Below are 130,691 nucleotides of genomic sequence, written 5' to 3' on the forward strand. Positions count from 1 at the left end.
ACGGGGGGGGTTTTGTGCAACAACCCCTCCGTACATTGCATATTCGAGGGTTGTTCCTCACCCTAAGTATATTTAGGAGGTGCTATTTTTTAAATCCCATGAGACTGAGCAGGGGTGGCCCCCTGGTCACTGGCACCGCTAGAAGGGGGTGGATGCTCCCCCACGCTGCCCGGTCCCCCCAACCCTGTGGGGAGAAGGGGCGAGGCGTCACTGCAAGGAGCCGGGATGATGGGGAAAGTTACGCTAAGTAATTCCCCACATCTCAGAGCAGGGCTGAGGTCAGCACGGCTGCCTGGACAGGGACCACTCCTGGGGTGCTGCAAGGGCAAACGTTCTGCCCTGGAAGAGGCTGGTGATGCCATTCCCACTGCCAAAACGGAGTCCGGTTAAGCTGGGGAGGTTTGGGGCTGGTTTAAAACAACTTTCTTCATGCACTGGATTGGGATGGGCACACTTGGGTGGCATCCAAGAAGCTGTGGCTCCCCAGAAAGGGTCACCTCCATCGTTCCCAGGACAGGCTGGACCATGGAGACCTGCTAAAACAGGTACCATCATCCGAGCATCCTCGCAAAGCTGAAGGCTCCGGGGATGGGGGTTGAGGTGCCCCCCGCCCAGGGTTTACGGGGTGGCTGGGGCTGGAGGACGTGTCTCACGGTGCAGGGGAGACGGCTGCCGGCGTGATACCCACCACGAGTTGCGATGGGAGCGAGGAGGGCTCCCAGCACTGCCTTGAAATACTGGAGGCATCAGATGTGCTCTTGACCTGATTTGGATTAAATTTTAGCCTGCTTAGCCAAATTATTGAAAGGAGAGGGGGAAAAAAAATAACTCATCAGTGCTGCCATGCCCTGTGTCAGTAGGCAGGGTGGGTGTTTTTACTTGTCGGGTCTTTGTCTCATAACTTCAGAGTTTATGAAAATTAAATGGATTTTTATTCCTGCTTTGGGGTTGTCATCTGTAAACAGTCACGCGGAGCCATCCCAGCGGGATGGGGGGCTGGCACAAGGAGGACCTCCGTGCGGTCGTGTGCTCTCAGTGTGGTCTTCTCCATCATGTTCCCCGCCTCTCCGCAGCCTGTTTAACGTGGCAGGGCCAGGCAGGCACCTGAGCCACTGCGGCCACTCCCCAAATTGACTTCTTTACTTTATTAGTAAGGTTAACTTGCTGATAAACAAGGCTGCCAGGAAATTTAGGGAGCAGCAAGGAAAAGAAAAACCACACAAAAAGTCAAATTTGGAGCTGAGGTACTTTCTGATCCTGAAACTCCACTGCAGAACCAATGTCAAGAAATGCTTTGGATTAGGGGAGTAATGCACTTTTTTTTTTTTTCTTTGCAAACCCAACCAACCTCAATTTCTGGTGTTCATCTTCCACCACATTCACAGCCAGCATGGTGCGTGGTGTCTCATCCATTTCATGCTTCTCCCTTAGCTTTGTTTTCCTAGTGGTATGTGTTTGGAGCTTGATGCTGCCATGCTTGAATGCAGACTTTTATCCACTAATGGGACATAATCACTTAAAAACCATGTTTCTATTTATTTTTATAATCTTTTGCACCAAAAAACCCTCTACAAAAACATTTTAAAGCTTGGGATGTGGCTCACTTCAAGCAGTAGTTTGTGAATTAAAGGAGTTTTCAGTTGTTTGAGAAAGATGTTGCCAAGTTCAGCAGAAGGTACTGGGCTGGAGGTTTTCACTTCTTGTGTCGGTCAGGCTGGGTGTGCTCACGGCACTGTTTGGTGTGGTTTGGGGAGGTGAGAACATCAAATCATTGAATGGTTTGGGTTGGAAGGGACCTTCAAAGATCATCTAGTCCAACCCTCCTGCTTTGGGCAGGGACATCCTTCACTAGATCAGGTTGCTCATAGCCCTGTCCGACCTGACCTTGAACACTTCCAGCGATGGGGCATCCACAACTTCTCTGGGCAACCTGGTGCAGTGTCTCACCACCCTCATCATAAAAAATATCTTCCTTATCTCCAATCTAAACCTACCCTCTTGCAGTTTAAAACTTGCTCCATCTTTCTTACAAGCCCCCTTTAAGTACTGAAAGGCCACAAGAAGGTCTCCCCGCAGCCTTCTCTTCTCCAGGCTGAACAACCCCAATTCTCCTTTCTCCATACCAGAGGTGCTCCAGCCCTCGGACCATTTTTGTGGCCTCCTCTGGACCCGCTCCAAGAGGTCCATGTGTGTCCTGTGCTGGGGACCCCAGAGCTGGACGCAGTGCTCCAGGGGGGTCTCAGGACAGCGGAGTAGAGGGGGAGAATCCCCTCCCTTGACCTGCTGGCCACGCTGCTTTGGATGCTGCCCAGGAGACAGCTGTCCCATTTTTCATCCATCAGTATCCCCAAGTCCTTCTCTGCAAGGTTGCTCTCAATCCCTTCATCCCCGACTCTGTATTCGTACTGGGGATTGCCCCAACCCAGGTGCAGGACCTTGCACTTGGCCTCATTGAACTTCATGAGGTTCGCATGGGCCCACTCCTCCAGCCTGTCAAGGTCCCTCTGGATGCTGTCTCTTCCCTCAACAGAATCAACTGCTTCACTCAGCTTGGTGTCATCTGCAAACTCCCTGAGGGGGGCCACTCAATCCTACTGTCTATGTCATTGATGAAGATATTTAATTATATTGGTCCCAGTATGGACCTTGAGGGACACCATTTGTTACTGGTTTCCACTTGGCCATAAAGCCATTGACTGTAACTCTTTGGACACGGCCATCCAGCCAATACCTGATCCATCTAACGGTCCATCCATCAAACCCATATCTCTCCAATTTAGCAGCAGGAATGTTGCGGGGAACCATATCAATGGCCTTACAGAAGTCTAGGTAGATGACATCCATAGCTCTTCCTTTGTCCACCAATGCAGTCACTCCGTCGTAGGAAGACACTACCTTTGTCAGGCATGATTTGCCCTTGGTGAAGCCACGTTACGATTTGTCCTTGGTGAAGCCATGTTGGCTGTCTCTAATCATCTCCCTGCCTTCCATATGTTTTGACATGCCTTCCGGGAGGATCTGCTCCATGATCTCGCTGGGCAGGATGAGATGCCTCTCTTGAAGGCAGGAGTACAAGCAGTAAGGTAGTAAAAATAATTTACCTCCAGTGAGTGCTGGCTTTTTTAATAAAATTAAGGGAATTTAAGCCGTTTATGTCAAAACTAGCGCTTAGCAAAATTAAGGTCACCAGCGTCCTGGCTTTGGGGTTGAACGTGCTGCTTCTCTGAAAGACAACCTGAAAACCCAAAGCTCAAAAGGAGGACACATGGAGATGGGGAACGGGCACAGGCTGGGGTCAGCCGCGTCACAAGCAGTGGGGCTGGATTTGGCCAAGGCTTTTTGGCCAGATAGGTTTAAAGAGGGGTGTGGAGGACACAGAAGAGATGGAGGCGCCCAAGAGTGAAATCAGAAGGCTGCATATTTCGGAGAGATCAGCAGAATCGCCTTGGGGGGGACCTGAGGACAGGGCAGGGATAAAAGCAGGCAGAAGGACAAAGGAGCTACCAGATGGCTTGGAAACCTTGAGGACCACTGCTTCCTTGCACCATGTAGGTGCCATGAGCCCCTTCCCTGGCTACATGGTGAAGCGTAGAGATGGGCAGGAGAGATGGGCAGGCTCGAGCTCCATCTCCAGCTTTTGTGCAGCTTTGCTAATTAATTATATGCCTCGAGAAGGTGACCCAGGGAGGTCATGCCTTGGTGTGACCCAACAGCGCCATAGGGCTGCAGTGTCTCTCTTGGCTTGGTGCCACTGGCATCTGGGGTGACGGCATCCCTGGGGACAGGGTCGAACCATAGGAGCCGGAGGCTCAGCATCCAGCTGGTTTCACCAGCGATGTTTTGCCCGGAAAAAGCCTTTCATCTTCAAAGCAGTTCGCAAATCATCACTAATTGCATCCGTTGCAGGTGGCGGGAGGCAAATGAAGCTTAATTAAGGCATGCAAAAGGCTCAGATCCTCTCCAGACAGGCAAGCTTGGAGTTTCTACTCCCTTGATGCGCAGCACCCCGGGGCTGAAAACGGGCCTGGGCTTCCATCCCGCTGCCTTGCTGCTGGAGCAAGACCCATCTGCAGGACCTTGGTGCGATGCTGGTGCCTGGCCAGGCTGGGAAGCGGAGGTTTTTTGGCTGTTTGACTTCTTGCCTGTGGTTCTGGGATGTGGCTAGCAGCTCCGTGTTCACGCACGCCTCTGCAGAGCCGAGCAGGCATCGCTGCCCACGTGTAACCCAAGCACCAAGCACCCCAGCTTGGCATAGAGTTGGGAAATCAAAGCCTTTCTCTGTGCTCACCCACAGAGCATCATCCTGCCAGCTCCCCACTTTTCAAGGTCCCTTGGCATCCTCATGGCTCCTGTGACGGTCCTTGCCTCCTGCTGCAGGGACGTGGCTGCTCTGCACAGCCCCAGCAGGCTTGATTTGGGATCAGCCCATCCCCAAAACCCCATCCCCATCCCTGTCCCCAGTGCCATCCATCCTGGCACAGTGCCGGTGAGCGTAAAGCCAGCATGGCACCAGCTCCCTCCCCAGCGAGCACAAAGCCAGCATGGCACCAGCTCCATCCCCAGTGAGCACAAAGCCAGCATGGCATCAGCTCCATCCCTGCTGGCCCAGGAGCCCATGGCTGTCACCTCCCCATGGAGGTGACCCTTTAACTGCAGTAGCCCCCCAGGACTGAAGGGACCAGAAAGAGCCAAGCCTGCCATCGTGCTGCCCACGTTTATTCGGTCCCAGCCCTGCAGAGGTAGCACGTGGCATGGACGCGGGTCCACGCCATCTCCCACCCCCAGCCAGGGTCTCCTGGGGGTGTCAGGGTCCCCCTGCTCCCTGAAGGGGTTCGGTCTGGTCCCCATCGTCCCTCCTGCCCCACAGGGGACGGGACGCAGAGGCTCATCCGCAGCCAGACCGCTAGTCCTCGGCCATGTCACATGCCCGGTTGGTGGCCGCCTCCACGGCATTCATGACAGTGGCCCGCAGCGCACCCTTCTCCAGTTGGTGCAGCGCATGGATGGTGGTGCCCCCGGGAGTGCAGACGTCTCCTCGCAGCTTCGCCGGGTGCTCCCCCGTCTCCAGCATCATCTTCGCTGCACCCTACAGGAGACCAGGGTGGGTCAGAGAGAAGGGGACCTCCCAAACCCTCCTCTCCTTGCCCGGGGATTGGATGGCAGCAGCCTCCCATCGCCCACACCCCGTGGCGGGGGACAAGGCACCAAAGCATCTGTCCCACTGCCATGCCCTTCGCTGTCTCCCGGTGGCCCCATCTTTGGTTTCAAGAGGGGAAACTGAGGCAAGAGGCCATCCAGCACCTCCTCCCTCAGTCTGCCACCCTGCTGGGTGCCACAGAGCCCAGGGCAGTGACAGTGACAGGGTGCCCAAGCCGGGTGGGAGCTGCAGGGCAGGAGGGAGAAGAGCGATGCCAGGTGTCCCCAAGCGATGGCACCGACTCACCAGCAGTGTCTGAGCCGCGATCCTGCTGGCTAAGCCACCCGGCATGCCCATCTTCACCGCTCCCTCGGCCAAGGCTTCAGCAAACAGGTAGACCTGGGGAAGAAGTGCATCGGGGGTGAGCGTGGCGCAAAGGAGGACCCGAAACCCCAACCCCGCATGGGTGGGATTTCTGCCAGCATCCCATGTCCCACCGGTGAGCCGGTGCCCACCGAACGCGGGTGCTTACGTAGGCCACCCCACTGCCGCTGAGGCCAGTGTGGATGTTGATGTAGGATTCGGGGACCTCCTCGCAGAGCCCGCAGGAGGACAGGAGGCTCTTCAGCAGGGCAGCTTCCCCATCACCGGCACTGCTGCCTCGGGCAAAGACAATTGCCCCTGCCTGCACCACGCACGGTAGGTTGGGCATGAGCCGCAGCACCTTGGTCCCAGCAGGGAGAAGCTGGGGAGAGATGGGGATGGGAGAGAGGTGACAGCTCCAGGCAGCACCCAAGGGTGCCCTGAGACACCGGTGGGTGTCACCCACTGGGGCTGGCAGAGAAGCACAGTCCATGGGGAAGCACCTGGGGATGCAACCTAGGTGGGGACAGAGCCACAGCGGTGTGTCCTTCTCCACGAGCCCGGGTGCAAATTAGAGGAGGAGGAGGTGGTGGCTTACCCGCTGCAGTGTCTGGAGGGTGACACCAGCTGCCAGCGAGACAACAATGTGGTGGGGTCCCACGGCAGGACGGATCTCCTGCAGGACGCCCGGCAGGATGTGGGGTTTGGTGGCCAGGAAGACCAAGGTGCTCTCCTGCAGCACCTCCAGGTTGCAGTGCGTGGTCCGGCAGCCCGATTCCTGCCCACGGGCAGGGAGAGGTGTCACAGCCTGGCACCCCCCACCCCCAGCACCCCCATGGGCAAGGCACATTTGCATGCGGGGACATGGCGTGGGGACCCGCTCTGGCCACAGAGCCACTGAGGCTCTGCCTAGATTTCACCCAGACCTGGGAAGGATGAGCCAAAGCCCTGCATGGGGGGAAAGAGTGCCCCGAAATCGTAGCAAGGGGCACCCCAACATGCCTCCCACCTCCATGGCCACTGAGTGGGGTGGCTTGTCACCCCGTGTCCCCACTCACCCGCCAGGTGTCCAGGTTTTTGTCCGAGGGAGCGCTGGCCAGGATGCTGCTGGCTGGCACCTTCCCTTGGGGAACACAGGGACTGGGGTGAGCGGCTGGAGTGGCCCCAGGGCGGTGGGGACACCCCAGCGCAGCCCGGGCACCCCAATCTCGGCTGGGATGGGCTCCTTTCCTCCAACACCAGCCTGATCAGCCTGGGGGACGTGGCGCAAAGGGGGACGGGGCTGGATGCTGCCAGTCCAGCATAAGCACCCCATGGGGACAGCTACGGGCACGCCACTGTGCCACGGTGCAGTGACAAGGGAGGTGACCCCAAAAGCAGGGGCCATTTCCCAGCTTCTGAGTATGGGCAGGGCCATCCCCACACTGCGCTATGGGGCAGGGACAACCAGGGACACCTGGAGGGGAGGGACAGGGCTGTGCCCCCCACTATCTCTGGGGCAGGGACCCCGAGGAGTGGCAGGCAGGACAGGGTTGTCCCCATGTCATAGAATAGAATCATAGAATCATTGAGGTTGGAAAAGACCTTTAAGATCATCAAGTCCAACCATTAACCTAACGCTACCAAGTCCACCACTAAACCAGTTCAGGGGAGAGTAATAATTAATTTCATGTTTCCTGGCTTGGTGGCTGGATTAGTTTTTAATGGAAGTAAAACTAGAATAGAATCATTAAGGTTGGAAAGGACCTCTAAGATCATCAGCCCAACCATCAACCCAACACCACCATGCCCACTAAACCATGTCCCCAAGTGCCACGTCTCCCTGTTTTTTGAACGCTTCCAGGGATGGGGACTCCCCCACCTCCCTGGGCAGCCTGTTCCAATGCTTGACAACCTTTTCAGAGAAGAAATTCCTCCTAATATCCAACCTAAACCTCCCCTGGCGCAGCTTGAGCCCATCTCCTCTCATCCTATCGCTGTTCCTTGGGAGCAGAGCCCGACCCCCCTCCCTGCCCCCTCCTGTCAGGAGCTGCAGAGCGATCAGGTCTCCCCTCAGCCCCCTCCTCTCCAGGCTGAGCACCCCCAGCCCCCTCAGCCGCTCCCCAGAAGAACGTCCCCGCACTGCTCTATGGGGCAGGGACCCCACGGAGGGTAGGGACCCCCGGGGAAGGCAGGGAATTCCCCCCCCAGGGGTAAATGGGACCCCCGGGCCGCCTCCCTGCCCGTACCTGCCCGCAGCAGCCCCCGGGCCAGGCCGCCCGCCATCCGCCCGGCGCCCACGAACCCGACCCGCAGCTCCGCCGCCTCCATCGCGCCGGCCGCCTCCATCGCGCCGGCCGCCTCAGGGACAGGCCCCGCCCCTCCCCTCCTCCCGAACGCCCATTGGCCGCCTTCGCACCGCCCCCGCTCGCCCATTGGCGGGGCCTGGCTAGAAGAGGCGGGGCTCGGAAAAGGGGCGGGTCTCCGCGCAGGTGCGGTGGTGGCGTCCGGGGTGGAGCCGCTCCCGTCCACGCGTGGGGGGGTCCCGGGGGGAAAGGGGGGGCCCGTCCCCAGCCCTTCCCACCGCTGCAGCCCCTTGGTTCCCCTGGGTGAATTGGGGGGATGGTCCCCCATGGGGTGGGTCCCCTAAATAGCGGCGGGGGGGGAGTGGGTCACCCCCAAACCTCTCCGGGGATTTGCGGGGGCTGCTCCCGGCCTCTGGGTGCTCCCCACCCCTTTTCTCCCCGCAGGACCCCCCCCTCCAAATCATGCTGCCCCGTTGCTGCTGGGCTCTGCTGCTCCTCTGCGCCGCTGCTGGGTTTTTTGGGTGGCTGGGCCTCGGCACCCCGCTCGAGCAGCTGGGGACCCCCCCGGAGTTGGGGATCCCCCCACATGTCCCCTTCGAGGTGACCACAGGTGACGACCGGTTTGAGGCTGAAGCCACGCACTGGGAGCTGTCGCCCCCGGATTCCTGCCACCGTCAGGTGTGGCAGTGGGGCTTCCCCCCCCGGGTGGGAAATGGGGGTCCCTGGGAGCCCCCACCCTGGGCAGCCGCTTTGCCAGGTGTGGGGTGCCCCGTGTCCACGTAAGATGGTTTTGGGGGGGTGAAGGCCAAGTGCTGGGGTGGGCTCAGACCTTTTTCCTTAACTGCTGAGGGGGTGTCCATGGGAAGAGCCAGCATCTACCTGGTACATGGTGGTGGGCAACACCGTGGGGTGATGGTTTGTGGGGGGCTGTGAGGCCACCCCCCATCACCACCACCCCAATATTGACCCTAGGAGGGGCAGGAGGAGCTGCAGGAGTGGCCGGCCGGGTGGCTGCGGCCAACATTGGAGACCCCCATCCACCACAGCCTGCAGCAACGGGCGCTGGGTGAGACCCTCATCGCCAGTGGGCAGCCCCGGGTGGCCCAGCTCATGGAGGACATCACCCAGCAGATGGGTAAGAGCCGCTGGCTGGGATGCTGCGATGTCTCTGTGTCCCACCTTGGGGACCGACCCAACCTCTTGTGTTTCCCTACAGGGAATGTGAGCAGCCATGGGGCCGCGGGGCACCAGGAAGGGCACCAGGTTGTCCTGTCTGACATCCACCATGCCCAGGAAAGAGCTGGGGACATCTATTCCCAACTAGGTGGGAATGCGGCAAACCCCATTCCCAGCTTTTTTTGTATCAGGACACCCCTGGGTGCAGCTTCCCCAGCTCATCCCAACGCCGTATCCATCTCCTCCGCGTGCAGAGAACGACCTGGCCCTTCTCCTGGCCCAGCAGCGCCAGATGGAGGAGGTGATGGAGAAGCTGTGGCAGGTCAACCAGAGCCTGGGGCTGATGCTGGAGGCTGTGGAGGGTGCACAGAGCCGGCTGGAGAGCCATCTGCAGCACCTCCATGCCATCCTCGACCCAGCCGGTGAGCTGGAGATGGGTGCTGGCGGGCAGATGGGTGCTGGTGGGTGCCAACACCAAGCTCTTGCTCTCCATCCTGCAGGTCGGAACCCAAGTGCCATCTCCACCTGCATCCTACACGGCTCCTACTTTGTGCTGCTGGTCACGCTACTGGTGCCCACGCTGCCCCGTGCCATCCTCCTCCTCCTCTTCCTCAGCTCCAGCACCCTCGGCGAGCTCCTCAGCATCCCAGCACTCCCCACTCTCCTGGCTCTTGCCATGGCAGGTGGGGATGGGTGTGGGGGGACCTGGTCGGGGCCACGCCGCCCTGGGGGTGCTATAGGGGTGGTCTGGGGGTGCTCTGCCTCTCCCACCCTCTCGCTTCCCCACAGGGCAGTGGCTGGTGGCAGCCGCCCGCCGTGGTGCTGGGGGAGCCTGGCTGGTGCTTCCCCAGGAGGAGCCCCGTCACCGGCTCACCTCCACCCCGGACAGGTAGGAGATGGCTGGGGGGGAAGGGGCATGGCACCCTTGGGAGCTGCTAGGATCCAGCCTGGGCACTCATCCTGGATGTCCCATCCTGCTGCCATCTGGCAGAGGTCCCCAGGGTGGGCTCCTGGTCCCCAGGAGAGGGCAGGACACATCTTGATGGCTTGTCTGCAGCTTTTGGGCACCTCATCCCAGCTCCCTGCCCTATTTCTGCCTGGAGGAAGATGTGGGGAAGCTGGAGAGGGAGCTGCCATCACGATGGTGACACAGAAGTCACCAAGGTGATGGGGCTCTGGTTTTCCTTCTTCCCACGTAGGGCGTGTGAAATGGAGCTGTTGCAGGAGGAGCTGGACAGGGTGGAGATGAGCTGCCTGCAAGGTGAGAGCTGGCCGGACAGGGGGACCTGGGAAAGATGACCATGAGGTGGGAGGTGTGGTGGCTGTAGGACAGGGGTCTGAAGCCCCAGCATGTCCCCATCCTGTGCTGGGGCATGTGTGTTACCTCAGAGCATCCCCAAACTATGCTAAGGCATGTGCACCACCCCACATTGTCCCCATCCGACACATGGGGGACAGCAGCACTGGGAGTGTGTCACCACCCATGCCATGTTCTCGCAGAGCCCTCATGCCTGGAGCAGCCCCCAGTGATGGCAGGAGACCTTCCCGGCTTAGCAGGGCGGGTGTCATCTGTCCCTGGTGGCTGGAGCTTGTGTGGGGTAAGCCTGAGCTGGGGGTAGGTGCTGGGTGGGATGTCCCCAGGTTGGGCCGGACCCTCCTCCTGGGGGCAAGCTGGGTCCCTCTGAAGGTCAGGTCCTCTAGGGCTGGGGTGTCCTCATCATGACTGCACCTCTGGGTGCTGGACACCCTGTTGGGAGAAGGGCCAGGGCTGGTGCCACAGCGCTTGCGGGGACATAGAATCATTTAGGTTGGAAAAGACCCTTAAGATCATCCAGTCCAACCATTAACCTACACTACCAAGTGCACCACTAAACCAATTAAGGGTAGAGGAATCATTTCATGTTTCCTGGCTTGGTGGCTGGATTATTTTTTAATGAAAGTAAAAACTAGGAATCATTAAGGTTGGAAAGGATCTCCAAGATCATCAGTCCAACCATCAACCCAACACCACCATGCCTACTAAACCATGTCCCAAAGTGCCATGTCTACCTGTTTTTTGAACATGATGCCCAGGGAGGACTTTGGGGTGAAGGGGGGTGTCCTCCAAGGATGGATGGCCAAGGCACCCATCCTGTATGACCCACATGTCCCCAGGGGACAGGAGGGTCGCCAGAGATGGAGGATGCCCTGTCTAAACCCATTTTTCCCCAACCAGGTGATGCCAGAGCTGGCCCTGGGTGCCGGGAAGCATTGGGAGCCCAAACCCTACAACCCAAGCCAGTCTCCGGCCAGCGACGTGTGAGTGCCAACCATAGGGGACATCCATTTCTCCAGGGACACGTTGGGGCTGGTGTCACCTTGGGGTGCAGCCAGTGATCTGACAGTGGGGGGAGAGCCCCTCTGTGGGCTTCTTGGGGTGCTGGTGCTGATGGGTCTCTCTTCCATAGGTCCTTGCTGTCCCCACGGTCCCCATGCCAGGGGCTCACCAGGGCCGGGCAGCAGTGCCGGAAGAAAGCCATCCTTGGGCAGGACTTCTGCCACATCCATGCCACCGGTCGAGCCTCATGCAGCAGCTTGGCCATGGACTTGTCCCACCGTGTTTGACCCTCTACCCCCTCCCAGAGAGGTTTTAAACCCTTCTTTAGCTCTTCCAGATCCTGGTGGAGAACACACAGTGGTGCTCAGCACCCTAAGGGTGTCATTCAACATGGGTACAGTACCGTGCTGCAGGGCAGATGCTCGTTGTCCCACCAGTTTTATGCTATTTGCGTATATTTTAATAAATGCCATATTTACAGCTGGAGCCTTCCCCATTCTGGTCCTCCCGCCCCCATCCTGATGCTGGGACAGGGGTGAGTTTGCTGGGGGCTTCGGGACCATCCCCACATGCCAAAAGCAACAGCAAATGCCAAGCTGCCATTCCTGCGCTGGAGAAACAACCCTGATCACCTTCCCTTTATTACAGCCTAATTACAGGTAATTAGCAGTGTAGCCCATTACAGCTCAGCAGGAGCTGCCAGCCTCCTGCATATGGCCAAGGCGGTGGTGGTGGCTCCAGTTGGTGGCTACCACCCTGTCTGGGGTCCCAACACCTTCAGGGTGCCCCAACCTCCCTCCCCACCCTGCCCTGGCTGTCCCACGCCGTTCCCAGCAGCAGGCAGGAATGTTGGAGCTGCTCACTGGGCTCTGGCCCCCTCTTACTTTGGAAATGTCACTGTCACCCACCCAGCCCCGTCCTCTGCCCCAGCAAAGGACAACCCTGAGTTGAAGAGGATGGTGCCGGTCCTGGTGCCACGTTGGCCCATCACTTCCTGGCGTTGGCGTAATTGGTGCTGAACCAGGTGCAGGTCTCCTTCACGGCTGGGGAGGGAGAAGATGGGATGGGTTTTGGGATTGGGAATGCAGTTTGTTCACAGAATCATCGAATGGTCTGGGTCAGAAGGGACCCTTGAAGGTCATCCAGTCCAACGCCCCTGCCATGAGCAGGGACATCTTCAACCAGATCAGGTTGCTCAGAGCCCTGTGCAATCTGACCTTGAATGTTTCCAGGGATGGGGCACCTACCAACTCTCTGAGCAACCTGTGCCAGTGTTTCACCACCCTCATCGTAAAATATTTCTTCCTTAGATCTAGTCTGAATCTCTCCTCTTCCAGTTTAAAACCATGACCCCTTGTCCTATCACTACAGGCCCTACTAGAAAGTCTGTCCCCATCCTTCTTAGAAGTCCTCTTCAGGTATTGAAAAGATGGACCACCCTGATGCTACCAAAGCTAATTGCAGTGGGTGGGGTACCCCGCTTTTTCCTGGAGCGCTTCATCTCACCTTGCCTGAAGGGTGTGAACTGGAAGCCGGGCAGGTAGCGCCGTAGCTTGGCGTTGCTGGCCGTCTTCTTGAACTGCCCGTCTGCTTTGGTGGTGTCAAACTGGCGTGGGAGGGATTAAGGGAAACCAAAGGGGGAAAACCAGGTCTCTCAGGGTGCTGCTCTGGACCATGATGTCTCCCCTGGAGCCCTACAGCTGCTGGTGGAAAGCAGGGTGCCCCCCATGTCGCAGCAGCCCTGCTGTAAAGGATACAAGAAGCTCTCCCCTGAAGTCCATGGCCTCCACAATCGCCTCCGCTGCCTCCCTGATGGAGACTTCATCTTCTTCTCCCACTGTGGACAAGGGCATGATTGCGGCTGTTCCTCCATCCTCCTGGAAAGGGGCTGGAGGGGGAGTTATGGGGGGCAGCCGGGGCTTACCTGACAAAATGATGGGCTCCACCTCATCGTATTCCCGCAGGACCCAAAGGAAGAGCCGGGCCAAGTCCTGCAGAGGAGCAGATGGCTCTTGGGGGGTGGCTGCTGTTCCCCAGCCCTCCCATCGCAAGGGGACCCAACCCTGAGGATGGCCAACACTGCCCAGGACAACCCAGGTGGGCTCAGACCCTGCTGGGGTCCAGGCACCAGCCCCCCCAGCCCCGTACGCTGCCCTCCCCAAGCTGGGGGAGGCAAGTGCTCCCCGAGGCCATGCATACCAGGGAGTAGATGAACTGTCTCCTGGGCTTGCCGGTGCCCCAGACGGTCAGAGCTGAGCCGGTCTCTACGGGAGGAAGGAGAGCATGCCCACGAACATCAGAGCCACCTCCACTGACTCTGGCTACCCTGCAGAGCTCATGGAGCAGGCAGGGGGGGAAAAAAAAAACCCACCCTCCCAAAAAAAGCCATAAGAAGTCCTGCCACACTCACGTTTGGCCAGGTAGACCTTATGGATGAGCCCCGGCAAGACGTGACCGTCCTCGATGTTGAAGTTGTCATGCGGCCCAAAGACGTTGGTGGGGATGACGGCGGTGAAGCGGCAGCCGTGCTGCTCGAAGTAGCCCCTGGGTAAGAGTGTGGGGGGGTGCAGGTGGGCTGTCCACCAGCTGCAGTCACCCCGCTCTGGCACAGAGCTGTCCCCAGAAGACCCCAGCCAGCAGCATCTCCATCTGCTGAGCCCAGGTATCTTCCCCAGCTCCATTTAATTCCTGGGAGCCCTGGGGCGGGGGGATTCCCGTTGCTGTGATAATTGGAGGGTGATCGCAGCCCGCAAGGGCTCTCCCGTGTCCCCCCCTGCGCACCTATTCTGGATGTCGATCATCCTCTTGGCGTAGGAGTAGCCGAAGTTGGAGCTGTGAGGTGGCCCATTGTGAATCTGGGGACAAGAGAGCAGAGAATTAAGCAGGGCAGGGACCCCCACTGGGCTGTGCATGGGGAAGGAGATGCTCACCATGCTCTCGTCGATAGGGTATGTTGTCTTGTCTGGGAAGATGCAGGTGGAGAGGCAGGAGACCACCTTCTGCACCCCCGTCTCGTATGCCGAGTGCAGGACGTTGTCGTTGATATGGATGTTTCTCCTCTAGGGATGGAGAGGTTTGTCAGATCTGTGGGGTGGGGAGCCCCAAAACCCTGCACCCTATGGATAATAACCCATTAATAACTCCAGAAACCAGAGGAATTCTAGTTTGGCCCTGGGAGCAGAGCAAGCCATGTCCCTGTGTCCCTATGTTGTGGCTTGGGGAGGGCTGGGGGTTGCAGCATCCTCAGGGAAACTGATACTGCCCATTTACCACGTGCTCACCCAAAAATCCAGGTTGTAGCGGATGTTTTTGAAGAGGCCCCCGACCATGGCGGCCAGGTGGATGACGTGGGTGGGCTTGTGCTGCTCAAACAGGGCTTTGGTCTCCACGGCATTCCTGGGATGGGAAATTTTGGGGTTCAGCAGTGCTGAGGCAGCAGAGAAGGCGGGGGGGGCGAAAACCCACGCGGTCAACTCACATCAAGTCGGCGTCTCTGGAGGACACGAAGATCCACTCCTCCTCCGGCCGCCCCTCTCCATCAGCCACCACCTTCTCGATGGCTCTGCCCACCAAACCGGTGCCACCCGTCACCAAGATGCGCTTGGGCACCAGCCCCGCCACCTCCGTCATGGCCAAAACCCTGCGGGGAGTGGCGGTGGGGGGAGCTAAGTTGGGGTCACCTCAGGTTGCACCCCGCTATGGACCACCGAGCCCACTCCAGCATGGGCTCCCGTGAGCATCAGCCACGCGTCAGGCTGGTGGGATTACTTTTTGAGTGGCTTTTACCCGCTTCTGCCAGCAAAAGTGAAGAGGAAAGCAGAAGCAGTGTGTTTGGCAGTGCCGCGGCTGGGCCGGGGCAGCAGAAACTCATCAGCTGTAGTTGCTAATTAACGAAACTGGCTGGTGGCCGGCAGGCTCCCCATGCGCAGGAGCACCTGGGCTGGGGCCAGACCCTGCCACGCGGCACCGCACGGCGCTGCTGGGCCTCCGGAAACGGAGGCTCAGCCTGCACCCCGTGCCTCCCTCAAGTCCCAGGTCTGCACCCCAAATCTCCCCCTGCACCCCAGGTCTGCACCCCACGCCTCCCCCCGCGTCCCAAACCCCAGGTCTGCACCCTAAATCTCCCCCTGCACCCCAGGTCTGCACCCCATGCCTCCCCCTGCGTCTCAAACCCCAGGTCTGCACCCTAAATCTCCTCTTGCACCCCAGGTCTGCACCCCATGCCTCCACCTGCGTCCCAAACCCCAGGTCTGCACCCCAAATCCCCCCCTGCACCCCAGGTCTGCACCCCACACCTCCCCCTGCATCCCAAACTCCAGGTCTGCACCCTAAATCTCCTCTTGCACCCCAGGTCTGCACCCCACGCCTCCACCTGCGTCCCAAACCCCAGGTCTGCACCCCAAATCTCCCCCTGCACCCCAGGTCTGCACCCCACACCTCCCCTCGCACCCCAAATTCCAGATCTGGACTCCATGCCTCCTCTGCACCCCAAATCCCAGGTCTGCACCCCACACCTCCCCTTGCACCCCAAATTCCAGGTCTGGACTCCATGCCTCCTCTGCACCCCAAATCCCAGGTCTGCACCCCACACCTCCCCTTGCACCCCAAATTCCAGGTCTGGTCTCCATGCCTCCTCTGCACCCCAAATCCCAGGTCTGCACCCCACACCTCCCCTTGCACCCCAAATTCCAGGTCTGGACTCCATGCCTCCTCTGCACCCCAAATCCCAGGTCTGCACCCCACACCTCCCCTTGCACCCCAAATTCCAGGTCTGGACTCCATGCCTCCTCTGCACCCCAAATCCCAGTTCTGCACCCCACACCTCCCATGGACCCCGAGCCCCATGTCTGCACTCCATGTCTCCTCTGCACCCCAAACTCCAGGTCCGCACCCCACACCTCTCCCGCACCCCAAATCCCAAGCCTGACCCTCACGCTTCCTCTGCACTCCGAGTCCCAGGTCTGCACCCCACTCCTCCCCGCACCCCAAACCCCAGGCCCGACCCCCATACACCCACAGCCCCCCCTCCCGCAGCGCCTCCCCTGTCCCAACCCAGAGCCCCCCACTGCGGGGACCCCCTAGACCCCTCATACACCCATGGGGCTCTCCCCTCCTCACTGTCCCCTCCCTTTTTGGGGACCCCTCACTTCTACACGCCCCCCCCCGCAAGCACCCCCGCGTCTGGGGGTCCCGTCTCACCCCGCTACGGGGCTCGGCTGGGTTCGGCTCCGCTCGGCCCGGCCCTCGGCTCGGCTCGGCCCGGCCCTCGGCTCGGCTCGGCGGTGCTCGGCTGTATTCGGCTCGGCCCGGCGGTGCTCGGCTGTATTCGGCTCGGCCCGGCGGGGCTCGGCTGTATTCGGCTCGGCCCGGCGGGGCTCGGCCCCACTTCCTGCCGCCCCGCCGCCATCACCGAGCGCCGCCGCTCGGCTCCTCGGGAAATGGAGTCCGCGCCCGGGGTCACCGGCACCGGCCCCGCCACCCATCGCTTGCCCGGGGGTGCTGGTGCAAGCCCAGGCGCTTGCACCCCTGCATACAGCAGGCAGCGGTGCGGGGGAAGGGGGTGCGGGGGAAGAGGGTGCGCAGGTTCCCTCCCCTCTTTCCCTACACAAAGGGCTCGTCAAAAGGGATTTCGATGAGAAAAGGCTTAATCGTCTTTAATGCGCTTAAGCTGAGATGAAAAATGAGCAGGGCTTGCCGGTGGGCGGGGGATGGTTTCAAAGACACCCCTCCTCCAGCTGGTTTTCCTTCGGGATTTCTGCGAGGCAAAGGCAGGGCCTTGCACTGCTTTAAATTAAAACGGTGAAGAATGGGATTAGGGGAGAGCCAGGCCTGGAATTCCCACTTTTCTCCTGAAAGAGATATATCCGCGCTGTCGAGGAGTCACGGTATCACGGCTTTTTCACTCCTTTTCTCCCTCCTCCTCTCTCCTGTCTTGAGACCTGGAAGAGGAACATGCCCTTTTCCTTTGGAAAGTCTCTGGAAAAGCTGAATCCTTGGGGACCCCCTTCCTGGGGGGTGTGTGGTCATTTTTCCCCCCCTACACATTGAAAGATGTCACCCTGTGCTGGTGTGACCAGCCGTGTCTGGCCCCTCTCCCCTCTGGGTGAGTCCCAGCATGTCCCCAGCCCTCCCAGGGCTTTCCCAACTCCAAAATCCCATTCCCATGAGTGACTCCAGTCCTGCTGCTATTTCCCCCGCCATGATGCAGGATGCCCTGGCTGATGTCACATGTGGAGCCAGGGATGAGGCACTGAAGTTCCTTCTCCATGCCGGCTAATCCCACGTCTGCCCTGCAAACAGCATCATCACCTCTTTCATCCCCCGCAAGACACCAAGGTCTGGCAAGAAGAAACCTCACGTTGATGTGTCCTGCATGTCCCACCCCACGTCCACCAGCTCAAGGCAGGGGGATGAATCACAACCACCCCATGCCCAGCTGCATCCATGCTTCCAGCTCACCACATGGAAAAATTATAGAATAGAAGGGTTTGGGTTGGAAGGGACTTTTAAAGATCACCTAGCCCAATGAGTTTTCACTTCTCATGTAGGTCAGCCTGGGTGCAACATGCAGCACCATTTGGCATGGTTTGGGGAAGTGAGAATATCGAATCATTGAATGGTTTGGGTTGGAAGGGACCTTCAAAGATCATCTAGTCCAACCCTCCTGCTTTGGGCAGGGACATCCTTCACTAGATCAGGTTGCTCAAAGCTCCGTCCAACCTGACCTTGAACACTTCCAAAGATGGGGCATCCATTAGACAAGCTACGGAAATGCAAAAGGTCAAGGAAGATTTTCCAGGTGCCAGTGGGAGGATAAGAGCTTCCTGCTGCATCCTGTGAGCTTCGGAGGCTAATTAGGGGTAACCCCTGTTTCAGCTGAGGAATTGCTGGGATGTGGCACAGCTGGAGCTGCTGCAGCAGCAGCTGAATAACCATGGTGCTACATTTAAATATGGAGCTAATTAACAAAGTAATGTTAGGGCATGAGGGAGGATCACAGGGGAGAGGTGTAAACTTGCAGTGACCACATGGGATGGAGCAGGACTCTTTTGTTAATGAAATGTCACCCAGGCTTTTGATATTATCTAGCAAGATCTTGCAAGCTAAGGATGAAAGCCTGGAGGAGATTCATTAGGTCAACTGGGCAGGTCTTCTGTGTGACACAAACCAGAAGGCAGCCCAGGATAAAGCTTGGGTGGCTTGGTCAGATCCCATTGCCATCGGAGAACCACTGCTTCATCTGACGTGTTGTTTTTGTAACAAAGGTTCCTCGTGGGTGACCTCTTTCTCTCAAACTGGTGTGGTTTTGGCTCTAGCCCTGATCCCTGCTCTACCCTCCCCATTTCTCCCACAAAAGCAGGGCAGATGAGTATGAGCTGCCCAGATGCAACCCAGCCCAGTGTAGAAGCCAGCTCGTGATGATGCTGCATGGCTGCAGCCAAGCTCCAGGAGCCCAGGTGAGACATACCAACATTAAGTATTCCTCTCCCACTTGGATTTCAGTTTTGTGGCTCTTTTTTATGCTTTTAGGTAGACAGCACACCAGCAGTGAGCCCCTTTCCAGGTCATGTCCTGCGGTACAGCCTGTGCCTCCATACCTAATTTTGGCTGGCTGAAGTCCAATTTATCCCAAGCAGCCCAACTCCCAGTTTCCATAGGGGTTGGGGGTTGCTCCCCACCAACGTGCAGACCCTTGGCAATGGGAAAGTTGTCCAAAAGCACGGGATGGTCTTGCAGAGCCAAAGAGGGAAAAGGCTGGGTTGGGAATGGGAGTGATGGCCACGACTTTTCCTAGACCCCCTTGCTCTTGCTAATGTTGGGAGGTTTCGTAGCATATGAAATATGAACCAGGAGCAGTTCGAATGGAAAATTTCTGACTTGGGGTGGGACAGGAATGAATTGGACTCCTTGCAGACTCCTGGTTCATGGGATTGGGAGGAGCTGCTGCGTAGTAATGCCCTTGCCATCATCACTTTGCCTTTGGCCCTGCTGAGTCCAGTCCTCTTGAAGGAAGACGACAAGGGAAAAGGCCATGTGTGGCTGCAAGCTGCGACTGCTTCATGACGGTGTTTGGGGCTGCTCTGAGAGCAGGGTCCTGGCTGGTGGCTGAGAGTCCCACTGGGAGTCAGAGATGCCACCCATTTCACCCATGCAGCTCGGGAGGGTATCCTCCAGCACATCCTTCCCGCTGCGTGCCTGGCTTGGGGTCTCCTAAGGATGAAGTGCGGACAGCTGGGCAGGGGACAACCAAAGGGACCTGGCTTCCCCGGGGTGGATGGGAGAGAGGCATGTGCTGGTCCATCCATCCTCTGGGCAGAGGTCAATGTGGCTATGAGCCTTCTCCCAGCACTCCCTTGAACCTGTCCGAGCTGACTGTGCCCAAAATGAGCAGCTCTGGAGCAAGTTTGGGCTGAGACATGCTCTGAAGCATGAGGCAGTCATCCCTCCAGGCCTGGCTGCTCAGGCACGTCGCATGGCTGTGGAGAGATGAGATCCTACACCCATTTCAGTCCAAGGGTTGATGTCAAGCTGGCTGAACTCCAAGGTGAACAACTATCGCTCATAAGAGCAGGTATTACTTGAGTTTGTCTTCTATTGATTAGACATTACTTTAAGATGAGCTAAAGTAAGCCCCTCAAGGCCAACGAAACATGTCTGCAGGGGAGATGTGCTATTTACACTAAATCACAGCATAAAAAGGCCAAACAGATCCAAACCCATTCCCCCTCTCCTTGCCCAGCTCCAAGGCAGGTGATGTCTGCTTTTGAATTAGAGAAGAACTTTGTTCCTAGGCAAAAGCTTCGTCTTTGAATCGAGGCCGACTCCAGCTGTGTGCAGAGCTCTCCAGCACTCTGGACTCCAGCTGCTCTGGAGACATTCTCTTAATTTGCTTTTGATGAATATTTCAGTCCTGCCAATAGCCCTGGAGACTGTGAGCTCCTGTCTCAGCCTGGACTTCACCTGTTTTGCAGGAGACTTTTATTTTTCACTTACAGAGTATGAAAAATAAAAATGAAGGAGAAGAAAGCGTGAGCAGCATTGGTGATAAGCAATTTGGAGGGGGGGACCAAAGATCTTTGGTACCCAAAGATCTGGGTTTGAGTGCCTGAGCTGGGAAGCACAGGGGTGGGAGGGTGGCATGAGGGAACATGCCCACCCCACCAGCTCCTTGGCCATGCAGCTCCGCAGGAGCCCCATCTTCACAGCAGAGCAGGGTCATGGGCTTCTTTCTGCTCCTGGTCCTCAATGCCTCGTCCTGTGCCTCAGGGACCCCACAGTGAGGCGGGTGGTGACCTCACACAGGGGGCTTTCTTTGTGACCTCAGAGCAGAGGGATGATGGCTTGGGGTCCCCTGCACAGGTAGTCCACGGACCCTGCAGCGGGGAGGATGGTGGTCTGGAGACCCCCTGCATGGGTCACTGTGGGACCCTGCAATGAAGGGGGGATCCCCCACAAGGGATCAGCTGGGGACCCCATAGCAAGGTGAGGCTGTGGCCGGGGGACTCCCACGCGGGTGGAATGGGGACCGTGCAGCCAGGCGAACAGTGCAACAAGGACCCACGCTTGGGTCAGCTGAGGACCCCGCAGCAAGGGGGGTGGTGACCTGGGCACCCTGCGTGGGTTGCCCAGGGTCCTCGCAGCAAGGGGACCCTGTGCGGGTGGCCCCGGGGACCCTGCCATGAGGGAAGATGGTGTCATGGAGACTGCCAGGCTGTTAGGCTGGAGACCGCAGCAAGGGGGGACCGTGACAGGGGACCCCGCATGGGTGTCCCTGGCACCCTGAAGCACAGAAAAGAAGTGTAGGGTCTGTTGATGTATTTATTGATCACAGATTTTTTTTTGGGGGGTGTTATTCAGGGCATTTTCCCTCCATTTCATCCCTCTCAGTCCCCTGACTGCTTTCGTGTGAGGCATTTGGTTTGGGTTTTTGGCAGCATTTCTACTCATTCATTTCACTGTTCGGCCCCCACCCCTCCCAACAGCTGTTTTGGGGGCCATTTGGTGAAGATTATTTATTGTACCGGAGGTGTCCATTTTGTGGGTCCTGACAGGAGCCTTCTAGAAACTTCTGGGAGCTTCTGCAGCTACTGGTGCCTGTTAGCTGCCTCCTGATTGGCTGGTCGCTGAGGGTGCTGAGGGAGAGCTGCGGCGGCGGGGCTGAGGCTGGTGAGTTTTGGGAAGGTTGGTGAGGCCGGTGAAAGGCCCAGGGCGAGTGGGACCGGGAGGCAGGGGAGGTTGGTGAGCCAGGCCCTTTGGGGTCTTAATTTGGGGTGAGTGCCGAGGGGTGAGGCCATTTCTCTCCGCAGTGTTTGTGGGGCCAGAGTGGGATTGGGTGTTGCGGCGGGGAAATTGGAGCTGTGCATGCTGGGCTGTGCACCTGAGAACCTTGAGGTGATGTTTGCGTGCCAAAGGGTTGATGAAGCAGACTAGACTAGATTAGCCTGGCCTAGAACAGCCCAGTTGGAAGGGACCTACAGCGATCATCTAGTCCAAACGCCTGACCAATTCAGGGCTGATCAAAAGTTAGAGCATGTTATTAAGGGCATTGTCCAAATGCCTCTTAAACACTGACAAGCTTGGGGCATCGGCCATCTCTCTAGGAAGCCTGTTCCAGTGTTTGACCACCCTCTCAGTAATGTTTTCTAATGTCAATTCTGAACCTCCCCTGGCACAACTTTGAACCATTCCCACAAATCCTGTCACTGGATCCCAGGGGGAAGAGCTCAGCACCTCTCGCTCCTCTTCTTCTCGGGAAGCTGTAGGGAGCAATGAAGTCACCCCTCAGCCTCCTTTTCTCCAAACTAGACAAACCCAAAGTCCTTAGCCGCTCCTCATAGTCCATGCCTCCCAGCCCTTTCAGCAGCTTTGTTCAAGGGCTTTGTTCAAGCAACGTTCAAGGGCGTTTCCTAAATTTTGGGGCCCAGAACTGCACACTATACTCAAGCTGAGGCCGCACCAACACTCAATACAGCAGGATAAGCACCTCTTTTGACCGGCTGGTTATGCTGGGTTTGCTGCACCCCAGGATGCAGTTTGCCCTCTTGGCTGCCAGGGCACACTGCTGGCTCCTGTTGAGCCTGCTGTCAACCAGCACCCCCAGATCCCTTTCTGCAGGGCTGCTCTCCAGCCACTCCTCTCCCAATTTATACGTGTTCCCTGTTACTCCATCCTCGGTGCAGAATCTGGCATTTGTTCTTGTTAAATTTCATGCTGTTGATGATTGCCCAATGCTCCAGTCTATTCAGATCCCTCTGCAAGGCCACTTGTCCCCCAAGAGAGTCAGCAGCACCTCCCATTTTGGTATCATCAGCAAATTTCCTAATGCTGCATTCAACTCCTGCATCCAGATCATTGATAAAAATCTTGAACAGAACTGGCCTTTGGATTGAACCCTGAGGAACACTGCTGGTGGCCAGCCAGATGTAGCCCCATTCACTACAACCCTTTGAGCCCTGCCCTTCAGCCAGTTCATCACCCAGCACAGCATGTACCTGCTCATCTCACAGTTGGACAACTTGTCCAGAAGGATGCTGTGAGGCACTGGATCAAAAGCCTTACTAAAATCCAGAAAAAACAGATCCATGGCCTTCCCTTCATCCACAAGGCACGTGACGTTATCATAGAAGGATATCAAATTAGTCAGGCAGGACTTTCCCTTAGTGAACCCATGTTGTCTGTGCCTGATGACTGCAGTGTCCTTTAAATGTCTTTCAGTAGCACCCAGCAGAATCTTCTCCATAACTTTTCCAGGTACTGAGGTTAGAGTAACAGCTCTGCAGTTTCCTCGCTCTTCACTCACGCCCTTTTAATAAATTGGAATGACGTTTGCTAGCTTCCACTCAGTGAGGACCTCGCCAGACTCCCAACACCTGCCTAAATTCAGTGGAGGTGAGTGTTTTACCGGTTGTTCACTGTGTGAGCAGTGCTTGTTAGTGAGGAAGAGGAGGTGAGGTAGGAAGGGTATCTGTGCTTCTGTGTTGATGAGTGCTGGAGTGCCTGGCAAGCAAGAGGCACATGGGGCTGATTCAGGGCTGTGCTGGCGGTGCCAGTGGACTCACAGCTGCCCCCCAGAAAGAGGGGGTTGTGTAACTGGATGTACATATGTCAATGGGGAAAGATGGTTTGAACCCACGAATGCTGAGGGAGCTACCTGATCTTCTTGCACTGGACAGAGAGGAATCTCATGGAGTTCAGTAAGGGGAAATGCAAAGTCCAGGTTCTGCAGAGAAATCACCCCAGGTAGCAGGAACAGCTGGGGACAAATTAAATATAAAGTAGCTTAGCAGAGAAGGACCTTGTGGTCCTGGTGGGGAACAAGTGGACCATGAAGCAGCAATGAACCCTTGTGGCAAAAGGGGCCACCAGTCTCCAGGGCAGCATTAGGAAAAGCATTGCAGCAAGTTGAGGGAGGTGAACCTTCCTGTCTCCTCAGCACTGGTGCAGTCCCCTGTGGGGTGCTGAGTGCAGTTATGGGCTCACCAGTGTAAGAAGGACATGGACTTCGTTGAACGAGACCAGTACAGGGCCACCAAGATTCTGACAGGGCTGGAGCATTCTTCCTACGAGGAGAAGCTGAGAGAGCTGGGACTGTTAAGCCAGGAGACAATTGCATATGCATGGGCTGCCATAAATGGGTATAAATCCCTGATGACAGGGAATGAAGTTGAGGGAGCCTGGTTCTTCTGAGTAGTGCGCACTACCAGGACAAGAGGCCACGGGCACAAATAAAAATAGATGGAATTTCATGGGCAATGAAGACAAGCCTTTTTCAGTGTGAGGGTGGTCAAAAAGTGGAGGAGGTGGAGTCTCCATCCTGGGAGACTGAGAGAAAGGAGTCTGCCTGTTTGGGCTTGTGCACCCTTGGGGCCATCCATGGGGGTGGCAGTGCAAGCAGGCAGAGGAGGGCTGCTTACGAGAGCAGGACGCTGTCCTGGCAGCCCTGGTTGAGTGCTCGGCAGCCCTGTGCTGTGGTGAGGCCTGCCACAGTCCCCAAAGGCTTGTGTTGGCCCCTCCGTAGCACTCTCCTTAGCTGGGGCCGACACATTTACAGCCTTGGCTCAGGCATGACACACTGCCTGAGGTGGATCACATTGCAAAACCAGGTGAGTTTCTGGAGAGCCCGCGAGTGTGGTGAGAGGCAGAGGACAAGTGGGAGCAGCAGGCGGGGGAGGCGGTGAGCCAGGGCCTTTGTGGCCATTGCATGGGGTGAGTACTGAGGGGTGAGGCCATGGGCAGAAGGAAGATTTGGAGATTGGCGAGGGGAGTTGGAGGCAAGCATGCAGCAGGACCAAGGCCCTGGTGGTGGTGGATGGATGCGGATGTGTTGATGAATGGCAAGGCCTGCACCAAGGCTCTGAGGGGTCATAGCCACTACTGCAAAGGGAGCTGGCTGATGACCTTCAGAGGCCACTCTCCACTATCTTCTGAAGGTGATGGTACCTGTGAGCGGTTCCTGATGGCTGAAAGAGAGCTCAGAGCCCTCCTATTATGAAGAAGATCAGGAATGCCAATCTAGGAAACTAGATGTTGCCCAACCTGATCTTGTTTCCACGGAGGGTGATGGAGGAAAGCAGTTGTGCAGAGAGGTGTTGGAGTCTCCATGCTTGGAGATACTGAAAAGCTGACTGGACATGCTTGTGGAGAGCCTGCTTGAGCTGACCCTGCTTGAGCAGGTCGCATTGAACTGGGTGATCTCTAGCATTTCCTTGTTATCTAAATGATTCTGTTTGCTGTGATTGTGCTTGCTGTGCTGGCCAGAGTTGTGCTGGGAAGAGAGTTGGTCAAGTGTGTGCTGGCATGCGGAGACTTCATCAGAGGTGTGCGCAGGGGAGCACTGTCATGTCGAAGGCTTTGTTTGAGCAAGTGAAGGGCTTGTGTCACGTTCTGGAAGCCCCCTGTCCTGCTCTGTGGTGGTCGTGTTGTTGCTAGGGACATAGTTCCAAAGAGATCATGTGCCCCTTTTGCACCCACCCCGAAGCCTTTGTGCTGGGTGAGGTTGGAAGAGCGTTGGGAGAAGAAAGGAAGAGGAGGCGTCTGAGGCTGGCATGCAGAACATCTTTATTGAGGCAAAAGAGTGAAAAGGCAGGAGTGCCGAGTGGGGCAGAGCCAGTCTGAGGTGCAAGTAGGGCAACCATAAGACAAAATCCTTTGTGTGAGTGGATTGTGCCAGATCGCCGAGGTCTTCCTGCCCCGCAGTGGGAGCGGCACAGCAGAGGTCCCCGGTGGTCTTTGTCTTGTGAGAAGGTGTTTGCAGCAGAGAGTAGTTAACGCAGCAGAAGGGGCGACGCCACGAAGGAAGTGGGAGAAGAGGAGGATGTACACGGGCCATGTTTCCAGGCAGCCCGTGCTGGCCCCTTCCCTGCTTCCTTGCTTGGTGCCTGAAGAGGAAGAGGTGTGGACGGCAGGTCCGCGTGCGAGCAAGAGCGCGTCGGTGCGTCCTCAGTCCATGAAGTGGCTCCCAGGGGGTGGGTGGCTGGTGTCAGGGGTGGTGGCGAGGGCCCTTAGCAGGGGTAGCAGGCTCTTCTGGCACCAAAGCAGCCCAGGCCTCCGAAGCCGTAGCCGTAGCCGAAGCCACCGGAGATGGGCACTCCCTGGGCGCTGAGAGCGCTGCCCACGGCAGCCGATGTGGAGGATCCGACGGCGGTGTTCTGGGGGAAGGAGGTGAGGATGGGCCCTGGCAGGGTGACCAGCACGGTGGAAGGCTGGATGACGACGCGGGAGTCCTCGCACTGCCTGACGCAGGGCTCGTTGCAGCTGTTAGCCAGCGGGGTGGGTCCGCAGGGGTTGCAGAGGTTGTTGCAGGCCATGTCTGTGGTGCGGAGGGTCCCTGGAAGAGAGGGTGTTGAGGAAGCGGAGGGGCGTGGGGGTGCGAGGAGCGGTGCTGCAGGAAGGCAGGGGAGCGTGGAGGCGTGTTGTGTGGCGGTGGGGAGCGTGGCGGTGGGGAGGCTTTGTGGCTGGTGAAGGTGTGGGCAGAGGGTGGTGGGAGAGAGGGGCCAGGTGGGGCAGGAGAAAGGAGGAGAAGGGGGTTGGGGCTCACCTTGTTGACGTTGGAGGAGAAGGGGTGAGGAGAAGCGTGTGAGGGAGAGAGGCGCTGGTGCGTCTTTTATGCTGGTCCGGGAGGGGCGGGCCAGGCTTTGCGCATGAGAGCCTTTTGCAGCGAGCAGCTTTTGCGTGCCACAGCCTGGGGAGTAATGAGGTGGGGCATGACTTCGTTGCCACAATTCTGCAATTTCATGTTCTCCTCTTGAGGATGTGTCCACTTGAGCCTGTCGGCAGCTTTTAAGTGCGAGTATTAGAGGGCAAAGGCTTGGTGTTGATGGTGCGTGTCAGGGCGGGCAGAAGACCTGACCAAAGCATAGGAGAGGTGGGGTGTCGTCTTGTCAGTGAGGTCATGTCATGGCATTCGTGTGGTGTGGTTTGTGGGTGCGTTGTGAAGAGGGGCCCCATTTCCTCACAGCCCCGGGCAGGCTGGTGTGGGCTCTGGAGGTGTGTGGGGCGTGAGGGGCTGCCTCTTCCATGGCGTTCGGTCCCGCTCCACCTTCCTGCCAGCTCACTAAGCCTGTCTTTAGGCTTGGCCTTTCCCAGTCGTTGGGTGTGCCGTGTGGGTGCCCTAGTGGCCCTGTTGCTTGTAAGGTTGTAGGTGGGAGAAAGGAGCGTGCCTGTTTGGGCTTGTGCGCGTGTGGGGCCTTCCGTGGGGGTGGCAGCGCAAGCAGGCAGAGGAGGGCTGCTTACGAGAGCAGGAGGCTGTCCTGGCAGCCCTGGTTGAGCGCTCGGCAGCCCTGTGCTGTGGTGAGGCCTGCCGCAGTCCCCAAAGGCTTGTGTTGGCCCCTCCGTATCACTCCCTGTAGCTGAGGCTGGCACATTTACAGCCTTGTCTTTGGCATGACGCAGTGTGTGATGTGGATCACTTTGCAAGGGCAGGTGAGTTTCTGGAGAGCCTGTGAATTTGGCAAGAGGCATAAGGTGAGTGGGAGCATCTGGCAGAGGAGGTGCTGAGCTGGGGCCTTTGGGGTCTTTCTTTCTGAGGGTTGAGGGCACTTCTCTGCACAGTGTTTGACGGGCAGAAGGAAGATTTGGAGATTGGCGAGGGGAGTGGAGGTGAGCATGCAGCACGTGGCTGCAGAACTGAGAGCCTGGTGGTGGATGTATGCGGAAGGGTTGATGAATGGCAAGGGGTGCTCCAGTTGAGCTAAGGTGAGTGTTTTTAAGCTGATTGTCAGGTGAGCTGTTCTCATATGTGAGGAAGATGAAGGGAGGTAGGAAGGAGTGCTGTGTGTATGGAGGTAAGCAAGTCCCTGGGGCCTGACAGGTCGCATCCACGAATGAGAGGTAGCTCTCTGATATCCTTGGGAGGCCCCTGTCAATTATCTTGCTAAGGTCATAGCACCTGGGGACATTTCCTCATTGCTGGAAGAGAGCTCATAGCGCTCCTATCTTGAAGAAGATCAGGAACAAAGATGTGGAAAACTAGAGCCTGGTGAGTCCTATCTTGTTCCTGTGCAAGGTGAAATCTTCCCAGAAAGCACTGTGACTGACAAAGGGCAAGCAATTGATGGGGAGTTGTCAGCATGGATTTACAAAGGGGAAATAGTGCTTCACCAGCCTCCATGTGTTGCACTTTGAAGTGACGAGCTCTGTGGACAAGGAGAGAGCTGTGGCTGGTGTTTACCGCAACATCCTTGTGAAGCCTTTGTTGCTTTATCGCATTGCATGGTCATAGGATGTGGGGCCAACACTGTTCAACATCCTCTTTAGTGACGTGGGAAGCGCGACAAGAGTGCCCCCTCAGTAAGCTGGGAGATGATGGAAAAATTGGAAGAGATACTGAGGCACCGAACATTTGTGCCACTTCTCCCAGGGAGCTGGAGGTTCTGGAGAACAGGGCAGAGAGGAATCTGCTGAAGTTGAAGAGGGGAAAAGGCAAAGCCCTGCCTCTGGGGAGGAATAGCGCTGGGCAACAGGCCATGCTAGTGAATGGAGAAAGCTGCAAAGACGTGGCATTGCCTTGGCAGAGAAGGCAAGGGTTTTTCATTGCAAGAGTGGTCAGGCAGTGGAAGCGGTTGTGCAGAGAGGTGTTGGGAGTGTCCATGCTTGGAGAGACTGAAAAGCTGACTGGCCATGGTCGTGGAGAGCCTGCTCGAGCTGACCCTGCTTGAGGAGGTTGCATTGAACTGGGTGATCTCCAGCGTTTCCTTGTTATCTAAATGATTCTGTTTGTTGTGATTGTGCTTGCTGTGCTGGCCAGCGAGTCGTTCTGTGGAAGAAAGTTGGTCAACAGGGAGCAGAATGAAGCCCTCATAATCCAGATGCAATGGTTAGCGACCAGCTGCCCCACTCTAGACACACACAAGTCTATGGGGCTGGATGGGATCCCCCCAAGGGTACTGAGGGAGCTGCCACAAGTGCTCACCAAGCCACTTTCCATCATTTCTCAGCAGTCCTGGCTAACCGGGGAGGTCCCAGTTGACTGGAAGGTAGCAAATGTGATGGCCATCTATAAGAAGGGCTGGAAGGAGGACTGGGGGAACTACAGGCCTGCCAGCCTGACCTCGGTGCCAGGGAAGGTCACGGAGCAGATCATCTTGAGCGTCATCAGGTGGCACATAGAGGACAAGCAGGTGATCAGGCCTGGTCAGCATGGGTTTATGAAAGGCACGTCCTGCTTGACTAACCTGATCTCCTTCTATGACACGATGACCCGCTTAGTGGATGAGGGAGGAGCTGTGGATGTTGTCTGCGTGGACTTTAGTAAAGCCCTTGACACCGTTTCCCACAGCGTTCTCCTGGAGAAACTGTCTGCTCATGGCTCGGATGGGCGCACTCTTTGCTGGGTAAATACTGTCTGGATGGCCAGGCCTAAAGCGTTGTGGTGAATGGAGTGAAATGTGGTTGGCAGCCGGTCACAAGTGGTGATCCCCAGGGCTGAGTATTGGTGCCAGTTCTGTTTACTATCTTTATCCATGATCTGGGTGAGAGGATCGAGTGTGTAGCCTCAGTAAGTTTGCAGATGACGCCAAGTTGGGCGGGAGTGTTGATCTGCTCGAGGGCAGAAAGGCTGTACAGAGGGATGCGGACAGGCTGGATCGATGGTCCGAGTCCAGCTGTATGAGATTTAACAAGGCCAAGTGGTGGGTCCTGCACTCGAGTCACAACAACCGCATGCAACGCTAGAGGCTTGGGGAAGAGCAGCTGGAAAGCTGCCCGGCGGCAAGGGACGTGGGGGTGTTGGCTGACAGGCGGCTGAATATGAGGCAGCAGTGTGCCCAGGTGAGCAAGGCGGCCAACAGCACCCTGGCTTGTGTCAGAAACAGTGCGGGCAGCAGGACTGGGGCAGTGATTGTTCCCCTGTACTCGGCACTGGTGAGGCCGCAGCTCAACTATGGTGTTCAGTTTTGGGCCCCTCACTACCAGAGGGACGCTGAGGTGCTGGAGCGTGTGCAGAGAAGGGCAGCGAAGCTGGTGGAGGGTGTAGAGCACAAATCCTGTGAGGAGCGGCTGAGGGAGCTGGGGTTGTTTAGCCTGGAGAAAAGGAGGCTGAGGGGAGACCTTATCGCTCTGTACAACTACCGGAAAGGAGGTTGTAGCGAGGTAGGAGTTGGTCTCGTCTGCCAAGTAACAAGCAACAGGAGAAAAGGAAATGGCGCCGAGTTGTGCCAGGGGAGGTTTAGCTTGGCTATTAGGGGAAATTTCTTCACGGACAAGGTTGTGAACCATTGGACCAGGCTGCCCTAGAGGTGGCTGAGTCAGCAGCCCTGGAGGTATTTAAAAGCCATGTACAGGTGGTGTTTAGTGGTGGACTTGGTAGTGCTGGGTTAACGGTTGGAGTACATGATCTTAAGGGTCTTTTCCAACCTGAAGGATTCTATGATGCTGAGCGCGTTCTGCCATGGGGAGCTTGCGTCAGAGACCTGGGTAAAAGTTCATTTCCGTGTCCAAGGCTTTGTTTGGGCAAGTGAAGGGCTTGTGTCAGAGGCTTGCAGCCCTCATGTGCCAGTCTTTGTGGTGTTGTTGTTGCTGGGGACCCACTTCCTAAGAGAGGCCTTGTAGCCCCTTCCCACGCAGCGCAACGGCCTGTTGAGCCCTGGCTTTGTGCCAGGTGAGGTTGGAAGAGCCTTGGCAGAAGAGAGGAAGAAGAGGCGTCTGAGGCTGGCATGCAGGAGAACTTTATTGAGGTGAAGAAAGAGTGAAAAGGCAGGAGCACCAAGTGGGAGGGAGGCATTCTTAGGTGCAAGTAGGGCGACCATCAACTGAGGTGCCTTGCATGCGGTAGATTTTGCCAGCGGACCGAGGTGTTCCTGCCCCGCAGTGGGAGCAGCGTGGCAGAGGTGCCTGGTGGTCTTTGTCTTGTGAGAAGTGGGAGAAGAGGAGGAGGTACACGGGCCATGTTTCCAGGCAGCCCGTGCTGGCCCCTTCCCTGCTTCCTTGCTTGGTGCCTTGAGAGGAAGAGGTGTGGACGGCAGGTCCGCGTGCGAGCAAGAGCGCGTCGGTGCGTCCTCAGTCCATGAAGTGGCTCCCAGGGGGTGGGTGGCTGGTGTCAGGGGTGGTGGCGAGGGCCCTTAGCAGGGGTAGCAGGCTCTTCTGGCGCCGAAGCAGCCCAGGCCTCCGAAGCCGTAGCCGTAGCCGAAGCCGCCGGAGATGGGCACTCCCTGGGCGCTGAGAGCGCTGCCCACGGCAGCCGATGTGGAGGATCCGACGGCGGTGTTCTGGGGGAAGGAGGTGAGGATGGGTCCTGGCAGGGTGACCAGCACGGTGGAAGGCTGGATGACGACGCGGGAGTCCTCGCACTGCCTGACGCAGGGCTCGTTGCAGCTGTTAGCCAGCGGGGTGGGTCCGCAGGGGTTGCAGAGGTTGTTGCAGGCCATGTCTGTGGTGCGGGGGGTCCCTGGAAGAGAGGGTGTTGAGGAAGCGGAGGGGCGTGGGGGTGCGAGGAGCGGTGCTGCAGGAGGGCAGGGGAGCGTGGAGGCGTGTTGTGTGGCGGTGGGGAGCGTGGCGGTGGGGAGGCTTTGTGGCTGGTGAAGGTGTGGGCAGAGGGTGGTGGGAGAGAGGGGCCAGGTGGGGCAGGAGAAAGGAGGAGAAGGGGGTTGGGGCTCACCTTGTTGACGTTGGAGGAGAAGGGGTGAGGAGAAGTGTGTGAGGGAGAGAGGCGCTGGTGCGTCTTTTATGCTGGTCCGGGAGGGGCGGGCCAGGCTTTGCGCATGAGAGCCTTTTGCAGCGAGCAGCTTTTGCGTGCCACAGCCTGGGGAGTAATGAGGTGGGGCGTGTCTTTGTTGCCGCAGTTCTGCAATTTCATGTTCTCGTCTTGAGGACGTGTCCACTTGGTCTTGGCTGCATTTTTTAAGGGAGAGTTTGTGTTTGGGAGGCTTTTCTTGGAAGGTGCGTGTCAGGGTTTTTGGCAGACGCATCCAAAGCGTAGGAGAGGTAGGGTGTCATCAGTGAGGTCATGCCATGGCACTCGTGTGGTGTGGTTTGTGGGTGCGTGGTGAAGAGGGGCCTCATTTCCTCACAGCCCTGGCAGAGTGGTGCGCGCTCTGGAGGTGTGTGGGGCGTGAGGGGTTGCCCCTTCCCTTGCGTTGGGTCTCTGTCTTGCAAGAGCAGGACATTGTCTTGGCAGGCCTGCTTAAGAGCTCGCCAGCCCTGTGGCGTTGGGAACGCTTGCGCGCTCCCCAAAGGCTTGTGTTGGCTCCTCCGTAGTACTCCCCTTAGCTGGGGTGTTCAGGTTTGCAGCCTGGGCTCTGACGTGACGCAGTGCTTGGTCTCTTGTGTGGCACATCCAAAGAAGAGCCAGTGAAGGAGGTGAAGGGTCTAGATAGCGAGACTTCTGAGGAGCATTTGAGGGAAGTGTGGGTGTTTGATAGGACAAGAGGAAAGGGCCTCAAGTTGCAGCAGGGGAGGTTCAGATTGGATGTTAGGAAAAAGTGTGTGAGCAAAAGGGTTATCAAGCACTGGAACAGGCTGCCCAGGGAAGTGGTTGATTCACAATCGCGGGAGGTATCAGAAAGACATGGAAACGTGGTGCTTAGGGCCATGGTTTAGTGGTGGACTTGGACATGCTAGGTTAACAGTCAGACTTGCTAATGTTAAAGGTCTTTTCCAACCCAAATGACTCTCTGATTGTTTATGGGGCACCCTGCAAGGGCAGGTGAGTTTCTGGAGAGCCTGTGAGTGTGGCGAGAGGCATAGGGTGAGTGGGAGCATCTGGCAGAGGAGGTGCTGAGCCGGGGCCTTTGGGGTCTTTCTTTGCGGTGAGTGCTGAGGGTTGAGGGTGCTTCTCTGCACAGTGTTTGACGGGAGAAGGAGGATTTGGAGATTGGCGAGGGGAGCTGGAGGCGAGCATGCAGCACGTGGCTGCAGAACTGAGAGCCTGGTAGTGGTGGATGGATGCGGAAGGGTTGATGAATGGCAAGGCGTGCCCCAGTTGAGCCGAGGTGAGCGTTTGCAGGCTGTTTGTCAGGCGAGCAGTGCTTGTTGCTGAGGAAGATGAAAAGAGGTACTAAGGAGTGCTGTGTGACTGGGTGCACGTAAGTCCCCAGGGCCTGATGGGTTGCATGCCCGAATGCGGAGGGTGCTGACAGCTGTCCTTGGGAGGTCCCTCTCCATTAGCTTGGACAGGTCATGGTTCTTCTGGGCAGTTCCTGAAGACGGGAAGAAAGCTCATATCCCCTGTATTTTTGCAGACGACCAAGAGGGAGGATCTGGAAAGTAGAGGCTGGTGAGCCTGCCCCTGTTTGATGTGAAGGCAATGGAGGAAATGCTCCTGGAAAGCGCTGCCAAGGCCAGGAAGGACAAGGAGGTGATGGGGCCTTGTTGGCATGCATTTACGAAGGGGAAATCGTGCTTTCTGACCTCCGTGTCTCCCTACGTTGAAGTGAGTCGCTTTGTGGGGGAGGAGAGCGCCACGTCTGGTGTTTACCTCAAGCTTTTACTGAAGCCTTTGACGCTTCCTCCCCTTGCGTGCTGCTAGACAAGCCAAGAATGTACGGGGTGCGTAAGGTGCCAGTGAGGTGGAGTGCAAAGTGGCTGAAGGTCTGGTCCCAGAGGCTTGTGATGAGTGGCCCAAAGTGCATCTGGAGGCAATTCTCAAGTGGTGTAGCCCAGGACTTGGATCGTTGTGGCCAACACTGTTCAACATCGTCCTCAGTGACACGGTCAGTGGGACGGAGTGCCCCCGTCAGCAAGTTGTGAGAGGATGCAAAATGTGGAGGAGTGTTTGAGGCACTGGTCATTTGTGCCACTTTTCCCAGGGAGCTGGAGGTTCTGGAGAACAGGGCAGAGAGGAATCTGCTGAAGTTGAAGAGGGGGAAGGGCAAAGTCCTGCCTCTGGGGAGGAATGGCGCTGGGCAACAGGCCATGCTAGTGAATGGAGAAAGCTGCAAAGACGTGGCATTGCCTTGGCAGAGAAGGCAAGGGTTTTTCAGTGCGAGGGTGGTGAAGCAGTGGAAGCGGTTGTGCAGAGAGGTGTTGGGAGTGTCCATGCTTGGAGAGACTGAAAAGCTGACTGGCCATGGTCGTGGAGAGCCTGCTCGAGCTGACCCTGCTTGAGGAGGTTGCATTGAACTGGGTGATCTCCAGCGTTTCCTTGTTATCTAAATGATTCTGTTTGTTGTGATTGTGCTTGCTGTGCTGGCCAGCGAGTCGTTCTGTGGAAGAAAGTTGGTCAACAGGGAGCAGAATGAAGCCCTCATAATCCAGATGCAATGGTTAGCGACCAGCTGCCCCACTCTAGACACACACAAGTCTATGGGGCTGGATGGGATCCCCCCAAGGGTACTGAGGGAGCTGCCACAAGTGCTCACCAAGCCACTTTCCATCATTTCTCAGCAGTCCTGGCTAACCGGGGAGGTCCCAGTTGACTGGAAGGTAGCAAATGTGATGGCCATCTATAAGAAGGGCCGGAAGGAGGACTGGGGGAACTACAGGCCTGCCAGCCTGACCTCGGTGCCAGGGAAGGTCACGGAGCAGATCATCTTGAGCGTCATCAGGTGGCACATAGAGGACAAGCAGGTGATCAGGCCTGGTCAGCATGGGTTTATGAAAGGCACGTCCTGCTTGACTAACCTGATCTCCTTCTATGACACGATGACCCGCTTAGTGGATGAGGGAGGAGCTGTGGATGTTGTCTGCGTGGACTTTAGTAAAGCCCTTGACACCGTTTCCCACAGCGTTCTCCTGGAGAAACTGTCTGCTCATGGCTCGGATGGGCGCACTCTTTGCTGGGTAAATACTGTCTGGATGGCCAGGCCTAAAGCGTTGTGGTGAATGGAGTGAAATGTGGTTGGCAGCCGGTCACAAGTGGTGATCCCCAGGGCTGAGTATTGGTGCCAGTTCTGTTTACTATCTTTATCCATGATCTGGGTGAGAGGATCGAGTGTGTAGCCTCAGTAAGTTTGCAGATGACGCCAAGTTGGGCGGGAGTGTTGATCTGCTCGAGGGCAGAAAGGCTGTACAGAGGGATGCGGACAGGCTGGATCGATGGTCCGAGTCCAGCTGTATGAGATTTAACAAGGCCAAGTGGTGGGTCCTGCACTCGAGTCACAACAACCGCATGCAACGCTAGAGGCTTGGGGAAGAGCAGCTGGAAAGCTGCCCGGCGGCAAGGGACGTGGGGGTGTTGGCTGACAGGCGGCTGAATATGAGGCAGCAGTGTGCCCAGGTGAGCAAGGCGGCCAACAGCACCCTGGCTTGTGTCAGAAACAGTGCGGGCAGCAGGACTGGGGCAGTGATTGTTCCCCTGTACTCGGCACTGGTGAGGCCGCAGCTCGACTATGGTGTTCAGTTTTGGGCCCCTCACTACCAGAGGGACGCTGAGGTGCTGGAGCGTGTGCAGAGAAGGGCAGCGAAGCTGGTGGAGGGTGTAGAGCACAAATCCTGTGAGGAGCGGCTGAGGGAGCTGGGGTTGTTTAGCCTGGAGAAAAGGAGGCTGAGGGGAGACCTTATCGCTCTGTACAACTACCGGAAAGGAGGTTGTAGCGAGGTAGGAGTTGGTCTCGTCTGCCAAGTAACAAGCAACAGGAGAAAAGGAAATGGCGCCGAGTTGTGCCAGGGGAGGTTTAGCTTGGCTATTAGGGGAAATTTCTTCACGGACAAGGTTGTGAACCATTGGACCAGGCTGCCCTAGAGGTGGCTGAGTCAGCAGCCCTGGAGGTATTTAAAAGCCATGTACAGGTGGTGTTTAGTGGTGGACTTGGTAGTGCTGGGTTAACGGTTGGAGTACATGATCTTAAGGGTCTTTTCCAACCTGAAGGATTCTATGATGCTGAGCGCGTTCTGCCATGGGGAGCTTGCGTCAGAGACCTGGGTAAAAGTTCGTTTCCGTGTCCAAGGCTTTGTTTGGGCAAGTGAAGGGCTTGTGTCAGAGGCTTGCAGCCCTCATGTGCCAGTCTTTGTGGTGTTGTTGTTGCTGGGGACCCACTTCCTAAGAGAGGCCTTGTAGCCCCTTCCCACGCAGCGCAACGGCCTGTTGAGCCCTGGCTTTGTGCCAGGTGAGGTTGGAAGAGCCTTGGGAGAAGAAAGGAAGAAGAGGCGTCTGAGGCTGGCATGCAGGAGAACTTTATTGAGGTGAAGAAAGAGTGAAAAGGCAGGAGCACCAAGTGGGAGGGAGGCATTCTTAGGTGCAAGTAGGGCGACCATCAACTGAGGTGCCTTGCATGCAGTAGATTTTGCCAGCGGACCGAGGTGTTCCTGCCCCGCAGTGGGAGCAGCGTGGCAGAGGTGCCTGGTGGTCTTTGTCTTGTGAGAAGCGGGAGAAGAGGAGGAGGTACACGGGCCATGTTTCCAGGCAGCCCGTGCTGGCCCCTTCCCTGCTTCCTTGCTTGGTGCCTTGAGAGGAAGAGGTGTGGACGGCAGGTCCGCGTGCGAGCAAGAGCGCGTCGGTGCGTCCTCAGTCCATGAAGTGGCTCCCAGGGGGTGGGTGGCTGGTGTCAGGGGTGGTGGCGAGGGCCCTTAGCAGGGGTAGCAGGCTCTTCTGGCGCCGAAGCAGCCCAGGCCTCCGAAGCCGTAGCCGTAGCCGAAGCCGCCGGAGATGGGCACTCCCTGGGCGCTGAGAGCGCTGCCCACGGCAGCCGATGTGGAGGATCCGACGGCGGTGTTCTGGGGGAAGGAGGTGAGGATGGGTCCTGGCAGGGTGACCAGCACGGTGGAAGGCTGGATGACGACGCGGGAGTCCTCGCACTGCCTGACGCAGGGCTCGTTGCAGCTGTTAGCCAGCGGGGTGGGTCCGCAGGGGTTGCAGAGGTTGTTGCAGGCCATGTCTGTGGTGCGGGGGGTCCCTGGAAGAGAGGGTGTTGAGGAAGCGGAGGGGCGTGGGGGTGCGAGGAGCGGTGCTGCAGGAGGGCAGGGGAGCGTGGAGGCGTGTTGTGTGGCGGTGGGGAGCGTGGCGGTGGGGAGGCTTTGTGGCTGGTGAAGGTGTGGGCAGAGGGTGGTGGGAGAGAGGGGCCAGGTGGGGCAGGAGAAAGGAGGAGAAGGGGGTTGGGGCTCACCTTGTTGACGTTGGAGGAGAAGGGGTGAGGAGAAGTGTGTGAGGGAGAGAGGCGCTGGTGCGTCTTTTATGCTGGTCCGGGAGGGGCGGGCCAGGCTTTGCGCATGAGAGCCTTTTGCAGCGAGCAGCTTTTGCGTGCCACAGCCTGGGGAGTAATGAGGTGGGGCGTGTCTTTGTTGCCGCAGTTCTGCAATTTCATGTTCTCGTCTTGAGGACGTGTCCACTTGGTCTTGGCTGCATTTTTTAAGGGAGAGTTTGTGTTTGGGAGGCTTTTCTTGGAAGGTGCGTGTCAGGGTTTTTGGCAGACGCATCCAAAGCGTAGGAGAGGTAGGGTGTCATCAGTGAGGTCATGCCATGGCACTCGTGTGGTGTGGTTTGTGGGTGCGTGGTGAAGAGGGGCCTCATTTCCTCACAGCCCTGGCAGAGTGGTGCGCGCTCTGGAGGTGTGTGGGGCGTGAGGGGTTGCCCCTTCCCTTGCGTTGGGTCTCTGTCTTGCAAGAGCAGGACATTGTCTTGGCAGGCCTGCTTAAGAGCTCGCCAGCCCTGTGGCGTTGGGAACGCTTGCGCGCTCCCCAAAGGCTTGTGTTGGCTCCTCCGTAGTACTCCCCTTAGCTGGGGTGTTCAGGTTTGCAGCCTGGGCTCTGACGTGACGCAGTGCTTGGTCTCTTGTGTGGCACATCCAAAGAAGAGCCGGTGAAGGGTCTAGATAGCGAGACTTCTGAGGAGCGTTTGAGGGAAGTGTGGGTGTTTGATAGGACAAGAGGAAAGGGCCTCAAGTTGCAGCAGGGGAGGTTCAGATTGGATGTTAGGAAAAAGTGTGTGAGCAAAAGGGTTATCAAGCACTGGAACAGGCTGCCCAGGGAAGTGGTTGATTCACAATCGCGGGAGGTATCAGAAAGACATGGAAACGTGGTGCTTAGGGCCATGGTTTAGTGGTGGACTTGGACATGCTAGGTTAACAGTCAGACTTGCTAATGTTAAAGGTCTTTTCCAACCCAAATGACTCTCTGATTGTTTATGGGGCACCCTGCAAGGGCAGGTGAGTTTCTGGAGAGCCTGTGAGTGTGGCGAGAGGCATAGGGTGAGTGGGAGCATCTGGCAGAGGAGGTGCTGAGCCGGGGCCTTTGGGGTCTTTCTTTGCGGTGAGTGCTGAGGGTTGAGGGTGCTTCTCTGCACAGTGTTTGACGGGAGAAGGAGGATTTGGAGATTGGCGAGGGGAGCTGGAGGCGAGCATGCAGCACGTGGCTGCAGAACTGAGAGCCTGGTAGTGGTGGATGGATGCGGAAGGGTTGATGAATGGCAAGGCGTGCCCCAGTTGAGCCGAGGTGAGCGTTTGCAGGCTGTTTGTCAGGCGAGCAGTGCTTGTTGCTGAGGAAGATGAAAAGAGGTACTAAGGAGTGCTGTGTGACTGGGTGCACGTAAGTCCCCAGGGCCTGATGGGTTGCATGCCCGAATGCGGAGGGTGCTGACAGCTGTCCTTGGGAGGTCCCTCTCCATTAGCTTGGACAGGTCATGGTTCTTCTGGGCAGTTCCTGAAGACGGGAAGAAAGCTCATATCCCCTGTATTTTTGCAGACGACCAAGAGGGAGGATCTGGAAAGTAGAGGCTGGTGAGCCTGCCCCTGTTTGATGTGAAGGCAATGGAGGAAATGCTCCTGGAAAGCGCTGCCAAGGCCAGGAAGGACAAGGAGGTGATGGGGCCTTGTTGGCATGCATTTACGAAGGGGAAATCGTGCTTTCTGACCTCCGTGTCTCCCTACGTTGAAGTGAGTCGCTTTGTGGGGGAGGAGAGCGCCACGTCTGGTGTTTACCTCAAGCTTTTACTGAAGCCTTTGACGCTTCCTCCCCTTGCGTGCTGCTAGACAAGCCAAGAATGTACGGGGTGCGTAAGGTGCCAGTGAGGTGGAGTGCAAAGTGGCTGAAGGTCTGGTCCCAGAGGCTTGTGATGAGTGGCCCAAAGTGCATCTGGAGGCAATTCTCAAGTGGTGTAGCCCAGGACTTGGATCGTTGTGGCCAACACTGTTCAACATCGTCCTCAGTGACACGGTCAGTGGGACGGAGTGCCCCCGTCAGCAAGTTGTGAGAGGATGCAAAATGTGGAGGAGTGTTTGAGGCACTGGTCATTTGTGCCACTTTTCCCAGGGAGCTGGAGGTTCTGGAGAACAGGGCAGAGAGGAATCTGCTGAAGTTGAAGAGGGGGAAGGGCAAAGTCCTGCCTCTGGGGAGGAATGGCGCTGGGCAACAGGCCATGCTAGTGAATGGAGAAAGCTGCAAAGACGTGGCATTGCCTTGGCAGAGAAGGCAAGGGTTTTTCAGTGCGAGGGTGGTGAAGCAGTGGAAGCGGTTGTGCAGAGAGGTGTTGGGAGTGTCCATGCTTGGAGAGACTGAAAAGCTGACTGGCCATGGTCGTGGAGAGCCTGCTCGAGCTGACCCTGCTTGAGGAGGTTGCATTGAACTGGGTGATCTCCAGCGTTTCCTTGTTATCTAAATGATTCTGTTTGTTGTGATTGTGCTTGCTGTGCTGGCCAGCGAGTCGTTCTGTGGAAGAAAGTTGGTCAACAGGGAGCAGAATGAAGCCCTCATAATCCAGATGCAATGGTTAGCGACCAGCTGCCCCACTCTAGACACACACAAGTCTATGGGGCTGGATGGGATCCCCCCAAGGGTACTGAGGGAGCTGCCACAAGTGCTCACCAAGCCACTTTCCATCATTTCTCAGCAGTCCTGGCTAACCGGGGAGGTCCCAGTTGACTGGAAGGTAGCAAATGTGATGGCCATCTATAAGAAGGGCCGGAAGGAGGACTGGGGGAACTACAGGCCTGCCAGCCTGACCTCGGTGCCAGGGAAGGTCACGGAGCAGATCATCTTGAGCGTCATCAGGTGGCACATAGAGGACAAGCAGGTGATCAGGCCTGGTCAGCATGGGTTTATGAAAGGCACGTCCTGCTTGACTAACCTGATCTCCTTCTATGACACGATGACCCGCTTAGTGGATGAGGGAGGAGCTGTGGATGTTGTCTGCGTGGACTTTAGTAAAGCCCTTGACACCGTTTCCCACAGCGTTCTCCTGGAGAAACTGTCTGCTCATGGCTCGGATGGGCGCACTCTTTGCTGGGTAAATACTGTCTGGATGGCCAGGCCTAAAGCGTTGTGGTGAATGGAGTGAAATGTGGTTGGCAGCCGGTCACAAGTGGTGATCCCCAGGGCTGAGTATTGGTGCCAGTTCTGTTTACTATCTTTATCCATGATCTGGGTGAGAGGATCGAGTGTGTAGCCTCAGTAAGTTTGCAGATGACGCCAAGTTGGGCGGGAGTGTTGATCTGCTCGAGGGCAGAAAGGCTGTACAGAGGGATGCGGACAGGCTGGATCGATGGTCCGAGTCCAGCTGTATGAGATTTAACAAGGCCAAGTGGTGGGTCCTGCACTCGAGTCACAACAACCGCATGCAACGCTAGAGGCTTGGGGAAGAGCAGCTGGAAAGCTGCCCGGCGGCAAGGGACGTGGGGGTGTTGGCTGACAGGCGGCTGAATATGAGGCAGCAGTGTGCCCAGGTGAGCAAGGCGGCCAACAGCACCCTGGCTTGTGTCAGAAACAGTGCGGGCAGCAGGACTGGGGCAGTGATTGTTCCCCTGTACTCGGCACTGGTGAGGCCGCAGCTCGACTATGGTGTTCAGTTTTGGGCCCCTCACTACCAGAGGGACGCTGAGGTGCTGGAGCGTGTGCAGAGAAGGGCAGCGAAGCTGGTGGAGGGTGTAGAGCACAAATCCTGTGAGGAGCGGCTGAGGGAGCTGGGGTTGTTTAGCCTGGAGAAAAGGAGGCTGAGGGGAGACCTTATCGCTCTGTACAACTACCGGAAAGGAGGTTGTAGCGAGGTAGGAGTTGGTCTCGTCTGCCAAGTAACAAGCAACAGGAGAAAAGGAAATGGCGCCGAGTTGTGCCAGGGGAGGTTTAGCTTGGCTATTAGGGGAAATTTCTTCACGGACAAGGTTGTGAACCATTGGACCAGGCTGCCCTAGAGGTGGCTGAGTCACCAGCCCTGGAGGTATTTAAAAGCCATGTACAGGTGGTGTTTAGTGGTGGACTTGGTAGTGCTGGGTTAACGGTTGGAGTACATGATCTTAAGGGTCTTTTCCAACCTGAAGGATTCTATGATGCTGAGCGCGTTCTGCCATGGGGAGCTTGCGTCAGAGACCTGGGTAAAAGTTCGTTTCCGTGTCCAAGGCTTTGTTTGGGCAAGTGAAGGGCTTGTGTCAGAGGCTTGCAGCCCTCATGTGCCAGTCTTTGTGGTGTTGTTGTTGCTGGGGACCCACTTCCTAAGAGAGGCCTTGTAGCCCCTTCCCACGCAGCGCAACGGCCTGTTGAGCCCTGGCTTTGTGCCAGGTGAGGTTGGAAGAGCCTTGGCAGAAGAGAGGAAGAAGAGGCGTCTGAGGCTGGCATGCAGGAGAACTTTATTGAGGTGAAGAAAGAGTGAAAAGGCAGGAGCACCAAGTGGGAGGGAGGCATTCTTAGGTGCAAGTAGGGCGACCATCAACTGAGGTGCCTTGCATGCGGTAGATTTTGCCAGCGGACCGAGGTGTTCCTGCCCCGCAGTGGGAGCAGCGTGGCAGAGGTGCCTGGTGGTCTTTGTCTTGTGAGAAGTGGGAGAAGAGGAGGAGGTACACGGGCCATGTTTCCAGGCAGCCCGTGCTGGCCCCTTCCCTGCTTCCTTGCTTGGTGCCTTGAGAGGAAGAGGTGTGGACGGCAGGTCCGCGTGCGAGCAAGAGCGCGTCGGTGCGTCCTCAGTCCATGAAGTGGCTCCCAGGGGGTGGGTGGCTGGTGTCAGGGGTGGTGGCGAGGGCCCTTAGCAGGGGTAGCAGGCTCTTCTGGCGCCGAAGCAGCCCAGGCCTCCGAAGCCGTAGCCGTAGCCGAAGCCGCCGGAGATGGGCACTCCCTGGGCGCTGAGAGCGCTGCCCACGGCAGCCGATGTGGAGGATCCGACGGCGGTGTTCTGGGGGAAGGAGGTGAGGATGGGTCCTGGCAGGGTGACCAGCACGGTGGAAGGCTGGATGACGACGCGGGAGTCCTCGCACTGCCTGACGCAGGGCTCGTTGCAGCTGTTAGCCAGCGGGGTGGGTCCGCAGGGGTTGCAGAGGTTGTTGCAGGCCATGTCTGTGGTGCGGGGGGTCCCTGGAAGAGAGGGTGTTGAGGAAGCGGAGGGGCGTGGGGGTGCGAGGAGCGGTGCTGCAGGAGGGCAGGGGAGCGTGGAGGCGTGTTGTGTGGCGGTGGGGAGCGTGGCGGTGGGGAGGCTTTGTGGCTGGTGAAGGTGTGGGCAGAGGGTGGTGGGAGAGAGGGGCCAGGTGGGGCAGGAGAAAGGAGGAGAAGGGGGTTGGGGCTCACCTTGTTGACGTTGGAGGAGAAGGGGTGAGGAGAAGTGTGTGAGGGAGAGAGGCGCTGGTGCGTCTTTTATGCTGGTCCGGGAGGGGCGGGCCAGGCTTTGCGCATGAGAGCCTTTTGCAGCGAGCAGCTTTTGCGTGCCACAGCCTGGGGAGTAATGAGGTGGGGCGTGTCTTTGTTGCCGCAGTTCTGCAATTTCATGTTCTCGTCTTGAGGACGTGTCCACTTGGTCTTGGCTGCATTTTTTAAGGGAGAGTTTGTGTTTGGGAGGCTTTTCTTGGAAGGTGCGTGTCAGGGTTTTTGGCAGACGCATCCAAAGCGTAGGAGAGGTAGGGTGTCATCAGTGAGGTCATGCCATGGCACTCGTGTGGTGTGGTTTGTGGGTGCGTGGTGAAGAGGGGCCTCATTTCCTCACAGCCCTGGCAGAGTGGTGCGCGCTCTGGAGGTGTGTGGGGCGTGAGGGGTTGCCCCTTCCCTTGCGTTGGGTCTCTGTCTTGCAAGAGCAGGACATTGTCTTGGCAGGCCTGCTTAAGAGCTCGCCAGCCCTGTGGCGTTGGGAACGCTTGCGCGCTCCCCAAAGGCTTGTGTTGGCTCCTCCGTAGTACTCCCCTTAGCTGGGGTGTTCAGGTTTGCAGCCTGGGCTCTGACGTGACGCAGTGCTTGGTCTCTTGTGTGGCACATCCAAAGAAGAGCCAGTGAAGGAGGTGAAGGGTCTAGATAGCGAGACTTCTGAGGAGCATTTGAGGGAAGTGTGGGTGTTTGATAGGACAAGAGGAAAGGGCCTCAAGTTGCAGCAGGGGAGGTTCAGATTGGATGTTAGGAAAAAGTGTGTGAGCAAAAGGGTTATCAAGCACTGGAACAGGCTGCCCAGGGAAGTGGTTGATTCACAATCGCGGGAGGTATCAGAAAGACATGGAAACGTGGTGCTTAGGGCCATGGTTTAGTGGTGGACTTGGACATGCTAGGTTAACAGTCAGACTTGCTAATGTTAAAGGTCTTTTCCAACCCAAATGACTCTCTGATTGTTTATGGGGCACCCTGCAAGGGCAGGTGAGTTTCTGGAGAGCCTGTGAGTGTGGCGAGAGGCATAGGGTGAGTGGGAGCATCTGGCAGAGGAGGTGCTGAGCCGGGGCCTTTGGGGTCTTTCTTTGCGGTGAGTGCTGAGGGTTGAGGGTGCTTCTCTGCACAGTGTTTGACGGGAGAAGGAGGATTTGGAGATTGGCGAGGGGAGCTGGAGGCGAGCATGCAGCACGTGGCTGCAGAACTGAGAGCCTGGTAGTGGTGGATGGATGCGGAAGGGTTGATGAATGGCAAGGCGTGCCCCAGTTGAGCCGAGGTGAGCGTTTGCAGGCTGTTTGTCAGGCGAGCAGTGCTTGTTGCTGAGGAAGATGAAAAGAGGTACTAAGGAGTGCTGTGTGACTGGGTGCACGTAAGTCCCCAGGGCCTGATGGGTTGCATGCCCGAATGCGGAGGGTGCTGACAGCTGTCCTTGGGAGGTCCCTCTCCATTAGCTTGGACAGGTCATGGTTCTTCTGGGCAGTTCCTGAAGACGGGAAGAAAGCTCATATCCCCTGTATTTTTGCAGACGACCAAGAGGGAGGATCTGGAAAGTAGAGGCTGGTGAGCCTGCCCCTGTTTGATGTGAAGGCAATGGAGGAAATGCTCCTGGAAAGCGCTGCCAAGGCCAGGAAGGACAAGGAGGTGATGGGGCCTTGTCGGCATGCATTTACGAAGGGGAAATCGTGCTTTCTGACCTCCGTGTCTCCCTACGTTGAAGTGAGTCGCTTTGTGGGGGAGGAGAGCGCCACGTCTGGTGTTTACCTCAAGCTTTTACTGAAGCCTTTGACGCTTCCTCCCCTTGCGTGCTGCTAGACAAGCCAAGAATGTACGGGGTGCGTAAGGTGCCAGTGAGGTGGAGTGCAAAGTGGCTGAAGGTCTGGTCCCAGAGGCTTGTGATGAGTGGCCCAAAGTGCATCTGGAGGCAATTCTCAAGTGGTGTAGCCCAGGACTTGGATCGTTGTGGCCAACACTGTTCAACATCGTCCTCAGTGACACGGTCAGTGGGACGGAGTGCCCCCGTCAGCAAGTTGTGAGAGGATGCAAAATGTGGAGGAGTGTTTGAGGCACTGGTCATTTGTGCCACTTTTCCCAGGGAGCTGGAGGTTCTGGAGAACAGGGCAGAGAGGAATCTGCTGAAGTTGAAGAGGGGGAAGGGCAAAGTCCTGCCTCTGGGGAGGAATGGCGCTGGGCAACAGGCCATGCTAGTGAATGGAGAAAGCTGCAAAGACGTGGCATTGCCTTGGCAGAGAAGGCAAGGGTTTTTCAGTGCGAGGGTGGTGAAGCAGTGGAAGCGGTTGTGCAGAGAGGTGTTGGGAGTGTCCATGCTTGGAGAGACTGAAAAGCTGACTGGCCATGGTCGTGGAGAGCCTGCTCGAGCTGACCCTGCTTGAGGAGGTTGCATTGAACTGGGTGATCTCCAGCGTTTCCTTGTTATCTAAATGATTCTGTTTGTTGTGATTGTGCTTGCTGTGCTGGCCAGCGAGTCGTTCTGTGGAAGAAAGTTGGTCAACAGGGAGCAGAATGAAGCCCTCATAATCCAGATGCAATGGTTAGCGACCAGCTGCCCCACTCTAGACACACACAAGTCTATGGGGCTGGATGGGATCCCCCCAAGGGTACTGAGGGAGCTGCCACAAGTGCTCACCAAGCCACTTTCCATCATTTCTCAGCAGTCCTGGCTAACCGGGGAGGTCCCAGTTGACTGGAAGGTAGCAAATGTGATGGCCATCTATAAGAAGGGCCGGAAGGAGGACTGGGGGAACTACAGGCCTGCCAGCCTGACCTCGGTGCCAGGGAAGGTCACGGAGCAGATCATCTTGAGCGTCATCAGGTGGCACATAGAGGACAAGCAGGTGATCAGGCCTGGTCAGCATGGGTTTATGAAAGGCACGTCCTGCTTGACTAACCTGATCTCCTTCTATGACACGATGACCCGCTTAGTGGATGAGGGAGGAGCTGTGGATGTTGTCTGCGTGGACTTTAGTAAAGCCCTTGACACCGTTTCCCACAGCGTTCTCCTGGAGAAACTGTCTGCTCATGGCTCGGATGGGCGCACTCTTTGCTGGGTAAATACTGTCTGGATGGCCAGGCCTAAAGCGTTGTGGTGAATGGAGTGAAATGTGGTTGGCAGCCGGTCACAAGTGGTGATCCCCAGGGCTGAGTATTGGTGCCAGTTCTGTTTACTATCTTTATCCATGATCTGGGTGAGAGGATCGAGTGTGTAGCCTCAGTAAGTTTGCAGATGACGCCAAGTTGGGCGGGAGTGTTGATCTGCTCGAGGGCAGAAAGGCTGTACAGAGGGATGCGGACAGGCTGGATCGATGGTCCGAGTCCAGCTGTATGAGATTTAACAAGGCCAAGTGGTGGGTCCTGCACTCGAGTCACAACAACCGCATGCAACGCTAGAGGCTTGGGGAAGAGCAGCTGGAAAGCTGCCCGGCGGCAAGGGACGTGGGGGTGTTGGCTGACAGGCGGCTGAATATGAGGCAGCAGTGTGCCCAGGTGAGCAAGGCGGCCAACAGCACCCTGGCTTGTGTCAGAAACAGTGCGGGCAGCAGGACTGGGGCAGTGATTGTTCCCCTGTACTCGGCACTGGTGAGGCCGCAGCTCAACTATGGTGTTCAGTTTTGGGCCCCTCACTACCAGAGGGACGCTGAGGTGCTGGAGCGTGTGCAGAGAAGGGCAGCGAAGCTGGTGGAGGGTGTAGAGCACAAATCCTGTGAGGAGCGGCTGAGGGAGCTGGGGTTGTTTAGCCTGGAGAAAAGGAGGCTGAGGGGAGACCTTATCGCTCTGTACAACTACCGGAAAGGAGGTTGTAGCGAGGTAGGAGTTGGTCTCGTCTGCCAAGTAACAAGCAACAGGAGAAAAGGAAATGGCGCCGAGTTGTGCCAGGGGAGGTTTAGCTTGGCTATTAGGGGAAATTTCTTCACGGACAAGGTTGTGAACCATTGGACCAGGCTGCCCTAGAGGTGGCTGAGTCAGCAGCCCTGGAGGTATTTAAAAGCCATGTACAGGTGGTGTTTAGTGGTGGACTTGGTAGTGCTGGGTTAACGGTTGGAGTACATGATCTTAAGGGTCTTTTCCAACCTGAAGGATTCTATGATGCTGAGCGCGTTCTGCCATGGGGAGCTTGCGTCAGAGACCTGGGTAAAAGTTCGTTTCCGTGTCCAAGGCTTTGTTTGGGCAAGTGAAGGGCTTGTGTCAGAGGCTTGCAGCCCTCATGTGCCAGTCTTTGTGGTGTTGTTGTTGCTGGGGACCCACTTCCTAAGAGAGGCCTTGTAGCCCCTTCCCACGCAGCGCAACGGCCTGTTGAGCCCTGGCTTTGTGCCAGGTGAGGTTGGAAGAGCCTTGGGAGAAGAAAGGAAGAAGAGGCGTCTGAGGCTGGCATGCAGGAGAACTTTATTGAGGTGAAGAAAGAGTGAAAAGGCAGGAGCACCAAGTGGGAGGGAGGCATTCTTAGGTGCAAGTAGGGCGACCATCAACTGAGGTGCCTTGCATGCAGTAGATTTTGCCAGCGGACCGAGGTGTTCCTGCCCCGCAGTGGGAGCAGCGTGGCAGAGGTGCCTGGTGGTCTTTGTCTTGTGAGAAGCGGGAGAAGAGGAGGAGGTACACGGGCCATGTTTCCAGGCAGCCCGTGCTGGCCCCTTCCCTGCTTCCTTGCTTGGTGCCTTGAGAGGAAGAGGTGTGGACGGCAGGTCCGCGTGCGAGCAAGAGCGCGTCGGTGCGTCCTCAGTCCATGAAGTGGCTCCCAGGGGGTGGGTGGCTGGTGTCAGGGGTGGTGGCGAGGGCCCTTAGCAGGGGTAGCAGGCTCTTCTGGCGCCGAAGCAGCCCAGGCCTCCGAAGCCGTAGCCGTAGCCGAAGCCGCCGGAGATGGGCACTCCCTGGGCGCTGAGAGCGCTGCCCACGGCAGCCGATGTGGAGGATCCGACGGCGGTGTTCTGGGGGAAGGAGGTGAGGATGGGTCCTGGCAGGGTGACCAGCACGGTGGAAGGCTGGATGACGACGCGGGAGTCCTCGCACTGCCTGACGCAGGGCTCGTTGCAGCTGTTAGCCAGCGGGGTGGGTCCGCAGGGGTTGCAGAGGTTGTTGCAGGCCATGTCTGTGGTGCGGGGGGTCCCTGGAAGAGAGGGTGTTGAGGAAGCGGAGGGGCGTGGGGGTGCGAGGAGCGGTGCTGCAGGAGGGCAGGGGAGCGTGGAGGCGTGTTGTGTGGCGGTGGGGAGCGTGGCGGTGGGGAGGCTTTGTGGCTGGTGAAGGTGTGGGCAGAGGGTGGTGGGAGAGAGGGGCCAGGTGGGGCAGGAGAAAGGAGGAGAAGGGGGTTGGGGCTCACCTTGTTGACGTTGGAGGAGAAGGGGTGAGGAGAAGTGTGTGAGGGAGAGAGGCGCTGGTGCGTCTTTTATGCTGGTCCGGGAGGGGCGGGCCAGGCTTTGCGCATGAGAGCCTTTTGCAGCGAGCAGCTTTTGCGTGCCACAGCCTGGGGAGTAATGAGGTGGGGCGTGTCTTTGTTGCCGCAGTTCTGCAATTTCATGTTCTCGTCTTGAGGACGTGTCCACTTGGTCTTGGCTGCATTTTTTAAGGGAGAGTTTGTGTTTGGGAGGCTTTTCTTGGAAGGTGCGTGTCAGGGTTTTTGGCAGACGCATCCAAAGCGTAGGAGAGGTAGGGTGTCATCAGTGAGGTCATGCCATGGCACTCGTGTGGTGTGGTTTGTGGGTGCGTGGTGAAGAGGGGCCTCATTTCCTCACAGCCCTGGCAGAGTGGTGCGCGCTCTGGAGGTGTGTGGGGCGTGAGGGGTTGCCCCTTCCCTTGCGTTGGGTCTCTGTCTTGCAAGAGCAGGACATTGTCTTGGCAGGCCTGCTTAAGAGCTCGCCAGCCCTGTGGCGTTGGGAACGCTTGCGCGCTCCCCAAAGGCTTGTGTTGGCTCCTCCGTAGTACTCCCCTTAGCTGGGGTGTTCAGGTTTGCAGCCTGGGCTCTGACGTGACGCAGTGCTTGGTCTCTTGTGTGGCACATCCAAAGAAGAGCCGGTGAAGGGTCTAGATAGCGAGACTTCTGAGGAGCGTTTGAGGGAAGTGTGGGTGTTTGATAGGACAAGAGGAAAGGGCCTCAAGTTGCAGCAGGGGAGGTTCAGATTGGATGTTAGGAAAAAGTGTGTGAGCAAAAGGGTTATCAAGCACTGGAACAGGCTGCCCAGGGAAGTGGTTGATTCACAATCGCGGGAGGTATCAGAAAGACATGGAAACGTGGTGCTTAGGGCCATGGTTTAGTGGTGGACTTGGACATGCTAGGTTAACAGTCAGACTTGCTAATGTTAAAGGTCTTTTCCAACCCAAATGACTCTCTGATTGTTTATGGGGCACCCTGCAAGGGCAGGTGAGTTTCTGGAGAGCCTGTGAGTGTGGCGAGAGGCATAGGGTGAGTGGGAGCATCTGGCAGAGGAGGTGCTGAGCCGGGGCCTTTGGGGTCTTTCTTTGCGGTGAGTGCTGAGGGTTGAGGGTGCTTCTCTGCACAGTGTTTGACGGGAGAAGGAGGATTTGGAGATTGGCGAGGGGAGCTGGAGGCGAGCATGCAGCACGTGGCTGCAGAACTGAGAGCCTGGTAGTGGTGGATGGATGCGGAAGGGTTGATGAATGGCAAGGCGTGCCCCAGTTGAGCCGAGGTGAGCGTTTGCAGGCTGTTTGTCAGGCGAGCAGTGCTTGTTGCTGAGGAAGATGAAAAGAGGTACTAAGGAGTGCTGTGTGACTGGGTGCACGTAAGTCCCCAGGGCCTGATGGGTTGCATGCCCGAATGCGGAGGGTGCTGACAGCTGTCCTTGGGAGGTCCCTCTCCATTAGCTTGGACAGGTCATGGTTCTTCTGGGCAGTTCCTGAAGACGGGAAGAAAGCTCATATCCCCTGTATTTTTGCAGACGACCAAGAGGGAGGATCTGGAAAGTAGAGGCTGGTGAGCCTGCCCCTGTTTGATGTGAAGGCAATGGAGGAAATGCTCCTGGAAAGCGCTGCCAAGGCCAGGAAGGACAAGGAGGTGATGGGGCCTTGTTGGCATGCATTTACGAAGGGGAAATCGTGCTTTCTGACCTCCGTGTCTCCCTACGTTGAAGTGAGTCGCTTTGTGGGGGAGGAGAGCGCCACGTCTGGTGTTTACCTCAAGCTTTTACTGAAGCCTTTGACGCTTCCTCCCCTTGCGTGCTGCTAGACAAGCCAAGAATGTACGGGGTGCGTAAGGTGCCAGTGAGGTGGAGTGCAAAGTGGCTGAAGGTCTGGTCCCAGAGGCTTGTGATGAGTGGCCCAAAGTGCATCTGGAGGCAATTCTCAAGTGGTGTAGCCCAGGACTTGGATCGTTGTGGCCAACACTGTTCAACATCGTCCTCAGTGACACGGTCAGTGGGACGGAGTGCCCCCGTCAGCAAGTTGTGAGAGGATGCAAAATGTGGAGGAGTGTTTGAGGCACTGGTCATTTGTGCCACTTTTCCCAGGGAGCTGGAGGTTCTGGAGAACAGGGCAGAGAGGAATCTGCTGAAGTTGAAGAGGGGGAAGGGCAAAGTCCTGCCTCTGGGGAGGAATGGCGCTGGGCAACAGGCCATGCTAGTGAATGGAGAAAGCTGCAAAGACGTGGCATTGCCTTGGCAGAGAAGGCAAGGGTTTTTCAGTGCGAGGGTGGTGAAGCAGTGGAAGCGGTTGTGCAGAGAGGTGTTGGGAGTGTCCATGCTTGGAGAGACTGAAAAGCTGACTGGCCATGGTCGTGGAGAGCCTGCTCGAGCTGACCCTGCTTGAGGAGGTTGCATTGAACTGGGTGATCTCCAGCGTTTCCTTGTTATCTAAATGATTCTGTTTGTTGTGATTGTGCTTGCTGTGCTGGCCAGCGAGTCGTTCTGTGGAAGAAAGTTGGTCAACAGGGAGCAGAATGAAGCCCTCATAATCCAGATGCAATGGTTAGCGACCAGCTGCCCCACTCTAGACACACACAAGTCTATGGGGCTGGATGGGATCCCCCCAAGGGTACTGAGGGAGCTGCCACAAGTGCTCACCAAGCCACTTTCCATCATTTCTCAGCAGTCCTGGCTAACCGGGGAGGTCCCAGTTGACTGGAAGGTAGCAAATGTGATGGCCATCTATAAGAAGGGCCGGAAGGAGGACTGGGGGAACTACAGGCCTGCCAGCCTGACCTCGGTGCCAGGGAAGGTCACGGAGCAGATCATCTTGAGCGTCATCAGGTGGCACATAGAGGACAAGCAGGTGATCAGGCCTGGTCAGCATGGGTTTATGAAAGGCACGTCCTGCTTGACTAACCTGATCTCCTTCTATGACACGATGACCCGCTTAGTGGATGAGGGAGGAGCTGTGGATGTTGTCTGCGTGGACTTTAGTAAAGCCCTTGACACCGTTTCCCACAGCGTTCTCCTGGAGAAACTGTCTGCTCATGGCTCGGATGGGCGCACTCTTTGCTGGGTAAATACTGTCTGGATGGCCAGGCCTAAAGCGTTGTGGTGAATGGAGTGAAATGTGGTTGGCAGCCGGTCACAAGTGGTGATCCCCAGGGCTGAGTATTGGTGCCAGTTCTGTTTACTATCTTTATCCATGATCTGGGTGAGAGGATCGAGTGTGTAGCCTCAGTAAGTTTGCAGATGACGCCAAGTTGGGCGGGAGTGTTGATCTGCTCGAGGGCAGAAAGGCTGTACAGAGGGATGCGGACAGGCTGGATCGATGGTCCGAGTCCAGCTGTATGAGATTTAACAAGGCCAAGTGGTGGGTCCTGCACTCGAGTCACAACAACCGCATGCAACGCTAGAGGCTTGGGGAAGAGCAGCTGGAAAGCTGCCCGGCGGCAAGGGACGTGGGGGTGTTGGCTGACAGGCGGCTGAATATGAGGCAGCAGTGTGCCCAGGTGAGCAAGGCGGCCAACAGCACCCTGGCTTGTGTCAGAAACAGTGCGGGCAGCAGGACTGGGGCAGTGATTGTTCCCCTGTACTCGGCACTGGTGAGGCCGCAGCTCGACTATGGTGTTCAGTTTTGGGCCCCTCACTACCAGAGGGACGCTGAGGTGCTGGAGCGTGTGCAGAGAAGGGCAGCGAAGCTGGTGGAGGGTGTAGAGCACAAATCCTGTGAGGAGCGGCTGAGGGAGCTGGGGTTGTTTAGCCTGGAGAAAAGGAGGCTGAGGGGAGACCTTATCGCTCTGTACAACTACCGGAAAGGAGGTTGTAGCGAGGTAGGAGTTGGTCTCGTCTGCCAAGTAACAAGCAACAGGAGAAAAGGAAATGGCGCCGAGTTGTGCCAGGGGAGGTTTAGCTTGGCTATTAGGGGAAATTTCTTCACGGACAAGGTTGTGAACCATTGGACCAGGCTGCCCTAGAGGTGGCTGAGTCACCAGCCCTGGAGGTATTTAAAAGCCATGTACAGGTGGTGTTTAGTGGTGGACTTGGTAGTGCTGGGTTAACGGTTGGAGTACATGATCTTAAGGGTCTTTTCCAACCTGAAGGATTCTATGATGCTGAGCGCGTTCTGCCATGGGGAGCTTGCGTCAGAGACCTGGGTAAAAGTTCGTTTCCGTGTCCAAGGCTTTGTTTGGGCAAGTGAAGGGCTTGTGTCAGAGGCTTGCAGCCCTCATGTGCCAGTCTTTGTGGTGTTGTTGTTGCTGGGGACCCACTTCCTAAGAGAGGCCTTGTAGCCCCTTCCCACGCAGCGCAACGGCCTGTTGAGCCCTGGCTTTGTGCCAGGTGAGGTTGGAAGAGCCTTGGGAGAAGAAAGGAAGAAGAGGCGTCTGAGGCTGGCATGCAGGAGAACTTTATTGAGGTGAAGAAAGAGTGAAAAGGCAGGAGCACCAAGTGGGAGGGAGGCATTCTTAGGTGCAAGTAGGGCGACCATCAACTGAGGTGCCTTGCATGCAGTAGATTTTGCCAGCGGACCGAGGTGTTCCTGCCCCGCAGTGGGAGCAGCGTGGCAGAGGTGCCTGGTGGTCTTTGTCTTGTGAGAAGCGGGAGAAGAGGAGGAGGTACACGGGCCATGTTTCCAGGCAGCCCGTGCTGGCCCCTTCCCTGCTTCCTTGCTTGGTGCCTTGAGAGGAAGAGGTGTGGACGGCAGGTCCGCGTGCGAGCAAGAGCGCGTCGGTGCGTCCTCAGTCCATGAAGTGGCTCCCAGGGGGTGGGTGGCTGGTGTCAGGGGTGGTGGCGAGGGCCCTTAGCAGGGGTAGCAGGCTCTTCTGGCGCCGAAGCAGCCCAGGCCTCCGAAGCCGTAGCCGTAGCCGAAGCCGCCGGAGATGGGCACTCCCTGGGCGCTGAGAGCGCTGCCCACGGCAGCCGATGTGGAGGATCCGACGGCGGTGTTCTGGGGGAAGGAGGTGAGGATGGGTCCTGGCAGGGTGACCAGCACGGTGGAAGGCTGGATGACGACGCGGGAGTCCTCGCACTGCCTGACGCAGGGCTCGTTGCAGCTGTTAGCCAGCGGGGTGGGTCCGCAGGGGTTGCAGAGGTTGTTGCAGGCCATGTCTGTGGTGCGGGGGGTCCCTGGAAGAGAGGGTGTTGAGGAAGCGGAGGGGCGTGGGGGTGCGAGGAGCGGTGCTGCAGGAGGGCAGGGGAGCGTGGAGGCGTGTTGTGTGGCGGTGGGGAGCGTGGCGGTGGGGAGGCTTTGTGGCTGGTGAAGGTGTGGGCAGAGGGTGGTGGGAGAGAGGGGCCAGGTGGGGCAGGAGAAAGGAGGAGAAGGGGGTTGGGGCTCACCTTGTTGACGTTGGAGGAGAAGGGGTGAGGAGAAGTGTGTGAGGGAGAGAGGCGCTGGTGCGTCTTTTATGCTGGTCCGGGAGGGGCGGGCCAGGCTTTGCGCATGAGAGCCTTTTGCAGCGAGCAGCTTTTGCGTGCCACAGCCTGGGGAGTAATGAGGTGGGGCGTGTCTTTGTTGCCGCAGTTCTGCAATTTCATGTTCTCGTCTTGAGGACGTGTCCACTTGGTCTTGGCTGCATTTTTTAAGGGAGAGTTTGTGTTTGGGAGGCTTTTCTTGGAAGGTGCGTGTCAGGGTTTTTGGCAGACGCATCCAAAGCGTAGGAGAGGTAGGGTGTCATCAGTGAGGTCATGCCATGGCACTCGTGTGGTGTGGTTTGTGGGTGCGTGGTGAAGAGGGGCCTCATTTCCTCACAGCCCTGGCAGAGTGGTGCGCGCTCTGGAGGTGTGTGGGGCGTGAGGGGTTGCCCCTTCCCTTGCGTTGGGTCTCTGTCTTGCAAGAGCAGGACATTGTCTTGGCAGGCCTGCTTAAGAGCTCGCCAGCCCTGTGGCGTTGGGAACGCTTGCGCGCTCCCCAAAGGCTTGTGTTGGCTCCTCCGTAGTACTCCCCTTAGCTGGGGTGTTCAGGTTTGCAGCCTGGGCTCTGACGTGACGCAGTGCTTGGTCTCTTGTGTGGCACATCCAAAGAAGAGCCGGTGAAGGGTCTAGATAGCGAGACTTCTGAGGAGCGTTTGAGGGAAGTGTGGGTGTTTGATAGGACAAGAGGAAAGGGCCTCAAGTTGCAGCAGGGGAGGTTCAGATTGGATGTTAGGAAAAAGTGTGTGAGCAAAAGGGTTATCAAGCACTGGAACAGGCTGCCCAGGGAAGTGGTTGATTCACAATCGCGGGAGGTATCAGAAAGACATGGAAACGTGGTGCTTAGGGCCATGGTTTAGTGGTGGACTTGGACATGCTAGGTTAACAGTCAGACTTGCTAATGTTAAAGGTCTTTTCCAACCCAAATGACTCTCTGATTGTTTATGGGGCACCCTGCAAGGGCAGGTGAGTTTCTGGAGAGCCTGTGAGTGTGGCGAGAGGCATAGGGTGAGTGGGAGCATCTGGCAGAGGAGGTGCTGAGCCGGGGCCTTTGGGGTCTTTCTTTGCGGTGAGTGCTGAGGGTTGAGGGTGCTTCTCTGCACAGTGTTTGACGGGAGAAGGAGGATTTGGAGATTGGCGAGGGGAGCTGGAGGCGAGCATGCAGCACGTGGCTGCAGAACTGAGAGCCTGGTAGTGGTGGATGGATGCGGAAGGGTTGATGAATGGCAAGGCGTGCCCCAGTTGAGCCGAGGTGAGCGTTTGCAGGCTGTTTGTCAGGCGAGCAGTGCTTGTTGCTGAGGAAGATGAAAAGAGGTACTAAGGAGTGCTGTGTGACTGGGTGCACGTAAGTCCCCAGGGCCTGATGGGTTGCATGCCCGAATGCGGAGGGTGCTGACAGCTGTCCTTGGGAGGTCCCTCTCCATTAGCTTGGACAGGTCATGGTTCTTCTGGGCAGTTCCTGAAGACGGGAAGAAAGCTCATATCCCCTGTATTTTTGCAGACGACCAAGAGGGAGGATCTGGAAAGTAGAGGCTGGTGAGCCTGCCCCTGTTTGATGTGAAGGCAATGGAGGAAATGCTCCTGGAAAGCGCTGCCAAGGCCAGGAAGGACAAGGAGGTGATGGGGCCTTGTCGGCATGCATTTACGAAGGGGAAATCGTGCTTTCTGACCTCCGTGTCTCCCTACGTTGAAGTGAGTCGCTTTGTGGGGGAGGAGAGCGCCACGTCTGGTGTTTACCTCAAGCTTTTACTGAAGCCTTTGACGCTTCCTCCCCTTGCGTGCTGCTAGACAAGCCAAGAATGTACGGGGTGCGTAAGGTGCCAGTGAGGTGGAGTGCAAAGTGGCTGAAGGTCTGGTCCCAGAGGCTTGTGATGAGTGGCCCAAAGTGCATCTGGAGGCAATTCTCAAGTGGTGTAGCCCAGGACTTGGATCGTTGTGGCCAACACTGTTCAACATCGTCCTCAGTGACACGGTCAGTGGGACGGAGTGCCCCCGTCAGCAAGTTGTGAGAGGATGCAAAATGTGGAGGAGTGTTTGAGGCACTGGTCATTTGTGCCACTTTTCCCAGGGAGCTGGAGGTTCTGGAGAACAGGGCAGAGAGGAATCTGCTGAAGTTGAAGAGGGGGAAGGGCAAAGTCCTGCCTCTGGGGAGGAATGGCGCTGGGCAACAGGCCATGCTAGTGAATGGAGAAAGCTGCAAAGACGTGGCATTGCCTTGGCAGAGAAGGCAAGGGTTTTTCAGTGCGAGGGTGGTGAAGCAGTGGAAGCGGTTGTGCAGAGAGGTGTTGGGAGTGTCCATGCTTGGAGAGACTGAAAAGCTGACTGGCCATGGTCGTGGAGAGCCTGCTCGAGCTGACCCTGCTTGAGGAGGTTGCATTGAACTGGGTGATCTCCAGCGTTTCCTTGTTATCTAAATGATTCTGTTTGTTGTGATTGTGCTTGCTGTGCTGGCCAGCGAGTCGTTCTGTGGAAGAAAGTTGGTCAACAGGGAGCAGAATGAAGCCCTCATAATCCAGATGCAATGGTTAGCGACCAGCTGCCCCACTCTAGACACACACAAGTCTATGGGGCTGGATGGGATCCCCCCAAGGGTACTGAGGGAGCTGCCACAAGTGCTCACCAAGCCACTTTCCATCATTTCTCAGCAGTCCTGGCTAACCGGGGAGGTCCCAGTTGACTGGAAGGTAGCAAATGTGATGGCCATCTATAAGAAGGGCCGGAAGGAGGACTGGGGGAACTACAGGCCTGCCAGCCTGACCTCGGTGCCAGGGAAGGTCACGGAGCAGATCATCTTGAGCGTCATCAGGTGGCACATAGAGGACAAGCAGGTGATCAGGCCTGGTCAGCATGGGTTTATGAAAGGCACGTCCTGCTTGACTAACCTGATCTCCTTCTATGACACGATGACCCGCTTAGTGGATGAGGGAGGAGCTGTGGATGTTGTCTGCGTGGACTTTAGTAAAGCCCTTGACACCGTTTCCCACAGCGTTCTCCTGGAGAAACTGTCTGCTCATGGCTCGGATGGGCGCACTCTTTGCTGGGTAAATACTGTCTGGATGGCCAGGCCTAAAGCGTTGTGGTGAATGGAGTGAAATGTGGTTGGCAGCCGGTCACAAGTGGTGATCCCCAGGGCTGAGTATTGGTGCCAGTTCTGTTTACTATCTTTATCCATGATCTGGGTGAGAGGATCGAGTGTGTAGCCTCAGTAAGTTTGCAGATGACGCCAAGTTGGGCGGGAGTGTTGATCTGCTCGAGGGCAGAAAGGCTGTACAGAGGGATGCGGACAGGCTGGATCGATGGTCCGAGTCCAGCTGTATGAGATTTAACAAGGCCAAGTGGTGGGTCCTGCACTCGAGTCACAACAACCGCATGCAACGCTAGAGGCTTGGGGAAGAGCAGCTGGAAAGCTGCCCGGCGGCAAGGGACGTGGGGGTGTTGGCTGACAGGCGGCTGAATATGAGGCAGCAGTGTGCCCAGGTGAGCAAGGCGGCCAACAGCACCCTGGCTTGTGTCAGAAACAGTGCGGGCAGCAGGACTGGGGCAGTGATTGTTCCCCTGTACTCGGCACTGGTGAGGCCGCAGCTCGACTATGGTGTTCAGTTTTGGGCCCCTCACTACCAGAGGGACGCTGAGGTGCTGGAGCGTGTGCAGAGAAGGGCAGCGAAGCTGGTGGAGGGTGTAGAGCACAAATCCTGTGAGGAGCGGCTGAGGGAGCTGGGGTTGTTTAGCCTGGAGAAAAGGAGGCTGAGGGGAGACCTTATCGCTCTGTACAACTACCGGAAAGGAGGTTGTAGCGAGGTAGGAGTTGGTCTCGTCTGCCAAGTAACAAGCAACAGGAGAAAAGGAAATGGCGCCGAGTTGTGCCAGGGGAGGTTTAGCTTGGCTATTAGGGGAAATTTCTTCACGGACAAGGTTGTGAACCATTGGACCAGGCTGCCCTAGAGGTGGCTGAGTCAGCAGCCCTGGAGGTATTTAAAAGCCATGTACAGGTGGTGTTTAGTGGTGGACTTGGTAGTGCTGGGTTAACGGTTGGAGTACATGATCTTAAGGGTCTTTTCCAACCTGAAGGATTCTATGATGCTGAGCGCGTTCTGCCATGGGGAGCTTGCGTCAGAGACCTGGGTAAAAGTTCGTTTCCGTGTCCAAGGCTTTGTTTGGGCAAGTGAAGGGCTTGTGTCAGAGGCTTGCAGCCCTCATGTGCCAGTCTTTGTGGTGTTGTTGTTGCTGGGGACCCACTTCCTAAGAGAGGCCTTGTAGCCCCTTCCCACGCAGCGCAACGGCCTGTTGAGCCCTGGCTTTGTGCCAGGTGAGGTTGGAAGAGCCTTGGGAGAAGAAAGGAAGAAGAGGCGTCTGAGGCTGGCATGCAGGAGAACTTTATTGAGGTGAAGAAAGAGTGAAAAGGCAGGAGCACCAAGTGGGAGGGAGGCATTCTTAGGTGCAAGTAGGGCGACCATCAACTGAGGTGCCTTGCATGCAGTAGATTTTGCCAGCGGACCGAGGTGTTCCTGCCCCGCAGTGGGAGCAGCGTGGCAGAGGTGCCTGGTGGTCTTTGTCTTGTGAGAAGCGGGAGAAGAGGAGGAGGTACACGGGCCATGTTTCCAGGCAGCCCGTGCTGGCCCCTTCCCTGCTTCCTTGCTTGGTGCCTTGAGAGGAAGAGGTGTGGACGGCAGGTCCGCGTGCGAGCAAGAGCGCGTCGGTGCGTCCTCAGTCCATGAAGTGGCTCCCAGGGGGTGGGTGGCTGGTGTCAGGGGTGGTGGCGAGGGCCCTTAGCAGGGGTAGCAGGCTCTTCTGGCGCCGAAGCAGCCCAGGCCTCCGAAGCCGTAGCCGTAGCCGAAGCCGCCGGAGATGGGCACTCCCTGGGCGCTGAGAGCGCTGCCCACGGCAGCCGATGTGGAGGATCCGACGGCGGTGTTCTGGGGGAAGGAGGTGAGGATGGGTCCTGGCAGGGTGACCAGCACGGTGGAAGGCTGGATGACGACGCGGGAGTCCTCGCACTGCCTGACGCAGGGCTCGTTGCAGCTGTTAGCCAGCGGGGTGGGTCCGCAGGGGTTGCAGAGGTTGTTGCAGGCCATGTCTGTGGTGCGGGGGGTCCCTGGAAGAGAGGGTGTTGAGGAAGCGGAGGGGCGTGGGGGTGCGAGGAGCGGTGCTGCAGGAGGGCAGGGGAGCGTGGAGGCGTGTTGTGTGGCGGTGGGGAGCGTGGCGGTGGGGAGGCTTTGTGGCTGGTGAAGGTGTGGGCAGAGGGTGGTGGGAGAGAGGGGCCAGGTGGGGCAGGAGAAAGGAGGAGAAGGGGGTTGGGGCTCACCTTGTTGACGTTGGAGGAGAAGGGGTGAGGAGAAGTGTGTGAGGGAGAGAGGCGCTGGTGCGTCTTTTATGCTGGTCCGGGAGGGGCGGGCCAGGCTTTGCGCATGAGAGCCTTTTGCAGCGAGCAGCTTTTGCGTGCCACAGCCTGGGGAGTAATGAGGTGGGGCGTGTCTTTGTTGCCGCAGTTCTGCAATTTCATGTTCTCGTCTTGAGGACGTGTCCACTTGGTCTTGGCTGCATTTTTTAAGGGAGAGTTTGTGTTTGGGAGGCTTTTCTTGGAAGGTGCGTGTCAGGGTTTTTGGCAGACGCATCCAAAGCGTAGGAGAGGTAGGGTGTCATCAGTGAGGTCATGCCATGGCACTCGTGTGGTGTGGTTTGTGGGTGCGTGGTGAAGAGGGGCCTCATTTCCTCACAGCCCTGGCAGAGTGGTGCGCGCTCTGGAGGTGTGTGGGGCGTGAGGGGTTGCCCCTTCCCTTGCGTTGGGTCTCTGTCTTGCAAGAGCAGGACATTGTCTTGGCAGGCCTGCTTAAGAGCTCGCCAGCCCTGTGGCGTTGGGAACGCTTGCGCGCTCCCCAAAGGCTTGTGTTGGCTCCTCCGTAGTACTCCCCTTAGCTGGGGTGTTCAGGTTTGCAGCCTGGGCTCTGACGTGACGCAGTGCTTGGTCTCTTGTGTGGCACATCCAAAGAAGAGCCGGTGAAGGGTCTAGATAGCGAGACTTCTGAGGAGCGTTTGAGGGAAGTGTGGGTGTTTGATAGGACAAGAGGAAAGGGCCTCAAGTTGCAGCAGGGGAGGTTCAGATTGGATGTTAGGAAAAAGTGTGTGAGCAAAAGGGTTATCAAGCACTGGAACAGGCTGCCCAGGGAAGTGGTTGATTCACAATCGCGGGAGGTATCAGAAAGACATGGAAACGTGGTGCTTAGGGCCATGGTTTAGTGGTGGACTTGGACATGCTAGGTTAACAGTCAGACTTGCTAATGTTAAAGGTCTTTTCCAACCCAAATGACTCTCTGATTGTTTATGGGGCACCCTGCAAGGGCAGGTGAGTTTCTGGAGAGCCTGTGAGTGTGGCGAGAGGCATAGGGTGAGTGGGAGCATCTGGCAGAGGAGGTGCTGAGCCGGGGCCTTTGGGGTCTTTCTTTGCGGTGAGTGCTGAGGGTTGAGGGTGCTTCTCTGCACAGTGTTTGACGGGAGAAGGAGGATTTGGAGATTGGCGAGGGGAGCTGGAGGCGAGCATGCAGCACGTGGCTGCAGAACTGAGAGCCTGGTAGTGGTGGATGGATGCGGAAGGGTTGATGAATGGCAAGGCGTGCCCCAGTTGAGCCGAGGTGAGCGTTTGCAGGCTGTTTGTCAGGCGAGCAGTGCTTGTTGCTGAGGAAGATGAAAAGAGGTACTAAGGAGTGCTGTGTGACTGGGTGCACGTAAGTCCCCAGGGCCTGATGGGTTGCATGCCCGAATGCGGAGGGTGCTGACAGCTGTCCTTGGGAGGTCCCTCTCCATTAGCTTGGACAGGTCATGGTTCTTCTGGGCAGTTCCTGAAGACGGGAAGAAAGCTCATATCCCCTGTATTTTTGCAGACGACCAAGAGGGAGGATCTGGAAAGTAGAGGCTGGTGAGCCTGCCCCTGTTTGATGTGAAGGCAATGGAGGAAATGCTCCTGGAAAGCGCTGCCAAGGCCAGGAAGGACAAGGAGGTGATGGGGCCTTGTCGGCATGCATTTACGAAGGGGAAATCGTGCTTTCTGACCTCCGTGTCTCCCTACGTTGAAGTGAGTCGCTTTGTGGGGGAGGAGAGCGCCACGTCTGGTGTTTACCTCAAGCTTTTACTGAAGCCTTTGACGCTTCCTCCCCTTGCGTGCTGCTAGACAAGCCAAGAATGTACGGGGTGCGTAAGGTGCCAGTGAGGTGGAGTGCAAAGTGGCTGAAGGTCTGGTCCCAGAGGCTTGTGATGAGTGGCCCAAAGTGCATCTGGAGGCAATTCTCAAGTGGTGTAGCCCAGGACTTGGATCGTTGTGGCCAACACTGTTCAACATCGTCCTCAGTGACACGGTCAGTGGGACGGAGTGCCCCCGTCAGCAAGTTGTGAGAGGATGCAAAATGTGGAGGAGTGTTTGAGGCACTGGTCATTTGTGCCACTTTTCCCAGGGAGCTGGAGGTTCTGGAGAACAGGGCAGAGAGGAATCTGCTGAAGTTGAAGAGGGGGAAGGGCAAAGTCCTGCCTCTGGGGAGGAATGGCGCTGGGCAACAGGCCATGCTAGTGAATGGAGAAAGCTGCAAAGACGTGGCATTGCCTTGGCAGAGAAGGCAAGGGTTTTTCAGTGCGAGGGTGGTGAAGCAGTGGAAGCGGTTGTGCAGAGAGGTGTTGGGAGTGTCCATGCTTGGAGAGACTGAAAAGCTGACTGGCCATGGTCGTGGAGAGCCTGCTCGAGCTGACCCTGCTTGAGGAGGTTGCATTGAACTGGGTGATCTCCAGCGTTTCCTTGTTATCTAAATGATTCTGTTTGTTGTGATTGTGCTTGCTGTGCTGGCCAGCGAGTCGTTCTGTGGAAGAAAGTTGGTCAACAGGGAGCAGAATGAAGCCCTCATAATCCAGATGCAATGGTTAGCGACCAGCTGCCCCACTCTAGACACACACAAGTCTATGGGGCTGGATGGGATCCCCCCAAGGGTACTGAGGGAGCTGCCACAAGTGCTCACCAAGCCACTTTCCATCATTTCTCAGCAGTCCTGGCTAACCGGGGAGGTCCCAGTTGACTGGAAGGTAGCAAATGTGATGGCCATCTATAAGAAGGGCCGGAAGGAGGACTGGGGGAACTACAGGCCTGCCAGCCTGACCTCGGTGCCAGGGAAGGTCACGGAGCAGATCATCTTGAGCGTCATCAGGTGGCACATAGAGGACAAGCAGGTGATCAGGCCTGGTCAGCATGGGTTTATGAAAGGCACGTCCTGCTTGACTAACCTGATCTCCTTCTATGACACGATGACCCGCTTAGTGGATGAGGGAGGAGCTGTGGATGTTGTCTGCGTGGACTTTAGTAAAGCCCTTGACACCGTTTCCCACAGCGTTCTCCTGGAGAAACTGTCTGCTCATGGCTCGGATGGGCGCACTCTTTGCTGGGTAAATACTGTCTGGATGGCCAGGCCTAAAGCGTTGTGGTGAATGGAGTGAAATGTGGTTGGCAGCCGGTCACAAGTGGTGATCCCCAGGGCTGAGTATTGGTGCCAGTTCTGTTTACTATCTTTATCCATGATCTGGGTGAGAGGATCGAGTGTGTAGCCTCAGTAAGTTTGCAGATGACGCCAAGTTGGGCGGGAGTGTTGATCTGCTCGAGGGCAGAAAGGCTGTACAGAGGGATGCGGACAGGCTGGATCGATGGTCCGAGTCCAGCTGTATGAGATTTAACAAGGCCAAGTGGTGGGTCCTGCACTCGAGTCACAACAACCGCATGCAACGCTAGAGGCTTGGGGAAGAGCAGCTGGAAAGCTGCCCGGCGGCAAGGGACGTGGGGGTGTTGGCTGACAGGCGGCTGAATATGAGGCAGCAGTGTGCCCAGGTGAGCAAGGCGGCCAACAGCACCCTGGCTTGTGTCAGAAACAGTGCGGGCAGCAGGACTGGGGCAGTGATTGTTCCCCTGTACTCGGCACTGGTGAGGCCGCAGCTCGACTATGGTGTTCAGTTTTGGGCCCCTCACTACCAGAGGGACGCTGAGGTGCTGGAGCGTGTGCAGAGAAGGGCAGCGAAGCTGGTGGAGGGTGTAGAGCACAAATCCTGTGAGGAGCGGCTGAGGGAGCTGGGGTTGTTTAGCCTGGAGAAAAGGAGGCTGAGGGGAGACCTTATCGCTCTGTACAACTACCGGAAAGGAGGTTGTAGCGAGGTAGGAGTTGGTCTCGTCTGCCAAGTAACAAGCAACAGGAGAAAAGGAAATGGCGCCGAGTTGTGCCAGGGGAGGTTTAGCTTGGCTATTAGGGGAAATTTCTTCACGGACAAGGTTGTGAACCATTGGACCAGGCTGCCCTAGAGGTGGCTGAGTCAGCAGCCCTGGAGGTATTTAAAAGCCATGTACAGGTGGTGTTTAGTGGTGGACTTGGTAGTGCTGGGTTAACGGTTGGAGTACATGATCTTAAGGGTCTTTTCCAACCTGAAGGATTCTATGATGCTGAGCGCGTTCTGCCATGGGGAGCTTGCGTCAGAGACCTGGGTAAAAGTTCGTTTCCGTGTCCAAGGCTTTGTTTGGGCAAGTGAAGGGCTTGTGTCAGAGGCTTGCAGCCCTCATGTGCCAGTCTTTGTGGTGTTGTTGTTGCTGGGGACCCACTTCCTAAGAGAGGCCTTGTAGCCCCTTCCCACGCAGCGCAACGGCCTGTTGAGCCCTGGCTTTGTGCCAGGTGAGGTTGGAAGAGCCTTGGGAGAAGAAAGGAAGAAGAGGCGTCTGAGGCTGGCATGCAGGAGAACTTTATTGAGGTGAAGAAAGAGTGAAAAGGCAGGAGCACCAAGTGGGAGGGAGGCATTCTTAGGTGCAAGTAGGGCGACCATCAACTGAGGTGCCTTGCATGCAGTAGATTTTGCCAGCGGACCGAGGTGTTCCTGCCCCGCAGTGGGAGCAGCGTGGCAGAGGTGCCTGGTGGTCTTTGTCTTGTGAGAAGCGGGAGAAGAGGAGGAGGTACACGGGCCATGTTTCCAGGCAGCCCGTGCTGGCCCCTTCCCTGCTTCCTTGCTTGGTGCCTTGAGAGGAAGAGGTGTGGACGGCAGGTCCGCGTGCGAGCAAGAGCGCGTCGGTGCGTCCTCAGTCCATGAAGTGGCTCCCAGGGGGTGGGTGGCTGGTGTCAGGGGTGGTGGCGAGGGCCCTTAGCAGGGGTAGCAGGCTCTTCTGGCGCCGAAGCAGCCCAGGCCTCCGAAGCCGTAGCCGTAGCCGAAGCCGCCGGAGATGGGCACTCCCTGGGCGCTGAGAGCGCTGCCCACGGCAGCCGATGTGGAGGATCCGACGGCGGTGTTCTGGGGGAAGGAGGTGAGGATGGGTCCTGGCAGGGTGACCAGCACGGTGGAAGGCTGGATGACGACGCGGGAGTCCTCGCACTGCCTGACGCAGGGCTCGTTGCAGCTGTTAGCCAGCGGGGTGGGTCCGCAGGGGTTGCAGAGGTTGTTGCAGGCCATGTCTGTGGTGCGGGGGGTCCCTGGAAGAGAGGGTGTTGAGGAAGCGGAGGGGCGTGGGGGTGCGAGGAGCGGTGCTGCAGGAGGGCAGGGGAGCGTGGAGGCGTGTTGTGTGGCGGTGGGGAGCGTGGCGGTGGGGAGGCTTTGTGGCTGGTGAAGGTGTGGGCAGAGGGTGGTGGGAGAGAGGGGCCAGGTGGGGCAGGAGAAAGGAGGAGAAGGGGGTTGGGGCTCACCTTGTTGACGTTGGAGGAGAAGGGGTGAGGAGAAGTGTGTGAGGGAGAGAGGCGCTGGTGCGTCTTTTATGCTGGTCCGGGAGGGGCGGGCCAGGCTTTGCGCATGAGAGCCTTTTGCAGCGAGCAGCTTTTGCGTGCCACAGCCTGGGGAGTAATGAGGTGGGGCGTGTCTTTGTTGCCGCAGTTCTGCAATTTCATGTTCTCGTCTTGAGGACGTGTCCACTTGGTCTTGGCTGCATTTTTTAAGGGAGAGTTTGTGTTTGGGAGGCTTTTCTTGGAAGGTGCGTGTCAGGGTTTTTGGCAGACGCATCCAAAGCGTAGGAGAGGTAGGGTGTCATCAGTGAGGTCATGCCATGGCACTCGTGTGGTGTGGTTTGTGGGTGCGTGGTGAAGAGGGGCCTCATTTCCTCACAGCCCTGGCAGAGTGGTGCGCGCTCTGGAGGTGTGTGGGGCGTGAGGGGTTGCCCCTTCCCTTGCGTTGGGTCTCTGTCTTGCAAGAGCAGGACATTGTCTTGGCAGGCCTGCTTAAGAGCTCGCCAGCCCTGTGGCGTTGGGAACGCTTGCGCGCTCCCCAAAGGCTTGTGTTGGCTCCTCCGTAGTACTCCCCTTAGCTGGGGTGTTCAGGTTTGCAGCCTGGGCTCTGACGTGACGCAGTGCTTGGTCTCTTGTGTGGCACATCCAAAGAAGAGCCAGTGAAGGAGGTGAAGGGTCTAGATAGCGAGACTTCTGAGGAGCGTTTGAGGGAAGTGTGGGTGTTTGATAGGACAAGAGGAAAGGGCCTCAAGTTGCAGCAGGGGAGGTTCAGATTGGATGTTAGGAAAAAGTGTGTGAGCAAAAGGGTTATCAAGCACTGGAACAGGCTGCCCAGGGAAGTGGTTGATTCACAATCGCGGGAGGTATCAGAAAGACATGGAAACGTGGTGCTTAGGGCCATGGTTTAGTGGTGGACTTGGACATGCTAGGTTAACAGTCAGACTTGCTAATGTTAAAGGTCTTTTCCAACCCAAATGACTCTCTGATTGTTTATGGGGCACCCTGCAAGGGCAGGTGAGTTTCTGGAGAGCCTGTGAGTGTGGCAAGAGGCATAGGGTGAGTGGGAGCATCTGGCAGAGGAGGTGCTGAGCCGGGGCCTTTGGGGTCTTTCTTTGCGGTGAGTGCTGAGGGTTGAGGGTGCTTCTCTGCACAGTGTTTGACGGGAGAAGGAGGATTTGGAGATTGGCGAGGGGAGCTGGAGGCGAGCATGCAGCACGTGGCTGCAGAACTGAGAGCCTGGTAGTGGTGGATGGATGCGGAAGGGTTGATGAATGGCAAGGCGTGCCCCAGTTGAGCCGAGGTGAGCGTTTGCAGGCTGTTTGTCAGGCGAGCAGTGCTTGTTGCTGAGGAAGATGAAAAGAGGTACTAAGGAGTGCTGTGTGACTGGGTGCACGTAAGTCCCCAGGGCCTGATGGGTTGCATGCCCGAATGCGGAGGGTGCTGACAGCTGTCCTTGGGAGGTCCCTCTCCATTAGCTTGGACAGGTCATGGTTCTTCTGGGCAGTTCCTGAAGACGGGAAGAAAGCTCATATCCCCTGTATTTTTGCAGACGACCAAGAGGGAGGATCTGGAAAGTAGAGGCTGGTGAGCCTGCCCCTGTTTGATGTGAAGGCAATGGAGGAAATGCTCCTGGAAAGCGCTGCCAAGGCCAGGAAGGACAAGGAGGTGATGGGGCCTTGTTGGCATGCATTTACGAAGGGGAAATCGTGCTTTCTGACCTCCGTGTCTCCCTACGTTGAAGTGAGTCGCTTTGTGGGGGAGGAGAGCGCCACGTCTGGTGTTTACCTCAAGCTTTTACTGAAGCCTTTGACGCTTCCTCCCCTTGCGTGCTGCTAGACAAGCCAAGAATGTACGGGGTGCGTAAGGTGCCAGTGAGGTGGAGTGCAAAGTGGCTGAAGGTCTGGTCCCAGAGGCTTGTGATGAGTGGCCCAAAGTGCATCTGGAGGCAATTCTCAAGTGGTGTAGCCCAGGACTTGGATCGTTGTGGCCAACACTGTTCAACATCGTCCTCAGTGACACGGTCAGTGGGACGGAGTGCCCCCGTCAGCAAGTTGTGAGAGGATGCAAAATGTGGAGGAGTGTTTGAGGCACTGGTCATTTGTGCCACTTTTCCCAGGGAGCTGGAGGTTCTGGAGAACAGGGCAGAGAGGAATCTGCTGAAGTTGAAGAGGGGGAAGGGCAAAGTCCTGCCTCTGGGGAGGAATGGCGCTGGGCAACAGGCCATGCTAGTGAATGGAGAAAGCTGCAAAGACGTGGCATTGCCTTGGCAGAGAAGGCAAGGGTTTTTCAGTGCGAGGGTGGTGAAGCAGTGGAAGCGGTTGTGCAGAGAGGTGTTGGGAGTGTCCATGCTTGGAGAGACTGAAAAGCTGACTGGCCATGGTCGTGGAGAGCCTGCTCGAGCTGACCCTGCTTGAGGAGGTTGCATTGAACTGGGTGATCTCCAGCGTTTCCTTGTTATCTAAATGATTCTGTTTGTTGTGATTGTGCTTGCTGTGCTGGCCAGCGAGTCGTTCTGTGGAAGAAAGTTGGTCAACAGGGAGCAGAATGAAGCCCTCATAATCCAGATGCAATGGTTAGCGACCAGCTGCCCCACTCTAGACACACACAAGTCTATGGGGCTGGATGGGATCCCCCCAAGGGTACTGAGGGAGCTGCCACAAGTGCTCACCAAGCCACTTTCCATCATTTCTCAGCAGTCCTGGCTAACCGGGGAGGTCCCAGTTGACTGGAAGGTAGCAAATGTGATGGCCATCTATAAGAAGGGCCGGAAGGAGGACTGGGGGAACTACAGGCCTGCCAGCCTGACCTCGGTGCCAGGGAAGGTCACGGAGCAGATCATCTTGAGCGTCATCAGGTGGCACATAGAGGACAAGCAGGTGATCAGGCCTGGTCAGCATGGGTTTATGAAAGGCACGTCCTGCTTGACTAACCTGATCTCCTTCTATGACACGATGACCCGCTTAGTGGATGAGGGAGGAGCTGTGGATGTTGTCTGCGTGGACTTTAGTAAAGCCCTTGACACCGTTTCCCACAGCGTTCTCCTGGAGAAACTGTCTGCTCATGGCTCGGATGGGCGCACTCTTTGCTGGGTAAATACTGTCTGGATGGCCAGGCCTAAAGCGTTGTGGTGAATGGAGTGAAATGTGGTTGGCAGCCGGTCACAAGTGGTGATCCCCAGGGCTGAGTATTGGTGCCAGTTCTGTTTACTATCTTTATCCATGATCTGGGTGAGAGGATCGAGTGTGTAGCCTCAGTAAGTTTGCAGATGACGCCAAGTTGGGCGGGAGTGTTGATCTGCTCGAGGGCAGAAAGGCTGTACAGAGGGATGCGGACAGGCTGGATCGATGGTCCGAGTCCAGCTGTATGAGATTTAACAAGGCCAAGTGGTGGGTCCTGCACTCGAGTCACAACAACCGCATGCAACGCTAGAGGCTTGGGGAAGAGCAGCTGGAAAGCTGCCCGGCGGCAAGGGACGTGGGGGTGTTGGCTGACAGGCGGCTGAATATGAGGCAGCAGTGTGCCCAGGTGAGCAAGGCGGCCAACAGCACCCTGGCTTGTGTCAGAAACAGTGCGGGCAGCAGGACTGGGGCAGTGATTGTTCCCCTGTACTCGGCACTGGTGAGGCCGCAGCTCGACTATGGTGTTCAGTTTTGGGCCCCTCACTACCAGAGGGACGCTGAGGTGCTGGAGCGTGTGCAGAGAAGGGCAGCGAAGCTGGTGGAGGGTGTAGAGCACAAATCCTGTGAGGAGCGGCTGAGGGAGCTGGGGTTGTTTAGCCTGGAGAAAAGGAGGCTGAGGGGAGACCTTATCGCTCTGTACAACTACCGGAAAGGAGGTTGTAGCGAGGTAGGAGTTGGTCTCGTCTGCCAAGTAACAAGCAACAGGAGAAAAGGAAATGGCGCCGAGTTGTGCCAGGGGAGGTTTAGCTTGGCTATTAGGGGAAATTTCTTCACGGACAAGGTTGTGAACCATTGGACCAGGCTGCCCTAGAGGTGGCTGAGTCACCAGCCCTGGAGGTATTTAAAAGCCATGTACAGGTGGTGTTTAGTGGTGGACTTGGTAGTGCTGGGTTAACGGTTGGAGTACATGATCTTAAGGGTCTTTTCCAACCTGAAGGATTCTATGATGCTGAGCGCGTTCTGCCATGGGGAGCTTGCGTCAGAGACCTGGGTAAAAGTTCGTTTCCGTGTCCAAGGCTTTGTTTGGGCAAGTGAAGGGCTTGTGTCAGAGGCTTGCAGCCCTCATGTGCCAGTCTTTGTGGTGTTGTTGTTGCTGGGGACCCACTTCCTAAGAGAGGCCTTGTAGCCCCTTCCCACGCAGCGCAACGGCCTGTTGAGCCCTGGCTTTGTGCCAGGTGAGGTTGGAAGAGCCTTGGGAGAAGAAAGGAAGAAGAGGCGTCTGAGGCTGGCATGCAGGAGAACTTTATTGAGGTGAAGAAAGAGTGAAAAGGCAGGAGCACCAAGTGGGAGGGAGGCATTCTTAGGTGCAAGTAGGGCGACCATCAACTGAGGTGCCTTGCATGCAGTAGATTTTGCCAGCGGACCGAGGTGTTCCTGCCCCGCAGTGGGAGCAGCGTGGCAGAGGTGCCTGGTGGTCTTTGTCTTGTGAGAAGCGGGAGAAGAGGAGGAGGTACACGGGCCATGTTTCCAGGCAGCCCGTGCTGGCCCCTTCCCTGCTTCCTTGCTTGGTGCCTTGAGAGGAAGAGGTGTGGACGGCAGGTCCGCGTGCGAGCAAGAGCGCGTCGGTGCGTCCTCAGTCCATGAAGTGGCTCCCAGGGGGTGGGTGGCTGGTGTCAGGGGTGGTGGCGAGGGCCCTTAGCAGGGGTAGCAGGCTCTTCTGGCGCCGAAGCAGCCCAGGCCTCCGAAGCCGTAGCCGTAGCCGAAGCCGCCGGAGATGGGCACTCCCTGGGCGCTGAGAGCGCTGCCCACGGCAGCCGATGTGGAGGATCCGACGGCGGTGTTCTGGGGGAAGGAGGTGAGGATGGGTCCTGGCAGGGTGACCAGCACGGTGGAAGGCTGGATGACGACGCGGGAGTCCTCGCACTGCCTGACGCAGGGCTCGTTGCAGCTGTTAGCCAGCGGGGTGGGTCCGCAGGGGTTGCAGAGGTTGTTGCAGGCCATGTCTGTGGTGCGGGGGGTCCCTGGAAGAGAGGGTGTTGAGGAAGCGGAGGGGCGTGGGGGTGCGAGGAGCGGTGCTGCAGGAGGGCAGGGGAGCGTGGAGGCGTGTTGTGTGGCGGTGGGGAGCGTGGCGGTGGGGAGGCTTTGTGGCTGGTGAAGGTGTGGGCAGAGGGTGGTGGGAGAGAGGGGCCAGGTGGGGCAGGAGAAAGGAGGAGAAGGGGGTTGGGGCTCACCTTGTTGACGTTGGAGGAGAAGGGGTGAGGAGAAGTGTGTGAGGGAGAGAGGCGCTGGTGCGTCTTTTATGCTGGTCCGGGAGGGGCGGGCCAGGCTTTGCGCATGAGAGCCTTTTGCAGCGAGCAGCTTTTGCGTGCCACAGCCTGGGGAGTAATGAGGTGGGGCGTGTCTTTGTTGCCGCAGTTCTGCAATTTCATGTTCTCGTCTTGAGGACGTGTCCACTTGGTCTTGGCTGCATTTTTTAAGGGAGAGTTTGTGTTTGGGAGGCTTTTCTTGGAAGGTGCGTGTCAGGGTTTTTGGCAGACGCATCCAAAGCGTAGGAGAGGTAGGGTGTCATCAGTGAGGTCATGCCATGGCACTCGTGTGGTGTGGTTTGTGGGTGCGTGGTGAAGAGGGGCCTCATTTCCTCACAGCCCTGGCAGAGTGGTGCGCGCTCTGGAGGTGTGTGGGGCGTGAGGGGTTGCCCCTTCCCTTGCGTTGGGTCTCTGTCTTGCAAGAGCAGGACATTGTCTTGGCAGGCCTGCTTAAGAGCTCGCCAGCCCTGTGGCGTTGGGAACGCTTGCGCGCTCCCCAAAGGCTTGTGTTGGCTCCTCCGTAGTACTCCCCTTAGCTGGGGTGTTCAGGTTTGCAGCCTGGGCTCTGACGTGACGCAGTGCTTGGTCTCTTGTGTGGCACATCCAAAGAAGAGCCGGTGAAGGGTCTAGATAGCGAGACTTCTGAGGAGCGTTTGAGGGAAGTGTGGGTGTTTGATAGGACAAGAGGAAAGGGCCTCAAGTTGCAGCAGGGGAGGTTCAGATTGGATGTTAGGAAAAAGTGTGTGAGCAAAAGGGTTATCAAGCACTGGAACAGGCTGCCCAGGGAAGTGGTTGATTCACAATCGCGGGAGGTATCAGAAAGACATGGAAACGTGGTGCTTAGGGCCATGGTTTAGTGGTGGACTTGGACATGCTAGGTTAACAGTCAGACTTGCTAATGTTAAAGGTCTTTTCCAACCCAAATGACTCTCTGATTGTTTATGGGGCACCCTGCAAGGGCAGGTGAGTTTCTGGAGAGCCTGTGAGTGTGGCGAGAGGCATAGGGTGAGTGGGAGCATCTGGCAGAGGAGGTGCTGAGCCGGGGCCTTTGGGGTCTTTCTTTGCGGTGAGTGCTGAGGGTTGAGGGTGCTTCTCTGCACAGTGTTTGACGGGAGAAGGAGGATTTGGAGATTGGCGAGGGGAGCTGGAGGCGAGCATGCAGCACGTGGCTGCAGAACTGAGAGCCTGGTAGTGGTGGATGGATGCGGAAGGGTTGATGAATGGCAAGGCGTGCCCCAGTTGAGCCGAGGTGAGCGTTTGCAGGCTGTTTGTCAGGCGAGCAGTGCTTGTTGCTGAGGAAGATGAAAAGAGGTACTAAGGAGTGCTGTGTGACTGGGTGCACGTAAGTCCCCAGGGCCTGATGGGTTGCATGCCCGAATGCGGAGGGTGCTGACAGCTGTCCTTGGGAGGTCCCTCTCCATTAGCTTGGACAGGTCATGGTTCTTCTGGGCAGTTCCTGAAGACGGGAAGAAAGCTCATATCCCCTGTATTTTTGCAGACGACCAAGAGGGAGGATCTGGAAAGTAGAGGCTGGTGAGCCTGCCCCTGTTTGATGTGAAGGCAATGGAGGAAATGCTCCTGGAAAGCGCTGCCAAGGCCAGGAAGGACAAGGAGGTGATGGGGCCTTGTCGGCATGCATTTACGAAGGGGAAATCGTGCTTTCTGACCTCCGTGTCTCCCTACGTTGAAGTGAGTCGCTTTGTGGGGGAGGAGAGCGCCACGTCTGGTGTTTACCTCAAGCTTTTACTGAAGCCTTTGACGCTTCCTCCCCTTGCGTGCTGCTAGACAAGCCAAGAATGTACGGGGTGCGTAAGGTGCCAGTGAGGTGGAGTGCAAAGTGGCTGAAGGTCTGGTCCCAGAGGCTTGTGATGAGTGGCCCAAAGTGCATCTGGAGGCAATTCTCAAGTGGTGTAGCCCAGGACTTGGATCGTTGTGGCCAACACTGTTCAACATCGTCCTCAGTGACACGGTCAGTGGGACGGAGTGCCCCCGTCAGCAAGTTGTGAGAGGATGCAAAATGTGGAGGAGTGTTTGAGGCACTGGTCATTTGTGCCACTTTTCCCAGGGAGCTGGAGGTTCTGGAGAACAGGGCAGAGAGGAATCTGCTGAAGTTGAAGAGGGGGAAGGGCAAAGTCCTGCCTCTGGGGAGGAATGGCGCTGGGCAACAGGCCATGCTAGTGAATGGAGAAAGCTGCAAAGACGTGGCATTGCCTTGGCAGAGAAGGCAAGGGTTTTTCAGTGCGAGGGTGGTGAAGCAGTGGAAGCGGTTGTGCAGAGAGGTGTTGGGAGTGTCCATGCTTGGAGAGACTGAAAAGCTGACTGGCCATGGTCGTGGAGAGCCTGCTCGAGCTGACCCTGCTTGAGGAGGTTGCATTGAACTGGGTGATCTCCAGCGTTTCCTTGTTATCTAAATGATTCTGTTTGTTGTGATTGTGCTTGCTGTGCTGGCCAGCGAGTCGTTCTGTGGAAGAAAGTTGGTCAACAGGGAGCAGAATGAAGCCCTCATAATCCAGATGCAATGGTTAGCGACCAGCTGCCCCACTCTAGACACACACAAGTCTATGGGGCTGGATGGGATCCCCCCAAGGGTACTGAGGGAGCTGCCACAAGTGCTCACCAAGCCACTTTCCATCATTTCTCAGCAGTCCTGGCTAACCGGGGAGGTCCCAGTTGACTGGAAGGTAGCAAATGTGATGGCCATCTATAAGAAGGGCCGGAAGGAGGACTGGGGGAACTACAGGCCTGCCAGCCTGACCTCGGTGCCAGGGAAGGTCACGGAGCAGATCATCTTGAGCGTCATCAGGTGGCACATAGAGGACAAGCAGGTGATCAGGCCTGGTCAGCATGGGTTTATGAAAGGCACGTCCTGCTTGACTAACCTGATCTCCTTCTATGACACGATGACCCGCTTAGTGGATGAGGGAGGAGCTGTGGATGTTGTCTGCGTGGACTTTAGTAAAGCCCTTGACACCGTTTCCCACAGCGTTCTCCTGGAGAAACTGTCTGCTCATGGCTCGGATGGGCGCACTCTTTGCTGGGTAAATACTGTCTGGATGGCCAGGCCTAAAGCGTTGTGGTGAATGGAGTGAAATGTGGTTGGCAGCCGGTCACAAGTGGTGATCCCCAGGGCTGAGTATTGGTGCCAGTTCTGTTTACTATCTTTATCCATGATCTGGGTGAGAGGATCGAGTGTGTAGCCTCAGTAAGTTTGCAGATGACGCCAAGTTGGGCGGGAGTGTTGATCTGCTCGAGGGCAGAAAGGCTGTACAGAGGGATGCGGACAGGCTGGATCGATGGTCCGAGTCCAGCTGTATGAGATTTAACAAGGCCAAGTGGTGGGTCCTGCACTCGAGTCACAACAACCGCATGCAACGCTAGAGGCTTGGGGAAGAGCAGCTGGAAAGCTGCCCGGCGGCAAGGGACGTGGGGGTGTTGGCTGACAGGCGGCTGAATATGAGGCAGCAGTGTGCCCAGGTGAGCAAGGCGGCCAACAGCACCCTGGCTTGTGTCAGAAACAGTGCGGGCAGCAGGACTGGGGCAGTGATTGTTCCCCTGTACTCGGCACTGGTGAGGCCGCAGCTCGACTATGGTGTTCAGTTTTGGGCCCCTCACTACCAGAGGGACGCTGAGGTGCTGGAGCGTGTGCAGAGAAGGGCAGCGAAGCTGGTGGAGGGTGTAGAGCACAAATCCTGTGAGGAGCGGCTGAGGGAGCTGGGGTTGTTTAGCCTGGAGAAAAGGAGGCTGAGGGGAGACCTTATCGCTCTGTACAACTACCGGAAAGGAGGTTGTAGCGAGGTAGGAGTTGGTCTCGTCTGCCAAGTAACAAGCAACAGGAGAAAAGGAAATGGCGCCGAGTTGTGCCAGGGGAGGTTTAGCTTGGCTATTAGGGGAAATTTCTTCACGGACAAGGTTGTGAACCATTGGACCAGGCTGCCCTAGAGGTGGCTGAGTCAGCAGCCCTGGAGGTATTTAAAAGCCATGTACAGGTGGTGTTTAGTGGTGGACTTGGTAGTGCTGGGTTAACGGTTGGAGTACATGATCTTAAGGGTCTTTTCCAACCTGAAGGATTCTATGATGCTGAGCGCGTTCTGCCATGGGGAGCTTGCGTCAGAGACCTGGGTAAAAGTTCGTTTCCGTGTCCAAGGCTTTGTTTGGGCAAGTGAAGGGCTTGTGTCAGAGGCTTGCAGCCCTCATGTGCCAGTCTTTGTGGTGTTGTTGTTGCTGGGGACCCACTTCCTAAGAGAGGCCTTGTAGCCCCTTCCCACGCAGCGCAACGGCCTGTTGAGCCCTGGCTTTGTGCCAGGTGAGGTTGGAAGAGCCTTGGGAGAAGAAAGGAAGAAGAGGCGTCTGAGGCTGGCATGCAGGAGAACTTTATTGAGGTGAAGAAAGAGTGAAAAGGCAGGAGCACCAAGTGGGAGGGAGGCATTCTTAGGTGCAAGTAGGGCGACCATCAACTGAGGTGCCTTGCATGCAGTAGATTTTGCCAGCGGACCGAGGTGTTCCTGCCCCGCAGTGGGAGCAGCGTGGCAGAGGTGCCTGGTGGTCTTTGTCTTGTGAGAAGCGGGAGAAGAGGAGGAGGTACACGGGCCATGTTTCCAGGCAGCCCGTGCTGGCCCCTTCCCTGCTTCCTTGCTTGGTGCCTTGAGAGGAAGAGGTGTGGACGGCAGGTCCGCGTGCGAGCAAGAGCGCGTCGGTGCGTCCTCAGTCCATGAAGTGGCTCCCAGGGGGTGGGTGGCTGGTGTCAGGGGTGGTGGCGAGGGCCCTTAGCAGGGGTAGCAGGCTCTTCTGGCGCCGAAGCAGCCCAGGCCTCCGAAGCCGTAGCCGTAGCCGAAGCCGCCGGAGATGGGCACTCCCTGGGCGCTGAGAGCGCTGCCCACGGCAGCCGATGTGGAGGATCCGACGGCGGTGTTCTGGGGGAAGGAGGTGAGGATGGGTCCTGGCAGGGTGACCAGCACGGTGGAAGGCTGGATGACGACGCGGGAGTCCTCGCACTGCCTGACGCAGGGCTCGTTGCAGCTGTTAGCCAGCGGGGTGGGTCCGCAGGGGTTGCAGAGGTTGTTGCAGGCCATGTCTGTGGTGCGGGGGGTCCCTGGAAGAGAGGGTGTTGAGGAAGCGGAGGGGCGTGGGGGTGCGAGGAGCGGTGCTGCAGGAGGGCAGGGGAGCGTGGAGGCGTGTTGTGTGGCGGTGGGGAGCGTGGCGGTGGGGAGGCTTTGTGGCTGGTGAAGGTGTGGGCAGAGGGTGGTGGGAGAGAGGGGCCAGGTGGGGCAGGAGAAAGGAGGAGAAGGGGGTTGGGGCTCACCTTGTTGACGTTGGAGGAGAAGGGGTGAGGAGAAGTGTGTGAGGGAGAGAGGCGCTGGTGCGTCTTTTATGCTGGTCCGGGAGGGGCGGGCCAGGCTTTGCGCATGAGAGCCTTTTGCAGCGAGCAGCTTTTGCGTGCCACAGCCTGGGGAGTAATGAGGTGGGGCGTGTCTTTGTTGCCGCAGTTCTGCAATTTCATGTTCTCGTCTTGAGGACGTGTCCACTTGGTCTTGGCTGCATTTTTTAAGGGAGAGTTTGTGTTTGGGAGGCTTTTCTTGGAAGGTGCGTGTCAGGGTTTTTGGCAGACGCATCCAAAGCGTAGGAGAGGTAGGGTGTCATCAGTGAGGTCATGCCATGGCACTCGTGTGGTGTGGTTTGTGGGTGCGTGGTGAAGAGGGGCCTCATTTCCTCACAGCCCTGGCAGAGTGGTGCGCGCTCTGGAGGTGTGTGGGGCGTGAGGGGTTGCCCCTTCCCTTGCGTTGGGTCTCTGTCTTGCAAGAGCAGGACATTGTCTTGGCAGGCCTGCTTAAGAGCTCGCCAGCCCTGTGGCGTTGGGAACGCTTGCGCGCTCCCCAAAGGCTTGTGTTGGCTCCTCCGTAGTACTCCCCTTAGCTGGGGTGTTCAGGTTTGCAGCCTGGGCTCTGACGTGACGCAGTGCTTGGTCTCTTGTGTGGCACATCCAAAGAAGAGCCGGTGAAGGGTCTAGATAGCGAGACTTCTGAGGAGCGTTTGAGGGAAGTGTGGGTGTTTGATAGGACAAGAGGAAAGGGCCTCAAGTTGCAGCAGGGGAGGTTCAGATTGGATGTTAGGAAAAAGTGTGTGAGCAAAAGGGTTATCAAGCACTGGAACAGGCTGCCCAGGGAAGTGGTTGATTCACAATCGCGGGAGGTATCAGAAAGACATGGAAACGTGGTGCTTAGGGCCATGGTTTAGTGGTGGACTTGGACATGCTAGGTTAACAGTCAGACTTGCTAATGTTAAAGGTCTTTTCCAACCCAAATGACTCTCTGATTGTTTATGGGGCACCCTGCAAGGGCAGGTGAGTTTCTGGAGAGCCTGTGAGTGTGGCGAGAGGCATAGGGTGAGTGGGAGCATCTGGCAGAGGAGGTGCTGAGCCGGGGCCTTTGGGGTCTTTCTTTGCGGTGAGTGCTGAGGGTTGAGGGTGCTTCTCTGCACAGTGTTTGACGGGAGAAGGAGGATTTGGAGATTGGCGAGGGGAGCTGGAGGCGAGCATGCAGCACGTGGCTGCAGAACTGAGAGCCTGGTAGTGGTGGATGGATGCGGAAGGGTTGATGAATGGCAAGGCGTGCCCCAGTTGAGCCGAGGTGAGCGTTTGCAGGCTGTTTGTCAGGCGAGCAGTGCTTGTTGCTGAGGAAGATGAAAAGAGGTACTAAGGAGTGCTGTGTGACTGGGTGCACGTAAGTCCCCAGGGCCTGATGGGTTGCATGCCCGAATGCGGAGGGTGCTGACAGCTGTCCTTGGGAGGTCCCTCTCCATTAGCTTGGACAGGTCATGGTTCTTCTGGGCAGTTCCTGAAGACGGGAAGAAAGCTCATATCCCCTGTATTTTTGCAGACGACCAAGAGGGAGGATCTGGAAAGTAGAGGCTGGTGAGCCTGCCCCTGTTTGATGTGAAGGCAATGGAGGAAATGCTCCTGGAAAGCGCTGCCAAGGCCAGGAAGGACAAGGAGGTGATGGGGCCTTGTCGGCATGCATTTACGAAGGGGAAATCGTGCTTTCTGACCTCCGTGTCTCCCTACGTTGAAGTGAGTCGCTTTGTGGGGGAGGAGAGCGCCACGTCTGGTGTTTACCTCAAGCTTTTACTGAAGCCTTTGACGCTTCCTCCCCTTGCGTGCTGCTAGACAAGCCAAGAATGTACGGGGTGCGTAAGGTGCCAGTGAGGTGGAGTGCAAAGTGGCTGAAGGTCTGGTCCCAGAGGCTTGTGATGAGTGGCCCAAAGTGCATCTGGAGGCAATTCTCAAGTGGTGTAGCCCAGGACTTGGATCGTTGTGGCCAACACTGTTCAACATCGTCCTCAGTGACACGGTCAGTGGGACGGAGTGCCCCCGTCAGCAAGTTGTGAGAGGATGCAAAATGTGGAGGAGTGTTTGAGGCACTGGTCATTTGTGCCACTTTTCCCAGGGAGCTGGAGGTTCTGGAGAACAGGGCAGAGAGGAATCTGCTGAAGTTGAAGAGGGGGAAGGGCAAAGTCCTGCCTCTGGGGAGGAATGGCGCTGGGCAACAGGCCATGCTAGTGAATGGAGAAAGCTGCAAAGACGTGGCATTGCCTTGGCAGAGAAGGCAAGGGTTTTTCAGTGCGAGGGTGGTGAAGCAGTGGAAGCGGTTGTGCAGAGAGGTGTTGGGAGTGTCCATGCTTGGAGAGACTGAAAAGCTGACTGGCCATGGTCGTGGAGAGCCTGCTCGAGCTGACCCTGCTTGAGGAGGTTGCATTGAACTGGGTGATCTCCAGCGTTTCCTTGTTATCTAAATGATTCTGTTTGTTGTGATTGTGCTTGCTGTGCTGGCCAGCGAGTCGTTCTGTGGAAGAAAGTTGGTCAACAGGGAGCAGAATGAAGCCCTCATAATCCAGATGCAATGGTTAGCGACCAGCTGCCCCACTCTAGACACACACAAGTCTATGGGGCTGGATGGGATCCCCCCAAGGGTACTGAGGGAGCTGCCACAAGTGCTCACCAAGCCACTTTCCATCATTTCTCAGCAGTCCTGGCTAACCGGGGAGGTCCCAGTTGACTGGAAGGTAGCAAATGTGATGGCCATCTATAAGAAGGGCCGGAAGGAGGACTGGGGGAACTACAGGCCTGCCAGCCTGACCTCGGTGCCAGGGAAGGTCACGGAGCAGATCATCTTGAGCGTCATCAGGTGGCACATAGAGGACAAGCAGGTGATCAGGCCTGGTCAGCATGGGTTTATGAAAGGCACGTCCTGCTTGACTAACCTGATCTCCTTCTATGACACGATGACCCGCTTAGTGGATGAGGGAGGAGCTGTGGATGTTGTCTGCGTGGACTTTAGTAAAGCCCTTGACACCGTTTCCCACAGCGTTCTCCTGGAGAAACTGTCTGCTCATGGCTCGGATGGGCGCACTCTTTGCTGGGTAAATACTGTCTGGATGGCCAGGCCTAAAGCGTTGTGGTGAATGGAGTGAAATGTGGTTGGCAGCCGGTCACAAGTGGTGATCCCCAGGGCTGAGTATTGGTGCCAGTTCTGTTTACTATCTTTATCCATGATCTGGGTGAGAGGATCGAGTGTGTAGCCTCAGTAAGTTTGCAGATGACGCCAAGTTGGGCGGGAGTGTTGATCTGCTCGAGGGCAGAAAGGCTGTACAGAGGGATGCGGACAGGCTGGATCGATGGTCCGAGTCCAGCTGTATGAGATTTAACAAGGCCAAGTGGTGGGTCCTGCACTCGAGTCACAACAACCGCATGCAACGCTAGAGGCTTGGGGAAGAGCAGCTGGAAAGCTGCCCGGCGGCAAGGGACGTGGGGGTGTTGGCTGACAGGCGGCTGAATATGAGGCAGCAGTGTGCCCAGGTGAGCAAGGCGGCCAACAGCACCCTGGCTTGTGTCAGAAACAGTGCGGGCAGCAGGACTGGGGCAGTGATTGTTCCCCTGTACTCGGCACTGGTGAGGCCGCAGCTCGACTATGGTGTTCAGTTTTGGGCCCCTCACTACCAGAGGGACGCTGAGGTGCTGGAGCGTGTGCAGAGAAGGGCAGCGAAGCTGGTGGAGGGTGTAGAGCACAAATCCTGTGAGGAGCGGCTGAGGGAGCTGGGGTTGTTTAGCCTGGAGAAAAGGAGGCTGAGGGGAGACCTTATCGCTCTGTACAACTACCGGAAAGGAGGTTGTAGCGAGGTAGGAGTTGGTCTCGTCTGCCAAGTAACAAGCAACAGGAGAAAAGGAAATGGCGCCGAGTTGTGCCAGGGGAGGTTTAGCTTGGCTATTAGGGGAAATTTCTTCACGGACAAGGTTGTGAACCATTGGACCAGGCTGCCCTAGAGGTGGCTGAGTCAGCAGCCCTGGAGGTATTTAAAAGCCATGTACAGGTGGTGTTTAGTGGTGGACTTGGTAGTGCTGGGTTAACGGTTGGAGTACATGATCTTAAGGGTCTTTTCCAACCTGAAGGATTCTATGATGCTGAGCGCGTTCTGCCATGGGGAGCTTGCGTCAGAGACCTGGGTAAAAGTTCGTTTCCGTGTCCAAGGCTTTGTTTGGGCAAGTGAAGGGCTTGTGTCAGAGGCTTGCAGCCCTCATGTGCCAGTCTTTGTGGTGTTGTTGTTGCTGGGGACCCACTTCCTAAGAGAGGCCTTGTAGCCCCTTCCCACGCAGCGCAACGGCCTGTTGAGCCCTGGCTTTGTGCCAGGTGAGGTTGGAAGAGCCTTGGGAGAAGAAAGGAAGAAGAGGCGTCTGAGGCTGGCATGCAGGAGAACTTTATTGAGGTGAAGAAAGAGTGAAAAGGCAGGAGCACCAAGTGGGAGGGAGGCATTCTTAGGTGCAAGTAGGGCGACCATCAACTGAGGTGCCTTGCATGCAGTAGATTTTGCCAGCGGACCGAGGTGTTCCTGCCCCGCAGTGGGAGCAGCGTGGCAGAGGTGCCTGGTGGTCTTTGTCTTGTGAGAAGCGGGAGAAGAGGAGGAGGTACACGGGCCATGTTTCCAGGCAGCCCGTGCTGGCCCCTTCCCTGCTTCCTTGCTTGGTGCCTTGAGAGGAAGAGGTGTGGACGGCAGGTCCGCGTGCGAGCAAGAGCGCGTCGGTGCGTCCTCAGTCCATGAAGTGGCTCCCAGGGGGTGGGTGGCTGGTGTCAGGGGTGGTGGCGAGGGCCCTTAGCAGGGGTAGCAGGCTCTTCTGGCGCCGAAGCAGCCCAGGCCTCCGAAGCCGTAGCCGTAGCCGAAGCCGCCGGAGATGGGCACTCCCTGGGCGCTGAGAGCGCTGCCCACGGCAGCCGATGTGGAGGATCCGACGGCGGTGTTCTGGGGGAAGGAGGTGAGGATGGGTCCTGGCAGGGTGACCAGCACGGTGGAAGGCTGGATGACGACGCGGGAGTCCTCGCACTGCCTGACGCAGGGCTCGTTGCAGCTGTTAGCCAGCGGGGTGGGTCCGCAGGGGTTGCAGAGGTTGTTGCAGGCCATGTCTGTGGTGCGGGGGGTCCCTGGAAGAGAGGGTGTTGAGGAAGCGGAGGGGCGTGGGGGTGCGAGGAGCGGTGCTGCAGGAGGGCAGGGGAGCGTGGAGGCGTGTTGTGTGGCGGTGGGGAGCGTGGCGGTGGGGAGGCTTTGTGGCTGGTGAAGGTGTGGGCAGAGGGTGGTGGGAGAGAGGGGCCAGGTGGGGCAGGAGAAAGGAGGAGAAGGGGGTTGGGGCTCACCTTGTTGACGTTGGAGGAGAAGGGGTGAGGAGAAGTGTGTGAGGGAGAGAGGCGCTGGTGCGTCTTTTATGCTGGTCCGGGAGGGGCGGGCCAGGCTTTGCGCATGAGAGCCTTTTGCAGCGAGCAGCTTTTGCGTGCCACAGCCTGGGGAGTAATGAGGTGGGGCGTGTCTTTGTTGCCGCAGTTCTGCAATTTCATGTTCTCGTCTTGAGGACGTGTCCACTTGGTCTTGGCTGCATTTTTTAAGGGAGAGTTTGTGTTTGGGAGGCTTTTCTTGGAAGGTGCGTGTCAGGGTTTTTGGCAGACGCATCCAAAGCGTAGGAGAGGTAGGGTGTCATCAGTGAGGTCATGCCATGGCACTCGTGTGGTGTGGTTTGTGGGTGCGTGGTGAAGAGGGGCCTCATTTCCTCACAGCCCTGGCAGAGTGGTGCGCGCTCTGGAGGTGTGTGGGGCGTGAGGGGTTGCCCCTTCCCTTGCGTTGGGTCTCTGTCTTGCAAGAGCAGGACATTGTCTTGGCAGGCCTGCTTAAGAGCTCGCCAGCCCTGTGGCGTTGGGAACGCTTGCGCGCTCCCCAAAGGCTTGTGTTGGCTCCTCCGTAGTACTCCCCTTAGCTGGGGTGTTCAGGTTTGCAGCCTGGGCTCTGACGTGACGCAGTGCTTGGTCTCTTGTGTGGCACATCCAAAGAAGAGCCAGTGAAGGAGGTGAAGGGTCTAGATAGCGAGACTTCTGAGGAGCGTTTGAGGGAAGTGTGGGTGTTTGATAGGACAAGAGGAAAGGGCCTCAAGTTGCAGCAGGGGAGGTTCAGATTGGATGTTAGGAAAAAGTGTGTGAGCAAAAGGGTTATCAAGCACTGGAACAGGCTGCCCAGGGAAGTGGTTGATTCACAATCGCGGGAGGTATCAGAAAGACATGGAAACGTGGTGCTTAGGGCCATGGTTTAGTGGTGGACTTGGACATGCTAGGTTAACAGTCAGACTTGCTAATGTTAAAGGTCTTTTCCAACCCAAATGACTCTCTGATTGTTTATGGGGCACCCTGCAAGGGCAGGTGAGTTTCTGGAGAGCCTGTGAGTGTGGCAAGAGGCATAGGGTGAGTGGGAGCATCTGGCAGAGGAGGTGCTGAGCCGGGGCCTTTGGGGTCTTTCTTTGCGGTGAGTGCTGAGGGTTGAGGGTGCTTCTCTGCACAGTGTTTGACGGGAGAAGGAGGATTTGGAGATTGGCGAGGGGAGCTGGAGGCGAGCATGCAGCACGTGGCTGCAGAACTGAGAGCCTGGTAGTGGTGGATGGATGCGGAAGGGTTGATGAATGGCAAGGCGTGCCCCAGTTGAGCCGAGGTGAGCGTTTGCAGGCTGTTTGTCAGGCGAGCAGTGCTTGTTGCTGAGGAAGATGAAAAGAGGTACTAAGGAGTGCTGTGTGACTGGGTGCACGTAAGTCCCCAGGGCCTGATGGGTTGCATGCCCGAATGCGGAGGGTGCTGACAGCTGTCCTTGGGAGGTCCCTCTCCATTAGCTTGGACAGGTCATGGTTCTTCTGGGCAGTTCCTGAAGACGGGAAGAAAGCTCATATCCCCTGTATTTTTGCAGACGACCAAGAGGGAGGATCTGGAAAGTAGAGGCTGGTGAGCCTGCCCCTGTTTGATGTGAAGGCAATGGAGGAAATGCTCCTGGAAAGCGCTGCCAAGGCCAGGAAGGACAAGGAGGTGATGGGGCCTTGTCGGCATGCATTTACGAAGGGGAAATCGTGCTTTCTGACCTCCGTGTCTCCCTACGTTGAAGTGAGTCGCTTTGTGGGGGAGGAGAGCGCCACGTCTGGTGTTTACCTCAAGCTTTTACTGAAGCCTTTGACGCTTCCTCCCCTTGCGTGCTGCTAGACAAGCCAAGAATGTACGGGGTGCGTAAGGTGCCAGTGAGGTGGAGTGCAAAGTGGCTGAAGGTCTGGTCCCAGAGGCTTGTGATGAGTGGCCCAAAGTGCATCTGGAGGCAATTCTCAAGTGGTGTAGCCCAGGACTTGGATCGTTGTGGCCAACACTGTTCAACATCGTCCTCAGTGACACGGTCAGTGGGACGGAGTGCCCCCGTCAGCAAGTTGTGAGAGGATGCAAAATGTGGAGGAGTGTTTGAGGCACTGGTCATTTGTGCCACTTTTCCCAGGGAGCTGGAGGTTCTGGAGAACAGGGCAGAGAGGAATCTGCTGAAGTTGAAGAGGGGGAAGGGCAAAGTCCTGCCTCTGGGGAGGAATGGCGCTGGGCAACAGGCCATGCTAGTGAATGGAGAAAGCTGCAAAGACGTGGCATTGCCTTGGCAGAGAAGGCAAGGGTTTTTCAGTGCGAGGGTGGTGAAGCAGTGGAAGCGGTTGTGCAGAGAGGTGTTGGGAGTGTCCATGCTTGGAGAGACTGAAAAGCTGACTGGCCATGGTCGTGGAGAGCCTGCTCGAGCTGACCCTGCTTGAGGAGGTTGCATTGAACTGGGTGATCTCCAGCGTTTCCTTGTTATCTAAATGATTCTGTTTGTTGTGATTGTGCTTGCTGTGCTGGCCAGCGAGTCGTTCTGTGGAAGAAAGTTGGTCAACAGGGAGCAGAATGAAGCCCTCATAATCCAGATGCAATGGTTAGCGACCAGCTGCCCCACTCTAGACACACACAAGTCTATGGGGCTGGATGGGATCCCCCCAAGGGTACTGAGGGAGCTGCCACAAGTGCTCACCAAGCCACTTTCCATCATTTCTCAGCAGTCCTGGCTAACCGGGGAGGTCCCAGTTGACTGGAAGGTAGCAAATGTGATGGCCATCTATAAGAAGGGCCGGAAGGAGGACTGGGGGAACTACAGGCCTGCCAGCCTGACCTCGGTGCCAGGGAAGGTCACGGAGCAGATCATCTTGAGCGTCATCAGGTGGCACATAGAGGACAAGCAGGTGATCAGGCCTGGTCAGCATGGGTTTATGAAAGGCACGTCCTGCTTGACTAACCTGATCTCCTTCTATGACACGATGACCCGCTTAGTGGATGAGGGAGGAGCTGTGGATGTTGTCTGCGTGGACTTTAGTAAAGCCCTTGACACCGTTTCCCACAGCGTTCTCCTGGAGAAACTGTCTGCTCATGGCTCGGATGGGCGCACTCTTTGCTGGGTAAATACTGTCTGGATGGCCAGGCCTAAAGCGTTGTGGTGAATGGAGTGAAATGTGGTTGGCAGCCGGTCACAAGTGGTGATCCCCAGGGCTGAGTATTGGTGCCAGTTCTGTTTACTATCTTTATCCATGATCTGGGTGAGAGGATCGAGTGTGTAGCCTCAGTAAGTTTGCAGATGACGCCAAGTTGGGCGGGAGTGTTGATCTGCTCGAGGGCAGAAAGGCTGTACAGAGGGATGCGGACAGGCTGGATCGATGGTCCGAGTCCAGCTGTATGAGATTTAACAAGGCCAAGTGGTGGGTCCTGCACTCGAGTCACAACAACCGCATGCAACGCTAGAGGCTTGGGGAAGAGCAGCTGGAAAGCTGCCCGGCGGCAAGGGACGTGGGGGTGTTGGCTGACAGGCGGCTGAATATGAGGCAGCAGTGTGCCCAGGTGAGCAAGGCGGCCAACAGCACCCTGGCTTGTGTCAGAAACAGTGCGGGCAGCAGGACTGGGGCAGTGATTGTTCCCCTGTACTCGGCACTGGTGAGGCCGCAGCTCGACTATGGTGTTCAGTTTTGGGCCCCTCACTACCAGAGGGACGCTGAGGTGCTGGAGCGTGTGCAGAGAAGGGCAGCGAAGCTGGTGGAGGGTGTAGAGCACAAATCCTGTGAGGAGCGGCTGAGGGAGCTGGGGTTGTTTAGCCTGGAGAAAAGGAGGCTGAGGGGAGACCTTATCGCTCTGTACAACTACCGGAAAGGAGGTTGTAGCGAGGTAGGAGTTGGTCTCGTCTGCCAAGTAACAAGCAACAGGAGAAAAGGAAATGGCGCCGAGTTGTGCCAGGGGAGGTTTAGCTTGGCTATTAGGGGAAATTTCTTCACGGACAAGGTTGTGAACCATTGGACCAGGCTGCCCTAGAGGTGGCTGAGTCAGCAGCCCTGGAGGTATTTAAAAGCCATGTACAGGTGGTGTTTAGTGGTGGACTTGGTAGTGCTGGGTTAACGGTTGGAGTACATGATCTTAAGGGTCTTTTCCAACCTGAAGGATTCTATGATGCTGAGCGCGTTCTGCCATGGGGAGCTTGCGTCAGAGACCTGGGTAAAAGTTCGTTTCCGTGTCCAAGGCTTTGTTTGGGCAAGTGAAGGGCTTGTGTCAGAGGCTTGCAGCCCTCATGTGCCAGTCTTTGTGGTGTTGTTGTTGCTGGGGACCCACTTCCTAAGAGAGGCCTTGTAGCCCCTTCCCACGCAGCGCAACGGCCTGTTGAGCCCTGGCTTTGTGCCAGGTGAGGTTGGAAGAGCCTTGGGAGAAGAAAGGAAGAAGAGGCGTCTGAGGCTGGCATGCAGGAGAACTTTATTGAGGTGAAGAAAGAGTGAAAAGGCAGGAGCACCAAGTGGGAGGGAGGCATTCTTAGGTGCAAGTAGGGCGACCATCAACTGAGGTGCCTTGCATGCAGTAGATTTTGCCAGCGGACCGAGGTGTTCCTGCCCCGCAGTGGGAGCAGCGTGGCAGAGGTGCCTGGTGGTCTTTGTCTTGTGAGAAGCGGGAGAAGAGGAGGAGGTACACGGGCCATGTTTCCAGGCAGCCCGTGCTGGCCCCTTCCCTGCTTCCTTGCTTGGTGCCTTGAGAGGAAGAGGTGTGGACGGCAGGTCCGCGTGCGAGCAAGAGCGCGTCGGTGCGTCCTCAGTCCATGAAGTGGCTCCCAGGGGGTGGGTGGCTGGTGTCAGGGGTGGTGGCGAGGGCCCTTAGCAGGGGTAGCAGGCTCTTCTGGCGCCGAAGCAGCCCAGGCCTCCGAAGCCGTAGCCGTAGCCGAAGCCGCCGGAGATGGGCACTCCCTGGGCGCTGAGAGCGCTGCCCACGGCAGCCGATGTGGAGGATCCGACGGCGGTGTTCTGGGGGAAGGAGGTGAGGATGGGTCCTGGCAGGGTGACCAGCACGGTGGAAGGCTGGATGACGACGCGGGAGTCCTCGCACTGCCTGACGCAGGGCTCGTTGCAGCTGTTAGCCAGCGGGGTGGGTCCGCAGGGGTTGCAGAGGTTGTTGCAGGCCATGTCTGTGGTGCGGGGGGTCCCTGGAAGAGAGGGTGTTGAGGAAGCGGAGGGGCGTGGGGGTGCGAGGAGCGGTGCTGCAGGAGGGCAGGGGAGCGTGGAGGCGTGTTGTGTGGCGGTGGGGAGCGTGGCGGTGGGGAGGCTTTGTGGCTGGTGAAGGTGTGGGCAGAGGGTGGTGGGAGAGAGGGGCCAGGTGGGGCAGGAGAAAGGAGGAGAAGGGGGTTGGGGCTCACCTTGTTGACGTTGGAGGAGAAGGGGTGAGGAGAAGTGTGTGAGGGAGAGAGGCGCTGGTGCGTCTTTTATGCTGGTCCGGGAGGGGCGGGCCAGGCTTTGCGCATGAGAGCCTTTTGCAGCGAGCAGCTTTTGCGTGCCACAGCCTGGGGAGTAATGAGGTGGGGCGTGTCTTTGTTGCCGCAGTTCTGCAATTTCATGTTCTCGTCTTGAGGACGTGTCCACTTGGTCTTGGCTGCATTTTTTAAGGGAGAGTTTGTGTTTGGGAGGCTTTTCTTGGAAGGTGCGTGTCAGGGTTTTTGGCAGACGCATCCAAAGCGTAGGAGAGGTAGGGTGTCATCAGTGAGGTCATGCCATGGCACTCGTGTGGTGTGGTTTGTGGGTGCGTGGTGAAGAGGGGCCTCATTTCCTCACAGCCCTGGCAGAGTGGTGCGCGCTCTGGAGGTGTGTGGGGCGTGAGGGGTTGCCCCTTCCCTTGCGTTGGGTCTCTGTCTTGCAAGAGCAGGACATTGTCTTGGCAGGCCTGCTTAAGAGCTCGCCAGCCCTGTGGCGTTGGGAACGCTTGCGCGCTCCCCAAAGGCTTGTGTTGGCTCCTCCGTAGTACTCCCCTTAGCTGGGGTGTTCAGGTTTGCAGCCTGGGCTCTGACGTGACGCAGTGCTTGGTCTCTTGTGTGGCACATCCAAAGAAGAGCCGGTGAAGGGTCTAGATAGCGAGACTTCTGAGGAGCGTTTGAGGGAAGTGTGGGTGTTTGATAGGACAAGAGGAAAGGGCCTCAAGTTGCAGCAGGGGAGGTTCAGATTGGATGTTAGGAAAAAGTGTGTGAGCAAAAGGGTTATCAAGCACTGGAACAGGCTGCCCAGGGAAGTGGTTGATTCACAATCGCGGGAGGTATCAGAAAGACATGGAAACGTGGTGCTTAGGGCCATGGTTTAGTGGTGGACTTGGACATGCTAGGTTAACAGTCAGACTTGCTAATGTTAAAGGTCTTTTCCAACCCAAATGACTCTCTGATTGTTTATGGGGCACCCTGCAAGGGCAGGTGAGTTTCTGGAGAGCCTGTGAGTGTGGCGAGAGGCATAGGGTGAGTGGGAGCATCTGGCAGAGGAGGTGCTGAGCCGGGGCCTTTGGGGTCTTTCTTTGCGGTGAGTGCTGAGGGTTGAGGGTGCTTCTCTGCACAGTGTTTGACGGGAGAAGGAGGATTTGGAGATTGGCGAGGGGAGCTGGAGGCGAGCATGCAGCACGTGGCTGCAGAACTGAGAGCCTGGTAGTGGTGGATGGATGCGGAAGGGTTGATGAATGGCAAGGCGTGCCCCAGTTGAGCCGAGGTGAGCGTTTGCAGGCTGTTTGTCAGGCGAGCAGTGCTTGTTGCTGAGGAAGATGAAAAGAGGTACTAAGGAGTGCTGTGTGACTGGGTGCACGTAAGTCCCCAGGGCCTGATGGGTTGCATGCCCGAATGCGGAGGGTGCTGACAGCTGTCCTTGGGAGGTCCCTCTCCATTAGCTTGGACAGGTCATGGTTCTTCTGGGCAGTTCCTGAAGACGGGAAGAAAGCTCATATCCCCTGTATTTTTGCAGACGACCAAGAGGGAGGATCTGGAAAGTAGAGGCTGGTGAGCCTGCCCCTGTTTGATGTGAAGGCAATGGAGGAAATGCTCCTGGAAAGCGCTGCCAAGGCCAGGAAGGACAAGGAGGTGATGGGGCCTTGTCGGCATGCATTTACGAAGGGGAAATCGTGCTTTCTGACCTCCGTGTCTCCCTACGTTGAAGTGAGTCGCTTTGTGGGGGAGGAGAGCGCCACGTCTGGTGTTTACCTCAAGCTTTTACTGAAGCCTTTGACGCTTCCTCCCCTTGCGTGCTGCTAGACAAGCCAAGAATGTACGGGGTGCGTAAGGTGCCAGTGAGGTGGAGTGCAAAGTGGCTGAAGGTCTGGTCCCAGAGGCTTGTGATGAGTGGCCCAAAGTGCATCTGGAGGCAATTCTCAAGTGGTGTAGCCCAGGACTTGGATCGTTGTGGCCAACACTGTTCAACATCGTCCTCAGTGACACGGTCAGTGGGACGGAGTGCCCCCGTCAGCAAGTTGTGAGAGGATGCAAAATGTGGAGGAGTGTTTGAGGCACTGGTCATTTGTGCCACTTTTCCCAGGGAGCTGGAGGTTCTGGAGAACAGGGCAGAGAGGAATCTGCTGAAGTTGAAGAGGGGGAAGGGCAAAGTCCTGCCTCTGGGGAGGAATGGCGCTGGGCAACAGGCCATGCTAGTGAATGGAGAAAGCTGCAAAGACGTGGCATTGCCTTGGCAGAGAAGGCAAGGGTTTTTCAGTGCGAGGGTGGTGAAGCAGTGGAAGCGGTTGTGCAGAGAGGTGTTGGGAGTGTCCATGCTTGGAGAGACTGAAAAGCTGACTGGCCATGGTCGTGGAGAGCCTGCTCGAGCTGACCCTGCTTGAGGAGGTTGCATTGAACTGGGTGATCTCCAGCGTTTCCTTGTTATCTAAATGATTCTGTTTGTTGTGATTGTGCTTGCTGTGCTGGCCAGCGAGTCGTTCTGTGGAAGAAAGTTGGTCAACAGGGAGCAGAATGAAGCCCTCATAATCCAGATGCAATGGTTAGCGACCAGCTGCCCCACTCTAGACACACACAAGTCTATGGGGCTGGATGGGATCCCCCCAAGGGTACTGAGGGAGCTGCCACAAGTGCTCACCAAGCCACTTTCCATCATTTCTCAGCAGTCCTGGCTAACCGGGGAGGTCCCAGTTGACTGGAAGGTAGCAAATGTGATGGCCATCTATAAGAAGGGCCGGAAGGAGGACTGGGGGAACTACAGGCCTGCCAGCCTGACCTCGGTGCCAGGGAAGGTCACGGAGCAGATCATCTTGAGCGTCATCAGGTGGCACATAGAGGACAAGCAGGTGATCAGGCCTGGTCAGCATGGGTTTATGAAAGGCACGTCCTGCTTGACTAACCTGATCTCCTTCTATGACACGATGACCCGCTTAGTGGATGAGGGAGGAGCTGTGGATGTTGTCTGCGTGGACTTTAGTAAAGCCCTTGACACCGTTTCCCACAGCGTTCTCCTGGAGAAACTGTCTGCTCATGGCTCGGATGGGCGCACTCTTTGCTGGGTAAATACTGTCTGGATGGCCAGGCCTAAAGCGTTGTGGTGAATGGAGTGAAATGTGGTTGGCAGCCGGTCACAAGTGGTGATCCCCAGGGCTGAGTATTGGTGCCAGTTCTGTTTACTATCTTTATCCATGATCTGGGTGAGAGGATCGAGTGTGTAGCCTCAGTAAGTTTGCAGATGACGCCAAGTTGGGCGGGAGTGTTGATCTGCTCGAGGGCAGAAAGGCTGTACAGAGGGATGCGGACAGGCTGGATCGATGGTCCGAGTCCAGCTGTATGAGATTTAACAAGGCCAAGTGGTGGGTCCTGCACTCGAGTCACAACAACCGCATGCAACGCTAGAGGCTTGGGGAAGAGCAGCTGGAAAGCTGCCCGGCGGCAAGGGACGTGGGGGTGTTGGCTGACAGGCGGCTGAATATGAGGCAGCAGTGTGCCCAGGTGAGCAAGGCGGCCAACAGCACCCTGGCTTGTGTCAGAAACAGTGCGGGCAGCAGGACTGGGGCAGTGATTGTTCCCCTGTACTCGGCACTGGTGAGGCCGCAGCTCGACTATGGTGTTCAGTTTTGGGCCCCTCACTACCAGAGGGACGCTGAGGTGCTGGAGCGTGTGCAGAGAAGGGCAGCGAAGCTGGTGGAGGGTGTAGAGCACAAATCCTGTGAGGAGCGGCTGAGGGAGCTGGGGTTGTTTAGCCTGGAGAAAAGGAGGCTGAGGGGAGACCTTATCGCTCTGTACAACTACCGGAAAGGAGGTTGTAGCGAGGTAGGAGTTGGTCTCGTCTGCCAAGTAACAAGCAACAGGAGAAAAGGAAATGGCGCCGAGTTGTGCCAGGGGAGGTTTAGCTTGGCTATTAGGGGAAATTTCTTCACGGACAAGGTTGTGAACCATTGGACCAGGCTGCCCTAGAGGTGGCTGAGTCAGCAGCCCTGGAGGTATTTAAAAGCCATGTACAGGTGGTGTTTAGTGGTGGACTTGGTAGTGCTGGGTTAACGGTTGGAGTACATGATCTTAAGGGTCTTTTCCAACCTGAAGGATTCTATGATGCTGAGCGCGTTCTGCCATGGGGAGCTTGCGTCAGAGACCTGGGTAAAAGTTCGTTTCCGTGTCCAAGGCTTTGTTTGGGCAAGTGAAGGGCTTGTGTCAGAGGCTTGCAGCCCTCATGTGCCAGTCTTTGTGGTGTTGTTGTTGCTGGGGACCCACTTCCTAAGAGAGGCCTTGTAGCCCCTTCCCACGCAGCGCAACGGCCTGTTGAGCCCTGGCTTTGTGCCAGGTGAGGTTGGAAGAGCCTTGGGAGAAGAAAGGAAGAAGAGGCGTCTGAGGCTGGCATGCAGGAGAACTTTATTGAGGTGAAGAAAGAGTGAAAAGGCAGGAGCACCAAGTGGGAGGGAGGCATTCTTAGGTGCAAGTAGGGCGACCATCAACTGAGGTGCCTTGCATGCAGTAGATTTTGCCAGCGGACCGAGGTGTTCCTGCCCCGCAGTGGGAGCAGCGTGGCAGAGGTGCCTGGTGGTCTTTGTCTTGTGAGAAGCGGGAGAAGAGGAGGAGGTACACGGGCCATGTTTCCAGGCAGCCCGTGCTGGCCCCTTCCCTGCTTCCTTGCTTGGTGCCTTGAGAGGAAGAGGTGTGGACGGCAGGTCCGCGTGCGAGCAAGAGCGCGTCGGTGCGTCCTCAGTCCATGAAGTGGCTCCCAGGGGGTGGGTGGCTGGTGTCAGGGGTGGTGGCGAGGGCCCTTAGCAGGGGTAGCAGGCTCTTCTGGCGCCGAAGCAGCCCAGGCCTCCGAAGCCGTAGCCGTAGCCGAAGCCGCCGGAGATGGGCACTCCCTGGGCGCTGAGAGCGCTGCCCACGGCAGCCGATGTGGAGGATCCGACGGCGGTGTTCTGGGGGAAGGAGGTGAGGATGGGTCCTGGCAGGGTGACCAGCACGGTGGAAGGCTGGATGACGACGCGGGAGTCCTCGCACTGCCTGACGCAGGGCTCGTTGCAGCTGTTAGCCAGCGGGGTGGGTCCGCAGGGGTTGCAGAGGTTGTTGCAGGCCATGTCTGTGGTGCGGGGGGTCCCTGGAAGAGAGGGTGTTGAGGAAGCGGAGGGGCGTGGGGGTGCGAGGAGCGGTGCTGCAGGAGGGCAGGGGAGCGTGGAGGCGTGTTGTGTGGCGGTGGGGAGCGTGGCGGTGGGGAGGCTTTGTGGCTGGTGAAGGTGTGGGCAGAGGGTGGTGGGAGAGAGGGGCCAGGTGGGGCAGGAGAAAGGAGGAGAAGGGGGTTGGGGCTCACCTTGTTGACGTTGGAGGAGAAGGGGTGAGGAGAAGTGTGTGAGGGAGAGAGGCGCTGGTGCGTCTTTTATGCTGGTCCGGGAGGGGCGGGCCAGGCTTTGCGCATGAGAGCCTTTTGCAGCGAGCAGCTTTTGCGTGCCACAGCCTGGGGAGTAATGAGGTGGGGCGTGTCTTTGTTGCCGCAGTTCTGCAATTTCATGTTCTCGTCTTGAGGACGTGTCCACTTGGTCTTGGCTGCATTTTTTAAGGGAGAGTTTGTGTTTGGGAGGCTTTTCTTGGAAGGTGCGTGTCAGGGTTTTTGGCAGACGCATCCAAAGCGTAGGAGAGGTAGGGTGTCATCAGTGAGGTCATGCCATGGCACTCGTGTGGTGTGGTTTGTGGGTGCGTGGTGAAGAGGGGCCTCATTTCCTCACAGCCCTGGCAGAGTGGTGCGCGCTCTGGAGGTGTGTGGGGCGTGAGGGGTTGCCCCTTCCCTTGCGTTGGGTCTCTGTCTTGCAAGAGCAGGACATTGTCTTGGCAGGCCTGCTTAAGAGCTCGCCAGCCCTGTGGCGTTGGGAACGCTTGCGCGCTCCCCAAAGGCTTGTGTTGGCTCCTCCGTAGTACTCCCCTTAGCTGGGGTGTTCAGGTTTGCAGCCTGGGCTCTGACGTGACGCAGTGCTTGGTCTCTTGTGTGGCACATCCAAAGAAGAGCCAGTGAAGGAGGTGAAGGGTCTAGATAGCGAGACTTCTGAGGAGCGTTTGAGGGAAGTGTGGGTGTTTGATAGGACAAGAGGAAAGGGCCTCAAGTTGCAGCAGGGGAGGTTCAGATTGGATGTTAGGAAAAAGTGTGTGAGCAAAAGGGTTATCAAGCACTGGAACAGGCTGCCCAGGGAAGTGGTTGATTCACAATCGCGGGAGGTATCAGAAAGACATGGAAACGTGGTGCTTAGGGCCATGGTTTAGTGGTGGACTTGGACATGCTAGGTTAACAGTCAGACTTGCTAATGTTAAAGGTCTTTTCCAACCCAAATGACTCTCTGATTGTTTATGGGGCACCCTGCAAGGGCAGGTGAGTTTCTGGAGAGCCTGTGAGTGTGGCAAGAGGCATAGGGTGAGTGGGAGCATCTGGCAGAGGAGGTGCTGAGCCGGGGCCTTTGGGGTCTTTCTTTGCGGTGAGTGCTGAGGGTTGAGGGTGCTTCTCTGCACAGTGTTTGACGGGAGAAGGAGGATTTGGAGATTGGCGAGGGGAGCTGGAGGCGAGCATGCAGCACGTGGCTGCAGAACTGAGAGCCTGGTAGTGGTGGATGGATGCGGAAGGGTTGATGAATGGCAAGGCGTGCCCCAGTTGAGCCGAGGTGAGCGTTTGCAGGCTGTTTGTCAGGCGAGCAGTGCTTGTTGCTGAGGAAGATGAAAAGAGGTACTAAGGAGTGCTGTGTGACTGGGTGCACGTAAGTCCCCAGGGCCTGATGGGTTGCATGCCCGAATGCGGAGGGTGCTGACAGCTGTCCTTGGGAGGTCCCTCTCCATTAGCTTGGACAGGTCATGGTTCTTCTGGGCAGTTCCTGAAGACGGGAAGAAAGCTCATATCCCCTGTATTTTTGCAGACGACCAAGAGGGAGGATCTGGAAAGTAGAGGCTGGTGAGCCTGCCCCTGTTTGATGTGAAGGCAATGGAGGAAATGCTCCTGGAAAGCGCTGCCAAGGCCAGGAAGGACAAGGAGGTGATGGGGCCTTGTCGGCATGCATTTACGAAGGGGAAATCGTGCTTTCTGACCTCCGTGTCTCCCTACGTTGAAGTGAGTCGCTTTGTGGGGGAGGAGAGCGCCACGTCTGGTGTTTACCTCAAGCTTTTACTGAAGCCTTTGACGCTTCCTCCCCTTGCGTGCTGCTAGACAAGCCAAGAATGTACGGGGTGCGTAAGGTGCCAGTGAGGTGGAGTGCAAAGTGGCTGAAGGTCTGGTCCCAGAGGCTTGTGATGAGTGGCCCAAAGTGCATCTGGAGGCAATTCTCAAGTGGTGTAGCCCAGGACTTGGATCGTTGTGGCCAACACTGTTCAACATCGTCCTCAGTGACACGGTCAGTGGGACGGAGTGCCCCCGTCAGCAAGTTGTGAGAGGATGCAAAATGTGGAGGAGTGTTTGAGGCACTGGTCATTTGTGCCACTTTTCCCAGGGAGCTGGAGGTTCTGGAGAACAGGGCAGAGAGGAATCTGCTGAAGTTGAAGAGGGGGAAGGGCAAAGTCCTGCCTCTGGGGAGGAATGGCGCTGGGCAACAGGCCATGCTAGTGAATGGAGAAAGCTGCAAAGACGTGGCATTGCCTTGGCAGAGAAGGCAAGGGTTTTTCAGTGCGAGGGTGGTGAAGCAGTGGAAGCGGTTGTGCAGAGAGGTGTTGGGAGTGTCCATGCTTGGAGAGACTGAAAAGCTGACTGGCCATGGTCGTGGAGAGCCTGCTCGAGCTGACCCTGCTTGAGGAGGTTGCATTGAACTGGGTGATCTCCAGCGTTTCCTTGTTATCTAAATGATTCTGTTTGTTGTGATTGTGCTTGCTGTGCTGGCCAGCGAGTCGTTCTGTGGAAGAAAGTTGGTCAACAGGGAGCAGAATGAAGCCCTCATAATCCAGATGCAATGGTTAGCGACCAGCTGCCCCACTCTAGACACACACAAGTCTATGGGGCTGGATGGGATCCCCCCAAGGGTACTGAGGGAGCTGCCACAAGTGCTCACCAAGCCACTTTCCATCATTTCTCAGCAGTCCTGGCTAACCGGGGAGGTCCCAGTTGACTGGAAGGTAGCAAATGTGATGGCCATCTATAAGAAGGGCCGGAAGGAGGACTGGGGGAACTACAGGCCTGCCAGCCTGACCTCGGTGCCAGGGAAGGTCACGGAGCAGATCATCTTGAGCGTCATCAGGTGGCACATAGAGGACAAGCAGGTGATCAGGCCTGGTCAGCATGGGTTTATGAAAGGCACGTCCTGCTTGACTAACCTGATCTCCTTCTATGACACGATGACCCGCTTAGTGGATGAGGGAGGAGCTGTGGATGTTGTCTGCGTGGACTTTAGTAAAGCCCTTGACACCGTTTCCCACAGCGTTCTCCTGGAGAAACTGTCTGCTCATGGCTCGGATGGGCGCACTCTTTGCTGGGTAAATACTGTCTGGATGGCCAGGCCTAAAGCGTTGTGGTGAATGGAGTGAAATGTGGTTGGCAGCCGGTCACAAGTGGTGATCCCCAGGGCTGAGTATTGGTGCCAGTTCTGTTTACTATCTTTATCCATGATCTGGGTGAGAGGATCGAGTGTGTAGCCTCAGTAAGTTTGCAGATGACGCCAAGTTGGGCGGGAGTGTTGATCTGCTCGAGGGCAGAAAGGCTGTACAGAGGGATGCGGACAGGCTGGATCGATGGTCCGAGTCCAGCTGTATGAGATTTAACAAGGCCAAGTGGTGGGTCCTGCACTCGAGTCACAACAACCGCATGCAACGCTAGAGGCTTGGGGAAGAGCAGCTGGAAAGCTGCCCGGCGGCAAGGGACGTGGGGGTGTTGGCTGACAGGCGGCTGAATATGAGGCAGCAGTGTGCCCAGGTGAGCAAGGCGGCCAACAGCACCCTGGCTTGTGTCAGAAACAGTGCGGGCAGCAGGACTGGGGCAGTGATTGTTCCCCTGTACTCGGCACTGGTGAGGCCGCAGCTCGACTATGGTGTTCAGTTTTGGGCCCCTCACTACCAGAGGGACGCTGAGGTGCTGGAGCGTGTGCAGAGAAGGGCAGCGAAGCTGGTGGAGGGTGTAGAGCACAAATCCTGTGAGGAGCGGCTGAGGGAGCTGGGGTTGTTTAGCCTGGAGAAAAGGAGGCTGAGGGGAGACCTTATCGCTCTGTACAACTACCGGAAAGGAGGTTGTAGCGAGGTAGGAGTTGGTCTCGTCTGCCAAGTAACAAGCAACAGGAGAAAAGGAAATGGCGCCGAGTTGTGCCAGGGGAGGTTTAGCTTGGCTATTAGGGGAAATTTCTTCACGGACAAGGTTGTGAACCATTGGACCAGGCTGCCCTAGAGGTGGCTGAGTCAGCAGCCCTGGAGGTATTTAAAAGCCATGTACAGGTGGTGTTTAGTGGTGGACTTGGTAGTGCTGGGTTAACGGTTGGAGTACATGATCTTAAGGGTCTTTTCCAACCTGAAGGATTCTATGATGCTGAGCGCGTTCTGCCATGGGGAGCTTGCGTCAGAGACCTGGGTAAAAGTTCGTTTCCGTGTCCAAGGCTTTGTTTGGGCAAGTGAAGGGCTTGTGTCAGAGGCTTGCAGCCCTCATGTGCCAGTCTTTGTGGTGTTGTTGTTGCTGGGGACCCACTTCCTAAGAGAGGCCTTGTAGCCCCTTCCCACGCAGCGCAACGGCCTGTTGAGCCCTGGCTTTGTGCCAGGTGAGGTTGGAAGAGCCTTGGGAGAAGAAAGGAAGAAGAGGCGTCTGAGGCTGGCATGCAGGAGAACTTTATTGAGGTGAAGAAAGAGTGAAAAGGCAGGAGCACCAAGTGGGAGGGAGGCATTCTTAGGTGCAAGTAGGGCGACCATCAACTGAGGTGCCTTGCATGCAGTAGATTTTGCCAGCGGACCGAGGTGTTCCTGCCCCGCAGTGGGAGCAGCGTGGCAGAGGTGCCTGGTGGTCTTTGTCTTGTGAGAAGTGGGAGAAGAGGAGGAGGTACACGGGCCATGTTTCCAGGCAGCCCGTGCTGGCCCCTTCCCTGCTTCCTTGCTTGGTGCCTTGAGAGGAAGAGGTGTGGACGGCAGGTCCGCGTGCGAGCAAGAGCGCGTCGGTGCGTCCTCAGTCCATGAAGTGGCTCCCAGGGGGTGGGTGGCTGGTGTCAGGGGTGGTGGCGAGGGCCCTTAGCAGGGGTAGCAGGCTCTTCTGGCGCCGAAGCAGCCCAGGCCTCCGAAGCCGTAGCCGTAGCCGAAGCCGCCGGAGATGGGCACTCCCTGGGCGCTGAGAGCGCTGCCCACGGCAGCCGATGTGGAGGATCCGACGGCGGTGTTCTGGGGGAAGGAGGTGAGGATGGGTCCTGGCAGGGTGACCAGCACGGTGGAAGGCTGGATGACGACGCGGGAGTCCTCGCACTGCCTGACGCAGGGCTCGTTGCAGCTGTTAGCCAGCGGGGTGGGTCCGCAGGGGTTGCAGAGGTTGTTGCAGGCCATGTCTGTGGTGCGGGGGGTCCCTGGAAGAGAGGGTGTTGAGGAAGCGGAGGGGCGTGGGGGTGCGAGGAGCGGTGCTGCAGGAGGGCAGGGGAGCGTGGAGGCGTGTTGTGTGGCGGTGGGGAGCGTGGCGGTGGGGAGGCTTTGTGGCTGGTGAAGGTGTGGGCAGAGGGTGGTGGGAGAGAGGGGCCAGGTGGGGCAGGAGAAAGGAGGAGAAGGGGGTTGGGGCTCACCTTGTTGACGTTGGAGGAGAAGGGGTGAGGAGAAGTGTGTGAGGGAGAGAGGCGCTGGTGCGTCTTTTATGCTGGTCCGGGAGGGGCGGGCCAGGCTTTGCGCATGAGAGCCTTTTGCAGCGAGCAGCTTTTGCGTGCCACAGCCTGGGGAGTAATGAGGTGGGGCGTGTCTTTGTTGCCGCAGTTCTGCAATTTCATGTTCTCGTCTTGAGGACGTGTCCACTTGGTCTTGGCTGCATTTTTTAAGGGAGAGTTTGTGTTTGGGAGGCTTTTCTTGGAAGGTGCGTGTCAGGGTTTTTGGCAGACGCATCCAAAGCATAGGAGAGGTAGGGTGTCATCAGTGAGGTCATGCCATGGCACTCGTGTGGTGTGGTTTGTGGGTGCGTGGTGAAGAGGGGCCTCATTTCCTCACAGCCCTGGCAGAGTGGTGCGCGCTCTGGAGGTGTGTGGGGCGTGAGGGGTTGCCCCTTCCCTTGCGTTGGGTCTCTGTCTTGCAAGAGCAGGACATTGTCTTGGCAGGCCTGCTTAAGAGCTCGCCAGCCCTGTGGCGTTGGGAACGCTTGCGCGCTCCCCAAAGGCTTGTGTTGGCTCCTCCGTAGTACTCCCCTTAGCTGGGGTGTTCAGGTTTGCAGCCTGGGCTCTGACGTGACGCAGTGCTTGGTCTCTTGTGTGGCACATCCAAAGAAGAGCCAGTGAAGGAGGTGAAGGGTCTAGATAGCGAGACTTCTGAGGAGCGTTTGAGGGAAGTGTGGGTGTTTGATAGGACAAGAGGAAAGGGCCTCAAGTTGCAGCAGGGGAGGTTCAGATTGGATGTTAGGAAAAAGTGTGTGAGCAAAAGGGTTATCAAGCACTGGAACAGGCTGCCCAGGGAAGTGGTTGATTCACAATCGCGGGAGGTATCAGAAAGACATGGAAACGTGGTGCTTAGGGCCATGGTTTAGTGGTGGACTTGGACATGCTAGGTTAACAGTCAGACTTGGCTAATGTTAAAGGTCTTTTCCAACCCAAATGACTCTCTGATTGTTTATGGGGCACCCTGCAAGGGCAGGTGAGTTTCTGGAGAGCCTGTGAGTGTGGCGAGAGGCATAGGGTGAGTGGGAGCATCTGGCAGAGGAGGTGCTGAGCCGGGGCCTTTGGGGTCTTTCTTTGCGGTGAGTGCTGAGGGTTGAGGGTGCTTCTCTGCACAGTGTTTGACGGGAGAAGGAGGATTTGGAGATTGGCGAGGGGAGCTGGAGGCGAGCATGCAGCACGTGGCTGCAGAACTGAGAGCCTGGTAGTGGTGGATGGATGCGGAAGGGTTGATGAATGGCAAGGCGTGCCCCAGTTGAGCCGAGGTGAGCGTTTGCAGGCTGTTTGTCAGGCGAGCAGTGCTTGTTGGCGAGGAAGATGAGAAGAGGTAAGAAGGAGTGCTGTGTGACTGGGTGCACGTAAGTCCCCAGGGCCTGATGGGTTGCATGCCCGAATGCGGAGGGTGCTGACAGCTGTCCTTGGGAGGTCCCTCTCCATTAGCTTGGACAGGTCATGGTTCTTCTGGGCAGTTCCTGAAGACGGGAAGAAAGCTCATATCCCCTGTATTTTTGCAGACGACCAAGAGGGAGGATCTGGAAAGTAGAGGCTGGTGAGCCTGCCCCTGTTTGATGTGAAGGCAATGGAGGAAATGCTCCTGGAAAGCGCTGCCAAGGCCAGGAAGGACAAGGAGGTGATGGGGCCTTGTCGGCATGCATTTACGAAGGGGAAATCGTGCTTTCTGACCTCCGTGTCTCCCTACGTTGAAGTGAGTCGCTTTGTGGGGGAGGAGAGCGCCACGTCTGGTGTTTACCTCAAGCTTTTACTGAAGCCTTTGACGCTTCCTCCCCTTGCGTGCTGCTAGACAAGCCAAGAATGTACGGGGTGCGTAAGGTGCCAGTGAGGTGGAGTGCAAAGTGGCTGAAGGTCTGGTCCCAGAGGCTTGTGATGAGTGGCCCAAAGTGCATCTGGAGGCAATTCTCAAGTGGTGTAGCCCAGGACTTGGATCGTTGTGGCCAACACTGTTCAACATCGTCCTCAGTGACACGGTCAGTGGGACGGAGTGCCCCCGTCAGCAAGTTGTGAGAGGATGCAAAATGTGGAGGAGTGTTTGAGGCACTGGTCATTTGTGCCACTTTTCCCAGGGAGCTGGAGGTTCTGGAGAACAGGGCAGAGAGGAATCTGCTGAAGTTGAAGAGGGGGAAGGGCAAAGTCCTGCCTCTGGGGAGGAATGGCGCTGGGCAACAGGCCATGCTAGTGAATGGAGAAAGCTGCAAAGACGTGGCATTGCCTTGGCAGAGAAGGCAAGGGTTTTTCAGTGCGAGGGTGGTGAAGCAGTGGAAGCGGTTGTGCAGAGAGGTGTTGGGAGTGTCCATGCTTGGAGAGACTGAAAAGCTGACTGGCCATGGTCGTGGAGAGCCTGCTCGAGCTGACCCTGCTTGAGGAGGTTGCATTGAACTGGGTGATCTCCAGCGTTTCCTTGTTATCTAAATGATTCTGTTTGTTGTGATTGTGCTTGCTGTGCTGGCCAGCGAGTCGTTCTGTGGAAGAAAGTTGGTCAACAGGGAGCAGAATGAAGCCCTCATAATCCAGATGCAATGGTTAGCGACCAGCTGCCCCACTCTAGACACACACAAGTCTATGGGGCTGGATGGGATCCCCCCAAGGGTACTGAGGGAGCTGCCACAAGTGCTCACCAAGCCACTTTCCATCATTTCTCAGCAGTCCTGGCTAACCGGGGAGGTCCCAGTTGACTGGAAGGTAGCAAATGTGATGGCCATCTATAAGAAGGGCCGGAAGGAGGACTGGGGGAACTACAGGCCTGCCAGCCTGACCTCGGTGCCAGGGAAGGTCACGGAGCAGATCATCTTGAGCGTCATCAGGTGGCACATAGAGGACAAGCAGGTGATCAGGCCTGGTCAGCATGGGTTTATGAAAGGCACGTCCTGCTTGACTAACCTGATCTCCTTCTATGACACGATGACCCGCTTAGTGGATGAGGGAGGAGCTGTGGATGTTGTCTGCGTGGACTTTAGTAAAGCCCTTGACACCGTTTCCCACAGCGTTCTCCTGGAGAAACTGTCTGCTCATGGCTCGGATGGGCGCACTCTTTGCTGGGTAAATACTGTCTGGATGGCCAGGCCTAAAGCGTTGTGGTGAATGGAGTGAAATGTGGTTGGCAGCCGGTCACAAGTGGTGATCCCCAGGGCTGAGTATTGGTGCCAGTTCTGTTTACTATCTTTATCCATGATCTGGGTGAGAGGATCGAGTGTGTAGCCTCAGTAAGTTTGCAGATGACGCCAAGTTGGGCGGGAGTGTTGATCTGCTCGAGGGCAGAAAGGCTGTACAGAGGGATGCGGACAGGCTGGATCGATGGTCCGAGTCCAGCTGTATGAGATTTAACAAGGCCAAGTGGTGGGTCCTGCACTCGAGTCACAACAACCGCATGCAACGCTAGAGGCTTGGGGAAGAGCAGCTGGAAAGCTGCCCGGCGGCAAGGGACGTGGGGGTGTTGGCTGACAGGCGGCTGAATATGAGGCAGCAGTGTGCCCAGGTGAGCAAGGCGGCCAACAGCACCCTGGCTTGTGTCAGAAACAGTGCGGGCAGCAGGACTGGGGCAGTGATTGTTCCCCTGTACTCGGCACTGGTGAGGCCGCAGCTCGACTATGGTGTTCAGTTTTGGGCCCCTCACTACCAGAGGGACGCTGAGGTGCTGGAGCGTGTGCAGAGAAGGGCAGCGAAGCTGGTGGAGGGTGTAGAGCACAAATCCTGTGAGGAGCGGCTGAGGGAGCTGGGGTTGTTTAGCCTGGAGAAAAGGAGGCTGAGGGGAGACCTTATCGCTCTGTACAACTACCGGAAAGGAGGTTGTAGCGAGGTAGGAGTTGGTCTCGTCTGCCAAGTAACAAGCAACAGGAGAAAAGGAAATGGCGCCGAGTTGTGCCAGGGGAGGTTTAGCTTGGCTATTAGGGGAAATTTCTTCACGGACAAGGTTGTGAACCATTGGACCAGGCTGCCCTAGAGGTGGCTGAGTCAGCAGCCCTGGAGGTATTTAAAAGCCACGTACAGGTGGTGTTTAGTGGTGGACTTGGTAGTGCTGGGTTAACGGTTGGAGTACATGATCTTAAGGGTCTTTTCCAACCTGAAGGATTCTATGATGCTGAGCGCGTTCTGCCATGGGGAGCTTGCGTCAGAGACCTGGGTAAAAGTTCGTTTCCGTGTCCAAGGCTTTGTTTGGGCAAGTGAAGGGCTTGTGTCAGAGGCTTGCAGCCCTCATGTGCCAGTCTTTGTGGTGTTGTTGTTGCTGGGGACCCACTTCCTAAGAGAGGCCTTGTAGCCCCTTCCCACGCAGCGCAACGGCCTGTTGAGCCCTGGCTTTGTGCCAGGTGAGGTTGGAAGAGCCTTGGGAGAAGAAAGGAAGAAGAGGCGTCTGAGGCTGGCATGCAGGAGAACTTTATTGAGGTGAAGAAAGAGTGAAAAGGCAGGAGCACCAAGTGGGAGGGAGGCATTCTTAGGTGCAAGTAGGGCGACCATCAACTGAGGTGCCTTGCATGCAGTAGATTTTGCCAGCGGACCGAGGTGTTCCTGCCCCGCAGTGGGAGCAGCGTGGCAGAGGTGCCTGGTGGTCTTTGTCTTGTGAGAAGCGGGAGAAGAGGAGGAGGTACACGGGCCATGTTTCCAGGCAGCCCGTGCTGGCCCCTTCCCTGCTTCCTTGCTTGGTGCCTTGAGAGGAAGAGGTGTGGACGGCAGGTCCGCGTGCGAGCAAGAGCGCGTCGGTGCGTCCTCAGTCCATGAAGTGGCTCCCAGGGGGTGGGTGGCTGGTGTCAGGGGTGGTGGCGAGGGCCCTTAGCAGGGGTAGCAGGCTCTTCTGGCGCTGAAGCAGCCCAGGCCTCCGAAGCCGTAGCCGTAGCCGAAGCCGCCGGAGATGGGCACTCCCTGGGCGCTGAGAGCGCTGCCCACGGCAGCCGATGTGGAGGATCCGACGGCGGTGTTCTGGGGGAAGGAGGTGAGGATGGGTCCTGGCAGGGTGACCAGCACGGTGGAAGGCTGGATGACGACGCGGGAGTCCTCGCACTGCCTGACGCAGGGCTCGTTGCAGCTGTTAGCCAGCGGGGTGGGTCCGCAGGGGTTGCAGAGGTTGTTGCAGGCCATGTCTGTGGTGCGGGGGGTCCCTGGAAGAGAGGGTGTTGAGGAAGCGGAGGGGCGTGGGGGTGCGAGGAGCGGTGCTGCAGGAGGGCAGGGGAGCGTGGAGGCGTGTTGTGTGGCGGTGGGGAGCGTGGCGGTGGGGAGGCTTTGTGGCTGGTGAAGGTGTGGGCAGAGGGTGGTGGGAGAGAGGGGCCAGGTGGGGCAGGAGAAAGGAGGAGAAGGGGGTTGGGGCTCACCTTGTTGACGTTGGAGGAGAAGGGGTGAGGAGAAGTGTGTGAGGGAGAGAGGCGCTGGTGCGTCTTTTATGCTGGTCCGGGAGGGGCGGGCCAGGCTTTGCGCATGAGAGCCTTTTGCAGCGAGCAGCTTTTGCGTGCCACAGCCTGGGGAGTAATGAGGTGGGGCGTGTCTTTGTTGCCGCAGTTCTGCAATTTCATGTTCTCGTCTTGAGGACGTGTCCACTTGGTCTTGGCTGCATTTTTTAAGGGAGAGTTTGTGTTTGGGAGGCTTTTCTTGGAAGGTGCGTGTCAGGGTTTTTGGCAGACGCATCCAAAGCGTAGGAGAGGTAGGGTGTCATCAGTGAGGTCATGCCATGGCACTCGTGTGGTGTGGTTTGTGGGTGCGTGGTGAAGAGGGGCCTCATTTCCTCACAGCCCTGGCAGAGTGGTGCGCGCTCTGGAGGTGTGTGGGGCGTGAGGGGTTGCCCCTTCCCTTGCGTTGGGTCTCTGTCTTGCAAGAGCAGGACATTGTCTTGGCAGGCCTGCTTAAGAGCTCGCCAGCCCTGTGGCGTTGGGAACGCTTGCGCGCTCCCCAAAGGCTTGTGTTGGCTCCTCCGTAGTACTCCCCTTAGCTGGGGTGTTCAGGTTTGCAGCCTGGGCTCTGACGTGACGCAGTGCTTGGTCTCTTGTGTGGCACATCCAAAGAAGAGCCAGTGAAGGAGGTGAAGGGTCTAGATAGCGAGACTTCTGAGGAGCGTTTGAGGGAAGTGTGGGTGTTTGATAGGACAAGAGGAAAGGGCCTCAAGTTGCAGCAGGGGAGGTTCAGATTGGATGTTAGGAAAAAGTGTGTGAGCAAAAGGGTTATCAAGCACTGGAACAGGCTGCCCAGGGAAGTGGTTGATTCACAATCGCGGGAGGTATCAGAAAGACATGGAAACGTGGTGCTTAGGGCCATGGTTTAGTGGTGGACTTGGACATGCTAGGTTAACAGTCAGACTTGGCTAATGTTAAAGGTCTTTTCCAACCCAAATGACTCTCTGATTGTTTATGGGGCACCCTGCAAGGGCAGGTGAGTTTCTGGAGAGCCTGTGAGTGTGGCGAGAGGCATAGGGTGAGTGGGAGCATCTGGCAGAGGAGGTGCTGAGCCGGGGCCTTTGGGGTCTTTCTTTGCGGTGAGTGCTGAGGGTTGAGGGTGCTTCTCTGCACAGTGTTTGACGGGAGAAGGAGGATTTGGAGATTGGCGAGGGGAGCTGGAGGCGAGCATGCAGCACGTGGCTGCAGAACTGAGAGCCTGGTAGTGGTGGATGGATGCGGAAGGGTTGATGAATGGCAAGGCGTGCCCCAGTTGAGCCGAGGTGAGCGTTTGCAGGCTGTTTGTCAGGCGAGCAGTGCTTGTTGGCGAGGAAGATGAGAAGAGGTAAGAAGGAGTGCTGTGTGACTGGGTGCACGTAAGTCCCCAGGGCCTGATGGGTTGCATGCCCGAATGCGGAGGGTGCTGACAGCTGTCCTTGGGAGGTCCCTCTCCATTAGCTTGGACAGGTCATGGTTCTTCTGGGCAGTTCCTGAAGACGGGAAGAAAGCTCATATCCCCTGTATTTTTGCAGACGACCAAGAGGGAGGATCTGGAAAGTAGAGGCTGGTGAGCCTGCCCCTGTTTGATGTGAAGGCAATGGAGGAAATGCTCCTGGAAAGCGCTGCCAAGGCCAGGAAGGACAAGGAGGTGATGGGGCCTTGTCGGCATGCATTTACGAAGGGGAAATCGTGCTTTCTGACCTCCGTGTCTCCCTACGTTGAAGTGAGTCGCTTTGTGGGGGAGGAGAGCGCCACGTCTGGTGTTTACCTCAAGCTTTTACTGAAGCCTTTGACGCTTCCTCCCCTTGCGTGCTGCTAGACAAGCCAAGAATGTACGGGGTGCGTAAGGTGCCAGTGAGGTGGAGTGCAAAGTGGCTGAAGGTCTGGTCCCAGAGGCTTGTGATGAGTGGCCCAAAGTGCATCTGGAGGCAATTCTCAAGTGGTGTAGCCCAGGACTTGGATCGTTGTGGCCAACACTGTTCAACATCGTCCTCAGTGACACGGTCAGTGGGACGGAGTGCCCCCGTCAGCAAGTTGTGAGAGGATGCAAAATGTGGAGGAGTGTTTGAGGCACTGGTCATTTGTGCCACTTTTCCCAGGGAGCTGGAGGTTCTGGAGAACAGGGCAGAGAGGAATCTGCTGAAGTTGAAGAGGGGGAAGGGCAAAGTCCTGCCTCTGGGGAGGAATGGCGCTGGGCAACAGGCCATGCTAGTGAATGGAGAAAGCTGCAAAGACGTGGCATTGCCTTGGCAGAGAAGGCAAGGGTTTTTCAGTGCGAGGGTGGTGAAGCAGTGGAAGCGGTTGTGCAGAGAGGTGTTGGGAGTGTCCATGCTTGGAGAGACTGAAAAGCTGACTGGCCATGGTCGTGGAGAGCCTGCTCGAGCTGACCCTGCTTGAGGAGGTTGCATTGAACTGGGTGATCTCCAGCGTTTCCTTGTTATCTAAATGATTCTGTTTGTTGTGATTGTGCTTGCTGTGCTGGCCAGCGAGTCGTTCTGTGGAAGAAAGTTGGTCAACAGGGAGCAGAATGAAGCCCTCATAATCCAGATGCAATGGTTAGCGACCAGCTGCCCCACTCTAGACACACACAAGTCTATGGGGCTGGATGGGATCCCCCCAAGGGTACTGAGGGAGCTGCCACAAGTGCTCACCAAGCCACTTTCCATCATTTCTCAGCAGTCCTGGCTAACCGGGGAGGTCCCAGTTGACTGGAAGGTAGCAAATGTGATGGCCATCTATAAGAAGGGCCGGAAGGAGGACTGGGGGAACTACAGGCCTGCCAGCCTGACCTCGGTGCCAGGGAAGGTCACGGAGCAGATCATCTTGAGCGTCATCAGGTGGCACATAGAGGACAAGCAGGTGATCAGGCCTGGTCAGCATGGGTTTATGAAAGGCACGTCCTGCTTGACTAACCTGATCTCCTTCTATGACACGATGACCCGCTTAGTGGATGAGGGAGGAGCTGTGGATGTTGTCTGCGTGGACTTTAGTAAAGCCCTTGACACCGTTTCCCACAGCGTTCTCCTGGAGAAACTGTCTGCTCATGGCTCGGATGGGCGCACTCTTTGCTGGGTAAATACTGTCTGGATGGCCAGGCCTAAAGCGTTGTGGTGAATGGAGTGAAATGTGGTTGGCAGCCGGTCACAAGTGGTGATCCCCAGGGCTGAGTATTGGTGCCAGTTCTGTTTACTATCTTTATCCATGATCTGGGTGAGAGGATCGAGTGTGTAGCCTCAGTAAGTTTGCAGATGACGCCAAGTTGGGCGGGAGTGTTGATCTGCTCGAGGGCAGAAAGGCTGTACAGAGGGATGCGGACAGGCTGGATCGATGGTCCGAGTCCAGCTGTATGAGATTTAACAAGGCCAAGTGGTGGGTCCTGCACTCGAGTCACAACAACCGCATGCAACGCTAGAGGCTTGGGGAAGAGCAGCTGGAAAGCTGCCCGGCGGCAAGGGACGTGGGGGTGTTGGCTGACAGGCGGCTGAATATGAGGCAGCAGTGTGCCCAGGTGAGCAAGGCGGCCAACAGCACCCTGGCTTGTGTCAGAAACAGTGCGGGCAGCAGGACTGGGGCAGTGATTGTTCCCCTGTACTCGGCACTGGTGAGGCCGCAGCTCGACTATGGTGTTCAGTTTTGGGCCCCTCACTACCAGAGGGACGCTGAGGTGCTGGAGCGTGTGCAGAGAAGGGCAGCGAAGCTGGTGGAGGGTGTAGAGCACAAATCCTGTGAGGAGCGGCTGAGGGAGCTGGGGTTGTTTAGCCTGGAGAAAAGGAGGCTGAGGGGAGACCTTATCGCTCTGTACAACTACCGGAAAGGAGGTTGTAGCGAGGTAGGAGTTGGTCTCGTCTGCCAAGTAACAAGCAACAGGAGAAAAGGAAATGGCGCCGAGTTGTGCCAGGGGAGGTTTAGCTTGGCTATTAGGGGAAATTTCTTCACGGACAAGGTTGTGAACCATTGGACCAGGCTGCCCTAGAGGTGGCTGAGTCAGCAGCCCTGGAGGTATTTAAAAGCCATGTACAGGTGGTGTTTAGTGGTGGACTTGGTAGTGCTGGGTTAACGGTTGGAGTACATGATCTTAAGGGTCTTTTCCAACCTGAAGGATTCTATGATGCTGAGCGCGTTCTGCCATGGGGAGCTTGCGTCAGAGACCTGGGTAAAAGTTCGTTTCCGTGTCCAAGGCTTTGTTTGGGCAAGTGAAGGGCTTGTGTCAGAGGCTTGCAGCCCTCATGTGCCAGTCTTTGTGGTGTTGTTGTTGCTGGGGACCCACTTCCTAAGAGAGGCCTTGTAGCCCCTTCCCACGCAGCGCAACGGCCTGTTGAGCCCTGGCTTTGTGCCAGGTGAGGTTGGAAGAGCCTTGGGAGAAGAAAGGAAGAAGAGGCGTCTGAGGCTGGCATGCAGGAGAACTTTATTGAGGTGAAGAAAGAGTGAAAAGGCAGGAGCACCAAGTGGGAGGGAGGCATTCTTAGGTGCAAGTAGGGCGACCATCAACTGAGGTGCCTTGCATGCAGTAGATTTTGCCAGCGGACCGAGGTGTTCCTGCCCCGCAGTGGGAGCAGCGTGGCAGAGGTGCCTGGTGGTCTTTGTCTTGTGAGAAGCGGGAGAAGAGGAGGAGGTACACGGGCCATGTTTCCAGGCAGCCCGTGCTGGCCCCTTCCCTGCTTCCTTGCTTGGTGCCTTGAGAGGAAGAGGTGTGGACGGCAGGTCCGCGTGCGAGCAAGAGCGCGTCGGTGCGTCCTCAGTCCATGAAGTGGCTCCCAGGGGGTGGGTGGCTGGTGTCAGGGGTGGTGGCGAGGGCCCTTAGCAGGGGTAGCAGGCTCTTCTGGCGCCGAAGCAGCCCAGGCCTCCGAAGCCGTAGCCGTAGCCGAAGCCGCCGGAGATGGGCACTCCCTGGGCGCTGAGAGCGCTGCCCACGGCAGCCGATGTGGAGGATCCGACGGCGGTGTTCTGGGGGAAGGAGGTGAGGATGGGTCCTGGCAGGGTGACCAGCACGGTGGAAGGCTGGATGACGACGCGGGAGTCCTCGCACTGCCTGACGCAGGGCTCGTTGCAGCTGTTAGCCAGCGGGGTGGGTCCGCAGGGGTTGCAGAGGTTGTTGCAGGCCATGTCTGTGGTGCGGGGGGTCCCTGGAAGAGAGGGTGTTGAGGAAGCGGAGGGGCGTGGGGGTGCGAGGAGCGGTGCTGCAGGAGGGCAGGGGAGCGTGGAGGCGTGTTGTGTGGCGGTGGGGAGCGTGGCGGTGGGGAGGCTTTGTGGCTGGTGAAGGTGTGGGCAGAGGGTGGTGGGAGAGAGGGGCCAGGTGGGGCAGGAGAAAGGAGGAGAAGGGGGTTGGGGCTCACCTTGTTGACGTTGGAGGAGAAGGGGTGAGGAGAAGTGTGTGAGGGAGAGAGGCGCTGGTGCGTCTTTTATGCTGGTCCGGGAGGGGCGGGCCAGGCTTTGCGCATGAGAGCCTTTTGCAGCGAGCAGCTTTTGCGTGCCACAGCCTGGGGAGTAATGAGGTGGGGCGTGTCTTTGTTGCCGCAGTTCTGCAATTTCATGTTCTCGTCTTGAGGACGTGTCCACTTGGTCTTGGCTGCATTTTTTAAGGGAGAGTTTGTGTTTGGGAGGCTTTTCTTGGAAGGTGCGTGTCAGGGTTTTTGGCAGACGCATCCAAAGCGTAGGAGAGGTAGGGTGTCATCAGTGAGGTCATGCCATGGCACTCGTGTGGTGTGGTTTGTGGGTGCGTGGTGAAGAGGGGCCTCATTTCCTCACAGCCCTGGCAGAGTGGTGCGCGCTCTGGAGGTGTGTGGGGCGTGAGGGGTTGCCCCTTCCCTTGCGTTGGGTCTCTGTCTTGCAAGAGCAGGACATTGTCTTGGCAGGCCTGCTTAAGAGCTCGCCAGCCCTGTGGCGTTGGGAACGCTTGCGCGCTCCCCAAAGGCTTGTGTTGGCTCCTCCGTAGTACTCCCCTTAGCTGGGGTGTTCAGGTTTGCAGCCTGGGCTCTGACGTGACGCAGTGCTTGGTCTCTTGTGTGGCACATCCAAAGAAGAGCCAGTGAAGGAGGTGAAGGGTCTAGATAGCGAGACTTCTGAGGAGCGTTTGAGGGAAGTGTGGGTGTTTGATAGGACAAGAGGAAAGGGCCTCAAGTTGCAGCAGGGGAGGTTCAGATTGGATGTTAGGAAAAAGTGTGTGAGCAAAAGGGTTATCAAGCACTGGAACAGGCTGCCCAGGGAAGTGGTTGATTCACAATCGCGGGAGGTATCAGAAAGACATGGAAACGTGGTGCTTAGGGCCATGGTTTAGTGGTGGACTTGGACATGCTAGGTTAACAGTCAGACTTGGCTAATGTTAAAGGTCTTTTCCAACCCAAATGACTCTCTGATTGTTTATGGGGCACCCTGCAAGGGCAGGTGAGTTTCTGGAGAGCCTGTGAGTGTGGCGAGAGGCATAGGGTGAGTGGGAGCATCTGGCAGAGGAGGTGCTGAGCCGGGGCCTTTGGGGTCTTTCTTTGCGGTGAGTGCTGAGGGTTGAGGGTGCTTCTCTGCACAGTGTTTGACGGGAGAAGGAGGATTTGGAGATTGGCGAGGGGAGCTGGAGGCGAGCATGCAGCACGTGGCTGCAGAACTGAGAGCCTGGTAGTGGTGGATGGATGCGGAAGGGTTGATGAATGGCAAGGCGTGCCCCAGTTGAGCCGAGGTGAGCGTTTGCAGGCTGTTTGTCAGGCGAGCAGTGCTTGTTGGCGAGGAAGATGAGAAGAGGTAAGAAGGAGTGCTGTGTGACTGGGTGCACGTAAGTCCCCAGGGCCTGATGGGTTGCATGCCCGAATGCGGAGGGTGCTGACAGCTGTCCTTGGGAGGTCCCTCTCCATTAGCTTGGACAGGTCATGGTTCTTCTGGGCAGTTCCTGAAGACGGGAAGAAAGCTCATATCCCCTGTATTTTTGCAGACGACCAAGAGGGAGGATCTGGAAAGTAGAGGCTGGTGAGCCTGCCCCTGTTTGATGTGAAGGCAATGGAGGAAATGCTCCTGGAAAGCGCTGCCAAGGCCAGGAAGGACAAGGAGGTGATGGGGCCTTGTCGGCATGCATTTACGAAGGGGAAATCGTGCTTTCTGACCTCCGTGTCTCCCTACGTTGAAGTGAGTCGCTTTGTGGGGGAGGAGAGCGCCACGTCTGGTGTTTACCTCAAGCTTTTACTGAAGCCTTTGACGCTTCCTCCCCTTGCGTGCTGCTAGACAAGCCAAGAATGTACGGGGTGCGTAAGGTGCCAGTGAGGTGGAGTGCAAAGTGGCTGAAGGTCTGGTCCCAGAGGCTTGTGATGAGTGGCCCAAAGTGCATCTGGAGGCAATTCTCAAGTGGTGTAGCCCAGGACTTGGATCGTTGTGGCCAACACTGTTCAACATCGTCCTCAGTGACACGGTCAGTGGGACGGAGTGCCCCCGTCAGCAAGTTGTGAGAGGATGCAAAATGTGGAGGAGTGTTTGAGGCACTGGTCATTTGTGCCACTTTTCCCAGGGAGCTGGAGGTTCTGGAGAACAGGGCAGAGAGGAATCTGCTGAAGTTGAAGAGGGGGAAGGGCAAAGTCCTGCCTCTGGGGAGGAATGGCGCTGGGCAACAGGCCATGCTAGTGAATGGAGAAAGCTGCAAAGACGTGGCATTGCCTTGGCAGAGAAGGCAAGGGTTTTTCAGTGCGAGGGTGGTGAAGCAGTGGAAGCGGTTGTGCAGAGAGGTGTTGGGAGTGTCCATGCTTGGAGAGACTGAAAAGCTGACTGGCCATGGTCGTGGAGAGCCTGCTCGAGCTGACCCTGCTTGAGGAGGTTGCATTGAACTGGGTGATCTCCAGCGTTTCCTTGTTATCTAAATGATTCTGTTTGTTGTGATTGTGCTTGCTGTGCTGGCCAGCGAGTCGTTCTGTGGAAGAAAGTTGGTCAACAGGGAGCAGAATGAAGCCCTCATAATCCAGATGCAATGGTTAGCGACCAGCTGCCCCACTCTAGACACACACAAGTCTATGGGGCTGGATGGGATCCCCCCAAGGGTACTGAGGGAGCTGCCACAAGTGCTCACCAAGCCACTTTCCATCATTTCTCAGCAGTCCTGGCTAACCGGGGAGGTCCCAGTTGACTGGAAGGTAGCAAATGTGATGGCCATCTATAAGAAGGGCCGGAAGGAGGACTGGGGGAACTACAGGCCTGCCAGCCTGACCTCGGTGCCAGGGAAGGTCACGGAGCAGATCATCTTGAGCGTCATCAGGTGGCACATAGAGGACAAGCAGGTGATCAGGCCTGGTCAGCATGGGTTTATGAAAGGCACGTCCTGCTTGACTAACCTGATCTCCTTCTATGACACGATGACCCGCTTAGTGGATGAGGGAGGAGCTGTGGATGTTGTCTGCGTGGACTTTAGTAAAGCCCTTGACACCGTTTCCCACAGCGTTCTCCTGGAGAAACTGTCTGCTCATGGCTCGGATGGGCGCACTCTTTGCTGGGTAAATACTGTCTGGATGGCCAGGCCTAAAGCGTTGTGGTGAATGGAGTGAAATGTGGTTGGCAGCCGGTCACAAGTGGTGATCCCCAGGGCTGAGTATTGGTGCCAGTTCTGTTTACTATCTTTATCCATGATCTGGGTGAGAGGATCGAGTGTGTAGCCTCAGTAAGTTTGCAGATGACGCCAAGTTGGGCGGGAGTGTTGATCTGCTCGAGGGCAGAAAGGCTGTACAGAGGGATGCGGACAGGCTGGATCGATGGTCCGAGTCCAGCTGTATGAGATTTAACAAGGCCAAGTGGTGGGTCCTGCACTCGAGTCACAACAACCGCATGCAACGCTAGAGGCTTGGGGAAGAGCAGCTGGAAAGCTGCCCGGCGGCAAGGGACGTGGGGGTGTTGGCTGACAGGCGGCTGAATATGAGGCAGCAGTGTGCCCAGGTGAGCAAGGCGGCCAACAGCACCCTGGCTTGTGTCAGAAACAGTGCGGGCAGCAGGACTGGGGCAGTGATTGTTCCCCTGTACTCGGCACTGGTGAGGCCGCAGCTCGACTATGGTGTTCAGTTTTGGGCCCCTCACTACCAGAGGGACGCTGAGGTGCTGGAGCGTGTGCAGAGAAGGGCAGCGAAGCTGGTGGAGGGTGTAGAGCACAAATCCTGTGAGGAGCGGCTGAGGGAGCTGGGGTTGTTTAGCCTGGAGAAAAGGAGGCTGAGGGGAGACCTTATCGCTCTGTACAACTACCGGAAAGGAGGTTGTAGCGAGGTAGGAGTTGGTCTCGTCTGCCAAGTAACAAGCAACAGGAGAAAAGGAAATGGCGCCGAGTTGTGCCAGGGGAGGTTTAGCTTGGCTATTAGGGGAAATTTCTTCACGGACAAGGTTGTGAACCATTGGACCAGGCTGCCCTAGAGGTGGCTGAGTCAGCAGCCCTGGAGGTATTTAAAAGCCATGTACAGGTGGTGTTTAGTGGTGGACTTGGTAGTGCTGGGTTAACGGTTGGAGTACATGATCTTAAGGGTCTTTTCCAACCTGAAGGATTCTATGATGCTGAGCGCGTTCTGCCATGGGGAGCTTGCGTCAGAGACCTGGGTAAAAGTTCATTTCCGTGTCCAAGGCTTTGTTTGGGCAAGTGAAGGGCTTGTGTCAGAGGCTTGCAGCCCTCATGTGCCAGTCTTTGTGGTGTTGTTGTTGCTGGGGACCCACTTCCTAAGAGAGGCCTTGTAGCCCCTTCCCACGCAGCGCAACGGCCTGTTGAGCCCTGGCTTTGTGCCAGGTGAGGTTGGAAGAGCCTTGGCAGAAGAGAGGAAGAAGAGGCGTCTGAGGCTGGCATGCAGGAGAACTTTATTGAGGTGAAGAAAGAGTGAAAAGGCAGGAGCACCAAGTGGGAGGGAGGCATTCTTAGGTGCAAGTAGGGCGACCATCAACTGAGGTGCCTTGCATGCGGTAGATTTTGCCAGCGGACCGAGGTGTTCCTGCCCCGCAGTGGGAGCAGCGTGGCAGAGGTGCCTGGTGGTCTTTGTCTTGTGAGAAGTGGGAGAAGAGGAGGAGGTACACGGGCCATGTTTCCAGGCAGCCCGTGCTGGCCCCTTCCCTGCTTCCTTGCTTGGTGCCTTGAGAGGAAGAGGTGTGGACGGCAGGTCCGCGTGCGAGCAAGAGCGCGTCGGTGCGTCCTCAGTCCATGAAGTGGCTCCCAGGGGGTGGGTGGCTGGTGTCAGGGGTGGTGGCGAGGGCCCTTAGCAGGGGTAGCAGGCTCTTCTGGCGCCGAAGCAGCCCAGGCCTCCGAAGCCGTAGCCGTAGCCGAAGCCGCCGGAGATGGGCACTCCCTGGGCGCTGAGAGCGCTGCCCACGGCAGCCGATGTGGAGGATCCGACGGCGGTGTTCTGGGGGAAGGAGGTGAGGATGGGTCCTGGCAGGGTGACCAGCACGGTGGAAGGCTGGATGACGACGCGGGAGTCCTCGCACTGCCTGACGCAGGGCTCGTTGCAGCTGTTAGCCAGCGGGGTGGGTCCGCAGGGGTTGCAGAGGTTGTTGCAGGCCATGTCTGTGGTGCGGGGGGTCCCTGGAAGAGAGGGTGTTGAGGAAGCGGAGGGGCGTGGGGGTGCGAGGAGCGGTGCTGCAGGAGGGCAGGGGAGCGTGGAGGCGTGTTGTGTGGCGGTGGGGAGCGTGGCGGTGGGGAGGCTTTGTGGCTGGTGAAGGTGTGGGCAGAGGGTGGTGGGAGAGAGGGGCCAGGTGGGGCAGGAGAAAGGAGGAGAAGGGGGTTGGGGCTCACCTTGTTGACGTTGGAGGAGAAGGGGTGAGGAGAAGTGTGTGAGGGAGAGAGGCGCTGGTGCGTCTTTTATGCTGGTCCGGGAGGGGCGGGCCAGGCTTTGCGCATGAGAGCCTTTTGCAGCGAGCAGCTTTTGCGTGCCACAGCCTGGGGAGTAATGAGGTGGGGCGTGTCTTTGTTGCCGCAGTTCTGCAATTTCATGTTCTCGTCTTGAGGACGTGTCCACTTGGTCTTGGCTGCATTTTTTAAGGGAGAGTTTGTGTTTGGGAGGCTTTTCTTGGAAGGTGCGTGTCAGGGTTTTTGGCAGACGCATCCAAAGCGTAGGAGAGGTAGGGTGTCATCAGTGAGGTCATGCCATGGCACTCGTGTGGTGTGGTTTGTGGGTGCGTGGTGAAGAGGGGCCTCATTTCCTCACAGCCCTGGCAGAGTGGTGCGCGCTCTGGAGGTGTGTGGGGCGTGAGGGGTTGCCCCTTCCCTTGCGTTGGGTCTCTGTCTTGCAAGAGCAGGACATTGTCTTGGCAGGCCTGCTTAAGAGCTCGCCAGCCCTGTGGCGTTGGGAACGCTTGCGCGCTCCCCAAAGGCTTGTGTTGGCTCCTCCGTAGTACTCCCCTTAGCTGGGGTGTTCAGGTTTGCAGCCTGGGCTCTGACGTGACGCAGTGCTTGGTCTCTTGTGTGGCACATCCAAAGAAGAGCCAGTGAAGGAGGTGAAGGGTCTAGATAGCGAGACTTCTGAGGAGCGTTTGAGGGAAGTGTGGGTGTTTGATAGGACAAGAGGAAAGGGCCTCAAGTTGCAGCAGGGGAGGTTCAGATTGGATGTTAGGAAAAAGTGTGTGAGCAAAAGGGTTATCAAGCACTGGAACAGGCTGCCCAGGGAAGTGGTTGATTCACAATCGCGGGAGGTATCAGAAAGACATGGAAACGTGGTGCTTAGGGCCATGGTTTAGTGGTGGACTTGGACATGCTAGGTTAACAGTCAGACTTGGCTAATGTTAAAGGTCTTTTCCAACCCAAATGACTCTCTGATTGTTTATGGGGCACCCTGCAAGGGCAGGTGAGTTTCTGGAGAGCCTGTGAGTGTGGCGAGAGGCATAGGGTGAGTGGGAGCATCTGGCAGAGGAGGTGCTGAGCCGGGGCCTTTGGGGTCTTTCTTTGCGGTGAGTGCTGAGGGTTGAGGGTGCTTCTCTGCACAGTGTTTGACGGGAGAAGGAGGATTTGGAGATTGGCGAGGGGAGCTGGAGGCGAGCATGCAGCACGTGGCTGCAGAACTGAGAGCCTGGTAGTGGTGGATGGATGCGGAAGGGTTGATGAATGGCAAGGCGTGCCCCAGTTGAGCCGAGGTGAGCGTTTGCAGGCTGTTTGTCAGGCGAGCAGTGCTTGTTGGCGAGGAAGATGAGAAGAGGTAAGAAGGAGTGCTGTGTGACTGGGTGCACGTAAGTCCCCAGGGCCTGATGGGTTGCATGCCCGAATGCGGAGGGTGCTGACAGCTGTCCTTGGGAGGTCCCTCTCCATTAGCTTGGACAGGTCATGGTTCTTCTGGGCAGTTCCTGAAGACGGGAAGAAAGCTCATATCCCCTGTATTTTTGCAGACGACCAAGAGGGAGGATCTGGAAAGTAGAGGCTGGTGAGCCTGCCCCTGTTTGATGTGAAGGCAATGGAGGAAATGCTCCTGGAAAGCGCTGCCAAGGCCAGGAAGGACAAGGAGGTGATGGGGCCTTGTCGGCATGCATTTACGAAGGGGAAATCGTGCTTTCTGACCTCCGTGTCTCCCTACGTTGAAGTGAGTCGCTTTGTGGGGGAGGAGAGCGCCACGTCTGGTGTTTACCTCAAGCTTTTACTGAAGCCTTTGACGCTTCCTCCCCTTGCGTGCTGCTAGACAAGCCAAGAATGTACGGGGTGCGTAAGGTGCCAGTGAGGTGGAGTGCAAAGTGGCTGAAGGTCTGGTCCCAGAGGCTTGTGATGAGTGGCCCAAAGTGCATCTGGAGGCAATTCTCAAGTGGTGTAGCCCAGGACTTGGATCGTTGTGGCCAACACTGTTCAACATCGTCCTCAGTGACACGGTCAGTGGGACGGAGTGCCCCCGTCAGCAAGTTGTGAGAGGATGCAAAATGTGGAGGAGTGTTTGAGGCACTGGTCATTTGTGCCACTTTTCCCAGGGAGCTGGAGGTTCTGGAGAACAGGGCAGAGAGGAATCTGCTGAAGTTGAAGAGGGGGAAGGGCAAAGTCCTGCCTCTGGGGAGGAATGGCGCTGGGCAACAGGCCATGCTAGTGAATGGAGAAAGCTGCAAAGACGTGGCATTGCCTTGGCAGAGAAGGCAAGGGTTTTTCAGTGCGAGGGTGGTGAAGCAGTGGAAGCGGTTGTGCAGAGAGGTGTTGGGAGTGTCCATGCTTGGAGAGACTGAAAAGCTGACTGGCCATGGTCGTGGAGAGCCTGCTCGAGCTGACCCTGCTTGAGGAGGTTGCATTGAACTGGGTGATCTCCAGCGTTTCCTTGTTATCTAAATGATTCTGTTTGTTGTGATTGTGCTTGCTGTGCTGGCCAGCGAGTCGTTCTGTGGAAGAAAGTTGGTCAACAGGGAGCAGAATGAAGCCCTCATAATCCAGATGCAATGGTTAGCGACCAGCTGCCCCACTCTAGACACACACAAGTCTATGGGGCTGGATGGGATCCCCCCAAGGGTACTGAGGGAGCTGCCACAAGTGCTCACCAAGCCACTTTCCATCATTTCTCAGCAGTCCTGGCTAACCGGGGAGGTCCCAGTTGACTGGAAGGTAGCAAATGTGATGGCCATCTATAAGAAGGGCCGGAAGGAGGACTGGGGGAACTACAGGCCTGCCAGCCTGACCTCGGTGCCAGGGAAGGTCACGGAGCAGATCATCTTGAGCGTCATCAGGTGGCACATAGAGGACAAGCAGGTGATCAGGCCTGGTCAGCATGGGTTTATGAAAGGCACGTCCTGCTTGACTAACCTGATCTCCTTCTATGACACGATGACCCGCTTAGTGGATGAGGGAGGAGCTGTGGATGTTGTCTGCGTGGACTTTAGTAAAGCCCTTGACACCGTTTCCCACAGCGTTCTCCTGGAGAAACTGTCTGCTCATGGCTCGGATGGGCGCACTCTTTGCTGGGTAAATACTGTCTGGATGGCCAGGCCTAAAGCGTTGTGGTGAATGGAGTGAAATGTGGTTGGCAGCCGGTCACAAGTGGTGATCCCCAGGGCTGAGTATTGGTGCCAGTTCTGTTTACTATCTTTATCCATGATCTGGGTGAGAGGATCGAGTGTGTAGCCTCAGTAAGTTTGCAGATGACGCCAAGTTGGGCGGGAGTGTTGATCTGCTCGAGGGCAGAAAGGCTGTACAGAGGGATGCGGACAGGCTGGATCGATGGTCCGAGTCCAGCTGTATGAGATTTAACAAGGCCAAGTGGTGGGTCCTGCACTCGAGTCACAACAACCGCATGCAACGCTAGAGGCTTGGGGAAGAGCAGCTGGAAAGCTGCCCGGCGGCAAGGGACGTGGGGGTGTTGGCTGACAGGCGGCTGAATATGAGGCAGCAGTGTGCCCAGGTGAGCAAGGCGGCCAACAGCACCCTGGCTTGTGTCAGAAACAGTGCGGGCAGCAGGACTGGGGCAGTGATTGTTCCCCTGTACTCGGCACTGGTGAGGCCGCAGCTCGACTATGGTGTTCAGTTTTGGGCCCCTCACTACCAGAGGGACGCTGAGGTGCTGGAGCGTGTGCAGAGAAGGGCAGCGAAGCTGGTGGAGGGTGTAGAGCACAAATCCTGTGAGGAGCGGCTGAGGGAGCTGGGGTTGTTTAGCCTGGAGAAAAGGAGGCTGAGGGGAGACCTTATCGCTCTGTACAACTACCGGAAAGGAGGTTGTAGCGAGGTAGGAGTTGGTCTCGTCTGCCAAGTAACAAGCAACAGGAGAAAAGGAAATGGCGCCGAGTTGTGCCAGGGGAGGTTTAGCTTGGCTATTAGGGGAAATTTCTTCACGGACAAGGTTGTGAACCATTGGACCAGGCTGCCCTAGAGGTGGCTGAGTCAGCAGCCCTGGAGGTATTTAAAAGCCATGTACAGGTGGTGTTTAGTGGTGGACTTGGTAGTGCTGGGTTAACGGTTGGAGTACATGATCTTAAGGGTCTTTTCCAACCTGAAGGATTCTATGATGCTGAGCGCGTTCTGCCATGGGGAGCTTGCGTCAGAGACCTGGGTAAAAGTTCGTTTCCGTGTCCAAGGCTTTGTTTGGGCAAGTGAAGGGCTTGTGTCAGAGGCTTGCAGCCCTCATGTGCCAGTCTTTGTGGTGTTGTTGTTGCTGGGGACCCACTTCCTAAGAGAGGCCTTGTAGCCCCTTCCCACGCAGCGCAACGGCCTGTTGAGCCCTGGCTTTGTGCCAGGTGAGGTTGGAAGAGCCTTGGCAGAAGAGAGGAAGAAGAGGCGTCTGAGGCTGGCATGCAGGAGAACTTTATTGAGGTGAAGAAAGAGTGAAAAGGCAGGAGCACCAAGTGGGAGGGAGGCATTCTTAGGTGCAAGTAGGGCGACCATCAACTGAGGTGCCTTGCATGCAGTAGATTTTGCCAGCGGACCGAGGTGTTCCTGCCCCGCAGTGGGAGCAGCGTGGCAGAGGTGCCTGGTGGTCTTTGTCTTGTGAGAAGCGGGAGAAGAGGAGGAGGTACACGGGCCATGTTTCCAGGCAGCCCGTGCTGGCCCCTTCCCTGCTTCCTTGCTTGGTGCCTTGAGAGGAAGAGGTGTGGACGGCAGGTCCGCGTGCGAGCAAGAGCGCGTCGGTGCGTCCTCAGTCCATGAAGTGGCTCCCAGGGGGTGGGTGGCTGGTGTCAGGGGTGGTGGCGAGGGCCCTTAGCAGGGGTAGCAGGCTCTTCTGGCGCCGAAGCAGCCCAGGCCTCCGAAGCCGTAGCCGTAGCCGAAGCCGCCGGAGATGGGCACTCCCTGGGCGCTGAGAGCGCTGCCCACGGCAGCCGATGTGGAGGATCCGACGGCGGTGTTCTGGGGGAAGGAGGTGAGGATGGGTCCTGGCAGGGTGACCAGCACGGTGGAAGGCTGGATGACGACGCGGGAGTCCTCGCACTGCCTGACGCAGGGCTCGTTGCAGCTGTTAGCCAGCGGGGTGGGTCCGCAGGGGTTGCAGAGGTTGTTGCAGGCCATGTCTGTGGTGCGGGGGGTCCCTGGAAGAGAGGGTGTTGAGGAAGCGGAGGGGCGTGGGGGTGCGAGGAGCGGTGCTGCAGGAGGGCAGGGGAGCGTGGAGGCGTGTTGTGTGGCGGTGGGGAGCGTGGCGGTGGGGAGGCTTTGTGGCTGGTGAAGGTGTGGGCAGAGGGTGGTGGGAGAGAGGGGCCAGGTGGGGCAGGAGAAAGGAGGAGAAGGGGGTTGGGGCTCACCTTGTTGACGTTGGAGGAGAAGGGGTGAGGAGAAGTGTGTGAGGGAGAGAGGCGCTGGTGCGTCTTTTATGCTGGTCCGGGAGGGGCGGGCCAGGCTTTGCGCATGAGAGCCTTTTGCAGCGAGCAGCTTTTGCGTGCCACAGCCTGGGGAGTAATGAGGTGGGGCGTGTCTTTGTTGCCGCAGTTCTGCAATTTCATGTTCTCGTCTTGAGGACGTGTCCACTTGGTCTTGGCTGCATTTTTTAAGGGAGAGTTTGTGTTTGGGAGGCTTTTCTTGGAAGGTGCGTGTCAGGGTTTTTGGCAGACGCATCCAAAGCGTAGGAGAGGTAGGGTGTCATCAGTGAGGTCATGCCATGGCACTCGTGTGGTGTGGTTTGTGGGTGCGTGGTGAAGAGGGGCCTCATTTCCTCACAGCCCTGGCAGAGTGGTGCGCGCTCTGGAGGTGTGTGGGGCGTGAGGGGTTGCCCCTTCCCTTGCGTTGGGTCTCTGTCTTGCAAGAGCAGGACATTGTCTTGGCAGGCCTGCTTAAGAGCTCGCCAGCCCTGTGGCGTTGGGAACGCTTGCGCGCTCCCCAAAGGCTTGTGTTGGCTCCTCCGTAGTACTCCCCTTAGCTGGGGTGTTCAGGTTTGCAGCCTGGGCTCTGACGTGACGCAGTGCTTGGTCTCTTGTGTGGCACATCCAAAGAAGAGCCAGTGAAGGAGGTGAAGGGTCTAGATAGCGAGACTTCTGAGGAGCATTTGAGGGAAGTGTGGGTGTTTGATAGGACAAGAGGAAAGGGCCTCAAGTTGCAGCAGGGGAGGTTCAGATTGGATGTTAGGAAAAAGTGTGTGAGCAAAAGGGTTATCAAGCACTGGAACAGGCTGCCCAGGGAAGTGGTTGATTCACAATCGCGGGAGGTATCAGAAAGACATGGAAACGTGGTGCTTAGGGCCATGGTTTAGTGGTGGACTTGGACATGCTAGGTTAACAGTCAGACTTGGCTAATGTTAAAGGTCTTTTCCAACCCAAATGACTCTCTGATTGTTTATGGGGCACCCTGCAAGGGCAGGTGAGTTTCTGGAGAGCCTGTGAGTGTGGCGAGAGGCATAGGGTGAGTGGGAGCATCTGGCAGAGGAGGTGCTGAGCCGGGGCCTTTGGGGTCTTTCTTTGCGGTGAGTGCTGAGGGTTGAGGGTGCTTCTCTGCACAGTGTTTGACGGGAGAAGGAGGATTTGGAGATTGGCGAGGGGAGCTGGAGGCGAGCATGCAGCACGTGGCTGCAGAACTGAGAGCCTGGTAGTGGTGGATGGATGCGGAAGGGTTGATGAATGGCAAGGCGTGCCCCAGTTGAGCCGAGGTGAGCGTTTGCAGGCTGTTTGTCAGGCGAGCAGTGCTTGTTGGCGAGGAAGATGAGAAGAGGTAAGAAGGAGTGCTGTGTGACTGGGTGCACGTAAGTCCCCAGGGCCTGATGGGTTGCATGCCCGAATGCGGAGGGTGCTGACAGCTGTCCTTGGGAGGTCCCTCTCCATTAGCTTGGACAGGTCATGGTTCTTCTGGGCAGTTCCTGAAGACGGGAAGAAAGCTCATATCCCCTGTATTTTTGCAGACGACCAAGAGGGAGGATCTGGAAAGTAGAGGCTGGTGAGCCTGCCCCTGTTTGATGTGAAGGCAATGGAGGAAATGCTCCTGGAAAGCGCTGCCAAGGCCAGGAAGGACAAGGAGGTGATGGGGCCTTGTCGGCATGCATTTACGAAGGGGAAATCGTGCTTTCTGACCTCCGTGTCTCCCTACGTTGAAGTGAGTCGCTTTGTGGGGGAGGAGAGCGCCACGTCTGGTGTTTACCTCAAGCTTTTACTGAAGCCTTTGACGCTTCCTCCCCTTGCGTGCTGCTAGACAAGCCAAGAATGTACGGGGTGCGTAAGGTGCCAGTGAGGTGGAGTGCAAAGTGGCTGAAGGTCTGGTCCCAGAGGCTTGTGATGAGTGGCCCAAAGTGCATCTGGAGGCAATTCTCAAGTGGTGTAGCCCAGGACTTGGATCGTTGTGGCCAACACTGTTCAACATCGTCCTCAGTGACACGGTCAGTGGGACGGAGTGCCCCCGTCAGCAAGTTGTGAGAGGATGCAAAATGTGGAGGAGTGTTTGAGGCACTGGTCATTTGTGCCACTTTTCCCAGGGAGCTGGAGGTTCTGGAGAACAGGGCAGAGAGGAATCTGCTGAAGTTGAAGAGGGGGAAGGGCAAAGTCCTGCCTCTGGGGAGGAATGGCGCTGGGCAACAGGCCATGCTAGTGAATGGAGAAAGCTGCAAAGACGTGGCATTGCCTTGGCAGAGAAGGCAAGGGTTTTTCAGTGCGAGGGTGGTGAAGCAGTGGAAGCGGTTGTGCAGAGAGGTGTTGGGAGTGTCCATGCTTGGAGAGACTGAAAAGCTGACTGGCCATGGTCGTGGAGAGCCTGCTCGAGCTGACCCTGCTTGAGGAGGTTGCATTGAACTGGGTGATCTCCAGCGTTTCCTTGTTATCTAAATGATTCTGTTTGTTGTGATTGTGCTTGCTGTGCTGGCCAGCGAGTCGTTCTGTGGAAGAAAGTTGGTCAACAGGGAGCAGAATGAAGCCCTCATAATCCAGATGCAATGGTTAGCGACCAGCTGCCCCACTCTAGACACACACAAGTCTATGGGGCTGGATGGGATCCCCCCAAGGGTACTGAGGGAGCTGCCACAAGTGCTCACCAAGCCACTTTCCATCATTTCTCAGCAGTCCTGGCTAACCGGGGAGGTCCCAGTTGACTGGAAGGTAGCAAATGTGATGGCCATCTATAAGAAGGGCCGGAAGGAGGACTGGGGGAACTACAGGCCTGCCAGCCTGACCTCGGTGCCAGGGAAGGTCACGGAGCAGATCATCTTGAGCGTCATCAGGTGGCACATAGAGGACAAGCAGGTGATCAGGCCTGGTCAGCATGGGTTTATGAAAGGCACGTCCTGCTTGACTAACCTGATCTCCTTCTATGACACGATGACCCGCTTAGTGGATGAGGGAGGAGCTGTGGATGTTGTCTGCGTGGACTTTAGTAAAGCCCTTGACACCGTTTCCCACAGCGTTCTCCTGGAGAAACTGTCTGCTCATGGCTCGGATGGGCGCACTCTTTGCTGGGTAAATACTGTCTGGATGGCCAGGCCTAAAGCGTTGTGGTGAATGGAGTGAAATGTGGTTGGCAGCCGGTCACAAGTGGTGATCCCCAGGGCTGAGTATTGGTGCCAGTTCTGTTTACTATCTTTATCCATGATCTGGGTGAGAGGATCGAGTGTGTAGCCTCAGTAAGTTTGCAGATGACGCCAAGTTGGGCGGGAGTGTTGATCTGCTCGAGGGCAGAAAGGCTGTACAGAGGGATGCGGACAGGCTGGATCGATGGTCCGAGTCCAGCTGTATGAGATTTAACAAGGCCAAGTGGTGGGTCCTGCACTCGAGTCACAACAACCGCATGCAACGCTAGAGGCTTGGGGAAGAGCAGCTGGAAAGCTGCCCGGCGGCAAGGGACGTGGGGGTGTTGGCTGACAGGCGGCTGAATATGAGGCAGCAGTGTGCCCAGGTGAGCAAGGCGGCCAACAGCACCCTGGCTTGTGTCAGAAACAGTGCGGGCAGCAGGACTGGGGCAGTGATTGTTCCCCTGTACTCGGCACTGGTGAGGCCGCAGCTCGACTATGGTGTTCAGTTTTGGGCCCCTCACTACCAGAGGGACGCTGAGGTGCTGGAGCGTGTGCAGAGAAGGGCAGCGAAGCTGGTGGAGGGTGTAGAGCACAAATCCTGTGAGGAGCGGCTGAGGGAGCTGGGGTTGTTTAGCCTGGAGAAAAGGAGGCTGAGGGGAGACCTTATCGCTCTGTACAACTACCGGAAAGGAGGTTGTAGCGAGGTAGGAGTTGGTCTCGTCTGCCAAGTAACAAGCAACAGGAGAAAAGGAAATGGCGCCGAGTTGTGCCAGGGGAGGTTTAGCTTGGCTATTAGGGGAAATTTCTTCACGGACAAGGTTGTGAACCATTGGACCAGGCTGCCCTAGAGGTGGCTGAGTCAGCAGCCCTGGAGGTATTTAAAAGCCATGTACAGGTGGTGTTTAGTGGTGGACTTGGTAGTGCTGGGTTAACGGTTGGAGTACATGATCTTAAGGGTCTTTTCCAACCTGAAGGATTCTATGATGCTGAGCGCGTTCTGCCATGGGGAGCTTGCGTCAGAGACCTGGGTAAAAGTTCGTTTCCGTGTCCAAGGCTTTGTTTGGGCAAGTGAAGGGCTTGTGTCAGAGGCTTGCAGCCCTCATGTGCCAGTCTTTGTGGTGTTGTTGCTGGGGACCCACTTCCTAAGAGAGGCCTTGTAGCCCCTTCCCACGCAGCGCAACGGCCTGTTGAGCCCTGGCTTTGTGCCAGGTGAGGTTGGAAGAGCCTTGGCAGAAGAGAGGAAGAAGAGGCGTCTGAGGCTGGCATGCAGGAGAACTTTATTGAGGTGAAGAAAGAGTGAAAAGGCAGGAGCACCAAGTGGGAGGGAGGCATTCTTAGGTGCAAGTAGGGCGACCATCAACTGAGGTGCCTTGCATGCAGTAGATTTTGCCAGCGGACCGAGGTGTTCCTGCCCCGCAGTGGGAGCAGCGTGGCAGAGGTGCCTGGTGGTCTTTGTCTTGTGAGAAGCGGGAGAAGAGGAGGAGGTACACGGGCCATGTTTCCAGGCAGCCCGTGCTGGCCCCTTCCCTGCTTCCTTGCTTGGTGCCTTGAGAGGAAGAGGTGTGGACGGCAGGTCCGCGTGCGAGCAAGAGCGCGTCGGTGCGTCCTCAGTCCATGAAGTGGCTCCCAGGGGGTGGGTGGCTGGTGTCAGGGGTGGTGGCGAGGGCCCTTAGCAGGGGTAGCAGGCTCTTCTGGCGCCGAAGCAGCCCAGGCCTCCGAAGCCGTAGCCGTAGCCGAAGCCGCCGGAGATGGGCACTCCCTGGGCGCTGAGAGCGCTGCCCACGGCAGCCGATGTGGAGGATCCGACGGCGGTGTTCTGGGGGAAGGAGGTGAGGATGGGTCCTGGCAGGGTGACCAGCACGGTGGAAGGCTGGATGACGACGCGGGAGTCCTCGCACTGCCTGACGCAGGGCTCGTTGCAGCTGTTAGCCAGCGGGGTGGGTCCGCAGGGGTTGCAGAGGTTGTTGCAGGCCATGTCTGTGGTGCGGGGGGTCCCTGGAAGAGAGGGTGTTGAGGAAGCGGAGGGGCGTGGGGGTGCGAGGAGCGGTGCTGCAGGAGGGCAGGGGAGCGTGGAGGCGTGTTGTGTGGCGGTGGGGAGCGTGGCGGTGGGGAGGCTTTGTGGCTGGTGAAGGTGTGGGCAGAGGGTGGTGGGAGAGAGGGGCCAGGTGGGGCAGGAGAAAGGAGGAGAAGGGGGTTGGGGCTCACCTTGTTGACGTTGGAGGAGAAGGGGTGAGGAGAAGTGTGTGAGGGAGAGAGGCGCTGGTGCGTCTTTTATGCTGGTCCGGGAGGGGCGGGCCAGGCTTTGCGCATGAGAGCCTTTTGCAGCGAGCAGCTTTTGCGTGCCACAGCCTGGGGAGTAATGAGGTGGGGCGTGTCTTTGTTGCCGCAGTTCTGCAATTTCATGTTCTCGTCTTGAGGACGTGTCCACTTGGTCTTGGCTGCATTTTTTAAGGGAGAGTTTGTGTTTGGGAGGCTTTTCTTGGAAGGTGCGTGTCAGGGTTTTTGGCAGACGCATCCAAAGCGTAGGAGAGGTAGGGTGTCATCAGTGAGGTCATGCCATGGCACTCGTGTGGTGTGGTTTGTGGGTGCGTGGTGAAGAGGGGCCTCATTTCCTCACAGCCCTGGCAGAGTGGTGCGCGCTCTGGAGGTGTGTGGGGCGTGAGGGGTTGCCCCTTCCCTTGCGTTGGGTCTCTGTCTTGCAAGAGCAGGACATTGTCTTGGCAGGCCTGCTTAAGAGCTCGCCAGCCCTGTGGCGTTGGGAACGCTTGCGCGCTCCCCAAAGGCTTGTGTTGGCTCCTCCGTAGTACTCCCCTTAGCTGGGGTGTTCAGGTTTGCAGCCTGGGCTCTGACGTGACGCAGTGCTTGGTCTCTTGTGTGGCACATCCAAAGAAGAGCCAGTGAAGGAGGTGAAGGGTCTAGATAGCGAGACTTCTGAGGAGCGTTTGAGGGAAGTGTGGGTGTTTGATAGGACAAGAGGAAAGGGCCTCAAGTTGCAGCAGGGGAGGTTCAGATTGGATGTTAGGAAAAAGTGTGTGAGCAAAAGGGTTATCAAGCACTGGAACAGGCTGCCCAGGGAAGTGGTTGATTCACAATCGCGGGAGGTATCAGAAAGACATGGAAACGTGGTGCTTAGGGCCATGGTTTAGTGGTGGACTTGGACATGCTAGGTTAACAGTCAGACTTGGCTAATGTTAAAGGTCTTTTCCAACCCAAATGACTCTCTGATTGTTTATGGGGCACCCTGCAAGGGCAGGTGAGTTTCTGGAGAGCCTGTGAGTGTGGCGAGAGGCATAGGGTGAGTGGGAGCATCTGGCAGAGGAGGTGCTGAGCCGGGGCCTTTGGGGTCTTTCTTTGCGGTGAGTGCTGAGGGTTGAGGGTGCTTCTCTGCACAGTGTTTGACGGGAGAAGGAGGATTTGGAGATTGGCGAGGGGAGCTGGAGGCGAGCATGCAGCACGTGGCTGCAGAACTGAGAGCCTGGTAGTGGTGGATGGATGCGGAAGGGTTGATGAATGGCAAGGCGTGCCCCAGTTGAGCCGAGGTGAGCGTTTGCAGGCTGTTTGTCAGGCGAGCAGTGCTTGTTGGCGAGGAAGATGAGAAGAGGTAAGAAGGAGTGCTGTGTGACTGGGTGCACGTAAGTCCCCAGGGCCTGATGGGTTGCATGCCCGAATGCGGAGGGTGCTGACAGCTGTCCTTGGGAGGTCCCTCTCCATTAGCTTGGACAGGTCATGGTTCTTCTGGGCAGTTCCTGAAGACGGGAAGAAAGCTCATATCCCCTGTATTTTTGCAGACGACCAAGAGGGAGGATCTGGAAAGTAGAGGCTGGTGAGCCTGCCCCTGTTTGATGTGAAGGCAATGGAGGAAATGCTCCTGGAAAGCGCTGCCAAGGCCAGGAAGGACAAGGAGGTGATGGGGCCTTGTCGGCATGCATTTACGAAGGGGAAATCGTGCTTTCTGACCTCCGTGTCTCCCTACGTTGAAGTGAGTCGCTTTGTGGGGGAGGAGAGCGCCACGTCTGGTGTTTACCTCAAGCTTTTACTGAAGCCTTTGACGCTTCCTCCCCTTGCGTGCTGCTAGACAAGCCAAGAATGTACGGGGTGCGTAAGGTGCCAGTGAGGTGGAGTGCAAAGTGGCTGAAGGTCTGGTCCCAGAGGCTTGTGATGAGTGGCCCAAAGTGCATCTGGAGGCAATTCTCAAGTGGTGTAGCCCAGGACTTGGATCGTTGTGGCCAACACTGTTCAACATCGTCCTCAGTGACACGGTCAGTGGGACGGAGTGCCCCCGTCAGCAAGTTGTGAGAGGATGCAAAATGTGGAGGAGTGTTTGAGGCACTGGTCATTTGTGCCACTTTTCCCAGGGAGCTGGAGGTTCTGGAGAACAGGGCAGAGAGGAATCTGCTGAAGTTGAAGAGGGGGAAGGGCAAAGTCCTGCCTCTGGGGAGGAATGGCGCTGGGCAACAGGCCATGCTAGTGAATGGAGAAAGCTGCAAAGACGTGGCATTGCCTTGGCAGAGAAGGCAAGGGTTTTTCAGTGCGAGGGTGGTGAAGCAGTGGAAGCGGTTGTGCAGAGAGGTGTTGGGAGTGTCCATGCTTGGAGAGACTGAAAAGCTGACTGGCCATGGTCGTGGAGAGCCTGCTCGAGCTGACCCTGCTTGAGGAGGTTGCATTGAACTGGGTGATCTCCAGCGTTTCCTTGTTATCTAAATGATTCTGTTTGTTGTGATTGTGCTTGCTGTGCTGGCCAGCGAGTCGTTCTGTGGAAGAAAGTTGGTCAACAGGGAGCAGAATGAAGCCCTCATAATCCAGATGCAATGGTTAGCGACCAGCTGCCCCACTCTAGACACACACAAGTCTATGGGGCTGGATGGGATCCCCCCAAGGGTACTGAGGGAGCTGCCACAAGTGCTCACCAAGCCACTTTCCATCATTTCTCAGCAGTCCTGGCTAACCGGGGAGGTCCCAGTTGACTGGAAGGTAGCAAATGTGATGGCCATCTATAAGAAGGGCCGGAAGGAGGACTGGGGGAACTACAGGCCTGCCAGCCTGACCTCGGTGCCAGGGAAGGTCACGGAGCAGATCATCTTGAGCGTCATCAGGTGGCACATAGAGGACAAGCAGGTGATCAGGCCTGGTCAGCATGGGTTTATGAAAGGCACGTCCTGCTTGACTAACCTGATCTCCTTCTATGACACGATGACCCGCTTAGTGGATGAGGGAGGAGCTGTGGATGTTGTCTGCGTGGACTTTAGTAAAGCCCTTGACACCGTTTCCCACAGCGTTCTCCTGGAGAAACTGTCTGCTCATGGCTCGGATGGGCGCACTCTTTGCTGGGTAAATACTGTCTGGATGGCCAGGCCTAAAGCGTTGTGGTGAATGGAGTGAAATGTGGTTGGCAGCCGGTCACAAGTGGTGATCCCCAGGGCTGAGTATTGGTGCCAGTTCTGTTTACTATCTTTATCCATGATCTGGGTGAGAGGATCGAGTGTGTAGCCTCAGTAAGTTTGCAGATGACGCCAAGTTGGGCGGGAGTGTTGATCTGCTCGAGGGCAGAAAGGCTGTACAGAGGGATGCGGACAGGCTGGATCGATGGTCCGAGTCCAGCTGTATGAGATTTAACAAGGCCAAGTGGTGGGTCCTGCACTCGAGTCACAACAACCGCATGCAACGCTAGAGGCTTGGGGAAGAGCAGCTGGAAAGCTGCCCGGCGGCAAGGGACGTGGGGGTGTTGGCTGACAGGCGGCTGAATATGAGGCAGCAGTGTGCCCAGGTGAGCAAGGCGGCCAACAGCACCCTGGCTTGTGTCAGAAACAGTGCGGGCAGCAGGACTGGGGCAGTGATTGTTCCCCTGCACTCGGCACTGGTGAGGCCGCAGCTCGACTATGGTGTTCAGTTTTGGGCCCCTCACTACCAGAGGGACGCTGAGGTGCTGGAGCGTGTGCAGAGAAGGGCAGCGAAGCTGGTGGAGGGTGTAGAGCACAAATCCTGTGAGGAGCGGCTGAGGGAGCTGGGGTTGTTTAGCCTGGAGAAAAGGAGGCTGAGGGGAGACCTTATCGCTCTGTACAACTACCGGAAAGGAGGTTGTAGCGAGGTAGGAGTTGGTCTCGTCTGCCAAGTAACAAGCAACAGGAGAAAAGGAAATGGCGCCGAGTTGTGCCAGGGGAGGTTTAGCTTGGCTATTAGGGGAAATTTCTTCACGGACAAGGTTGTGAACCATTGGACCAGGCTGCCCTAGAGGTGGCTGAGTCAGCAGCCCTGGAGGTATTTAAAAGCCATGTACAGGTGGTGTTTAGTGGTGGACTTGGTAGTGCTGGGTTAACGGTTGGAGTACATGATCTTAAGGGTCTTTTCCAACCTGAAGGATTCTATGATGCTGAGCGCGTTCTGCCATGGGGAGCTTGCGTCAGAGACCTGGGTAAAAGTTCGTTTCCGTGTCCAAGGCTTTGTTTGGGCAAGTGAAGGGCTTGTGTCAGAGGCTTGCAGCCCTCATGTGCCAGTCTTTGTGGTGTTGTTGTTGCTGGGGACCCACTTCCTAAGAGAGGCCTTGTAGCCCCTTCCCACGCAGCGCAACGGCCTGTTGAGCCCTGGCTTTGTGCCAGGTGAGGTTGGAAGAGCCTTGGCAGAAGAGAGGAAGAAGAGGCGTCTGAGGCTGGCATGCAGGAGAACTTTATTGAGGTGAAGAAAGAGTGAAAAGGCAGGAGCACCAAGTGGGGCAGAGCCAGTCTGAGGTGCAAGTAGGGCAACCATAAGACAAAATCCTTTGCGTGAGTGGATTGTGCCAGATCGCCGAGGTCTTCCTGCCCCGCAGTGGGAGCGGCACAGCAGAGGTCCCCGGTGGTCTTTGTCTTGTGAGAAGGTGTTTGCAGCAGAGAGTAGTTAACGCAGCAGAAGGGGCGACGCCACGAAGGAAGTGGGAGAAGAGGAGGATGTACACGGGCCATGTTTCCAGGCAGCCCGTGCTAGCCCCTTCCCTGCTTCCTTGCTTGGTGCCTGAAGAGGAAGAGGTGTGGACGGCAGGTCCGCGTGCGAGCAAGAGCGCGTCGGTGCGTCCTCAGTCCATGAAGTGGCTCCCAGGGGGTGGGTGGCTGGTGTCAGGGGTGGTGGCGAGGGCCCTTAGCAGGGGTAGCAGGCTCTTCTGGCGCCGAAGCAGCCCAGGCCTCCGAAGCCGTAGCCGTAGCCGAAGCCGCCGGAGATGGGCACTCCCTGGGCGCTGAGAGCGCTGCCCACGGCAGCCGATGTGGAGGATCCGACGGCGGTGTTCTGGGGGAAGGAGCTGAGGATGGGCCCTGGCAGGGTGACCAGCACGGCGGGAGGCTGGATGACGACGCGGGAGTCCTCGCACTGCCTGACGCAGGGCTCGTTGCAGCTGTTAGCCAGCGGGGTGGGTCCGCAGGGGTTGCAGAGGTCGTAGCAGGCCATGTCTGTGGTGCGGAGGGTCCCTGGAAGAGAGGGTGTTGAGGAAGCGGAGGGGCGTGGGGGTGCGAGGAGCGGTGCTGCAGGAGGGCAGGGGAGCGTGGAGGCGTGTTGTGTGGCGGTGGGGAGCGTGGCGGTGGGGAGGCTTTGTGGCTGGTGAAGGTGTGGGCAGAGGGTGGTGGGAGAGAGGGGCCAGGTGGGGCAGGAGAAAGGAGGAGAAGGGGGTTGGGGCTCACCTTGTTGACGTTGGAGGAGAAGGGGTGAGGAGAAGTGTGTGAGGGAGAGAGGCGCTGGTGCGTCTTTTATGCTGGTCCGGGAGGGGCGGGCCAGGCTTTGCGCATGAGAGCCTTTTGCAGCAAGCAGCTTTTGCGTGCCACAGCCTGGGGAGTAATGAGGTGGGGCGTGTCTTTGTTGCCGCAGTTCTGCAATTTCATGTTCTCCTCTTGAGGATGCGTCCACTTGAGCCTGTCGGCAGCTTTTAAGTGCGAGTATTAGAGGGCAAAGGCTTGGTGTTGATGGTGCGTGTCAGGGCGGGCAGAAGACCTGACCAAAGCATAGGAGAGGTGGGGTGTCGTCTTGTCAGTGAGGTCATGTCATGGCATTTGTGTGGTGTGGTTTGTGGGTGCGTCGTGAAGAGGGGCCCCATTTTGTCGCAGGCCTGTCAGGCTGGTGTGGGCTCTGGAGGTGTGTGGGGCGTGAGGGGCTGCCTCTTCCATGGCGTTCGGTCCCGCTCCACCTTCCTGCCAGCTCACTAAGCCTGTCTTTAGGCTTGGCCTTTCCCAGTCGTTGGGTGTGCCGTGTGGGTGCCCTAGTGGCCCTGTTGCTTGTAAGGTTGTAGGTGGGAGAAAGGAGCGTGCCTGTTTGGGCTTGTGCGCGTGTGGGGCCTTCCGTGGGGGTGGCAGCGCAAGCAGGCAGAGGAGGGCTGCTTACGAGAGCAGGAGGCTGTCCTGGCAGCCCTGGTTGAGCGCTCGGCAGCCCTGTGCTGTGGTGAGGCCTGCCGCAGTCCCCAAAGGCTTGTGTTGGCCCTTCCGTAGCACTCCCCTTAGCTGGGTTTGTCATGTTTGCGGCGTGAGCTCTGGCGTGACGCGGTGCTTGGTCTCTGGGTGATGCGTCCAAAGAAGAGCAACAAAGCCAGTGAAGGATGTAGAGCCTCAAGACTTAGGAAGAGTGGTTGGGAGAAGTGGGTGTGTTTATTTTGCTGGAAAAGGCGGCTGAGGGAGACCTTATCGCTCTGTACAAGTACCGGACAGGAGGTTGTAGCGAGGTGGGTGTCAGTCTGTTATCCCTAGTAAGAAGTGATAGGACGAGAGGCAAGAGCCTCAAGTTGCGCCAGGGGAGGTTTAGTTTGGTTGTTACAAAAAATGTCTTCACTGAGAGGGTTATGAAGCACTGGAACAGGCTGCCCAGGGAAGTGGTTGAGTCATCATTGCGGGAGGTATCGAAAAGACGTGGAGGCATGGGGCTTAGGGCCATGGTTTAGTGTTGGACTTGGTTGTGTTAGGTTAACGGTGGCGGTCGATTATGTTAAAGGTGTTTTCCAACCCAAATGACTCTCTGATTGTACACGGGGCACCCTGCAAGGGCAGGTGAGTTTCTGGAGAGCCCGTGAGTGTGGCAAGAAGCAGAGGGCGAGTGGGAGCGTCAGGCGGGGAAGGCTGTTGAAGGCAGGGTTTTTGTTGTGGTGTTGGGGTGAGCTCTGAGGGGTGAGGCCATTTCTCTGCGCAGCGTGTGACGGGCAGAAAGAGGATTTGGAGATTGGCGAGGTGAGTTGGAGGCGAGCATGCAGCACGTGGCTGCAGAGCCGAGGCCCTGGTGGTGATGGATGGTTGCGGAAGGGTTGATGAATGGCAAGGCGTGCCCCAGTTGAGCCGAGGTGAGCGTTTGCAGGCTGTTTGTCAGGCGAGCAGTGCTTGTTGGCGAGGAAGATGAGAAGAGGTAAGAAGGAGTGCTGTGTGACTGGGTGCACGTAAGTCCCCAGGGCCTGATGGGTTGCATGCCCGAATGCGGAGGGTGCTGAGTGCTGTCCTTGGGGTATCGCTCTCCACTAGCTTGGAAAGGTCATGGTGCCTGTGGGCAGTTCCTGGAAGAAAGCTCATACCCCTTGTATCTTGAAGAAGCTGAAGAGGGAGGCTCTGGGACAGTAGAGGCTGGAGATGCTGCCCCTGTTTCATGTGAAGCTGATGGAGGAAATGCACCCGGAAAGAGCTGCCAAGGCCAGGAAGGACAAGGAGGTGATGGGGCCTTGTCGGCATGCATTTACGAAGGGGAAATCGTGCTTTCTGACCTCCGTGTCTCCCTACGTTGAAGTGAGTCGCTTTGTGGGGGAGGAGAGCGCCACGTCTGGTGTTTACCTCAAGCTTTTACTGAAGCCTTTGATGCTTCCTCCCCTTGCGTGCTGCTAGACAAGCCAGGAGAGTAGGGGGTGCGTAAGGTGCCAGTGAGGTGGAGTGCAAAGTGGCTGAAGGTCTGGTCCCAGAGGCTTGTGATGAGTGGCCCAAAGTGCATCTGGAGGCAATTCTCAAGTGGTGTGGCCCAGGTTTTGGATCGTTGCGGCCAACACTGTTCAACATCGTCCTCGGTGACATGGTCAGTGGGACGGAGTGCCCCCGTCAGCAAGTTGTGAGAGGATGCAAAATGTGGAGGAGTGTCTGAGGCACCGTCTGGTTGTG

The 130,691-nt window shown here is 57.0% G+C and overlaps 22 protein-coding genes across 22 annotated transcripts; all 22 read right to left on the reverse strand.

The window, feature by feature from the left end:
• Positions 1–4,903: 4,903 nt before the first annotated feature.
• Positions 4,904–7,810, reverse strand: PYCR3 (pyrroline-5-carboxylate reductase 3). The gene is made up of 6 exons (XM_075705741.1): positions 7,729–7,810; positions 6,559–6,623; positions 6,099–6,278; positions 5,670–5,882; positions 5,444–5,536; positions 4,904–5,086 (listed from the first exon to the last, which is right to left on the reverse strand). Exons 1-6 carry the CDS (start codon positions 7,808–7,810, stop codon positions 4,904–4,906), a joined length of 816 nt encoding a protein of 271 aa, XP_075561856.1.
• A 4,455-nt stretch (positions 7,811–12,265) lies between these two features.
• GFUS (GDP-L-fucose synthase) lies at positions 12,266–14,908 on the reverse strand. Its single transcript, XM_075705859.1, has 10 exons — positions 14,757–14,908; positions 14,560–14,674; positions 14,209–14,337; positions 14,060–14,133; positions 13,689–13,822; positions 13,478–13,542; positions 13,203–13,269; positions 13,036–13,115; positions 12,785–12,884; positions 12,266–12,321 (listed from the first exon to the last, which is right to left on the reverse strand). Exons 1-10 carry the CDS (start codon positions 14,906–14,908, stop codon positions 12,266–12,268), a joined length of 972 nt encoding a protein of 323 aa, XP_075561974.1.
• A 10,871-nt stretch (positions 14,909–25,779) lies between these two features.
• LOC142592944 (feather keratin-like) lies at positions 25,780–26,085 on the reverse strand. Its single transcript, XM_075705688.1, has one exon. It carries the CDS (start codon positions 26,083–26,085, stop codon positions 25,780–25,782), a length of 306 nt encoding a protein of 101 aa, XP_075561803.1.
• Positions 26,086–30,834: 4,749 nt separating this feature from the next.
• LOC142592970 (feather keratin-like) lies at positions 30,835–31,140 on the reverse strand. Its single transcript, XM_075705817.1, has one exon. It carries the CDS (start codon positions 31,138–31,140, stop codon positions 30,835–30,837), a length of 306 nt encoding a protein of 101 aa, XP_075561932.1.
• Positions 31,141–36,217: 5,077 nt separating this feature from the next.
• On the reverse strand, positions 36,218–36,523 carry LOC142592976 (feather keratin-like). Its single transcript, XM_075705839.1, has one exon. The coding sequence runs from the start codon at positions 36,521–36,523 to the stop codon at positions 36,218–36,220; it is 306 nt and encodes a 101-aa protein (XP_075561954.1).
• Positions 36,524–41,591: 5,068 nt separating this feature from the next.
• LOC142592977 (feather keratin-like) lies at positions 41,592–41,897 on the reverse strand. Its single transcript, XM_075705840.1, has one exon. The coding sequence runs from the start codon at positions 41,895–41,897 to the stop codon at positions 41,592–41,594; it is 306 nt and encodes a 101-aa protein (XP_075561955.1).
• Positions 41,898–46,974: 5,077 nt separating this feature from the next.
• LOC142592975 (feather keratin-like) lies at positions 46,975–47,280 on the reverse strand. The gene has a single exon (XM_075705838.1). It carries the CDS (start codon positions 47,278–47,280, stop codon positions 46,975–46,977), a length of 306 nt encoding a protein of 101 aa, XP_075561953.1.
• A 5,068-nt stretch (positions 47,281–52,348) lies between these two features.
• LOC142592986 (feather keratin-like) lies at positions 52,349–52,654 on the reverse strand. Its single transcript, XM_075705890.1, has one exon. The coding sequence runs from the start codon at positions 52,652–52,654 to the stop codon at positions 52,349–52,351; it is 306 nt and encodes a 101-aa protein (XP_075562005.1).
• A 5,068-nt stretch (positions 52,655–57,722) lies between these two features.
• On the reverse strand, positions 57,723–58,028 carry LOC142592987 (feather keratin-like). The gene has a single exon (XM_075705891.1). The coding sequence runs from the start codon at positions 58,026–58,028 to the stop codon at positions 57,723–57,725; it is 306 nt and encodes a 101-aa protein (XP_075562006.1).
• A 5,068-nt stretch (positions 58,029–63,096) lies between these two features.
• On the reverse strand, positions 63,097–63,402 carry LOC142592988 (feather keratin-like). Its single transcript, XM_075705892.1, has one exon. The coding sequence runs from the start codon at positions 63,400–63,402 to the stop codon at positions 63,097–63,099; it is 306 nt and encodes a 101-aa protein (XP_075562007.1).
• Positions 63,403–68,479: 5,077 nt separating this feature from the next.
• LOC142592982 (feather keratin-like) lies at positions 68,480–68,785 on the reverse strand. Its single transcript, XM_075705885.1, has one exon. The coding sequence runs from the start codon at positions 68,783–68,785 to the stop codon at positions 68,480–68,482; it is 306 nt and encodes a 101-aa protein (XP_075562000.1).
• A 5,068-nt stretch (positions 68,786–73,853) lies between these two features.
• On the reverse strand, positions 73,854–74,159 carry LOC142592985 (feather keratin-like). Its single transcript, XM_075705889.1, has one exon. The coding sequence runs from the start codon at positions 74,157–74,159 to the stop codon at positions 73,854–73,856; it is 306 nt and encodes a 101-aa protein (XP_075562004.1).
• A 5,068-nt stretch (positions 74,160–79,227) lies between these two features.
• On the reverse strand, positions 79,228–79,533 carry LOC142592983 (feather keratin-like). The gene has a single exon (XM_075705886.1). It carries the CDS (start codon positions 79,531–79,533, stop codon positions 79,228–79,230), a length of 306 nt encoding a protein of 101 aa, XP_075562001.1.
• A 5,077-nt stretch (positions 79,534–84,610) lies between these two features.
• On the reverse strand, positions 84,611–84,916 carry LOC142592984 (feather keratin-like). The gene has a single exon (XM_075705887.1). The coding sequence runs from the start codon at positions 84,914–84,916 to the stop codon at positions 84,611–84,613; it is 306 nt and encodes a 101-aa protein (XP_075562002.1).
• Positions 84,917–89,984: 5,068 nt separating this feature from the next.
• LOC142592980 (feather keratin-like) lies at positions 89,985–90,290 on the reverse strand. Its single transcript, XM_075705883.1, has one exon. It carries the CDS (start codon positions 90,288–90,290, stop codon positions 89,985–89,987), a length of 306 nt encoding a protein of 101 aa, XP_075561998.1.
• Positions 90,291–95,367: 5,077 nt separating this feature from the next.
• LOC142592981 (feather keratin-like) lies at positions 95,368–95,673 on the reverse strand. The gene has a single exon (XM_075705884.1). The coding sequence runs from the start codon at positions 95,671–95,673 to the stop codon at positions 95,368–95,370; it is 306 nt and encodes a 101-aa protein (XP_075561999.1).
• A 5,078-nt stretch (positions 95,674–100,751) lies between these two features.
• Positions 100,752–101,057, reverse strand: LOC142593008 (feather keratin-like). Its single transcript, XM_075706096.1, has one exon. The coding sequence runs from the start codon at positions 101,055–101,057 to the stop codon at positions 100,752–100,754; it is 306 nt and encodes a 101-aa protein (XP_075562211.1).
• A 5,078-nt stretch (positions 101,058–106,135) lies between these two features.
• Positions 106,136–106,441, reverse strand: LOC142593043 (feather keratin-like). Its single transcript, XM_075706393.1, has one exon. It carries the CDS (start codon positions 106,439–106,441, stop codon positions 106,136–106,138), a length of 306 nt encoding a protein of 101 aa, XP_075562508.1.
• A 5,078-nt stretch (positions 106,442–111,519) lies between these two features.
• On the reverse strand, positions 111,520–111,825 carry LOC142593041 (feather keratin-like). Its single transcript, XM_075706391.1, has one exon. It carries the CDS (start codon positions 111,823–111,825, stop codon positions 111,520–111,522), a length of 306 nt encoding a protein of 101 aa, XP_075562506.1.
• Positions 111,826–116,903: 5,078 nt separating this feature from the next.
• Positions 116,904–117,209, reverse strand: LOC142593042 (feather keratin-like). The gene has a single exon (XM_075706392.1). The coding sequence runs from the start codon at positions 117,207–117,209 to the stop codon at positions 116,904–116,906; it is 306 nt and encodes a 101-aa protein (XP_075562507.1).
• A 5,075-nt stretch (positions 117,210–122,284) lies between these two features.
• Positions 122,285–122,590, reverse strand: LOC142593040 (feather keratin-like). The gene has a single exon (XM_075706389.1). It carries the CDS (start codon positions 122,588–122,590, stop codon positions 122,285–122,287), a length of 306 nt encoding a protein of 101 aa, XP_075562504.1.
• Positions 122,591–127,722: 5,132 nt separating this feature from the next.
• LOC142592932 (feather keratin 2-like) lies at positions 127,723–128,028 on the reverse strand. Its single transcript, XM_075705535.1, has one exon. The coding sequence runs from the start codon at positions 128,026–128,028 to the stop codon at positions 127,723–127,725; it is 306 nt and encodes a 101-aa protein (XP_075561650.1).
• Between the last annotated feature and the right edge of the window lie 2,663 nt (positions 128,029–130,691).

The sequence above is a fragment of the Pelecanus crispus genome, chromosome 2 (genome assembly GCF_030463565.1).
Source record: "Pelecanus crispus isolate bPelCri1 chromosome 2, bPelCri1.pri, whole genome shotgun sequence".
Lineage (NCBI taxonomy): Eukaryota > Metazoa > Chordata > Aves > Pelecaniformes > Pelecanidae > Pelecanus > Pelecanus crispus.

Excerpts from the sequence above, each read along its gene's own strand:
- PYCR3 (XM_075705741.1), bottom strand. The coding sequence starts at position 7,810 with ATGGAGGCGGCGGAGCTGCGGGTCGGGTTCGTGGGCGCCGGGCGGATG. Across the intron at positions 6,624-7,728 it reads CCGGGGGCTGCTGCGGGCAG|GGAAGGTGCCAGCCAGCAGC; the intron begins GTACGGGCAGGG and ends GTGTTCCCCAAG. Across the intron at positions 5,087-5,443 it reads TCGCGGCTCAGACACTGCTG|GGTGCAGCGAAGATGATGCT; the intron begins GTGAGTCGGTGC and ends GGTCTCCTGTAG.
- GFUS (XM_075705859.1), bottom strand. The coding sequence starts at position 14,908 with ATGACGGAGGTGGCGGGGCTGGTGCCCAAGCGCATCTTGGTGACGGGT. Across the intron at positions 14,675-14,756 it reads TCCAGAGACGCCGACTTGAT|GAATGCCGTGGAGACCAAAG; the intron begins GTGAGTTGACCG and ends TTCCCATCCCAG. Across the intron at positions 13,823-14,059 it reads ATGATCGACATCCAGAATAG|GGGCTACTTCGAGCAGCACG; the intron begins GTGCGCAGGGGG and ends ACTCTTACCCAG.
- LOC142592944 (XM_075705688.1), bottom strand. The coding sequence starts at position 26,085 with ATGGCCTGCAACAACCTCTGCAACCCCTGCGGACCCACCCCGCTGGCT.
- LOC142592970 (XM_075705817.1), bottom strand. The coding sequence starts at position 31,140 with ATGGCCTGCAACAACCTCTGCAACCCCTGCGGACCCACCCCGCTGGCT.
- LOC142592976 (XM_075705839.1), bottom strand. The coding sequence starts at position 36,523 with ATGGCCTGCAACAACCTCTGCAACCCCTGCGGACCCACCCCGCTGGCT.
- LOC142592977 (XM_075705840.1), bottom strand. The coding sequence starts at position 41,897 with ATGGCCTGCAACAACCTCTGCAACCCCTGCGGACCCACCCCGCTGGCT.
- LOC142592975 (XM_075705838.1), bottom strand. The coding sequence starts at position 47,280 with ATGGCCTGCAACAACCTCTGCAACCCCTGCGGACCCACCCCGCTGGCT.
- LOC142592986 (XM_075705890.1), bottom strand. The coding sequence starts at position 52,654 with ATGGCCTGCAACAACCTCTGCAACCCCTGCGGACCCACCCCGCTGGCT.
- LOC142592987 (XM_075705891.1), bottom strand. The coding sequence starts at position 58,028 with ATGGCCTGCAACAACCTCTGCAACCCCTGCGGACCCACCCCGCTGGCT.
- LOC142592988 (XM_075705892.1), bottom strand. The coding sequence starts at position 63,402 with ATGGCCTGCAACAACCTCTGCAACCCCTGCGGACCCACCCCGCTGGCT.
- LOC142592982 (XM_075705885.1), bottom strand. The coding sequence starts at position 68,785 with ATGGCCTGCAACAACCTCTGCAACCCCTGCGGACCCACCCCGCTGGCT.
- LOC142592985 (XM_075705889.1), bottom strand. The coding sequence starts at position 74,159 with ATGGCCTGCAACAACCTCTGCAACCCCTGCGGACCCACCCCGCTGGCT.
- LOC142592983 (XM_075705886.1), bottom strand. The coding sequence starts at position 79,533 with ATGGCCTGCAACAACCTCTGCAACCCCTGCGGACCCACCCCGCTGGCT.
- LOC142592984 (XM_075705887.1), bottom strand. The coding sequence starts at position 84,916 with ATGGCCTGCAACAACCTCTGCAACCCCTGCGGACCCACCCCGCTGGCT.
- LOC142592980 (XM_075705883.1), bottom strand. The coding sequence starts at position 90,290 with ATGGCCTGCAACAACCTCTGCAACCCCTGCGGACCCACCCCGCTGGCT.
- LOC142592981 (XM_075705884.1), bottom strand. The coding sequence starts at position 95,673 with ATGGCCTGCAACAACCTCTGCAACCCCTGCGGACCCACCCCGCTGGCT.
- LOC142593008 (XM_075706096.1), bottom strand. The coding sequence starts at position 101,057 with ATGGCCTGCAACAACCTCTGCAACCCCTGCGGACCCACCCCGCTGGCT.
- LOC142593043 (XM_075706393.1), bottom strand. The coding sequence starts at position 106,441 with ATGGCCTGCAACAACCTCTGCAACCCCTGCGGACCCACCCCGCTGGCT.
- LOC142593041 (XM_075706391.1), bottom strand. The coding sequence starts at position 111,825 with ATGGCCTGCAACAACCTCTGCAACCCCTGCGGACCCACCCCGCTGGCT.
- LOC142593042 (XM_075706392.1), bottom strand. The coding sequence starts at position 117,209 with ATGGCCTGCAACAACCTCTGCAACCCCTGCGGACCCACCCCGCTGGCT.
- LOC142593040 (XM_075706389.1), bottom strand. The coding sequence starts at position 122,590 with ATGGCCTGCAACAACCTCTGCAACCCCTGCGGACCCACCCCGCTGGCT.
- LOC142592932 (XM_075705535.1), bottom strand. The coding sequence starts at position 128,028 with ATGGCCTGCTACGACCTCTGCAACCCCTGCGGACCCACCCCGCTGGCT.